Raw genomic sequence first — 131,298 nt, forward strand, 5'->3', positions numbered from 1 at the left:
TGGGGTATAAAAACAAACCCACCCTTACATGAGAAAACAACAATAAAAGATTCATAATTCTATCTTCAACAAGATGGAACATGAAGCTATGAGTCTCAAGATAGGATGTTCAATTAGTTATTATCCTTAAAACATTAACTATATAATGTTTGTGGGTTTTCACCAAACTTTAATTATCATTAGCGAACCTCGAGGGTGTGTCGTCTCTAACATGGACTACACGATGGTTTGGGCAAAAAGACAAAACTATCCCAAAAGTAGATTTCTATTTTGATGTATACATGGTGTTGTGGTCAGTAAGAACCAGTTTGAAAATATGGATGACACGATATAATGTTAAACAACAATTACGTGGTTGTTCGATGTTGTTATAGATTGACCCGATGAAATTAGAGAAATTGGAAAGCTACATGTTAGTAGGGTAACAAGACAAACCTATCCCGGTATGACAGCACAATAACAAGGCAACAAGTATTGGGTGACGTCATGTTCAACAAGATAAAGCGTAAAAGTGTGAATGATAGGAGATGATGTTCGAAAACATGTATTTTGGTGATGGTTGTTGTTAGTGATTAACCGGGCGAAGCGAGAGAAATAAGGTAGCTGCACGAAGGTAGGCTAGAAAGACGAACGTACCCCTGTGTGGGAAAACAATAATAGGGTATTCATGATTTCATCTTCAACAAGACCGAATGTGAAATTGTGTGTGACAAGACCAGAGTTACCAGTCAAGGAAGCGGGAGCGGGAAGCGAGGCACTTTCAAAAATTTAGGAAGCGGGGAAGCGTGGGACTACTTAGAAGAAAATTCCGAACCGTCTCGGAAGCGACTTAGGAAGCGAACCGGAAGCGAGGAGGAAGCGAAAAAATGGAAAAAATGGGGGTAGTGAGGGGGAAGCGCGGGGGGAAGCGTGCTTTCCATAAATGGGAAGCGCGCTTCCCAAAAAAGGGAAAGCTTCCCCTCACGCTTCGGAAGTGTGATGTTTCGTGCTTTCGAAGCGTGCTTCGGGGAAGCGCGCTTCCCCGTTTACCTAGGTGCTTCCGGTAACTCTGGACAAGACACAATGTTTTATGGATGAAATATGAAATTGTGTGACAAGACACAATGTTCTGTTAGTTATAATCAATGAAACTCTAACAACATAAAACCATACTTTAATTTGATAATGCGAATTGTGTGTGACTTTCGATTCTAACAAGTACTTTTATAATAAGTTGCATGAGAAAAGGTTCTGCGAACATATATAAATACCACGACTACAGAGTGGAGGTATAGGAAGACAAAACTACCCCTGAAATAAATATATATGTTGATGCATACATGGTGTCGTGTGAATCACAAGATAAGGTATTCATTGGAAGTGTGAATCTCAAGAAAAGATGTTCAACGTCTAGTACTCTGGTGATGGCTACAACAAGAGCTTGACCATATGAAAAAAAAATAGGAGAGCTATACGATGGCAGGGTAGAATGACAAACCTACCCTTATGTGAGAAAACAACAAAACATTCATAATGCCATCTTCAACAAGATGAAATATGAAACTGTGAGTGACAATGTTTAGTAAGAGAAATTGGAATCTTACATGATAGGGGATGATGTTCGAGAACAAATCTTTTGGTGATCGCTGTAGTTAGTGATTGACCAGGCGAAATAAGAGAAATAAGTGTTAAAATGTACCTATTATATATATATATATATATATATATATATATATATATATATATATATATATATATATATATTCTGTTTATTACATCAATACTCGATAGGGGTATTTTTGTAATTTCACAGTTGTTTTAGAAAACAACTATTTTTTCCTTTTTTGATCAAATGTAATTTTTATTATTTATTTTTTTTATCTTTCTTTTTATTATTTTTGAGGACCAAAAGGGGCTCCAACATAGAAGTCGTTGGAGCCCCCAACGGTCACAAATGTGACCGTTGGGGGCTCCCAACGACTCTATGGGAGCCCCCTTTTGGCTCTCCTTTTGAGGCCCTTTGGCCCTCCTTTTTCCTCCTCCTTCTCTTGTATAAATAGGGGTGATCCCCTTGTGTATCTTCATCTTGGAGAGCTCCTCTCTCTTTTCAATAAGAGGCCTTGTATATTGTTGCCTTCTTAAAGGCTTGTGCTTGTATTGTCCCTTCGTGGACTTGTGATATTTTCTTTTTTATTCATTGTTGTATGTGCTTGTATGCACTCTTTATATTTCCGCAATATCTCATTACATGGTATCAAAGCCACTCGATTCTTGAAGGAAAGGTGTGGTTCGTGTATCTCTTATTTTGGTGGACATCTTCTCACTTCTTGGCAACATCATGGAGACAAAGATTGATCTTTCTTTCAAACTCAATGGAAAGAACTATATGATGTGGGCATCGGCAATGGAGAATAATCTCAAAGGGAAGAAGCTTTGGGGTTATGTCATGGGGACCGTTCCGGAACCGAAGCTTATGCTCACAAAAATGGAAGAAGATCAAGAAAAAGCTCTTGAGGGAGATGCTCGTCTCAAGGCCATTGAAAATCATCAAAAGGAAGTAGAAGATTGGGAAAGCAATCACGCAAAAATCCTTGCGTGGTTTATGAACAATGTGGAGCTTAAGGTATGTGCTAATATAGCTAAATTTCGTTGAGCCAATGAGGCTTGGTCCTTTATGAGGGGTATGTATACCCAAAAGGATCTTGCAAGAGCTTACTTCTTGCAAGAAAAAGTTAGAACCACCAAGCAAGGTGATTCTAGCATTCAAGACTACTATAGTGCCCTTAACCCACTATGGGATGAATTGGCTCTTTTAGAGCCAAAGTGGGTTTCTATGGAAGATGTTGATTTAAGACAAAAACAAATGGAACAAGAGCGATTGTTTCAATTTCTTTTTGGGCTACGCCCCGAATTTGAGCAAGTGAGATCCTCACTTCTCCATAGATCTATTTTTCCTCCTATTGAGGATGCTATTGCCGAAATCACTCAAGAGGAGACAAGGCTTGGCATGAGTAAGCATGTTGATGAAGTCCTTGCCGTATCCAAACCGGGTAACAATGTTAGAACCTATAAGCCTCCTCATTTTGGGAAACAAGGGAACTACAATGGAGGAAGAAAAATGATTGTTTGTCATTATTGCAATGAGCCGGGTCACATTAGACCCGTTTGTCCAAAGCTTATGGGAGCCTTCAAGCCTAAAGTAGCCTCTCTTGAAGAAACCACCTCCAAAGAAGATGAAGGCAAAAACAATGACATTAAAGAAACTCTTGGACAAATATCTATGGCTCTCCAACAAATGCTTAAAGTTTCTTCCTCCACATCGGGTGCGGCCATTGCTTCGACATCATCACCCGGTACGTATTCTTGGATCCTTGATTCCGGAGCTTCTTTTCATATGACCCCTCATGAGAATGCACTTAGTGATGTTTGCATCAATTCAAAGGACTCTTGTGTCTCAACGGCCGATGGAACTTTTTTGAAAATTTCAAGTATTGGCTCTTTTAAAGATTCTCAAAATTTTTGTGTTCCAAAAGTAAGAGTTGTTCCCAAATTAAATTTAAACCTTTTTTCGGTTTCTCAAATTGCCGACCATGGATGTGAAATATCTTTCTCATCTAATGGTTGCTTTGTGCAGGATCTCCGGTCCGGGAAGCGGATTGGGCAAGGCCATAGAAAGGGAGACCTCTATTATATGGACCATCTTGATCTCCCTACAAACTTTTTTTGTTCTTATGTCCAAGAAAAAAATATGGAAACTTGGCATAAAAGACTTGGTCATCCAAGTTATTCCAAAATGTATCTCTTTCCTTTTGGAAACAAATTTTGTAAGGAAAAAGAAATTAATTGCAAAGATTGCATTTTTGGAAAAATGAAGTCTATTCCTTTTCCAACTAGATCTTTTTTCTCATCAAGGCCTTTTGAATTGGTGTATTCGGATGTTTGGGGTCCTTCTCCGGTTATGTCTAAAGGGGGTTATTCATATTATGTTACGTTTGTTGATGACTTTACTCGGTATGTTTGGATTTATTTCCTTAGTCATAAGTCGGAAGTATTTACTTTCTTTAAAGATTTTCATAAAAAGGTTCAAAATCAATTTCAAAGTAACATATCTATTTTAAGATCCGATTCCGGTGGTGAATACTTATCTCACGAATTCCAAAACTATTTAAGCCAAAATGGCATTTGTCATCAAAAGTCATGTCCTAGGACTCCTCAACAAAATGGCCTAGCGGAAAGGAAACATAGGCACATTATAGAAACCGCTAGAACATTGCTTGTGTCTAGAAATATTCCAAAAAAATTTTGGGCGGAAGCCGTTCTTACCTCAACCTATCTAATCAATAGAATGCCCTCTTCTAAGTTAAAAAATGCTTCTCCCTATGAGAAACTCTTTAAGTTTTCACCCGATTTTAATCGACTTCGTATTTTTGGTTGCAAATGTTTTGTCCTACTACATAAAAGGGATAAGTTATCTCCCAAAGCAATTGAATGTGTATTTTTTGGATATGGTGAAAATCAAAAAGGGTATAGATGTTATGATTTTAAGAATGATAAACTATATGTTTCAAAAGATGTAACATTTCTCGAAGACGAAAACGGTTTTGATAAAATAGAAGAGACAAATGAAATTGATTATGTATTCTTATATGATCTTATTGATGACATACAAGAAGATTCTCTTGAAAACATAGATGACACTCACGAGGTATCCCCTCTTGACATAACACTCTCAAATGATAATAATGCCAATACAAATGTTCATGATAGCAATGCCAATATAAATGTTTACTCAAGAAGAAATCAAGAAAAACCTATTAGTGCCCTCGAAAAATACTCTCAAATTTCCGAATCCATTGAGGAACCACAAGTTAGGCATTCTTCTAGAATATCAATACCCCCAAATAGGTTTGTCTCCTATGACTCTTTAACTCCCAACTATCGGGCATGTTTGATAACTCTACACTCTTATTTTGAACCAACCCACTATAATCAAGCTAAATCTATACCTCATTGGGTTGAAGCAATGCAAGTTGAACTAAATGCTTTAAAAAAGGCCAATACTTGGGAAGTAGTTGATCTACCCTCACACAAAAAACCTATTGGTTGTCGCTGGGTCTTCAAAGTTAAAACTAAAAGCGATGGCTCGTTGGAACGATATAAAGCAAGATTGGTTGCTAAGGGATACTCCCAAGAATATGGTATTGATTACGAAGAAACATTCGCCCCCGTAGCTCGTATGACAAGTGTCAGAACCTTAATAGCTGTCACATCAACAAAAAAATGGCCTATTTATCAACTTGACGTAAAAAATGCTTTTTTAAATGGAAGTTTAAGTGAAGAAGTTTATATGGATCCACCACCCGGAATAAATATTAAGCAAGGTCAAACACTTCGGCTTTTAAAGGCATTATATGGTCTTAAACAAGCTCCTAAGGCTTGGTATGATCGTTTTAGTGATATCATGATAAAATTAGGATTTCATTCTTGTTATACTGACACTGCTCTTTTTGTTAAAAATGCAGGTTCTAGTATCGTAATTTTGTTGCTTTATGTTGATGATATGATTATCACTGGAAATGATCAAAGTAGTATTATTAATGTTAAAAATATGTTAAAAGATAATTTTGATATGTCGATTTAGGTTTTCTCAGATATTTTCTTGGAATTGAGGTTGCATATTCTCCTAGAGGATATATTTTGTCACAGATGAAGCTTGCTGCAGATATATGTTCTAAGTCTGGGATTTCTGATGATAAGAAGGTAGAGACTCCCGAGGTTATTAATGCCAAGTTACGGTTAGAAGATGGGGTTCTTCTGGAAGATCCTACACCGTACCGACAACTCATTGGGTCTCTTACATATTTAACCATCACCAGACCAGATATCACTCATGCGGTTCACTCAGTCAGTCAATTTCAGCATGCTCCTACAACCGTGCATATGAGTGCGGTTCTCCGAATCATTCGCTACATTCGGAATACCATCAATAAAGGGCTATTTCTATCCTCCTCTTCACCTTTGAATCTTCTTGCTTATACTGATGCAGATTGGGGAGGTAATCCCAATGATCGAGTCTCAACTACTGGTTTTTGTGTCTTTTTAGGGGACTCATTGATTGCCTGGCGATGCAAGAAGCAGCAGAAAGTTTCACTCTCATCCACTGAAGCTGAGTACCGGGCAATGGCAACCACAACAATGGAACTTGTATGGCTTCGCAGTTTGCTTAAAGATATGGGAGTTGATATTACTGAAGCCTCCAAGCTGTGTTGCGACAATAAGAGTGCCATCTATATCGCAAGCAATCATACTTTTCATGAACGTACGAAGCATATCGAAATGGATTGCCACTATGTTCGTGATGAATTTTTACGAGGAACTATTGCTCTGCCATATGTCACTTCAGAATATCAGTTGGCAGACTTCTTCACCAAAGCTCTTCCAGCTCCTCGGTTCATGTTTCTTCTCGGCAAACTTTCCGTCCTTCCCCCGTAAAGTTTGAGGGGGGGTGTTAAAATGTACCTATTATATATATATATATATATACATATATATATATATATTCTGTTTATTACATCAATACCCGATAGGGGTATTTTTGTAATTTCACAGTTGTTTTAGAAAACAACTATTTTTTCCTTTTTTGATCAAATGTAATTTTTATTATTTATTTTTTTTATCTTTCTTTTTATTATTTTTGAGGACCAAAAGGGGCTCCAACATAGAAGTCGTTGGAGCCCCCAACGGTCACAAATGTGACCGTTGGGGGCTCCCAACGACTCTATGGGAGCCCCCTTTTGGCTCTCCTTTTGAGGCCCTTTGGCCCTCCTTTTTCCTCCTCCTTCTCTTGTATAAATAGGGGTGATCCCCTTGTGTATCTTCATCTTGGAGAGCTCCTCTCTCTTTTCAATAAGAGGCCTTGTATATTGTTGCCTTCTTAAAGGCTTGTGCTTGTATTGTCCCTTCGTGGACTTGTGATATTTTCTCTTTTATTCATTGTTGTATGTGCTTGTATGCACTCTTTATATTTCCGCAATATCTCATTACAATAAGTTGGCTACACGAAGGCAGGGTAGAAATACAAACGTACCCCTTTGTGAGAAAACAGTGCTAGGGTATTCATGATGTCATCTTCACCACGACCAAAATTGTTGGCAACAAGAACAATTGTGAAAATGTTGATGACACAATATGATTTTAAGCAACAAGACATTGACAAACCTAACCTTATGGTGGTAGTGTAAAAAGACGAACCTATCCTTATATGAGAAATCAATATCAAGCCATTCATAGTGTCATCTTCAACCAAATGGAATATGAAAGTGTGAGTGACAAGATACGATGTTCAATTACTTATTATCGTTGTAACTCTAACTATACGATGTTTGTGGGTTTTCACCAACTTTAATTATCATTAGCGAACTAAGCAGGTCTATTGTCTCCAACAAGCACTTCACGATGGTGGGGGTAAAAAGCGAAAATTACCCTTGAAGTAGATATCAATGTCGGGGTATACAAGGCGTTGTGGTCAACGAGAACAACAACAACAACAACAACAACAACAACAACTACGCCTTCATCCCAAAACAATTGGGGTCAGCGATATGAACCAAAAAAGAAATTCATTTTGGGTCTTCCACATGAATCCTTTTCCTCCAATCATTTCTATCCAACGCCATGTCCTCGGTGAGGTTCAAAGCATTCATATCCTTTCCTATCATCTCCATCCAAGTCTTCCTAGGCCTACCCCGACCTCTTTTAACTAATATATTTTCCCATTTCTCCAACCTTCTAACTGGAGCATCATTAGGCCTTCGCCGAATATGTCCAAACCACCGTAAACGATTCTCTCGCATCTTATTTTCAATGGGTGCAACACCTACCTTCTTACGTATCTCTTCGTTCCGAATCTTATCTTTTATTGTATTTCCACACATCCATCTAAGCATCCGCATCTCAGCTACACTCATTTTTTGAATATGATGTCTCTTGGCAGCCCAACATTCCGTACCATATAGTAAAGCGGGTCTAATAGTCGTCCTATAAAACTTTCCCTTCAACCGCAATGGCATTCTACGATCGCACAGCACTCCAGTAGCACTTTTCCATTTCATCCACCCAACCTTTATCCTATGATTTACATCTCCATCAATTTCTCCATACTTTTGAATGATGGATCCCAAATATTTGAAATAATCATTCACCGGTATATCTTGCTCACCAAGCTTCACTACACTCCCATCACTACTTCGTTGCTTACTAAACCGACATTCCATATATTCAGTCTTACTCTTACTCAACTTAAAACCTCTAGCTTCCAATGTCTGTCTCCATAATTCTAACTTAGCATTAACCCCAGCTCTAGACTCATCAATCAAAACAATATCATCAGCAAACAACATACACCACGGTACATTTTCTTGAATTGATCTCGTAAGCTCATCCATCACTATCGCAAATAGGAAAGGGCTTAAAGCAGATCCTTGATGTAACCCAACCGTTATCGGAAAATTGGTTGTCACCCCTCCACAAGTGCGGACATTGGTTACTACTCCATACATATCTTTAATTATACTAATGTACTTGAGAGAAACACCTTTCTTCATCATTGTCCACCAGAGAACGTCCCTAGGTACTCTATCGTATGCCTTCTCTAAATCAATAAAAACCATATGCAAATCTTTGTTCCTCTCTCTATATCTTTCAATAAGTTGTCTAAGAAGATGTATAGCTTCCATAGTTGATCTTCCAGGCATAAAACCAAATTGATTCTCCGATATCATGACAACCTTCCTCAACCTAGACTCAATCACCCTCTCCCAAAGTTTCATAGTATGACTCATGAGTTTTATACCACGATAGTTTGTGCAATCTTGTATATCACCCTTATTCTTATATAAAGGCACCAAAGTACTCTTCCTCCACTCATTAGGCATCTTATTTGTTCGCCAAATCAAGTTAAAAAGATTTGTCAACCATTCTAAACCTTTCTCTCCCAAGCATTTCCAAGCCTCGATAGGTATACCATCTGGGCCAACTGCCCTTCTTGATTTCATTTTCTTCAAAGCCTCTGCAATTTCTTTCTTTTGAATCTTGCGCATGAAGTCACGATTTATCTCATGAAAAGGAATGGAGAAGTCTCCAAGATCTTGAGCATGACTATCATTAAATAGCTTATCAAAATAATCTTTCCATCTCTCCTTAATCTCCTCATCTTTGACTAAAACCCTTTGCGTTTCATCTTTGATACATCTAACCATACCCAAATCCTTCGATTTCCTATCTCTCATCTTTGCAAGCCTATAAATATCCTTCTCGCCTTCTTTGGTATCCAACTTGTCATAAACCTCCTTATATACCTTAGCCCTCGCGTTTCGAACAACTTTTTTAGCTTCCTTCTTTGCTATCATATACTTCTCCAAATTCTCATTATCACGACTCTTACTTAGATTTCTATAACACTCTCTTTTAACCTTAATAGCTAATTTGACATCCTCGTTCCACCATGATGTATCCTTACCTAGTGGTGCACCGCCTTTAGACTCACCCAATACCTCCTTAGCTACTTTTCTCATACCACCCGCTATCTTATTCCACATTGATTCTGAATCCTCCTCGAGACACCAATCAACTTCCTTAACTACCTGCTCTACAAACATTCCTTGTTTAGCTCCTTTCAGTGCCCACCACTTAATTCTAGGATCTATCCTATGTCTATCCCTTTTGCGGCATTGTCTAATTCTAAGATCTAAAATTAAGACTATGTTGTGTAGCTACACTTTCTCCTGGTATAACCTTACAATCGATGCAACAACCCCTATCTCTCTTTCTAAGTAGGAAAAAATCTATCTGACTCGTATTAACCCCACTTTTAAATGTTACTAGGTGAGACTCCCTCTTCCTAAACCAAGTGTTTGCTAAGATCATATCATAGGACAAACAAAAATCTAAAATCCTTTCTCCACTTTCATTTCTTTCTCCTATACCATAGCCTCCATGGATATTCTCAAATCCATCCCTACTAATGCCTACATGTCCATTAAGGTCACCGCCGATGAAAAGCTTTTCTTCATAAGATGTCTCTTGTACTACTCCATCTAAATCTTCCCAAAATTGATGCTTAATGGAATCATCTAAACCTACTTGAGGACAAGTTTGAAAATATGGATGGCACGATATGATGTTGACCAACACGTACGTTGGTAATGGATATTGTTAGAGTTTGACCGAATCAATTGAGCGAAATTAGAAAAATTAGAATAGTACACGGTGCCAGGGTAAAAACACAAACCTATCCCTGTATGACAAAACAATAAGAAAGGCATTCATAATGCCATGTACGATTAGATAAAATATGGAAGTGTCATTGACAAGGTATCTTGTTAAGTTACTTATAACTTGAAACTTTAACAATGTAACACGTGGGTATTCATCATACTTTAGGTTTGATGCGATCGTTTCCAACGAGTACTCTTATTGTTGACTGGAATTGGAAAAAACATGCAAAAAGTGATAAACAACAAGTCTATACACCGGTGGGGTAAAAGTACAAAACTTCCCTCCAAACTGAAAAACGATACTGATGTTTACATGACGCCATGTTCAACAAGATAAAGCATAAAAGTGTGAATCAGAGGAGATGATGTTCGAGAACAATTATTTTGTTGATGGTTGGTGTTAGTGATTGACCGTGCGAAATAAGAGAAATAAAGTAGCTATACGAATGCGGGGTAGAAAGACAAACCTAAACCAACGTAAAAAAATAATGATACGGTATTTATGATATCATCTTCATCAAGACAGAATGTGAAATTGTGTGTTACAAGACATGATGTTCTATTGACGGAATATGAAATTGTGTGTGACAAGACACAATGTTTTGTTAGTTATAATCAGTGAAACTCAAACTACATAATGCATATGGGTTTTTAACATACTTTAATTTGGAAGTGCCAATTGCGTGGGGCTTTCGGCTCGAACAAGTACTTTATAATAAGTTGCTTGAGAGAAGGGTTTGTAGAAGGATATAAATACCACGATTACTGAGTGGTGGGATAGGAAGACAAAACTACCCCTGAAATTGTGTGTTAGAAGACATGATGTTCTGTTGACAAAATCTGAAATTGTGACAAGGCACAATGTTCTGTTAGTTATAATCGATGAAACTCTAATAACATAAACCATATGGATTTTGAGCATATTTTAATTTGGTAATGCGAATTGAGTATGACTTTCGACTCCAACAAGTACTTTTATAATAAGTTGCATGAGAAAAGGGTTTACGAAAATGTATAAATACCACGACTACAAAGTTGAGGTATAGGAAGACAAAACTACCCCTAAAATAAATATATATGTTGATGCATACATGGTGTCGTGTTCAACAAGATCGTGTGGAAGTGTGAATCACAAGATATGATGTTCAACGGCCAGTACTCTGGTGATGGCTACAATAAGAGGTTGATCATATGAAATAAAAAAATAGGAAAGTTACACGATGGCGGGGTAGAAAGACAAACCTACCCTTATGTGATAAAACATCAAGACATTCATAATGCCATCTTCAATAAGATGGAATATGAAACTCTGAGTGGCAGTGCTCACTAAGAGAAATTGGAAAACTATATGATATAAGATGTTCGGAAATAAATCTTTTGGTGATGTTTGCTGTTAGTGATTGACCAGGCGAAATAAGAGAAATAAGTTGGCTACACTAAGGCGGGATAAAAAGAAAAATGTAACCGTGTGTGAGAAAACAATGATAGGGTATTCATGATTTTATCTTTAACAAGTCTGAAGTTGTGGTCAACAAGAACAAGTGTGAAAATGTTGTTGACACAATATGGTATTAAGTAGCAAGAACATTGACAAGCCTACCCTGATGGTGTTAATGTTAAAAGACAAACCTATCCTTACATAAGAAAACACCAACAAGCCATTCATAGTACCATCTTCAACCAGAAGGAATATGAAAGTGTGAGTCACAAGATACGATGTTCAATTAAGTATTATCCTTGTAACTCTAACTATACGATGTTTGTGGCTTCTTACCGAACTTTAATTATCTTTAGCACACTAAGCATTTCTATCATCTCCAATAAGGACTTCATGATGGTGTGGGTAAAAACACAAAACTACCCCTTACGATGATATCTAGGTCGATGTATACAAGGCGTTGTGGTCAACAAGAATGAGTTTGAAAATGTGGATGACACGATATGATGTTAAGCTACATGTATGTTTGGTGGTGGATATTGTTAGAGATTGAGCGGATGAATTGAATGAAATTATAAAGGTACACCGTGGTAGGGTAAAAAGACAAATCTATCCTTCAAACGTTGAAGTGTCATTGACAAGGTACGATGTTTAGTTACTTATAACTTGAAACTCTAACAATATAACACATGTGGGTATTTACCATACTTTAATTTTGATGCGATCGTTTCCAACGAGTACTTTTACAACTGGCTAGCATGCGAAAAAACATTCCGAAATATATAAATATCACGACTACAAAGTGGTGGGGTAGGAAAACAAAACTATCCTTGAAATTAGATATGTATGTTGATGTATGCATGATGTCGCGTTCAACAAGATCATGCGGAAGTGTGAATCATAAGGTATGATGTTTAACGACTAGTACTCCGGTGATAACTACAATAAGAGGTTTACCATATGAAATAAGAAAAATAAGAGAGCTACACGATGGTGGGGTCAAATAACAAACCAACTGTTACGTGCGAAAACAACAGGACATTGATAATACCATCTTCAACAAGATGAAATATGAAAGTGAGTGAAAAGATATGATAGTTATTTATTATCTTTGAAACTCTAACTATATATGATGTCTGTGGGTTTTCACCAACCTTAATTTTGATTAGCGAATTTTGTCTGTCTCTCGTCTCCAACAAAGACTATATGATGGTACGAGTAAAAAGACAAAACTACCCCTGAAAGAGATATCTATGTTGATGTATACATGTGTTGGTCAACAAGAACGAGTGTGAAAATGTGGATGATACCATATATTGTTGAGCAAGTACATTGGTTGTGGATTTTGTTAGAGATTAAACAAATGAAGTGAGAAAAATGGGAGAGCTACACGGCGGCAGGGTAAAATGACAAACATGCCCCTGTATGAAAAAATAATAGTGTGCTTTCATAATGCAGTTTACGACAAGATGAAATGCAAATGTCATTGACAATTATGTGACCATATAAAATAAGAAAAATAGGAGAGCTATACGGTGGTGGTGTAAAATGACAAACCTACCCTTACGTAAGAAAACAACAAGCCACTCGTAATGTCATCTTCAACAATATGAAATATAAAAGTGTGAATGACAAGTTTTGATGTTAAGTTACTTGTTATCCTTGAAACTCTATCTATATGATGTTTGTGAGTTTTCACATCATTACCAAACTTAGTGGGTCTCTCGTCTTCAATAAAGTTTACAATACCGCGACTATCGAGTTTTGGGGTAGGAAGACAAAACTACCCTTGAAATAAATATGTATGTTGATGTATAGATGGTGTCGTGTTCAACAAGATGGTGTGGAAGTGTGAATAAGAAGATAAGATGTTCAATAGCTAGTAATCTCGTGATGGCTACAATAAGAGTTTGTCCATATGAAATAAGTAAAATAGGAGAGCTACTCGATGGCGGGGTAGAAAGACGAACCTACCCTTACGTGAGAAAACAACAAGATGGAATATTAAACTGTGAGTGACAAGATACGATGTTCTTTTAGTTATTGTCCTTAAAACCTTAACTATATAATAATTGTGGGTTTTCACTAAACTTTAATTATCATTATCGAACCTAGCGGGTCTCGCGTCTCCAACAAGGACTATACAATGGTCGGGATAAAAAAATAAAACTACCCCTGAATTTGATTTCTATGTCAATGTATACATGGTGTTGTGGTGAACCAGAACAAGTTGGAAAATGTGGATGACACAATATGATATTAACCAACAAGAACATTGGTGGGGTAAAATAACAAAACCACTCCCCAACTGAAAAAGGATGTTGATGTTAACATGACGCCATGTTCTACAAGATAAAGCGTAAAAGTGTAAATGATAGGAGATGATGTTCGTGAACAAGTATTTTGGTGATTGACTAGGTGAAATGAGAGGAATAAGGTGGCTACAAGAAGGCGGGGTAGAAAGACAAACATAACCCTATGTGAGAAAACAATGATATGGTATTCATGATGTCATCTTCAACAAGATAGAATGTTAAATTGTGTGACAAGACACAGTGTTCTGTTGACTGAATGTGAAATTGTGTGTGATAGTACGCAATGTTCAGTTACTTATAATCAATGAATTTTTAACAACAATACCTATGGGGCTATTCACCATGCTTTAATTTTGATGGGATCATTTCAAATGAGTACTTTTATTGATGGCTAGTATGCAAAAAAACATGTGAATAGTAATAAATAGCAAGTCTACGTAGCGGTGGGGTTAAAACACAAAACTACCCTCAAACTGAAAAAGGTTGCTTATGTTTATTTGACGTCATGTTCAACAAGGTAAAACGTACAAGTGTGAATAGTAGGAGATGATGTTTGATGGCTGATGTTGGTGATTGATCGATCGAAATGAGAGAAATAAGGTGGCTACATGAAGGCGGAGTAGAAAAACAAACATACCCCTTTGTGAGAAAACAATGTTAGGGTATTCATGATGTCATCTTCAACAAGACAGAATGTAAAATTGTGTATGACAAGACACAATGTTCTGTTTGTTATAATCAATGGAACTCTAACAACGTAACCCATGTGTGGTTTTGTGTATATTTTAATCTAGTAGTGCGAATTGAGTGGGGCTTTCGACTCCAAAAGTACTTTTATAATAAGTTGCACGATAAAAGGGTCTGCTAAAAGATATAAATACCACGACGACACAGTGGAGGGGTGGGAAGACAAAACTACCCCTGAAATACATATGTTTTTGTTGATGTATACTTGGTGTCATGTTTAAGAAGATTGTGAGGAAGTGTGAATCACTCGATAGGATGTTCAACGACTATTTCTCTGGTCATGTCTACAATAAGAGCTTGACCATATGAAATAAAAAAAATAAGAGAGCTACACGATGGCGGGGTAGAAAGACAAACCTACGCTTACGTGAGAAAACAACAAGACATATCTAATTCTATCTTCAACCATATAGAATATGAAACTGTGAGTGTCAAGATAGGATGTTCAATTAGTTATTATCCTTAACACTTTAACTATATAATGTTTGTGGGTTTTACTAAACTTTAATTATAATTCGCAAATCTAGTGGGTCTCTCGTCTCCAACTAGGACTTTACGATGGTCGGGGTAAAAAGACAAAACTTCTAAATTTGATTTATATGTCGATGTATACATGGTGTAGTGGTCAATTAGAACAAGTTTGAAAATGTGGATGACATGATATAATGTTAAGCAACAATTCCGTGGTTGATGGATATTGTTAAAGATCGACTTGATGAAATGAGAGAAATTGAAAAGCTATACGTTGGTAGGGTGAGCAGACAAACCTATCCCGGTATGACAAGACAATAGCAAGGCAACAATTATTCGGTGACGCCATGTTCAACAAGATAAAGCGTAAAAGTGTGAATGATACTTGATGTTCAAGAACAAGTATTTTGGTGATGGCTGTTGTTAGTGATTGACCGGGGGAAACGAGAGAAATAAGGTATCTACACGAAGGTGGGGTAGAAAGACAAACGTAGTCCTGTGCGAGAAAACAATGATAGGGTATTCATGATGCCATCTTCAACAAGATGGAATATGAAATTTGTGTGTGACAAGACACAGTGTTCTGTTGATGGAATGTGAAATTATGTATGACAGTACATTGTTCTGTATTTATTATTACTTGAACTCTAACAACATAACACATGGGTTTTGAGCATATTTTAATTTGGTAACGCAAATTGAATGTGGTTTTCGACTCGATGAAGTACTTTTATTATAAGTTGCATGAGGAAAAGGTCTGCGAAAAGATATGAATACCACGACTACAGAATTTTGTGTAGGAAGACAAAACTACCCTTGAAATAAATATATATGTTGATGCATAGATGATGTCGTGTTCAATAAGATGGTGTGGAAGTGTGAATCAGAAGATAAGACGTTCAACAGCTAGTACTCTCGTGATGGCTACAATAAGAGCTTGTCTATATGAAATAAGTAAAATAGGAGAGCTACACGATGGCGGGGTAGAAAGACAAACCTACCCTTACGTGGTAAAACAACAAGACATTCATAATGCCTTCTTCAACAAGATGGAATATTAAACTGAGTGACAAGATACAATGTTCATTTAGTTATTGTCCTTAAAACTTTAACTATATAATATTTGTGGGTTTTCACTAAACTTTAATTATCATTAGCGAACCTAGCGGGTCTCTCGTCTCCAACAAGAACTTCACGATAGTGAGGGTAAAAAGACAAAACTACCTCTAAAGTAGATATCTATTTTGATGTATACAAGGCATTGTGGTCAACAAGAACAAGTTTGAAAATGTGGATGACACGATGTGATGTTAAGCAAGACGTACGTTGGTGATGAATATTGTTAGAGATTGATCAGATGAAATAAAAGAAATTGGAAAAGTATACGGTGGTAGGGTAAAAAGACAAACCTATCCCTATATGACATAACAATAAGAAAGTTATTCATAATTCCATGTACAACAAGATGAAATGTGGAATTGTCATTGACAAGGTACGATTTTCTGTTCCCTGTAACTTGAAACTCTAACAATATAATGCATGTGGGTATTCACCATACTTTAATTTTGATGCAATCGTTTCCAACGAGTGCTTTTATTGATGGCTAGTATGTGAAAAAACATGCGAAAAGTAATAAATAACAAGTCTACACATCGGAGGGGTAAAAACACAAAGCCACTCACGAACTGAAAAAGGATGTTGATGTTTACATGATGCCATGTTCCACAAGATAAAGCGTAAAAGTGTGAATGATAGGGGATGATGTTCGTGAACAAGTATTTTGGTGATGGTCCCTTTTGGTGTTTTACCAGGTGAAATTAGAAGAATAAGGTGGCTACACGAAGGCGGGGTTGAAAGACAAACGTAACCTTATGTGAGAAAACAATGATAGGGTATTCATGATGTCATCTTTAGCAAGACGGAATGTGAAATTGTGTGTTACAAGACACGATGTCTGTTGACTGAATGTGAAATTGTGTGTGACAATACACAATGTTTTGTTACTTATAATCAATGAAATTCTAGCAACAATACCCATGGGGGTATTCACCATACTTTAATTTTGATGGGATCGTTTCCAACGTCTACTTTTGTTGATGGCTAGTATGCGAAAAAACATGTGAAAAGTGATAAATAGCAAGTCTACACATCGGTGGGGTAGAAACACAAAACTACACCCAAACTGAAAAAGGATGTTGATGTTTATTTGATGCCATATTCAACAAGATAAAACGTATCAGTGTGAATGGTAGGAGATTATGTTAGATGGTTGACCGGCCGAAATGAGAGAAATAAGGTGGTTACACGAAGGCGGAGTAGAAAGACAAACATACCCCTTTGTGAGAAAACAATGATAGGGTATTCATGATGTAATCTTCAACAACACGGTATGTAAAATTGTGTGACAAGTCAAGATGTTCACATGACGGAATGTGAAATTGTGTATGACAAGACACTATGTTCAGTTAGTTATAATCAATGAAACTCTAACAACATAACCCATGTGGGTTTTGAGTATACTTTAATTTGGTAGTGAGAATTGAGTGGGGCTTTCGACTCCAAAAGTACTTTTATAATAAGTTTTACGAGAAAAGGGTCTGCGAAAAGATATAAATACCATGACTACACGGTGGAGGGGTGGGAAGACAAAACTACCCGTGAAATACATATGTATGTTGATGTATACTTGGTGTCGTATTGAACAAGATTGTGAGGAAGTGTGAATCACTGGATAGGATGTTCAACGACTATTTCTCTGGTCTATTTTACAATAAGATCTTGACCATATGAAATAAAAAAATAAGAGAGCTACACGATGGCGGGGTAGAAAGACTAGTCTACCCTTACGTGAGAAAACAAGACATTCCTAATTCTAATCTTCAAAAAGATGGAATATGAAACTCTGAGTGTCAAGATAGGATGTTCAATTAGTTATTATCCTTAACACTTTAACTATATAATGTTTGTGGGTTTTGACCAAACTTTAATTATTATTAGTGAAACCTCGAGGGTCTCTCGTCTCAAACAAGGACTAAACGATTGTCGGTGTAAAATGACAAAACTACCCCTGAAGTATATTTTTATTTCGATGTATACATGGTGTTGTGGTCAATAAGAACAAGTTTAAGAATGTGGATGACACGATATAATGATAAGCAACAATTTCGTGGTTGATGGATACTGTTAGAGATCGACTTGATAAAATGGGAGAAATTGAAAAGCTACATGTTGGCAGGGTAAGAAGACAAACCTATCCGGGTATGACAAGACAATAATAGTACAACAATTATTGGGTGACGCCATGTTCAACAAGATAAAGCGTAAAAGTGTAAATGATAGGAGTTGATGTTCGAGAACAAGTATTTTGGTGATGGGTGTTAGTGATTGACCAGGCGAAACGAGAGAAATACGGTATCTACATGAAAGGTGGGGTAGAAAGACAAACATAGCCCTGTGTCAGAAAACAATGATCGAGCATTCATGATGTCATTTTCAAGAAGTCGGAATGTAAAATTGTGTGTGACAAGACACAATGTTTTGTTGACGGATATGAAATTGGTCATGACAAGACAATGTTCTGATAATTATAATCATTGAAACTCTAACAACAAAAAGTTTGAAAATGTCCATGACACGATATGTTGTTAAGAAACACGTACATTGATGATGAATATTTTTTGAGATTGATCAGATGAAATGAGAGAAATTAGAAAAGTACACGGTGGGACGGTAAAAAGACAAACATATCCCTGTATTCAAAACAATAAGAAAGGCATTCTTAATCCCATGTACAACAAGCTTAAATGTGAAAGTGTCATTGGCAAGGTACGATGTTCATTAACTATAACTTGAAACTCTAACAATATAACACATGTGGGGATTCTCCATACTTTAATTTTGCTGCGATCGTTTTCAACGAGTACTGTTATTGATGGCTAATATGCAAAAAAACATGCGAAAAGTAATAAATAACAAGCCTACACATCGGTGTGGTAGAAACACAATAACCAGCCTCGAACTGAAAAAGGATGTTGATGTTTACATGATGTTATTTTCAACAATATAAAGCGTAAAAGTGTGAATTGTAGGTGATGATGTTCGTGAACAAGTATTTTGGTGATGGTTCCTTTTGGTGATTGACCAGCTGAAATGCGAAGAATAAGGTGGTTCACGAAGGCAGGGTAGACAAACAAACGTACCCCTTTGTGAGAAAACAATGATAGGGTATTCATGATTTGCTCTTGAACAAGACGTAATGTGAAATTGTGTGTGACAGGATACGATGTTCTGTTGGCAAAATGTGAAATTGTGTGTGACACGACACATTGTTCTGTTAGTTATAATTAATGAAACTCTAACTAGTTTACACTTGTGGGTTTTGACCATATTTTAATTTATTAATGCGAATTGAGTTGGACTTTCGACTCCAACAAGTACTTTTATTATAAATTGCACGAGAAAAGGGTCTGCGAAAAGATATAAATACCACGGCTACAGTGTTTTGGGGTAGGAAAACAAAACTACCCGTGAAATAAATATTTTTGTTGATGCATAGATGGTGTCGTGTTGAACAAGATGGTGTGGAAGCGTGAATGAAAAGATAAGATGTTCAACAATTAGTACTCTCGTGATGGCTAAATTAGGAGCTTGTGCATATGAAATAAGAAAAATAGGAGAGCTACACGATGATGGTGTAGAAAGACAAACCTACTCTTACATGAGAAAACAACAAGACATTCATAATGCCATCTTCAAGAAGATGGAATATGAAACTGTGAGTGACAAGATACGATGTTCATTTAGTTATTGTCCTTAATTATTTAACTATATAATGTTTGTGGGTTTTCACTAAACTTTAATCATTATTAGCGAACCTAGCGGGTCTCTCATCTCCAACAAGGGTTATATGATGGTCGGGGTTAAAAGACAAAACTTCCCCTGAATTTGATTTCTATGTCTATGTATACGCGGTGTTGTGATCAACAAGAACAAGTTTGAAAATATGGATGACACAACATGATATTAACCAACAAGACAATTGGTGGTGTAGGAAGACAAACCTACCCTTATGGTGGTGGTGTAAAAAGACAAACCTATCATTACATGAAAAAATAAGAAGTCATTCATAGTGCTATCTCCAACCAGATGGAATATAAAAATGTGTGATAGGATACGATGATCAATTACTTATTATCCTTGTGACTGGGTTTTCACCAAATTTTAATTATCATTAGCGAACTAGGCGGGTCTATCGTCTCCAACAAGGACTTCACGATAGTGAGTGTAAAAAGACAAAACTATCCCTCAAGTAGATATCTATTTCGATGTATACAAGGCATTGTTGTCAACAAGAACAAGTTTGAAAATGTGGATTACACGATATGATGTTAAGCAACACGTACGTTGGTGATGAATATTGTTAGAGATTGATCACATGAAACCAGAGAAATTGGAAAAGTACACGATGGCAGGGTAAAAAGACAAACCTATCCGTGTATGACAAAACATTAAGGAAGGGATTCATAATCCCATGTACAACAAGATAAAATGTTCAGTTCCCTATTACTTGAAACTTTAACAATATAACGCATGTGGGTATTCTCGATACTTTAATTTTGATGCGATTAATTGCAACGAGTACTTTTATCGATGGCTAGTATTTAAAAAGTGATAAATAACAAGTCTACACAATGGTAGGGTATAAACACAAAACTACACCCAAAGTAAAAAAGGATGCTGATGTTTATATGATGCCATGTTCAACAAGATAAAGCGTAAAAGTGTGAATGATTGGAGATAAAGTTCGAGGACAAGTATTTTGGTGATGGTTGCTGTTAGCGATTGACCAGGCGAAATGAGAGAAATAAGGTGGCTACACGAATGCAGTGTAGAAAGACAAACATACCCTTATATGAGAAAACAATGATATGGTATTGCTGATATGATCTTCAACAAGACATTGTGAAATTGTGTGTGACAAGACATGATGTTCTATTGACGGAATGTGAAATTGTGTATGACAAGAAACAATGTTCTGTTAGTTATAATCAATAAAACTCTAACAACATAACCCATGTGGGTTTTGAACATACTTTAATCGGGTAGTGCGAATTGAGTGAGACTTTCAACTTCAACAAGTATTTTTATAATAAGTTTAATTACTAAACGGTCTGTAGAAAGATATAAATACCACGACTACAAAGTGGAGTAGTTGGAAGACAAAACTATCCTTGAAATTGATATATATGTTGGTGTATACATGGTGTCGTGTTCAACAAGATCATGTGGAAATCTGAATCACAAGGTATGATGTTCAACAACTAGTGCTCTCATGATGCGTACAATAAGATGATGACCATATGAAATATGAAAAATAAGAGATCTGCACGATGGTGGGGCATAAAAACAAACCTACTCTTACTTGAGAAAACAACAATAAAACATTTATAATTGTATCTTCAACAAGATGGAATATGAAGCGGTGAGTCTCAAGATAGGATGTTCAATTAATTGTTATCCTTAACACTTTAACTATATAATGTTTGTGGGTTTTCATCAAACTTTAATTATCATTAGCGAACCTCTAGGGTCTGTCGTCTCTAACAAGGACTAGACGTTGGTTTGGGCAAAAAGACAAAACTACCCCAAAAGTATATTTCTATTTTGATGTATACATTGTGTTGTGGTTAGTAAGAACCAGTTTGAAAATGTGGATGACATGATATAATGTTAAACAACAATTAGGTGGTTGTTGGATATTGTTATAGATTGACCCGATGAAATTAGAGAAAATTGAAATCTACATGTTAGCAGGGTAAGAAGACAAACCTATCTCGGTATGACAACGCAATAACAGGGCAACAAGTATTGGGTGATGTCATGTTTGACAAGATAAAGCGTAAAAGTGTGAATGATTGGAGATGATGTTCGAAAACAAGTATTTTGGTGATGGTTGTTGTTAGTGATTAACCAGACGAAATGAGAGAAATAAGGTGGCTACACGAAGGTAGGCTAGAAAGACAAACGTACTCTTATGTGACAAAACAATAATAGGGTATTTATGATGTCATCTTCAACAAGACGGAATGTGAAATTGTGTGTTACAAGACACGATGTTCTTTGGATGAAATCTGAAATTGTGCGACTAGACACAATGTTTTGTTAGTTATACTCAATGAAACTCTAAGAACATAAACCATGTGGGTTGTGAGCATACTTTAATTTGATAATGTGAATTGTGTGTGACTTTCTATTCTAACAAGTACTTTTATTATAAGTTGCATGAGAAAAGGGTCTGCGAAAATATATAAATACCACGACTACAGAGTGGAGGTATAGGAAGACAAAACTACCCCTGAAATTAATATGTATGTTGATGCATACATGGTGTCGTGTTCAACAAGATCGTGTGGAAGTGTGTATCACAAGATAAGATGTTCAACGACTAGTATTTTGGTGATGGCTACAATAAAAGCTTGACCATATGAAATAAAAAAAATAGGAGAGCTACACGATGGCAGGGTAGAATGACAAACCTACCCTTATGTGAGAAAACAACATGACATTCATAATGCCATCTTCAACAAGATGAAATATGAAACTATGAGTGACAATGTTCTGTAAGAAAAATTGGAAACCTACATGATAGGGGATGATGTTCGAGAACAAATCTTTTGGTGATCAGTGTTGTTAGTGATTGACCTGGCGAAATAACAGAAATAAGTTGGCTACACAAATGCGGGTTAGAATTATAAATGTACCCCTGTGTGAGAAAACAATGATAGGGTATTCATGATGTCGTCTTCACCACGACCAAAATTGTCGGCAACAAGAACAATTGTGAAAATGTTGGTGACACAATATGATTTTAAGCAACAAGACATTGACAAACCTAACCTTATGGTGGTAGTGTAAAAAGATGAACCTATCCTTATATGAGAAATCAACATAAAGTCATTCATAATGCCATCTTCAACCGGATGGAATGTGAAAGTGTGAGTGACAAGATACAATGTTCAATTACTTATTATCGTTGTAACTCTAACTATACGATGTTTGTGGGTTTTCACCAACTTTAATTATCATTAGCGTACTAAGCAGGTCTATTGTCTCCAACAAGGACTTCACGATGGTGGGGGTAAAAAGAGAAAATTACCCTTGAAGTAGAAATCTATGTCGAGGTATACAAGGCGTTGTGGTCAACAAGAACAAGTTTGAAAATATGGATGGCACGATATGATGTTAACCAACACGTACATTGGTGATGGATATTGTTAGAGATTGACCGAATGAATTGAGCGAAATTAGGATGGTACACGGTGCCAGGGTAAAAACACAAACCTATCCCTGTTTGAGAAAACAATAAGAAAGGCATTCATAATGCCATGTACGACTAGATGAAATATGTAAGGTTTATTGACAAGGTACCATGTTAAGGTCACTTTGTGTTGGGATGTTGCCGGTTCAAAACCCAATGGTATAGTTGTATAACTGGTAGGAGTCTGCCTAACCCCAACTTGTCTTTAAAAAAAAGTCAGTATCCATCAATTTTCTATTGATATATGATACTTATAATGACAATATTGTGTTTAGGCAGACTCTTTCCAGTTATACAACTATACCCGTGGCTTTTAAACCTTCAACGTCCCAATACAAGGTGACGTGCACTAGCTGCTCCTACCAATAAGCTGAGCCCCCTTGGTCTCTAAGCACACAAATTCTCAGGACCAATGTTGTCAGTATTGGCCCTTGTTAAAGATGCACCGAGCCCTAAATCAAGAGAACAGAGAGAGAGAGAGAGAGAGAGACGGCTGCACTAGAAAAGAGTTAACACCTTAATTCAATTAGGGCTAATCTCTATATTAAATAGAGATAGTCCAAAGAACAAAATTACACCCAGGTCTCTCATTAAAGAATAAGATTCAAATAACCTCTAGTTTAGAAAAACTTATTTACTAAAAACATCTAAGTCTCAACACTCCCCCTCAAGCTGGAGCATAGATATCAATCATGCTTAGCTTGTCACAACACTTTGAGAAATTTGGTCTCGCCAGGGCTTTGGTAAAAACATCAGCTACTTGATCTTCGGAAGATACATGATCGGTGCAGATATACCTAGCCTGAACCAAGTCGCGAACATAGTGACAGTTAACTTCAATATGTTTAGTCCTTTCATGAAACACTGGGTTGTTGGCAATATATGTAGCAGCCCTATTGTCACACATCATTAACATAGGTAGGGATATTTTCTCCTGAAGCTCGGTCAAGATTGATTTTACCCTCATAATCTCAGCTGCAGTCTGGGCCATTGCTCGGTATTCAGATTCAGCACTTGACTTGGCTACAACAGTTTGTTTCTTACTCCTCCAGGTAACAAGATTTCCTCCCACAAACACACAATCCAGATGTTGACTTCCTATCTTCAACAGATCCTGCATAATCTGCGTCAGTGTAAGCAACAACGTCCAAAGATGGATTTCGTTTAAACAACAGACCTTTACCAGGAGATGCCTTTAAGTACCGGAGAACCATCATAGCTGCATCCCAGTGAACTTTTGTAGGTTTGTCCATGAACTGACTGATTTTACTCACAGCTAATGAAATGTCAGGTCTAGTAACAGTCACATATAGCAACTTACCCACCAAGGATCTAAAACTGGCACTGTCCACATACTCAGACTTCTCATCGAACATGTGAGTTTTGGGATCCATTGGAATATTAGCTGGCTTGACTCCTAGCATTCCAGTCTCTTTTAATAAGTCCAACACATACTTTCTTTGAGACAATACTAAGCCCTCTTTGTTTCTTGCAACTTCGATACCCAGAAAATATCGAAGGTGACCAAGATCTTTAGTAACAAAGTGTTTCTGAAGATGATCTTTTGTGGCAGAAATATCTTGGGCACAACTCCTTGTTAATATGATGTCATCGACATATACCACCATAACAACAATTCCAGCACTGGTTTTCTTGATAAACAAGGAGTGATCTGAAGCTGACCTGACAAAGCCAAAACTCGACATTACCTCAGATAATTTGTGAAACCATGCCCTTGGACTCTGCTTCAGGTCATAAATAGCCTTCTTCAACTTGCACACCTTCTTACACTCCCCCTGAACCTCGAAGCCTGGGGGTTGTTGCATGTAGACAGTTTCATGCAAATCCCCATACAAAAAGGCATTTTTGACATCCAACTGAAACACGGGTCATCCATGGTGCACAACATAAAGAACAAGACGAATAGTGCCAAGACGAGCATCTGGGGAGAAAGTTTCAAAAAAGTCAACACCATAAGTCTGAGTATACCCTTTTGCAACCAACCGAGCTTTGTACCGTTCAATTGACCCATCTGAGTTATATTTAATGGTATATACCCATTTGCAGCCAACAATATCTGCATCAGTTGGAGGATCAACCAAATCCCAAGTGCCCCTAGAACATAGGGCATCCATCTCATCCTGCATAGCTTGCATCCATTTGGAGTCGAATAGAGCCTGACTGTGATGAAGCGGAACAGAGGAGGCAGACAAAGCCGAGATAAAATTCTTCATAGAAGCCCCAAGATTAACTTCAGAAACAAACTGAGAAATGGGATGAAGGGTGCACTGTCTTTTCCCTTTTCGCAGAGCAATAGGAAGATCCTCATCAATAGCAGAAACTTCAGGATGCTCAGAGATACTTGCCTCAGGAGAAGGAGATAATGGGGGCATGGAGGTAGGTGGTAACCTGTGAGTATACACTATAGGAGGGTTTCTGTATCGAGTCTCCCCAGAGGATGGAGCCACAAGCTTTGGAGTGAATGACTCTAAAGGAAAAGGTGGAATTGGTAGAGGAAAAACATCACCCTGACTCTCTTGTAACCTTGGAGTAGTACTCGAAAAATAAGGAATAGACTCAAAGAAGGTAACGTCCGCACTGACATACTCTTTATGAGATATAGGATCATAGCAACGATATCCTTTTTGGTTCTTAGGATACCCAAGGAAAACACATTTAATAGACTGCGCAGCAAGTTTATCTCGATCAGGACCCAGTTTATGCACAAAACACACACATCCAAAAACTTTAGGGGGGATAGGAAAGAGAGGAGCCTCTGGATGGAGAATTTGAATTGGGATATGGTCTTCTACGGAACTTGATGACATGCGATTTATAAGAAACCCGGCTGTCAAAACCGCATCGCCCCAGTATGTAGCAGGCATATTGGATTGAATCATAAGGCACCGAGCGACATTAAGGATTTGTCTATGTTTCCTCTCAGCCACCCCATTTTGTTGGGAGGTATGGGGACATGTAAATTGAGGTTGAATCCCATTAACAGAGTAGAATTGAAGTAAGTCTTTGGATTTGAACTCAAGAGCATTATCAGTGCGAACAATTTTAACACATATGTCAAATTGAGTTTTTATCTCTGCAATTAAAGATTTAAGAATGACAGGACCTTGAGACCGATCTTTTAATAGGAACACTCACGATAGTCTCGAGAAGTCATCAACAATAACTAGATAATAACGACACTGAGACCTATTCGGAATCCTACTTGGACCCCACACATCTACATGAAGAAGATCAAACAATCCTTGACTTGATGGACTCTGACTGGAGGGAAAAGAGCTTCGACAATGTTTTCCCAATTGACATGTTTCACACTGAAAAGAAACTGAAGGAGGTATATGAGGAATGACACGACGAAGTTTTGTCACTGGAAGGTGACCCAAACGATGATGCCACAATAGAGGACTTGAGGACGATGTAACAGCAGAATAGGCAGAAACCTCTGGTTGGTGTAGGTAATACAGACCACCTTCCTCATAGCCACCACCAATCCTTCTTCCCGTCAGCAAGTCCTAAAAGGTGCATCCCATAGGATCAAAAATCACTCTACAATTCAACTCTTTTGTCATTCGACTGACGGATAATAAATTCTGTGGAAACGAAGGAGCATGAAGAACATGCGACAATTGAGGAGTAGGGGTAATAGACATGTTTCCCTGCCCTATAATTGGGGAAGAACTACCATCAGCAAGACGTACCCCTTTTTGACCTGTCACAGGTTTTAAACTCAAAAAGTTACTCGAGTTTTCGCACAAGTGACTCGAGGCTCCAGAATCAATGACCCACCTACCACCTTGAGCCGATTGGCCATTACCTGCCGAGCACACGACCTCCGCAACAGAAGACTTCGAATTGGATGATCGTAAAGACAGGAGCTCGTCATATTCAGCCCTGCTAAGAGTTACACAATCATTGGAGGAATCTACATCTGATTTAACCATTTGAGCCATAATATAAACTAATGAGCTTGATTCACAAAATGCAGGAGCAACCACACGCGCATACCCACAATCAACTACAAATCCGACTATATCAAATTTTGACTTCACCAATGAAATCTGATAAACACAACCTTCGACTGTTCAGATCCAAACTTTAAATATAATTTTAAGAAACTTGACCAAAACTTTCACCTCAACCAAGGATGACTATAGGTTGTAAATCACGATCACACATCCAACACAACTTGGAATGTGTTACCATCACACATCCGCCACTACGACAAACAGTAGCAGCACCCAACACAGAATCTCACTTCAAAAGACAAGGTTCCCACGAACAGAATGTTTTTCCACATGCTGTTTTCAACCATCAGCTGAGTCAAAATGATCATGACACAGCACCCAGCTGCTTGCTAAATAAAATCTGAGCACAACCAGCGATAACATGAAAACAAAATAATTTTCCCTGTGCAATTTCACGACTGTTTTTTTTTTCGATCAGCAACAGCCTCAACGTAATACAGGCACAGCACCAGCACACACGACCTGTGCAGAAGGTTCCCTCCTGCTTCACCCTTCACGACTGCATCATCCACGACCTCGACAGGCTGAATACCACGACTACAATAGGCTGTCTACTACGACTATACATCCACCACTATAGAGATGCATATCACAACTAAGATAGAGATGCATACCTCGACTGCACATCCACCACGAATATGTCTCTGATTGCTAGAAAATGAAGTAACTCGAACTTGGCGCAGGGCACGAGATCACGCTTCCAAGAGCAATGGATCAGATCTCTGCTGTATCTGATTATTCACAGCCGTTAACAGAACCGACCCCCACTTGATTTGATTTCGCTACTTCTCTGCATCAGATCTTCACTCGATCTGAACTTATCCACCATCCACACTTCAAAGATCATTTGTTTTGAAGCCCGCAGCATCCAATCAATTTGCAACGATCAGATTTTTTTTTTATGTAAAAATCTGTGTCGACAACACAGAGAATCAAATCAGACCAGCGGCATCACACGACCCACGGTCTGAGTGCTTCCACGATCAGCCACGATCTGAGTGCTTCCACGAAAAACAGCACCAAGGGGCTACGAAACCCACAGCTAGCATCCACGACCAGATCTATCATCAGATCTTAAAAGAAATTTAATCGCTGACCTGATTGGAACGATAGTCATTGAATCGAAGTTTTTCTCACGATCACGAAAGCCTCCACCATCGACTATGCTTTGATCACACTCGATCACGCTCCCACGATCGGCTATGGCTCTGATACCATGTTAAAGATGCACCGAGCCCTAAATCAAGAGAACAGAGAGAGAGAGAGAGAGAGAGAGAGAGAGAGAGAGAGAGAGAGAGAGAGAGAGAGAGAGAGAGAGAGAGAGAGAGAGACGGCTGCACTAGAAAAGAGTTAACACCTTAATTCAATTAGGGCTAATCTCTATATTAAATAGAGATAGTTCAAAGAACAAAATTACACCCAGGTCCCTCATTAAAGACTAAGATTCAAATAACCTCTAGTTTAGAAAAACTTATTTACTAAAAACATCTAAGTCTCAACAGCCCTAAATCGTTTGGCCATCGATTCAGGTGAATCGGCCGGTACCGTTTCTCAAGTTAATTGTTTTGAATTGTTAAAAATGGCCGATCTTATGAAATAAAAAAGCCTGGTTGCATAAGATAACTTCACATCTATAGGAGAGTATTTTAACCAACGGATCTCAAGTTAGACATCTGGCTAGTAGCTATTAAAAAAAAGAAAAAATAAAGAAAACGGAAAATTGGTTGCCCGAAGCCTTTGGTAGAAGCTATGTGACTAGATTACCAACGGAGTCTCCAGTTGTCTGTTAGGAGCAGTGAGTGCACGTTACCTTTTGTTGGAGCGTTGCAAGTTCAAATCCCAATGGTATGGTTGTATAACTGATGGGGCCTGCCTAACCCCAGCTTGCTAAGAAGACGCCATGAACAAGTTCATGTCTAAACGTCACTTGACAAGCTATGACAAGTAGGAGCATTATTTAGTAAGTTTTAATATACAAAGGCTGAAAGTGCACCAGGTCCAGACGTATTGTCGAGATCATTTTATTGTGCATTTTGGGATATTATTGGCGAGGAGGTGTCTAAGGTAGTGACGAACTTCTTTCATTCGAGATGAATTCTACTCACATGGTTTCAATTTCAAAAAAGTTGGGTGCTTTTAATTTTAAGAACTTTAGGCCCAGTAGTCTGTAATTTTGTTTACAAGTTTATTACCTAAATTATAGTAAATCCTATGCAAGCAATTCTTAACAGAATTATTTTTCACAATCGACCTATTCTTTTATAATGATGAAACATTCAATTGATTCTTTAAATTACAAAAAAAATCTTCATGTTTCTTTCTTAAGACCAACGTAGCCAATGCCTATGATCCAGTGGATTAGAATTTTTTACAAGGGTCGCTGTCATTTTTTTTTGGCTTTCATGACATACAGGTTCTAATTATGACGTGTTACAACAATCAGTTTCTTAAGACTTGTCAATGTGTAGATAGGAGATATTTTTTATAGTAGTAGGGGCATTCAATGGACCCGTTGTCACCATACTATGTCACATGGGTGCGGGTGCAGGTGCGGGGATGCGGCACTTCCAAAAAACCCGGTTGCGGGGGTGCGGCAGGGGCAAAAATGTAAAAAAAAAAATTATATATATATATATATATAATTTTGAAGTTTTAACAGTTTAACATTTAACAGTAAACATTGTCATAAACTCATAATATGATTCATCATGCATGCAGTATATCAACCTAAATATCAAATTATCAATCAAATAAGTAAAGCAATTACATAAATCGACAAGAACTAAATTACATACCTGCGAAAGGAGAGGACATGTAAACCTTTTTGGTCAATAACCTAACACATAAACTTTTGGATACAGAATTTCCAACAGATAAAGATTTTAGCAGAACAACTTGAAAGTAAAGGTTACATAGGAATCCAATCGCAACTAACTCCACAAGGTTCAAAACCATCGCCCCTTCTCTCTCTCCTCTGCTCCGATCTCCCCCCCTCTCGCTGCCGTCGGCGATCGGAGGCGCCGACGAGCGATTCCGTCCGGCCGCCTCCCCTCTGAGTTTCGGCAGCCTTTTCGACGATGCAAGCATCCCTCGCTGCCTCCCCGTCGCCGGCGATCGCAGTCATCGGCATTTCCCCCTTTTTTGTTGTCGACCTCCCGGTCGCCGGTGTCCTCAGCCGACGGCGGCCTTTGAGCACAGGCGGCCACCTTTCCTCGGTCCGGCAGGTTTCCCGACGGCGCTAGCACCTGCGTTCCTCCTTGCAGTCGCCGAGCGCCAACGATTCGCCACTCGTCTCCCCTCAGCATCTCCCCTCTTGGTGGTCTTCGTCAGCCGGCAGCCTCGACCACCCCTTCGCTGTCTCCTGTGTCGTCGACGTCGGCAACTCGCTGTCGGCCATCCTTTCTTCCTCTCTGCCCCCTTCTTTTGAGGCTGCGCCAGGGACCCCGAGCACGCCGTCAGCCTCTGCTTCCGTTGGGGTGCTGCAGCCGCCGTCATTTGTCGCCATCGACAGCCTTTCTTTCCCCTCGTTGCGGTCTTCCGAGGTATAAACCTCTTCTCCCCTTTCCTTCTTTTCGAGGTTGGTTTGGTCGACAGGGGGGGGGCTGAGCCCTTGTCGACACCTTTTGTCGGCAGGGGGTTAAAACCCCCTGCCTTCCTTTTGGGGTTGATCGACAGGGGGCTGAGCCCCCTGTCATCACCTCTTGTTGGCAGGGGGTAACCCCCCCTGCCTTCCTTTTTGAGGGTTTGTCGACAGGGGGCTTTGTCCCTCTGTCCTTGTGCTTTCTCGGCAGGGGGCTCTGTCCCTCTGTCTTTGCTCTTGTTTTTCGGTAGGGGGCTTCGCCCCCTTGCTCGCCTGTTGCTTCTCGGCACATGGCTTCGCCCCTCTGCCTTCTTTTGTTTGCCGACAGGGGGCTAGGCCCCCGTGGCTTCTGTTGTTTCCTCTGCAGGGGGGTGGAGCCCCCTGCACCCTCTGTTGTCCCAGCAGGGGGCGGAGCCCCCCTGCTCTCTTGCTCCTCCTCGGCAGGGGGTTCTGTCCCCGTGCCTCTTGCATTGTGCCGGCAGGGGGCGAGGCCCCCCTGCCTCCTGCGTTGTGCCGGCAGGGGGCGAGGCCCCCCTGCCTCCTGCGTTGTGCCAGCAGGGGGCGAAGCCCCCCCTGCTTTTCTATTTTCGAGCAGGGGCTTGCCCCCTGCATCTCTGTGTTTGTTCTCTGGCAAGGGGCTTTGCCCCCTTGCCTTGTTCTTGCTGCCGGCGGGGGGCTGCGCCCCTGTCTCGTGCTCTGACAGGGGGTGTTTCCCCCCTGCCTTGTTGTGGCAGGTATGGTACGGAGCTTCTGCTCCCTCCCTTGCCTTTCCTTGTGCTAGCAGACAGGGAGCTCCTGCTCCCTGCCTCTGCTGCTGTTGCCAAGCAGGGCTGAGGCCCCTGCCTCTGGCACCCTTGTCTGCACGATGCAGAGCTCCTGCCTCTTCCTCCTGCAGGCAGGAGGCCTTGCTGCCTTGTTGCTTGTTTATATTCGACATATGCTAACGTTCTAAGCTCTCCAGGTTGAACGGTGGATCCAGCTCGCCCTCTGTGGCTCGAGCTCTTGCTTGCCTACGCTGCATGCGTACGAGGACCCGCAACCCCTTAAGGTAGGGGATTCTTGCGTGAAAGGACAATGAACTGATAAATGCTAAAATAAGAAAGATAATTAAAAGAGGACGATATATGTATACGTATAATATATATACGTATGTCTTTACCTTCAAGGACGCGGTTTCGCGATCCTTGTCCTCTTTACTTTCCTACACTTTTCTTTCTGTCGCCATCGACCGCCTTTCTTTCCCCTCGTTGCGGTCTTCCGAGGTATAAACCTCTTCTCCCCTTTCCTTCTTTTCGGGGTTGGTTTGGTCGACAGGGGGGGCTGAGCCCTTGTCGACACCTTTTGTCGGCAGGGGGTTAAAACCCCCTGCCTTCCGTTTGGGGTTGATCGACAGGGGGCTGAGCCCCCTGTCATCACCTCTTGTTGGCAGGGGGTTAACCCCCCTGCCTTCCTATTTGAGGGTCTGTCGACAGGGGGCTTTGTCCCTCTGTCCTTGTGCTTTCTCGGCAGGGGGCTCTGTCCCCCTGTCTTTGCTCTTGTTTTTTGGCAGGGGGCTTCGCCCCCTTGCTCGCCTGTTGCTTCTCGGCACGTGGCTTCGCCCCCTGCCTTCTTTTGTTTGCCGGCAGGGGGCTAGGCCCCCGTGCCTTCTGTTGTTTCCTCTGCAGGGGGTGGAGCCCCCTGCACCCTCTTTTGTCCCAGCAGGGGGCGGAGCCCCCCTGCTCTCTTGCTCCTGCTCGGCAGGGGGTTCTGTCCCCCTGCCTCTTGCATTGTGCCGGCAGGGGGCGAGGACCCCATGCCTCCTGCGTTGTGCCAGCAGGGGGCGAAGCCCCCCCTGCTTTTCTATTTTCGAGCAGGGGCTTGCCCCCTGCATCTCTGTGTTTGTTCTCTGGCAAGGGGCTTTGCCCCCTTGCCTTGTTCTTGCTGCCGGCGGGGGGCTGCGCCCCTGTCTCGTGCTCTGACAGGGGGTGTTTCCCCCCTGCCTTGTTGTGGCAGGTATGGTACGAAGCTTCTGCTCCCTCCCTTGCCTTTCCTTGTGCTAGCAGACAGGGAGCTCCTGCTCCCTCCCTCTGCTGCTGTTGCCAAGCAGGGCTGAGGCCCCTGCCTCTGGCACCCTTGTCTGCAGGATGCAGAGCTCCTGCCTCTTCCTCCTGCAGGCAGGAGGCCTTGCTGCCTTGCTGCCTTGTTGCTTGTTTATATTCGACATATGCTAACGTTCTAAGCTCTCCAGGTTGAACGGTGGATCCAGCTCGCCCTCTGTGGCTCGAGCTCTTGCTTGCCTACGCTGCATGCGTACGAGGACCCGCAACCCCTTAAGGTAGGGGATTCTTGCGTGAAAGGACAATGAACTGATAAATGCTAAAATAAGAAAGATAACTAAAAGAGGACGATATATGTATACGTATAATATATATACGTATGTCTTTACCTTCAAGGACGCGGTTTCACGATCCTTGTCCTCTTTACTTTCCTGCACTTTTCTTTATGTCGCCATCGACCGCCTTTCTTTCCCCTCGTTGCGGTCTTCCGAGGTATAAACCTCTTCTCCCCTTTCCTTCTTTTCGGGGTTGGTTTGGTCGACAGGGGGGGGGGGCTGAGCCCATGTCGACACCTTTTGTCGGCAGGGGGTTAAAACCCCTGCCTTCCTTTTGGGGTTGATCGACAGGGGGCTGAGCCCCCTGTCATCACCTCTTGTTGGCAGGGGGGTAACCCCCCCTGCCTTCCTTTTTGAGGGTCTGTCGACAGGGGGCTTTGTCCCTCTTTCCTTGTGCTTTCTCGGCAGGGGGCTCTGTCCCCCTGTCTTTGCTCTTGTTTTTCGGCAGGGGGCTTCGCCCCCTTGCTCGCTTGTTGCTTCTCGGCACATGGCTTCGCCCCTCTGCCTTCTTTTGTTTGCCGGCAGGGGGCTAGGCCCCCGTGGCTTCTGTTGTTTCCTCTGCAGGGGGGTGGAGCCCCCTGCACCCTCTGTTGTCCCAGCAGGGGGCGGAGCCCCCCTGCTCTCTTGCTCCTCCTCGGCAGGGGGTTCTGTCCCCATACCTCTTGCATTGTGCCGGCAGGGGGCGAGGCCCCCTGCCTCCTGCGTTGTGCCAGCAGGGGGCGAAGCCCCCCCTGCTTTTCTGTTTTCGAGCAGGGGCTTGCACACTGCATCTCTGTGTTTGTTCTTTGGCAAGGGGCTTTGCCCCCTTGCCTTGTTCTTGCTGCCGGCGGGGGGGTGCGCCCCTGTCTCGTGCTTTAACAGGGGGTGTTTCCCCCCTGCCTTGTTGTGGCAGGTATGGTACGGAGCTTCTGCTCCCTCCCCCTGCCTTGTTGTGGCAGGTATGGTAGGGAGCTCCTGCCTCTGCTGTTGTTGCCAAGCAGGGTTGAGGCCCCTGCCTCTGGCACCCTTGTCTGCAGGATGCAGAGCTCCTGACTCTGCCTCCTGCAGGCAGGAGGCCTTGCTGCCTTGTTTCTTGTTTATATTCGGCATATGCTAACGTTCTAAGCTCTTCAGGTTGAACAGTGGATCCAGCTCGCCCTCTGTGGCTCGAGCTCTTGCTTGCCTACGCTGCATGCGTACGAGGACCTGCAACCTCTTAAGGTAGGGGATTCTTGCGTGAAAGGACAATGAACTGATAAATGCTAAAATAAGAAAGATAACTAAAAGAGGACGATATATGTATACGTATAATATATATACGTATGTCTTTACCTTCAAGGACGCGGTTTCGCGATCCTTGTCCTCTTTACTTTCCTGCACTTTTCTTTCTGTCGCCGCCGTGCTATATGTGCCTAGGCTTTAAATTCTTGTTTTTACATTTCCTGTCTTTTAACTCAAGGACGCGGTTTCGCGATCCTTGTCCTCTTTACTTTCCCGCTCTTTACTTTCCTGCTGCCTCGCGCTTTGTGCCCTGGCATTTACTTGCTTATGTATGTTCTTTACTCCAGGACATCCTGGTCCTCCTTTACTTCCTGTATTTACTTGTTGCCCCGCGCTTTATGCGCCATGGCCTTGCTTCTGTTTTACTTCTCGTGCTTTACCTTCTTGTGCTGTCGTGCTTGCTCTTGCCCTTATCTTTTGTATGCGTTCGTCTTTATCTTGTTGGCGCACTTCGTGCATATGCCTTGCTCATCCATGCATTCTATTGTTGTCGTATGCTTCTTTACTGGTTTACGCTTATTGATCTATCGAGGTGCAACCCCATGCCTCGTGAGTCGTCCTTTTCACTGGCGTAGTCCGTATAGGATCTCATACCTCACGAGTTGTTTGCGTAGTTGTATACTTGTGCGTTGCGATGATCGAGGTATGATCTCATACCTCGTGTGGAGCTTTAGTGTTCTACCCTCGCGGTGCGGCTTCGCCCACCGAGTTTTGCCCCTCGTTTTGCCTTTGTATTAGTATGTGCATGAGTTTGCCTCTTGTCAGCTTGCACTCCCTGAGTGCAGCTTCGAATGTATAGTGTATATCGTTTCACTTGTCTTACAAGCCACGACACACACTTGTGTACTTCGGTTCTCTAAAGACATCGCCTTAGGTGCAAACCTATTTTCAAGATATATAGCTTGTATAGCAGAGGTAGCGGCCGGACCTCCCAAATCGATGTATTTGGGATAGATGTGTACAACCTTAGTTTGCCTATTCGATACGACTTAGATAACCTTGTTTAGGATCCTGTGCACGAATAGGGCGGGGATCCTAGCGAGGTACTTGCGCCATCGCTATATCGGCGATACCGCACCTCTGATGCGAGACCTAGTTTCTAGGCTTTCTGGTTCAACCATGATTGTAGCGCCTTCCTTCCTTTGCGAAGGTATTGTTGGATCTCTTATAAGGGATCCATGTTCCTCCTCTTGTAGTTGTACCCTTAGTCACGTACGATATGTTTGGACTACGAAGTGCAGGACGAGAGGTCTATAGAAACCTCTAAACGTATATTGACACATTAAGCTAATCCTGTTATATTGATTTCGCCTAATAGGCAGATTGCTCGCGATTGTCTAAAGGACCCGAGCACGATCAGTTGGAACTGGAATGAGTTCACTGCGGGCTTCTATAATGCAGAAGCATTGGGATTTCCTGTGAGAGATCCATACCCCTCTCATCGTGGTTGTACTTTTGAACAGGTACGTTGCGTACTACGATGAGTAGGATGAGAGGCCTATGTCTGCCTCGAACATGCAATGGCATGTGTTTGAGATCACAAGAGTGATGTTGCTACCCTCACTATAGATTGACCCCTTTCATTGTGGTTGTGCATTTGAATAGATACGTTGCGTACTGCGGTGAGTAGGATGTGAATTGTGTGCTTGCTTCGAACGCGCAATGACGCGTATAACTCACCTAAATAATAATCATGCGCCTTTACAGGCAAGATGCTCGATTGGGTTGAAAGACCAGAGCATGAGAATGGGACGGCGGTTAAGAAACCCTCCGTCGTGCTCATTCGGGACGGTTCATCAAGAGAGAGGATGGATGGTACAAAACTCCGATGGACAGTCATGAATGGCAATCTCGGGCAAAGATCCGACCTTCCCCAGTCATCGGAGGTTAGGGGAAATCCTTTGGGCCACTTCTGCAGAAGTACGGATGCGCATCCATTGGGCCTTTGTTTTCCTTTGGGGATTTACTCTCTTGGTCACAGACCGTCCCCTTAGGAAGCGGACTCAGTCAGTCATTCGGGGTATAATAAAATACATAGCATAATGGACCCCCGAATCGATCTCGGTTGTTTCTACGTTTTGCCTTGTGCGTACCCACAACGGCCTGCTCAATAATGAGACAAGATATTACTTGTACACATGATCATGAGATACGCATGTTGTGACGTGCATTGCTTGCTTGTTAGCTCGGTAGTTATGAATGCTACTCGTTGAGCTAGGTACGTCTCTCGAGGTGTTACCCTTGTTGGTTAAACTGCTTACGCAGTTTCTTGCTTAGTAATAACTAGCTTCTCATACTAGTTGATTGCTTATCCTGTGTAGCTTATGTATTGCTTGTGATGCAATAGCATGGGCTTTACGATTGATGTCGTTACTTGCCGATGGACTGAGTCATCTAATGGTACTTGTATGTATTACGAGTGTTGTTATGAATACCTATCTTATGCAAATGCTTTGCTTGACTGGTGAATAGAGTTAGTTACTCTTCACCTATTATATCTGTGGGATTGCTATAGTTGTTTGTTTAGCACCATAATCCTTCTTGCTCTCGTACGTAGCTGTTTGCCTTTCTAGAGCCTTACTTACTCTTTAGCATGTTTGATTAGATTTGCTAGTCTTGCTTGTTTCTGCTTGAGCTAGCGTTTATCTTGATTATTGTAGCCTTTATTCTTTCTTGTCCTTTGCACCCCTACTAGTCTGTTGTGAGACTGACCCATTTTCATGGGCAGGTGGTGAACAGGTTGAGACAGCTTGCGATGGCATGATGATGCGATGCATTCAAGGCAATGCCCTTTCCTGACGTTGCGCTCCTGTGGACTCTTTTGATAGATGTGGTACAAGGTTTCTTTGAAAGCATCTTTTTGATTATAACTCTGCACTTCTAAAATTATATTACCAAAATGTGGTTCTTCTTTTCATTTCAATAAAATATATATTTGAATTGCAAATCAGTTTGTAAAGGGTAATCTGCTTTTGGTTGTAATGTGCCCAAGGTCTAGGGACTTGTTGTTTTGAACCTGATCTTCCATTGAACTTCTGTTTTAAACTCTGATAAATGATTGATTTTAAAGCTTTCAACCTTTTTCATAAAAGGTTTCAAGTCCACGATTTTGGGGCGTTACACAAAAACAAGCGCAAGTTGGTTTGACATAGGGTCGGGACCTTATACAGAATCACAATTTTTTTTTGTATAAGCCAAAATACAAAACTAACCACTGTATATATAAGTGCACCCTCACCGTTTGTTGATATGGTAAACAGGGAACCAAACGAAGGCTTCATGTGTGTGCAACCCAAACTCACAATCGTGATTATGTGTTTTTGCACAGCTTAAACCCACTCATAGGGGCCATGCTCAACGACTTCACCTATTTAAACGGATACGCTACGAATTCCCAACAGATCCTACATCAGAATCGAAAATCCCAAAAGGAATTTCGAACAACAACACAAGGCATAATTGAAATCGATACTTAAGCAAAAACACAAAAACCCTACTGACAAAAGTTCACGATTTGGGGCTTCCCAAGCACTTCAAACCCCAAATCCTCCCCTCACTATGGATTTCCAGCACCCCCCATCCCATGCTCGACCCGTAGAATACCCAAAAGAAAAAAAAACAGTAAACCTACTTTATTCGCAGCTTTTCCCCCTTTGTGCTGAGTTTCCCGTCATCGTGTTCTCGATCAGTCGTGACTCCGAGGAATCCCTTCCTTGAACCTTGAACGAGGGAGAGACCCAAGGCTTGCCAACGCCAGGGCCCCTCCCCTGCCGACCCAAGAAGAGAGTGAGAGAGGGTACATACCTGCGAAAGGAGAGGAGGAGTCTGGGAGGCGGAGTTGGGGCGGCGATGGGAGAGAGATCGAGCTCAGGGGGAGAGAGAGGAGAGATTAGGGCAAAAAAATTTTTTTGCCCTAATCCTCCTTTTCATCGGGGAAATATTTTTTTACGCCCAAATAGTGGACAAAAATGACCCTGGGTGCGTTGACCGCACCCAGGGTCATGTTGACCGCACCCGGTGCCGCACCCGCATGCGCACCCGCGTCGCGTCGCGTCGACGTGGGTGCGACATATGTTTTGCCGAGTCCCTGTGACATAGTCACCATATGATTTTTCTTATAGTTATGGATAGACTTTCCTGTTACTTTTAGGTGGCACAAAATCATAAAAGATTTAGTTTGGGATCCATCAAAAACTTTAAGTAGAGCCATAGTTTTGGGTGATTATGCAAATTTTTTCGCAAACATAACTGGAATTCAATCGATTTCCTCGCTTCATAAAAGAGTTTGAGCTCAAATTTGTCCTCCTCGTAAGTGAATTGAAGTCCATTTTTCCATTTAACGTGATGTCATAAAATTCTTTTTATGGTCATGTCATACCAGGATGGGTTTGTCTTTTTACCCTGCTAAAGTGTAGCTTTCTAATTTCTCTCATTTCATCTGGTCAATCTCTAACAATATTCATCAACCACGTAATTGTTGTTTAACATTAAATTGTGTCATCCACATTTTCAAACTTTTTCTTATTGACCACAAGACCATGTATACATCGAAATAGAAACCAACTTCATGGGTAATTTTGTCTTTTTACCCAGACCATCGTGTAGTTCTTGTTGGAAATGAGAGACCCTCGAAGTTCGATAATGATAATTAAAGTTTGGTGAAAACCCACAAACATTATATAGTAAAAAGTATTAAGGATAATAACTAATTGAACATCCTATCTTGACACTCACAGTTTCATACTTATCTTGTTGAAGATACAATTATGAATGTCTTATTGTTGTTTTCTCACGTAAGGGTTGGTTTGTCTTTCTACCCCATCATCGTGTAGCTCTCTTATTGTTCTTATTTCATATGGTCAACCTGTTATTGTAGTCATCACCGGGGTATTAGTCGTTGAACATCATACCTTGTGATTCATACTTCCACATAATCTTGTTGAACACGACACCATGTATACTATACATAATTATTTTAGGGGCAGTTTTGTCTTCCTACCCCTCCACTTTGTAGTCGTGGGATTTTTATCTTTCTGCAGACCCTTTTCTCATGCAATTTATTATAAAAGAACTTGTTGAAGTCGAAAGTCCTACTCAATTCGCACTATCATATTAAAGTATGCTCAAACCCCACATGAGTTATGTTGTTAGAGTTTCATTGATTATATTTAACAGAACATTATGTCTTTGTCACACACAATTTCATATTCTGTCAACATAACATCTTGTTTTGTAACACACAATTTCACATTTCGTCTTGTTGAAGATGATATCATGAATGCCCTATTATTGTTTTCTCACACAAGGGTACGTTTGTCTTTCTACCCCTTTTTCGTGTAGCCAACTTATTTCGCTTGGTCAATCACTTACTGTAGCCATCACCAAAAAATTTGTTTTTCGAACATCATCTACTATCATTCACACTTTTATGCTTTATCTTGTTGAACATGGCGTCACCCAATACTTGTTGTCGTGTTATTGTCTTGTCATTCCGGGATAGGTTTGTCTTCTTATCCACCCAACGTGTAGCTTTTCAATTTCTTTCATTGCATCAGGTCGATCTCTAATAATATCCATCAACCATGGAATTATTGCTCAACATTATATTGTGTCATCCACATTTTCAAACGTGTTCGTGTTGGCCCCAACACCATGTATACATCGAAATAGAAATCAGGGTAGTTTTATCTTTTTACCCCGACCATCATGCAGTCCTTGTTGGAGATGAGTGACCCTCGAGGTTACGCTAACGATAATTAAAGTTTGGTGAAAACTCACAAACATTATATAGTGAAAGTGTTAAGGATAATAACTAATTGAACATCCTTCCATCTTGTTGAAGATAGAATTATTAATGTCTTATTGTTGTTTACTCACATAACGGTTGGTTTGTCATTTTACGCTGCGATCGTGTAGCTCTCCTATTTTTCTTATTTCATATGATCAACCTCTTATTATAATTATCACCAGAGTACAAGTCGTTGAACATCATACTTTGTGATTTACACTTCCACATAATCTTGTTGAACACGACACCATGTATACATCAACATACATATCTAATTTCAGGGGTAGTTTTGTCTTCCTATCCCACCACTCTGTAGTTGTGGTATTTAAATTTTTCTACAGACCCTTCTCCCATGCAACTTATTATAAAAGTACTTGTTGGAGTCGAAAGTCCTACTCAATTGGCACTATCAAATTAAAGTATCCTAAAAACTCACTTGGGTTATATTGTTAGAGTTTCATTGATTATAACTAACAGAATATTGTGTCTTGTCATACACAATTTTACATTCCGTCAGCAGTACATCTTGTCTTGTCAAACACAATTTCATATTCTATCTTAGTCAAGATGATATCATAAATACCCTGTCATTGTTTTCTCACATAGGGATACGTTTGTCTTTCTACCCCACATTCGTGTAGCCAGCCTATTTTTCTCATTTCGCCCAGTCAATCACTAACAACTGCCATCACCAAAATACTTGTTCTCGAATATCATATCCTATCATTCACGCTTTTACACTTTATCTTATTGAAAATGGGGTCAAGTAAACATCAACATCATTTTTCAGTTTTGGGGTAGTTTTGTGTTTGTACCCCACGTGTGTGTAGACTTACTATTTATCACTTTTCACTTGTTTTTTCGCATACTAGACAACAATAAAAGTACTCGTTGGAAACGATCACATCAAAATTAAAGTATGGTGAGCACCCTCATGCGTTATATTGTTGTAGTTTCAAGTTATAAGCAACTGAACACTTCCACATTTCATCTTATCGTACATGACATTATGAATGTCTGTCTTATTGTTTTGTCATACAGGGATAGGTTTGTTTTTTTACCCAGCCACCGTGTAGTTTTCCAATTTCTCTCAATTCATTCGGTCAATCTCTAAAAATATCCATCACCAACGTATGTTAAAGATGACATCATGAATACTCTATCATTGTTTTCTCACACAGGGGTAGGTTTGTATTTCTACCCCGGCTTGGTGTAGCCAACTTATTTCTCTTATTTCGTTTGGTCAATCACTGACTGCAGTCATCAACAAACGGATTTTTTTTATCATCGCCTATCATTCACACTTTTATGCTTTATCTTGTTGAATATGTCTTCATCAAATACTTGTTGCCTTGTTATTGTCCAGTCATACCGGGATATGTGTGTCTTCTTACCCTCCTAAGGTGTAGCTTTTCAGTTTCTCTCATTTCATCTGCTCAATCTCTAACAATATTCATCAACCACGTAATTGTTGCTTACCATTATATCGTGTCATCCATATTTTTGAATTTGTTCTTATTGTCCACAAGGCTTTCTACAGAAAACTTGTATTTTCTATGACAAACAAACGTTCCTAAGGGCCTGTTTGGAACCTGTAGCTGGGTTGAAAGTTTATGAAATTTATGCATTTGAAGGAGTGGCAGCTGCGAGATCTTGGATTTTGCATTCTCTGCCAAATCCATGATTTAGTGTAAACACATGGGTGAAAGGGTCTCACTTCCCATCCCAATGCATAAACGTTCATCCCAGCGCTGATATTCCAAACATGACCACCAAGGTAGTTTGATCAAGATTTTACCACAGGACCACCAAATACATAAACGCCCATCCCAGCATCGAGATTCCAAACAGGCTCTTAAGCCTGATTAGGCTGCATTTAGTTATACCAATTTCCCAACTGAGGCCAAACAATGGACTTCCAGGACTGAACCGTGCGTTCGGGCAATATTTTTTTATGACGTGGTTCCCCCCCAAAATGACATTAGGTCAATAATTGAAAGAACATTATTGGATCAAGTGGTATATACCTCATGGATGATGTGAAAAAATACCTCAATAAAAGAGCAAGATCAGCATATATATGCCTCCTAAATGCCATAACCAGATCATTAGGAATTGCATTGTTCAATCAAATATTCTTGGTTCATGTGATACGTCTGTACCTTCGTGTGTGTGCATGCGTTTACATGCGTGTGCGTGCATGTGTGTTGTATCGATGTGTCAACAAAAATTGGCTTGCATATATAACTGAACAGAATCTGTTTAATGAGATTTATAAATACTTAATCTTGTCAGACTCAGTTCATGTTTCCCAACTGAATCTGGGAGAAACTGGAATATGTTTACCAAACAAATGTGTTTTCTGGTATGAATCTTGATTTTCATAGGTTTTTTGGAAAATCTAACCTGCAGATGCATTTGGCGTGGTCCATTTGGTAGGAATCGATGGTTGGATCATCGTAATCGGATCAAGAAATGTGATCTTTTATGCTTGAATATTTATAAAAATTCTAAGTCATTGATTTTTAATCCTTAAAAGATCCTTCTTATACATCGTAATTGGCTGATCTAAGAGTCTGTTTTTTATAAAACCAAACGTCTAGATCACATCCGTATTGTGAAATGTTCAAAAAAAAAAAAACTTGTGAAAATCTTGAGTCATACCCGTAAACATATTTGGTTGGTAAACATATTTCAGTTACCCCCTAATCTTGATCCCACTAGATTTGACTCATATTACATATTATTATATATCGCTGGAGGATATCTTGTATGAGGGTGTCTTCCATTAGAAGCCTCTTGTGGACTACACCTGCTCTCCTCCATCTCTTACAATGTCCTTGAAGTTATGATCATCAATGATTTTGCTATCTGAAATAAAAAACAGTTTGTCCATTGTTTTTATTATACATTGTGGATAAGCTGCGGCAAACAGTCACTCTATTACCCCCTTTTCAGTTTTCCTTGGAATTTCTTGTGTCAGTGGATATAACATGTAAAAGCATAATTATGTTCCTTGAATATTGTAGTCATTTTATCTTGATTTTCTTTTCTGTTGCCAAGTAGGCTTAGCCAATGCACAGCATAGGCCCTGGGACAAGGGTCCTAGCCACGGAGTTTTGCCCCGCTGGGGTTTGACCTATGACTACTTGCACCAGGCTCTGGGTCTCTGTGTGTAACTAAAAGAAAAGGCTTAGCTGCATAATTCTATGTACTGTTTGTGTATTGATTTGTGATTGATTGTGTCGTACTTTTCCAGATTGGAAGGAAGCGTGTAGAGGCAGCATCACAAAATTTCAGTACTCATTTCGTAACGGCATTCACATTTGATGGGAATTTATATAGTTCCATGTACATCCACTTTGGTTATCAACAACTCAACTAATGCCAGCTCCAGAAACGGTTCCATGAGCTAGTCACAACTGAGCAAGAAACTCTCTTCGGTTGGAACATAGAACATCACTTGGTTCATAGTTTTTTCTCATGACGGAACATTATTCGAAGATTATCCTCATGAAGATCATGCTAAGTGTTTTTTCTTGCTTAGGAAAGAACTCAAATCCTTTTTTTGCTGGTGTAGCTCATGTTATGGAGTCTTGTCATGAACTTTGTATACATTATGATGTATGAATTTGTTACAAAAGAATCATAAATGTCAAGGTGGAAATGTTACTGTTAAAACTTGTAAGTTGTTAATGTTATGTTTTTGCATTTTTTTCATTCATTATATTTTCTACAGAACATTATTTAAAAAAAAATGTATAGGTTGGTAATAGTGGTAGTTTCCCTTGCCACGGTTTGTCGGGTGAGGCTTACCCAAATAGGTTATTAGTGGCAATTTGCAGCTGCTGTTGTTGAGGGCAACAATGGCAGTTTATAAGTGCTGCTGTTCGTAACTACAATGGGAGTTGAAAGTGTCACTGTTGACATTAATAGCAATTGGAATTCCCTCTGTAGTTTTCATTGAACCCATAAAGGTGGATCTGTAGTGGCAGTTTTGAGTGCCACAGTAGATTAACAAGAATTACTTAATGCAGCTATAGGTCGTTACAACAACAATTATATTTGCCACTATAGGTTGGATAACTGCCACCAATACCAACAACAACAGGACCTACAGTGGCTAGCGCTGAAGTGCCGTTATTTATTTCGGTGGCATTTAAGTCTATATCGGCAATTTTGACTGCCACTATAGATCCTTTATGTTGTAGTGATTGTTTAAAGTTTCTCCTGATTACAAAGGTTTATATTTCATGCACGTTCATCTTTCATACTTGCTTTTTGATTATTTGCTATGAGTTTTCACTAAACTTTAATTATCATTAGCAAACCTAGTGGGTCTCTCGTCTCCAACAAGGGCTATGTGATGGTTGGGGTAAAAAGACAAAACTACCCCTAAATTTGATTTCTATGTTGATGTATACACGGTGTTGTGATCAACATGAATAAGTTTGAAAATGTGGATGACACAATATGATATTAACCAACAAGAACATTGCTGGTGTAGGAAGACAAACCTACCTTTATGGTGGTGGTGTAAAAAGACAAACCTATCATTACATGAAAAATAACAAGTCATTCATAGTGCTATCTTCAACCAGATAGAATATGAAAATGTGTGACAAGATACGATGATCAATTACATATTATCCTTGTGACTTTAACTAAACGATGTTTGTGGGTTTTCACCAAATTTTAATTATCATTAGCGAACTAGGCGGGTCTATCGTCTCCAACATGGACTTCACGATAGTGAGTGTAAAAAGATAAAAGTATCCCTCAAGTAGATATCTATTTTGATGTATACAAGGCATTGTTGTCAACAAGAACAAGTTTAAAAATGTGGATTACACGATATGATGTTAAGCAACACGTACGTTGGTGATGAATATTGTTAGAAATTAATCACATGAAATCAGAGAAATTGGAAAAGTACACGATGGGAGGGTAAAAAGACAAACCTATCTGCGTATGACAGAACATTAACAAAGTTATTCATAATCCCATGTACAACAAGATGAGATGTGAAAGTGTCATTGACAAGGTACGACATTCAATTACCTATAACTTGAAACTTTAACAATATAACGCATGTGGGTATTTATAATACTTTAATTTTGATGTGATTGTTTTCAACGAGTACTTTTATTGATGGCAAGTATGCAAAAAGTGATAAATAACTAGTCTACACATTGGTGAGGTAAAAACACAAAACTACCCCCGAACTAAAAAAGGATGTTGATATTTATATGATGCCATGTTCAACAAGATAAAGCGTAAAAGTGTGAATGATTGGAGATGAAGTTCAAGAACAAGTATTTTGTTGATGGTTGGTGTTAGTGATTGACCAGGCGAAATGAGAGAAATAAGGTGACAACACGAATGCGGGGTAGAAAGACAAACCTAACCCTATGTGAGAAAACAATGATAGGGTATTCATGATATCATCCTCAACAACACATTATGTGAAATTGTGTTTTACAAGACACGATGTTCTTTTGACGAAATATAAAATTTGTATGACAAGACACAATGTTTTGTTAGTTATAATCAGTGAAACTCAAACTACATAACACATGCGGGTTTTTAACATACTTTAATTTGGTAGTGCCAATTGCGTGGGACTTTCAACTCGAAAAAGTACTTTTAATATAAGTTTCATGAGAGAAGGATTTGCAGAAAGATATAAATACCACGACAACATAGTGGTGGGATAGGAAGACAAAACTACCCCTGAAATGAGATATGTATGTTGTTGTATTCATTGGAGTCGTGTTTAACAAGATCATGTGGAAGTGTGAATCACAATGTATGATGTTCAACGACTAGCACTCTCATGATAACTATAATAAGAGGTTGGTCATATGAAATACGAAAATTAGGAGAGCTACACGATGGCAGGGTAAGATGACCAACCAATCTTTACGTTTGAAAACAACAACACATTCATAATGCCATGTTTGAACCAACAAGATGAAATATGAAAGTGTGAGTGACAAGATACGATGTTCATTTGGTTATTGTCCTTAAAACTTTAACAATATAATGTTTGTGGGTTTTCACTAAACTTTAGTTATCATCAGCGAACTAAGCGGGTCTCTCGTCTCGAACAAGGGCTATGTGATGGTCGGCATAGAAAGACAAAACTACCCTTGAATTTGATTTCTATGTCAATGTATACGTGGTGTTGTGATCAACAAGAACAAGTTTGAAAATGTGGATGACACATTATGATATTAACCAAAAAAAACATTTGTGGTGTAGGAAGACAAACCTACCCTTATGGTGGTGGTGTAAAAAGACAAACCTGTCATTACATGAAAAAATAACAAGTCATTCATAGTGCTATCTTCAACCAGATGGAATATGAAAATGTGTGACAAGATACGATGATCAATTACTTATTATCCTTGTAACTTTAAGTAAACAATGTTTATGGGTTTTCACCAAATTTTAATTATCATTAGCAAACTGGGCGGGTCTATCGTTGTAACGACCCCAACTCATACCCATTGAAAATACGGATTTTTTTTTAAATCATTGAGGAAACATTCCTAGAGACTCGGGGCCTTTACAGTTCGACTTACTATTGGATAACCCAACCAACCACAAGAGATCTTATATTTATCATCCATACCAAACCAAACCAAACTTTTATTGAATAATTAATGATAGTCTCGAGACAATCGCATAAGAAAATCTAGAGTGCATAAATAATTAAATGTAAAGGAAAAGTAAAGAAAAGTAGAGTCACGCTGTCCTTCTGTGAAGGGGTCTAGCAAACGTGTATCACTTATAGCTCTCTCAGAAGAGAGTTACTTGACTGATTCTCTGCGATTGCGAAAAATCACAGAAATAGGGTGTCAAAAATCTGAGGAATTCTGCGTACGAATCCCTCTAATAAATTAAATGAGCATAAAGAATACAAATAAGAATTCATGCAATATTTTAGAGGTACGAAATTATGACAAATTCATAATTTGATAAATCATTCTTGCATTAGAGACAATTATTAAGCATGAGAGAAAATTTAGTAACATGGATCAAAATTTAAGCAATACAATCATTTAACATGAATTAGGAAACAACATTATGCATTCACCAACATTTAATAATTAAGGAAACAGGTAAACATGCATGATCTAATGCATAGCAGAAATATGTATGGCTTCAGTGCAATGCATGAGTGAATTATGACCTCTTATTAAAATTTTCTTTTAATATACATGTCCCTATTAAACGCACACAATTTAAGTTTCTCTTTTTACTTACCGTTGCCTGCGGATACACTAAACGGGTGAAATCTCTAAGGTCAAATTAGGTTTCGAGGGTAGCTTAGCACACAATTTGTATTTTATTACTGGGTTTCAAACTTAGCCCTCGACACCAAGGACCACACATCCACAAGTGTCACTTTTTCTTGGTATACCAAAACAACAGTTGTGTCTATACACCACCTCCAGGCAAAATGACAGACTCTCCCTAAAACTATGGTCAGGAGAAAGAACCTCAATATTGGGTTCAGGGGCAACAACAATGCACACAGAGTTTTTTTGTATTCTCGTGGTTTTCCCAAAATCGCAACTCCTAGAGTCTCGTTCTTTGGATGCGACATCTTAGAAAATACATTACACTGTTCTTTTATTTTTATTAGATTAATATTATCCCATCTCTTTAATTTACAATTCAACATGCAAACAAAGGCAATAACTCATATCTACCCCTGCGAGAGCCATCACGGGAATCTCGCTCGTGGAAACACATAGAACAGTGTAATGCAGTGCAAAATATTAATGTGATTTTTGTAATGCATTTAAAATAAATAAAGAATGAGCAAACCAAAGCTTGAGGCTCATCAGGCCCATGATGATTCATTTCAATCATCGATGCACCATATGCAAAAACCATAACACTATGCCACATATAACATAATGTCAACATGCTTTCAATGCACATTCATGTATGCCAATATAACAATGTGCATGCAACAATAATAGTCATATGCATTTTGATGCACATCCATATGTATCAATTTAACCATGTGTATGAGCCAACAATATTCATATGCATGTGCATGATTTTACACATTCATGGTAACTGTATGCTTCCATCCCATATATTCATATCACATGCTTTCTCTCATTCATGATTCAATTTCATTAAACATGTGAACATGCATACAATTATGTATATGCAAAACATATCCTTCCAAGTATGCATATGTTCATGAATACAGTCGTACATCACATTCGAACTAAGTATGACCGACTAGATGCATAAGTATGACTCACTAGATGCAATCACACGGGTATCAATAATCTACGAATTCACAAATCAAACTTAATTTTGTTCAAGCTATACAGTTAGAGGTACTATGCATGATTAACTTGCAATTACATGCATTCAGAACCTATATCACACCCACGACAGGGCATATTATACATTAAACCCTTAAGCCATTAGCAAATGACGCACATATGCATCTGCACCTTCAAAATGTAAGCATGGTAAACATGAAAAAGAAACTGAATGATGACGCATACTTAACAAAAAATAATTTGGTATTCATATATAATTTTTTTTTCGAATACCTTGCCCGGTCGACAAAGGGCTGGGCCTATGCAAGGACACAAGGACCTGGCAGGCCAACCAAAACTGGGTTCGGTTGGGCAGCCAGCCAACCCAAATATGCATACCCAGCCGACTAACAGTCAGCTGGGTTTGCAAACCTGTTAACAAATTATTGTTTTTTTCTTGTAACACCCACTTGCCCGATCGAGTGGCTTATATGGCTTGATAGGCCCGGCAGTTGGGCCTGTCAACCCAGTACGAAGGTTGTCCAGGTCTGGCCCAGTATGGCCAGACCACATAAAGGTACACATTTTTTTTGAAAGAGGTACCAGTCGATTCGGTCGGCTGGGTTTGGCTCCAGCCCAGCCGAGCTCAGTCGGCTGGGCCTGGCAGCCAATACACAGGCCTAGACCGGGCCTGTGCACGGTGACAAGTCTAGCCGAGAGTTGTCAGGCCTAGGCTGGCCATGTCATAAATGCATGTTATTGATATTTTGTATATTTTTTTAATAAATGCATGTCTATAGGCCTAATCATAAAAAAATGCAGGTAAAGTTGTGTTCCTATAAAGGCGCGTTGGAGGAGGCTGATATAGTTATAGCGATGAAGGATATCGTGAGTAAGGATATTTAGTTGCATAACATAAATGAAGTTGAGTGTCAAATGACCAACCGAGTTGTTCAGCAGTTTGGGTTTGTTCAACAACCAACCAGTCACCCTCACGTAGTTAGCAAATTTGTATCACATGCCACAAAGTATTGGACAAAAGATTACCCCACGATATTCTTCTCCGAACTTCAAGACTGGCACGAGGGCAATGAAGACATCGACTTGTCTTTCATAAAATGTGCTACCAATGATAATTTTATAGCCATCCAACAAGTTTCATGTTCTTCAACGACAAAGAGGGTCTTTTAGGAAGAGGAAAAAATTGGAGAGAAAAACAAAAAAATCGTAAGTGGATCAGAGGAGGGTTGACTCTTGCACTTGAAGAAATTTGCATGCTAAAGAATATGATATATACTCAATTAGATATGATATGTACTCAAGCTAGCCTTTTAGAGAACATAAATAAGGTCATCGAGGAGATACGATCGCGGCAATCACAACATCCTCAACTGTAGCAATTCACTTGATTATTTTTTATTTTTTTTATGTATTCGAAGATTAACATTATAATTTATTGATTTATATATCATATCATTTGAATGTTTCTATGAATGAATTTTTATATAAAGTCATGTGAATGTCATTGATTCGCATATAATGTCATTTGAATGTGTCTACGAATGAATTTTTATATGAAGTTATTTGAATGTCATTGATTTGTATATAATGTCATTGATTAAATATTTTTATGAATGAATTTTTATATAAGGTCATTTGAAAGCATTGTTGGATGATTTGTATATAATGTCATTGTTTAGATGTTTTAAAATTGATTTGAATGTTTATTTGTCATTGTTTATATGTTTTCAATCATACTGTTTAAATGATTTGAATGATTAAACTAAAAGCACTATTGAATATTTAAATGATTTGAATGTTTAAACTGGAAGCACTGTTAAATTATTTGTATATAATGTCATTGTTTATATATTTATATGTTTTTAAATCGTTTAAATAATTTGATTGTCTATTTACTTATATTCATTATTATTTGGGTCGTTATATGCAAAACTTCACTTGAAAAACTGAAACCACTCAAATCGCAAATACTTTATAAATTCTCTTAAACATATGTCTACTTAAATCAAAACCACTAAAATTGCATATATCATACGTTTTCACATATAATTTACAAATTTGCTTAAATATTTTTGCGAAAATCCTACTGGTTCACAAAAATTTGATGGTTTCGCAAAAATCTTATTGTTTTACATAACCACTGAAACAACTAAAATCACAAATACCCAACTCATTTGCAAAACAAAAGGATTTTGGCGAATTAGTGGGATTGTCGCAAATATATTTATGCAAAATTGTAAATTCTATATGGAAGCATATAATATATGCAATTTTAGTGGTTTCAGTTTAAGTGGAGTTTCATAAATATATTTATGTAAAATCTGAAAGCGTAAGATATTTGCAATTTTTGTGGTTTCAGTTTCCCCAAAAAATTATAAATCAATTTATGTGAGTTCACGAGGTCCGCATTAAAAAACCTGCAATTTTGGATTTAAGTGAGAGTTGGACTTGACCAACGGGCGATACAATTTTATTGCAATAAGGCCTCAATTCGCAGTTGCGAATGGTAATGAATATCGGGAGAATAGAAAAATTGCAAGGTTTTTAGGGAATTGGGCAATTATTTTTTTTATTTTGAATTGGATATGAAGAGACCCATGATCATACTTATTTAAGATCTAACCCATATTTAGATATATCATATGCAGATCGATTCCAATATAATATGAGTTGGAACTTCAACATATTAAATGCGCACTTCAAGCAACAGAAGCACAAAAATTAACTATAACAAAAAGCTATACACAAATGGGGCAGAACTAGAACGTTTGTTAGCCTCAATCTTCACGCTCCCCTACATGGTGGTAAAGCCAAATGTGTAAGGGATTAGTACCAAAAACTTGCAGTTAAATGCCTATTGTAATTCGAAAAAGTTAGGTGTATTTTGATTTCCAGATGCATCAAAATACTGGTTTTTTCCTTCACCACTACTCCAAATGATTTCCCAACTGATGAGAATTCTCCTTTTGGGAGCCATTCCAAACAATCTGCAATTCCAGGGGACCATTTTTTACTTTGCACGATCCACTTAATTGTATTGGGAATCCGGAGATAGTGACAATTCCTGGTTTGGCTACTGTCATGGTGATGTACTACTTTGGTGAATCTTAGGTTATGATACATAACTTTCTTGGTATTATCGAAAAGAAATTTGATGAGAGAAAACCATGGGTCAAACCCTAACCCTACCCTTTCTCCCCCTTAAAATTTCCATCTCACCTAATCAATGATGGCTGCTGCCGTTATGAAGAGAGACCCAATTTGATACAGAGTTTAGATATTTTGGGTTGGATAAGTTGGACTCATGTTACGGATTCCCAAGCCTCCTTCGTGTGGCTTGCGGACTTTTTCCCAACACTCATAAAAATTGAATCTTGACTGTCTGTCTAGCGGGTAAGGCCTCACCCCATTAATACAACTCCCCTGGGGGTCTCTCTCTGTTTTATCTTTTGGGAGTATCTTCAAAATATCATCAAAATTTGCCACCATGATATGAATATGACCCAACTTTTAAACTTGTACTTGATCATATATACCAACTTAGGTTGTGTTAAATTGAGTCAACCAATTGAGTTCATGGGTCAGGTTGATTTTCTAACAGCCCTCCTCGTGAACATCAATAGAAGTAGCTGGATTGAATATGAAAGCAAAATATCAAGCAACAATTTCTCTCTACCATCTGCACCAAATTCGGGTTTGTTTTGGAATACCAAAAATGAAAGCTTTTATCAGAAAGGTTCCCACAACAAGGAAACCCACTGACAGCTCCTACAAACCACGTGGAGCGCCCGTTGGTCTGTATTGACAACTTAACACATGTTAGCAATCAATAACCTATATTTTTTAACATATATATTTGCCTTTTGTTTGTCTGTTTGTGTTTTCTTTTTTTGCATGGTGGTTGCAATTGGGCATCATGCACGAGGGATTCTTGCACTCATTGGTAGTTAACTAACGAGACCAAGAGTGTTTAATATTTAAAACCCTAATCAACATAAGGGTATTTTTTACTTTAGCTAAGCCGCCTCATCAAGTAACTTGAGATAATTTGTTTTTAAAAGTTGGGCAAAGCAGTGAGAAATTATCCTTTTATTCAGAAAAAAAAGTTGCAATCTCCAAGACCCCGACCTTTTATCCATTTTTTCCCCAAGCATTTAACAGGTGTTAATATTTAAAACGTAAGGGTATTTTTGGTTTTAGTTAAGCCGCATCATCAAGTAACTTGAGATAATTTCTTTTTAAAAGTTGGGCAAATCCGAGAGAAATTATCCTCTTATTAAGAAAAAAAGGTTGGAATCTCCAAGACCCGACCTTTTATCCATTTTCTCCCCACGCATTAAACAGGTCTTCTCGAGATTCTTCCGATGAAAGAGCATTTTTTCAAAATCTCCAAAATATTTTCTCTCGTCAACATTTTCCCGAGAACCAGGTTTGTGACTGCGATTTACAAAAAAATAGCAAGTAAAGCTGGAATTTCTCGTGGTTTTATTGGACTACTGGTTAGGTTTTCTCACACGATTGAGGATTCTTTAAGCTAAAGATAAAAAACCAGTGGAATACGAACCTGTTAGCTTTGCGACGTGCTCTTTTCTATTCTAGCTAAATTACGAGCTATTTGATTTCAACTGTTTTTGTACATCAAATTTTTCCCAACTATACAAAAAAAAATTCACATACCTAGAGGAATGTCAAGACCTTGGCTTCTTCTCTTCTCATAGTGACAAAAGTTAAAAATGGCAAAACATCCGCAGTAAAAAACTTAGGAGATTTTGAAAATTTTCATAAATCTTGCATTTAAAGATAAACATCTCGAGGCTTTTCATGATAAATATATGTTAAAAACTTAAATATCATGATATTTGTCACATTTTGAAAATATCACGAGATTTTTATAAATCTCACGATATTTGTCACAGCTCTTCTTCCTTTTAGAAATTTAAAAGTTTTAATCCTTAGGCCTGCTAGCTGTCCGTCTTTAGTATGACTTTAGCACCTGAATCTATTAACCATCCGCTCCATTGTTTAACCATAATAAACCTAGTAGAGTTGGAGGGGGTATGCGTTCAAGAATTAGTTTCTTATGTAAGGGTGTATTTGTAAATGCTCAAAACTTAGTTTTGTTTTGATCAATACGTCAAAACTTACGTATATTTTTTATTTTTTTATTTTTTTATTAGTAGGATTCTCCCTACAATATTGACAAACATTTTTATGGGCAAAATCTCATTTTTCAAAAACTCGCAAGAAATAAAAAAATCATAAATCTGACATTTTTTGGCAAAATCTTGGCAATAAAAAAATAAATTAAAAAACATAAAATTTATTTTTTATAAGAAAATATTAGTAAAAATTATTTAAAAATAAAAATACATGGTTTTTTCATGATAAATTGCCATTTAAAACGTAAGTATCGTGTTTAAATCGTGTTATTTATGTTTTTCCATAAATCTCACGATATTTTGAAAATCTCGCTAGAATTTGTTGTTTTAAACTTTTTGGTAATTTCTCACGATATTATCGCAAGATTTTCATAAATCTCACGATATTTGTCGCTATGCTCCCTACTAAGTACTTATACCTATACCTAGGGATGTAAACAAAACGGGTTTAGTTTCGATACCCGACCGAACCAAACCTGTTTATTCGGGTTGGCTAGAAAATTTCAGATCATGTTAATAATCAGATTTGGGTTCAGTATTGAGTTTTACACCTGAACCTGAATCTTACATAAACCGACCTGGGCTAGTCGTTTCTGAATTAGGTTTTATCTAATTCCATCCTAACTCGATTATGAAATCAAACACTATTAGCTCATACCTGTTCACACCAGACATTTTTTTTTGGATTTTATGACCCGAAGAAACTACACCCGACACAAAGACCTAGTCAGGCTCATGCAGTCTGCCATACTTACAGTCGTCGTGCCAGCAGCTTAAAACTCCGAGGCTATGCCCCTGCCCCTGGAGCCTATGCTACTTATTGGCTTGTGCAGGGGGGCGATGCCTATGGGAATTGAACCTTGACTGCAGTCTAGCAACCAAGTTCCCACTCCATTACGCCAACCCTCCTTAGGGCACTCCCACCGGACTTGGTAATGCCTAAACCCGACCCGAATCTGACCCGTTTACGTCTCTACGGCTATACCCGTTTTGGCAACTATGGTTAAAGGCAACCATGTAAAATTAACGTGTGAGAGCCGGCCAAGCACAAGGGGAGCCGAATCCCCATATTGATCCGGTAACCAACCAACCACACGCTCGACGTGGTCGACTCTCTCCCCTTCGTTCATTGCCTCAATAAACCCTACTAAAGCCCTACCCAATCTCTCTCTCTCTCTCTCTCTCTCTGTGTTTCGGCGTCGTCCGCCGTTTTTTTTTCGTCGCGCGTCACCGTCTCTCGGCCGGAAACATGCCGGGGCAGCTCCTGAACCTCCGCCTTCTCAACTACGCCGCTCCGACCGGGATTCTCTCCGGTGCGTGTTGCGCCGCGCCGGCGACCGGCGTCCGTTCCTACCGCTCCGTCGCTCGCGTCTCCATCTTCGCCAAGCTCTTCCCCTTCCGGTTGAAATTTTCAGCGTTTATCGTTAGGAGAGATGCCGCCTCGGCACTTCCGGCTGCCGTATCCGGCTTCCGGCAGTTTTCTGGCGTGTCCCGGGCCAGAGGCGGCCGGAGAGCATCCTTTTCTCGGGAGCAGAGGGGGAGTTCCAGCAGAGGGAGAGAGCTCCGTATAGGCAGTGTTGGCGGGAGCGCTCGGAGCAAGAGCTTGATGGAGGACGAAGCCGAGCTCAGCAACTGGATCTCCGACCTGAGAACGGAGGGTTTTCCGAGGCTGAGCGACACCGACTCTGATGATCGAGGTGATACTTCTTCGGGAAGGAAGAGGAGAAAGGAGGATCCTACGGAGGAAAAACGGAGGAAAGAAAGCGAATTAGGGAGGAGGAAGGGCAGGGATTCCAGTCTCGGCATGAGGAATGTGGATTGGGAGGGCGAAGCGGCAGGGTTTCGAGGGGCGAGAACCGGGGAAAGAAAACAGATGGTGAGCAATTCGGACGACAAAATGGGGGATTTCCGGCGTAGGAAGGGCGGTGGGGGCCTTGGTTTAGATCGCAGAGGCGGTGGAGGCCTTGGTTTAGATCGCAGAGGCGGTGGGGTTTCGGGGAAGAGAAAGATGGAGTATGGGAAGCGAGCGGCTCAAGTTGTTGATGATGAGGATGAGAATGACGAAGAGGAAGACGAAGATTCTGGGTTTGAGAGCGATTTTTTAAGTGGAGAAGATAGCGAGGAAGGTGCTGTTGATGCTCCGAGGGATGCCAAAGCTGCTAGAAAATCAAGGGAAGAAGTTGTTTCATTGCCGAAGACATCATCAGAAGAAACGGATTCATACTTGAGTCAATCTAGGTATACTCGATTTCCTTCTTTTTGATGGTTTCTTTTAGCTGCCGATACTCCGCACCGTTATAATATTAGTTGAGCTTGTATCTAGCTTAGTGAGTTTTTTCTCGAGTGAGTGTATTTATATAATTTATTTGTTTGTTTTTTCTATTGTCTCTTTTGGCATTCATTCAAACTGGAAATTGCATGGTGATTTATATTTCACTTTGTCAGCGACTATCTGCAACAATGTTAACCGGCTAGCCAGAGTAGCTGAGATGACAAAAATTCTCTATCCCGGAATCCAAATTCTTGTAGCACATATAAATTATTATTGATGTACTGATGTTGATGCCAGAATTTCACCAGAAAATATCCTTGAAAATTCATGGATGTGGAATTCATGGAATGCATCTCAAGATATTTTAGTAAACGATCTCACTGTCAACATCTTGTTAGACTTCCTGTTTCTCATGAGATATTCCTTTATTTCCAAATTTCTTGCTAGGTTTAGTTTCTCAAATCCTCATATTTCAGAAAATATTTCAATATACACCTATTTATCTAGAAAAGCAGCTTTAGACGGGGAATCACACTTTGCTGGCCGGTGAAAATTTCTGATTTCACTTTGGTGGGTGAACATATGCATGCGAACATCCCTTGTAGATTCATGTTATCCTTGTTTTTTCTATTTTTCCTACTCTATTTCAGCCAATAAGATAATTTATTTTAAGATTGACTGGTGAACAAATTCTCAAAACTCTCTGTATTTACTGGCCAGTAGTCCTCTGTGGCATTCATTGTGCCATCAAGCTCATTTTTTGTTCTTTTTGCATGCACCAAGCATATATGATTCTATAATGATTATACTCTTGAATTGGTTAAAGGTAAATTGATCCAAAGATGTACATCAAGATTTAATAACCGATGTATTTGATAAATTCTTAATGTGGTAGTTCTTTCCTTCTGTGCAGTAAAGTCCAATTCCTGTTAACAGCTTGAGGTGAGGTATTTTGTAGTGATTGCATCTAAGGGTTAGTTTACTCATTTTATGGCATTTCCTTGTTACTATATTTGTTCTGATAAGGGTGTCTTTTTACAGCCTGTAGGGAATAACTCTTGCATCCCTATTAAGTATTAACTAAATCTGTCAGGGATAAGAATTGTATTCAGTGTGTGCCACAACTTCCATGGCAAATGCTATCTATAATAGTAGCCTCATTTCCTTTCTGTGACATTTTCATCTCAAACTGTAGTAGTAGGTTTTCATAGGCTGTGAGGACTAAAATATTTTTGTATTCTTTTTCCCTGTTTTCTTAATATTCTATATATTCTTCCTTATCCAACACATAACAATTTTAGTTGTGTATTTACTCTGCTGAAACCTTCCTCATGGGAAATGTCGCTGCAGCTTTGAAGACACTGCTATTTCTCCTCTGTCAGTTAAAGGAATAAAAGCTGCTGGTTATGACAGAATGACTGTTGTACAAGAAGCAACTCTGCCAGTCATTCTTAAAGGTAGGATTCTCTGAGACTCAGTTAATACTGGTTAGTTCACCTGTGAATATTAAGAAAATAGTTCATGTTTTTGCTCTACCTTGTAAATCTATCTTCCACCCTCTATTGTTACTGGTGCTGTCTACATATTAAGGAATCGTCTTTGGCATAGCATACAGAAGCATGTTGTTCCAAGTTTTAAGGATTGTGAAATAATTGTCTGCTGATGCATTTTGAGCAAGCATGGTTTGATCTTGTGGAAACTGCTGACATTTTGAAAGACTACTAGTTTATTTTTCCATGCTTTTAATGGTAAGAAATTGCAAAAATCATCTGTAAGTTCTTGAGTGCTATCTTATACTGCAGATGTGTGAGCTGCTTCCACACCTTTTATATAAACAAACATTCACTTTGAGGCTTCAGCAGTAAGAATAGTTTTTCATGTATTTGAGTCTGCAAGTCCAATTTGGTAAACAAGTGGACCAACTGTGTATCTGCTTAATACTTTAATTTATGCATCAATAACTGTGAGGATATGTATAATGTGTTTAGGTTGCCAGTATTCAGACATGATGCTTCAGCCAGATGAATAAAGGGGAAAATGTTTGATAAAATTTCAGTTTGTGTTGTCGCAGCCTATGTAATTTAGTATTGCGGTAGTGATCGTGAGCTGCTTCATAGTAACCAGCTGGGTACATTAACCTTAAACGATCATCGTAATCAATGGTAATTTGTCAAATGATTTTCATAAGCTTTTGGACTTGTCAGTCTTATTTTTCACCCGGATTCTTCTTATAAGGGGTCATGATTGCAAGTGTCTATATTTCCTTCTAAAACATGTATTGGAGTATGTAAGGTCATTTTTTTGTCTTTTCAACCATATACATAGAGTCTTCATATACAGTTGTACATACATGATATATGATATATTCACTTTGTTTCAGGGGTACCTTTTTTCATTATTAAGACCCTCGCCAAGTGTCTTTCATTACATAATCACTAGAAGTGTAGATCCCTACAGGTTTAGTATCATGTCCAGTTGCATCCTTTATTCTATTTTAACTCTTTCTGCCAGTTGTGTAAATCTTTCAGTGTCCCTCAAAATACTAATCCTGTGATCTTTTAGAGCAAACTGATTTTCTAATCAGATTTAGTTTTCATATGAAGCTACATTGTTATTCTCTTAGTTTTATGTGCCTGGAAATGGGCATGTCTTTTTGTTTGTAGGCAAGGATGTCCTGGCCAAAGCAAAGACGGGTACTGGAAAGACAGTGGCATTTTTGGTATGATATTATTTGCCTTCTCTTTTTAATATTCAATGATTGTGAACAAAAAATTAGTGAACATGACATGTTCTTTTTATGTCTTGTATTTCCTCTGTAATTTCAGCTTCCGGCAATAGAAGTCATTGTAAAACTACCCCCTGTTGGTCGTGATCAGAAAAGACCACCAATTAATGTGCTCATCATATGCCCTACCCGTGAGCTTGCAAATCAGGCTGGTGCTGAGGCTAATAAACTGTTGAAGTATCATCCTACCATAGGCATACAAGTTGTCATAGGAGGAACAAGATTGCCTCTAGAACAGAAACGTATGCAAGCAAATCCTTGCCAGGTTTGCTGCAAATGCTCTTAATTGGCTGGTTTGCATTCATGTTAGTTTTGAGATGCGTTATCATTATGTCAATGTTTTACATAATGCAGATTCTTGTTGCCACGCCTGGAAGGCTTAGAGATCATATTGAGAACACACCAGGATTTGCAACACGACTTCTTGGTGTAAAAATGCTTGTCCTTGATGAAGCTGACCATTTACTAGATATGGGGTTTAGAAAAGCTATTGAAAAAATTATTGATGCTGTTCCAAAACAGAGACAGACACTCTTATTTTCTGCTACTGTTCCCGATGAGGTCATCTTTTATTTCACATCTTGTGCACTAAAGTATTTCTCCTGCATTGTATAATATGCAATCACTTTTGCAGGTTCGCCAAATTTGTCACATTGCTCTAAGAAGAGATCATGAATTCATTAATATAGTCAAAGAAGGAACAGAGGAAACACACTCACAGGTGCGTCTATGAGGATATATAATAATGAGGCCTCTAGGGTACTGCAATTTTTATCAAGAATGATGTTACACTGTGCTGAAGTATCGTTTTGATCTCATTGTTTCTTGAATATTCAGGTCAAACAGATGCACTTGGTTGCTCCGCTTGACAGGCAGTTTACAATACTGTACAGCATTCTTAATGAGCATATTGCAGATGACCCTGATTATAAGGTCTGTGCAGCCATCTTACCGCTTTGATGCTAGTCAGTCCTGTTTCTTTAAATCTCACTTTGCTTCATGGTTGCTGCTGTATACTGTAGGTTCTGGTTTTTTGTACAACTGCAATGGTGACAAGACTTGTGTCTGAGCTTCTTTCTGAGTTGAACCTTAACGTAAGAGAGATCCACTCCAGAAAGCCACAGAGTTACAGGACCAGAGTTTCCGATGAGTTTAGAAAGTCAAAAGGTCTCATTCTTGTAACTTCTGATGTTTCAGCTCGTGGCGTGGACTACCCTGATGTCACCCTTGTTATGCAGGTAAAATAGCATTCGGCATTAATTGTTTAATGTCAAAACAGTCTTGTTATTCCATCATTTTGATTCTTCAAACTTGGACTTTTTTGAACTTTATTCATCCTAGCCTGGATGAAAGAGCCATCTTGAACATCCATTGCATTTGTTATTTCAGATACCGATACAAATTTAATTGTTCATGTACCTTTTGCATTTAAGGTGCCACTTCTTGGAATTGTCATAAGGGTTGGATGTGATGATGAATTTATCCTTTATGTCATGTTTCTTCCCTTTTAACCTTTTCACAGGAAACAAAATAACTTATAAATGCTGGCTTTTAGCACCTTGTGATCTCTTGGATATTTAAGCAATGCTGGATTAGCTTTTTTATTAATGGATATTTGAGAATGCTATGTCTTGACTTTGTAGCTAATCCTTTGATACATGCTGTCATGGGGATACTTTACCAGCCAAATTGTTTCTTCTTTTGTCTATGATAACAGTTTGACCAGTATTTGTTCAATCATATTCATAATTTTGTGACTTTTGAACCTTGCTACTGTAGGTGGGGCTGCCATCTGATAGAGAACAATACATACACCGACTTGGAAGAACTGGTAGGAAAGGCAAAGAGGGTAAAGGCATATTGTTGCTTACACCATGGGAGGATTTCTTTTTGTCAAGCATTAATGATTTGCCAATAAGCAAGGCTGCACTACCTCCAATTGATCCAGACATGAAAAAGAAGGTGAGTGCTTTGTAATAATTGTTTAATGTGCAGTCCTTTTCCTAAAGTTTGTTCAGGGTGTTTGCGTATTTCTGAGGATAATATGTTGAAATCTGATTTCATTTTGTTTGTGATGTGGCTGTATTTTTCATTTCTCATTATAAACCTTTGTGTAGCTTTGGGCAATTCTTGTGTTTCCTAAACTGTGTGTGCCAGAGGCTTTTCAGATTTTCTATTGGATTTATATTTGCTACAGTCGATTGTACCTACAATCTAGTTGGAATCTTGATCTAACCTCATACATGTCTTCATCTTGGTCGATTTAGTAGGAATTAACCCTTGGATTATGTTTTTTTTTATGAAAAAACATTTTTTTGACACGAAACATGTTTTTTAGTCAAGAAAAATTGATGCATTCATAGCTGTCGATTTTTGGATCATTGGAAAAAACTGTGTACAGGTTGGTTTTTGGCAATCCAAAATTGGGTTCCCACTAAATAAAACGTGTAGATCACATCTATGGTGTTGGATGTAAAGAGAAAAACAAAAAATAAAATAAATGGTGTTTGCTACATCGATTGTAGCAAACATTAATCCTTTTCTATTACAGCTGGAAATATGATGGTTATATTACTTACATTCCATTGATTTACCATTAAAAAAGGCGTCTTTTGGTTTGTGATCTTGTTTTTTCTTTTTCTTTTTTTTTCAGTGAACATGGATAGGATGAACCATAAATTACTCTTCATCAGTTTTATGTATCTTTGCAGATTAACTGCCAAGCCTCCCTCATAATTTCACGCACTGTTTTCCCCTGTTGTGTGTCTTCACAGGTTGAGCGTGCTCTTGCTCATGTAGAGATGAAGAACAAGGAAGCTGCTTATCAAGCATGGCTTGGATATTATAACTCTGTCAAAACCATTGGCCGAGATAAGGTCAGGCTTGTGGAGCTCGCTAATGAGTTCAGCAGTAGTATGGGTCTTGACAAGCCACCAGCGATTCCAAAGCTTATCCTTGGGAAAATGGGTCTGAGAAATGTCCCCGGCTTGCGTGCTAAGTAGAATATGAAGCTGTGGAGTGCAGTCTGATTTGTTGGGGTGCCATTGTGAGGTGCATTTTGTAGGTATATAAGCTCACCTGGTTAGAAGATCTTGACTTTTTTCACTGGGTCTGTTTAAGAGCATTCATTGGATCTCAAATCCAACATTTGGAGGGCTTTAGGAATCTCCACTCTGCAGTTGCATGAAGGTCGGATTTGGCACCAGATCAAACCAAGGACGGTGAGTCCGTGTTCAAATGCCCCCGCTAAAGGTATGATATTCTTCCGGTTAGGAATTTTACCCTGAAGTTCGTTTTCATCAATATTTGTAACAGACAATGAAAAAAAAAAGTGAATCAAATTGCAATCATATTCTAAATTATAAATATTTTAACGCTCCTTTGTCTGGCTGCTTGCTGCTGATTTCATTATTTCAACAAAACATAAGAGTAGGCATATAAACAGTGGATTGAATCCTTCATAAGATTCAGATTTGGACTGTGGATGTAAAAGGGTACAACCAATTCAACTGCCTTTACAAATTTGGATATTAGTCGGATTCAGATTCAGATTTGGAATAGAACTCTCAACTGAACCTGAACCTGATTATTAATTTGATTGCTTTACAAAATATGACAGTCGGTTTGGATGCTGTTGGATATCCGACTTGAATAAGAATGTCAGCATCTCCACAAAGCATGAGACCTAGGTATCAAAGATGCGAAATATAGTAAAGTTCGAGAAACTTGCTTGTATGACTCATCCTGGTGCACCTCTAGTTCGAGTGATGGGCCCAGTATGGACTTTAAATCATATTTACCAGAAAGCTTGCTTCTCCAATCATAAGTGCCAAATTCTTGGCTTGACCAAAATGAGGGGTAGCTTTTGGAAACCTGCTTCCTTTTTATATGAAGCACACTTCCTCTTGCTTCTGATTCTTCGCTTCCTTAACGTTTTTTTCCTTGTCACTTCCCACACTCCCCTTTCTTAAGCTTCTCAGATTAAAAAGTAATAACTTATTTATAACAAGCTTCGTTGTTAATTCTGTCCTTGTTTTTATGTTGCTTCTTATTTGCTTTCACCCTCGTTTCAGTTTTTGCTTTCACTCTCGTTTAACTTTGAAGCAGGTTAGTAAAAGATGGTTGCTGCCACCTGTAGGGTTGTATTGTATCTTTTCAAAGCCTTGCCCTCCCCTTCAATGTCTATGCTCTTGACTCCATAAACAGTAATTTCTTGAGCAGTTCCAATTGGCAAAAATGTTGTCTATAGATGTGATTTCAGATATTGGAAACTAAACTTGAAAAATGACCGTACGGCTAATGTGATCTGATTTTCTAAAATCCTATAATTTTTTATATTCTCTTGATGTCCAAAGTCTCCAATATTTGACATTGTTAGGACCTTTTTACCTTTCACAACTATGAATTTAAGCCTTTTTACAATAAAATTGTACCGCTCATCGGCTATCTCCAACACTCACTTAAATATAAAATTGCAGGTTTTTTGTGTGCAAATTTAGACCTTACGAACATTGCATAAATTTATTTGTAAAATTTTGGTGAAACTAAAACCATCAAAATCGCAAATATCCTATTGTTTTGCATAAATTTACTTGTGAAATACATCTCGCAAATATTTTAACTTTTTCTCTTATATTTTTTGAAATCACATATTTTTATGTATGAAATACTTACCCCTAATTTTGCAAATAGCTTATTTTTTTGCATATATTGCACACTCTTTAATGAAGTTATTGTTAATTTTCATATATCATAAATATTGTGCTTAAATATTTGTGAAACTATGACAAATATGTGATTTTTTATTTTTTGCAAATTTCAAAAATCATACTTGTTTGCATATATGTTCTAAAATCTCGTGAAGTATATTTGTGAAAATCCTACTAATCGGCAAAAATCGAACAATTTTGTAAAATTGTTTCTTCATGTATAAACAAGTCAATATGATTAATATAGAATTAAATACAATTGGTTTGCACAAAATCATATAATTTGAAATTTAATAATTATAAAGTTTTATTCAATATACGGGCTTCTTTACAAAGTTATAGTCAAAGTTTAACTTGATGATCTATCCAATTATAAAATGTAAGTTTAACTTGATTTATTACAAAGGTGCATAATTGCCCACAACTCTGTTAGTTGGACAGACTCTTCCAGCACATTTCTAACTGATGTCTCAACTTTTTCAGTCTTTCGCACTTTTGTAAGTTTTTTCTTTCATGTGCTTGATTCTTTATATTTGTGACATCTTGCTAAAAATAATCTTTTAATAACAAACAATTAACTACAGTAAACATCTCAAACTAGTGAACAACTAACATATAAATACATATATGTCTGAAGTTCAATCTCTAGTTTTTGCTAAAGTACTAGATATATTGTATGACAAATATACCATAGTTATACCTTTAAAATGAGAAAATATCAAGTGAAAAATATGTATACTTACGAAATAAATACAAAGTTAGAAGAATATCCTTTATCTTCTATGTTCAATTTTTATAACAATCGAACCCAAATTGCATTAAAAAGAATGAACCTTCAACACATATGCACAAAAAGAAGATAACATACATAAAAAAGCGAGTATTTTTTTTAGTAAATTATATTATCGTACTATTTGTTTGAGATTTTTATCTGCTAAGTATGTATTCGACGTAGAATTGTACAGCCTGAAGTCATTTTTCTTCGTGTCCATTTTTCAAAGAACTTAGTGCTCATTGCCCTATTTGAAAGGAATTATGAGCTGCAACATAAATCTAGTGTAATGTCGTTATGTATATGAAAATTTATTTATAAGTATGCAAAGTTGTGTAAAAATATACAAGAAAATAATACGGCAAGTCGTTGCTCTCCAATTTGTCAGTTACCCTACCTCACTGTCATTTAATTGTAACCATTTGTTAGAAATAAACAAAGTTTACCAACTAGTTTTTATTAATAGGTAGTAAAACAATATAAACATCGCTTTTATAACTAAAAAAAATACGGGGTAAGGTAAAGGGTCTTCGGCAAGTTTTTTTTTTCAATCCTCATTGTGAGCCGCTTGAAGTCTTTCTATGAATCTTGTTAGATGCTACATGGTAAATTTAGTGTGGTAACAAAAGAACAAATAAAATTACGTGCAAACGTAACAAAAAACTAAACAAATTAACATGCAAAACTAATACTTACGTCACTTGCCAAGTGAGTTTCATTGCCAAACTCTTACTCTTCTGGCTTTGCGGTGTTCTATTCTATAGTTTTTTCTTTATCATTAGCATGTTCTTAACAACAAAATAAATTATATATGATTAATGTTAAATATACACACATAATTCAGGATATTGCTTATACCTCATTTACGACAGGTTGTTTTTTGCTCTTCGAAACTTAGGGTCCTTAGAATCTCTTTCTTTTGTAAGAACGTGTATTATCATATATCTCAAACTATATAAATATACGCATAAAGAAGTAATTAATTAAATAATAATGATACGGTGCTCCCGGAACACCTACTCTCTTTTATTAACTATTGGATCTTTTGAGATCTAATGATTGTGATGCATGCAAAAATATGACTGCTCCTACTTTAAATATGCATGTAACTACTTAAATTGTACATGCATGCTTAAAAAATTCTCAGGCAACCCCAAATTGTTTCATCAAACCAGTCTCCTTTCACGGCATAATTTCACTTTCCAATTCTTCCATGATTTTCTCATCTTTGGAGAAGCATCTATTTTGCAAATGACTAAAGTGGCCCTCATCCTTAGAAGTTTTGTATTGCTATTTAATTTGGATGGACTCACGAATATGACGACCACCTAGATTTTTAGCTTCTCTTTGGCTTCGCTACCATCTTCCCACTTGGGCCAAGCTCTATCCATGGAAGTCACACCACCTGTCCATCGAACGACCCTAATCAGGTACCCTCTCTATGTAATACCCAGCTACTTCTTATCGGTATCCATAATTCCTATGAAGGTTTGAAAAAGATCAAACATTTTTTGTGTTCGGGGGCGTTGTCTAGTAAGAAGTCTTTGGTTGGTTGGGGAACTATCTTCCTTCCCAAATCAGGGGGTGGACTCGGTATTCCAAATCAACAATTTAAAAATCAGGCCTTGGTCTGTAAGTAGTGGTGGGAGTTGGCAAGGGATGAACAATTCTTTGCATGGACTCTTTCAATAGGGTGCAAACTTAATAGAATTTGCAGAAGTGGGGCATTCATGTGGCTTCTCGATGGCCCTTATGCTTGTCTTTTGGAAAAGGTAAAGTCATGGAAATCAATCTAGCAGAGACGAATTTGGTGGATATATTAAGATCGGACTCGAAAGTTATGTTGGTCTTTGTGTGCATGCATGTGTACTTGCTTGTGTCCTGTTCTTGGCCATTCATTTTATGGTCACTTGATTGATTATAATTTGATTAGATAAGTGCACATTCTATCAGTTCATTCAATTGGAACTTGAGTTTTTCATGAACCAAGTCCAAGGGAAATTTGGATGACAAATAAACATTACCTTCTCAGAAATTGTTCCTTAAGGAGGGAAAACATCTTTTAGGAAAATGACTGAGAGCCGCTTTCTCCCAAGTTTTTCTTTTTTGTGTTTTTTTAAATCACTTTGATGAAGCACTGCTCTCATCCTCTTTCTCCTCCTCTCCACTTTCTTCCCACGCACAAGGTGGTTGCATGGAAAATTGCTTTTTGGGTGCCCATCAGATCACAGCTTATAGGGAAAGCAGTGGATGAGGTGCTGGCCGTGTGACATAAGATACTAGATCCACAGGGTGTCGGGAACTTTAGATGGTGTAATCAATCGAAAACTTGGAAAGTAATTTACTTGTTTCTTAGTTTATGGGTTCAAGGTTATACATCAAATTTAGCAAAGGGAATGGGTTTATGTTGGCAGTGTTTTAGACTTCAACCATGCATAAGTAAAATTTCAATAAAGTGATCTTATTTTTTATAGTTTTGACTTTCTGATTTTTTATTTGGTTCATCAAAGATAAAAATACTACAAAAATAATAATTTTTCTCTGGAGATTCTCTTCCATGTTACTATGATCCATTACTTGTTATTAATTCTTTTTCTATGGCCGCTCTCCAAGCTTTTGCATCTGATTATGCACCTGTTTGCTGGAATATGAACAAGGGATTAATGTCTTGCAGTTTCAAACAATCAGTACCTTCATTGTTTCTTGAAGCTACAGTTGCCTCTAATGATCCACAACCGATTAGCATCGGTTTTACGTTTTCTCTTGGATTTCAAGCCTGATCTCAAGACCACAATCTTGAATGAAATGAGTTGTTCTGTCATAAGCTGAGAAGTATTGATTTGCTCTTTCATAACATGCACAACTTTCTTCCTGTTGTATAGCTGGAAGTTGGATCTGCATAAGGGCTACCTGACTATATCATGAGGTCTTAAAGAAGATAAGATCCAGTTAATGTACCTTCTCAGTGTGCGTGTCACTCTCATAAAGCATGACAGAAATGACAGCGTTTTCTTTTTTTTGTGAAAACCCTTCCTTTTGATATGCTACTGATTAATTGTCACAATTTTCATGGGAAATTGTTGAGTCCCTTTCCCTCTCCTTTCCACCGTGAGTGAAACAAACCAATGTTGTCATTATCATTGAGAATCAGGTATCGTATGTCAATGGGTCGGGTTTGTTTTGGACCCAGGTGAAACCAGATTTTCGGGTATGATATCGAGTCTGGACCCGAGTCTAATCGGATTCACTATAATAAGAACCATACCTGGACCCAATAATAACTACATGAACCAAACCTGGACCTTACCCAGTAAAACCATATTTTTTATCATTTTTACATTGAAAATCTGTGGGTCTTAATCGGAACTTGGGTCGGATCTGGGTCTGGTAAAAATTTCACAAAATATACCTGGTCCATGTATTAATTGGACCTTCAGATCTGGACCCGGGTCTTCTTATTTATCACCAGAGACCCTATAGGGTTTGGTTTGGGTAGGATCCAGGTAAACCAGGCCCGATGACACCCCTAATCATATATGCAAAAAATCGATATACGAAACGAGCTGAATCGACTTATTTTTTAAATAATTAAAAAGGTTTAAATATTTTTTAGTATTTTCCTAACACTCATCATCTTCTAGTTAAAAATTGACCAAAGCCATTTTTGCTGAAAGAGTTTTTCTAAAAGGTACACTTTTTATAGGAAACATTCCTCCACCCTCGTGGAGGAATGTTTCCTGTCAAGAGAAAATTTATTTTTACACACCCAATCACCCATCTCACAACTTCTTACCACCACCATCTCACCAACACTCACCACCACCCACCACCATCACCACCACCCTCCTCCTCCTCTCTCATTTTTTTCATATTTTCCACCTTTTTTTTCTCATGCTACACAAAAAAGCAAAAAACTTTCTTTTCTAAAACTTCTAGTATTAAAAACTCTCAAAGGCAAAACTTTCTTTTCTTATCTCTTCAGGCACGTTTGGAAGCTGGAAACATTTAGAAAAAGTCAACCGAGATAAAAAGAAAACCGTACAGTCTTTTTGACCTTTTCAAATTAAAGAAATTGTTTTCTTAAGAAACATTTTGAAAAAGGTACAGTTTTTTTTATAGGAAAGACTCTTCTAAGGGGTGGGGTCTTTCCTATCGGGACCCCTCTCTCGTCCCTCCTCTGAAGCAGAGAAAGAGAGTTTGTGTGTGGGGAAGAAGTATGTTGTTGCGGAGGTTCGCGCGGCCATTGATGGCGAAGGTGAAGGAGACGACGGGGATCGTGGGGCTGGACGTGGTGCCAAATGCGAGGGAGGTGCTCATCTCCCTCTACACCAAGACCCTCAAGGAGATCAAGCTGTGCCCGAGAATGAGGGCTACAGGAAGATCGTCGAGAGCTTCACCTCCCACCGCCTCAAGGTATGCCAGGAGGAGGAGGACTGGGAGACCATCGAGTGCTGCATGGGCTTTGCCCAAGTCGAGGAGCTTATGGAGGAGACCAAGGACGAGCTCACCCTCATCGCCAAGATGATCGGTTCCACCCCTCTTCCTCTTTTTCTCGTTCCTCTTTAGTTTTGGCAACTACCCATCTTCTCTTTTGTTGGTTTTGTTGTAATGGGCTCGATTTGGGGGGCCTAATTGGCATAATTTGAATGTTTGTGATTTTTTTTTAATAATGAATTTGGTTTTGGCTCTTTGTAATTGATTTTTTAGCTTAGTAGTGCATTTGTTTCTGCAATGGGATTCAATTATTTTTTTGGGATTAGAGGAGAACGGAGTTGACTATTAGATCATGGAGGAGGTTTCTGCAATGAGATTCAATTATTTTGTATTTTGTTTCTACAATGAATTGTTTGTTTCTGCAATGGGATTCAACCTTTCTCTCTTAGCAGCATTTATGCGCAAAGCAAGGCTTGTGGGTGTTTTGTTTGCAATAGGTAACGGTGTTTGCTCACCTATCTGCAGTTTAACAGAAGCAATTGAGTTAGTTTGGATTAAGGGTGCTTGATAAAAATGGAAAACAGGGAAACGATAATGCTGTTTCTCAGATTGCATTGATAAGCTACAACGTATTACAATATATACGATAACAGGAAAGAGAAGAGTGCGATATTAGGCCGGTGGTTAAGAGTTGGAGTTGGACGATAACTTTATCCGATAATAACCATCAGACGATAACTCATGATAGAGTTATGTGTTAACTAATACGCCGTAAGTGCGCACTGCCCAAGGATTTAGTAAAAATATCGACACACTAGGAGTGAGTCTGAATGAACTGAGTAGCAACGAGTCTGCTTTGAATTTTCTCTAGAATAAGGTGACAATCGACTTCAATGTGTTTGGTGCATTCATGATAGACAAGATTAGCTACAATACGTAGAGCTGCTTGATTATCGCAAAATAGAGTCATGGCCTGAGGATGAGAAATGTCGAAGTCAGAGAATAGGGATTTGATTCATATAAGCTCACAAGCAGCAAGAGCAATGGAACAATACTTGGCTTTCGTAGAAGAGCGAGAGACAGTGGACTGTTTTTTAGACTTTCAGGAAATCGAGCTCAAGCCGAACATGATGCAATACCTAGAGGTGAACCTGTGAATGATGGGGCAAGAGGCCCAATCAGAGTCGGAATATCCGATAATATCTAGTGGGCCAGATGCATTCATTAAGATGCTGTGACCCAGGGTGCCTTTGAGATAGCGCAGAACCAAAGGGCGGCATTCATGTGAGGAGTGTGTGGTTGACTAGAGAACTGACTTAAGAGATGCATGGCATATGTGATGTTAGGGCGAGTAATAATGAGATAGATTAATCTACCAATCAATCAATCAACGAAACATGATCGGGTCTTCTAAGACCGAAACATCAATACTGTTGAACTTTGAATGTTGCTCCATGGGAAAAGAGTATGGCTTAGAACCAAGATAGCCCATGTCATTTGGGATATCTAGAGCATACTTGTGTTGAGATATAAAAATTCCAGATTGAGAGCGAGCTACTTCAATGCTCAAGAAGTATTTGAGAGTACCGAGATCTTTAAGGCAAAACTGCTGATGGATATTCTCCTTGAGGGCACATATCTGATTGAGATTGTCACCAGCAATAACGATGTCATCTACATAGATCAAAAGAAATAAGTGAGAACCATCCCTTATTTTGAAAAATAAGGAATAGTCGGCCTTCAATTGAATAAAACAAATTCCTTGCAAATAGGAAGAAAGCTTAGCAAACCAGTTCCGCGAGGATTGTTTGAGACTGTAAAGAGACTTGTGAAGTCGGCAAACTGAAGGCGCCCCCTGACAAAAAAAGTTGGGAAGAAGCCGCGTATAAACTTCTTCAACAAGATTGCTATGTAAGAAAGCATCATTGACATCCACTTGAAAAATGTGCTAACAACAAATAGAAGCAATGGCAAGGAGGCAACGAACAATGACCACCTTGGCAACAGGAGCAAAGGTCTCATGATAATCGAGGCCTTTGATTTGAGTGTACCCTTTGACGATCAGGCAGGCTTTGTAGCGTTCAATAGATACATTGAATCGAAATTTAATTTTATATACCCATTTTCAATCAACAGGGTGCTTACCTTCAGGTAGAGTGGTCACCGTCCAGGTGTGGTTCTTCTCAAGTGTTCGAATTTCAGCAGCCATGGCGTCACACCAATGTTGATATTGCATGGCTTGAGAGAAGGTCTTGGGTTCAAAGGTTTGAGTAATGGCAGCTAAGAAGGTGCGATAGGAGGGAGAGAAGCGTGATAGTGTAAAGGATGATGAGTGTTGGGAGACACGTTACCCGAAGCATCCAACAAGAGCACTAGGGCTACAAAGTAGCACTTGTAATCCTTGAGGTAAGGTGATGGTTGATGAGGATGATCAGAGCATCGAGAAGGAGGGGGGATGGGAGCAGTATGGGTGTTGGGCAGAAGAGGTGGGTTGAACGACGGCATGGGAGGACGGGGGGAAATGGGGATGGCAAACGACGGCTCAACGATAGGAGGGTGCAGATCATATTCTTGGGATTCAAAGATGGGTATGGGTATGACATTGGTAACATCAAAGGAGGGAGCCGTATGATCGTGAAAAAGAAAACGGTTTCATAAAATTTGACATCTCGGCTGACAACAATTTTGTTGGATTCAATGTCATAGACTTTATAACCAACTTGATCGTACGGGTAGCCGACAAAGATGCATTGCTTGGCCCATATGTCAAATTTGTGGTTGTGGTAGATATTGAAAGCATAACATAAACAATCGAATGTACGGAGATGAACATAATTAGGCAGTTTGTTGTATAACACCTCATAAGAAATTTTACCCATCAATGGTTTGGAAGGGAGGCAATTAATGAGGTATGTGGCAGTGAGGACACATTTTCCCCAAAACTTGAGTGGTAAATTAGATTGAAAAATGAGAGCCCGAGCGACATTCAGCAGGTCACGATGCTTGCATTCGACAACGTTGTTTTGTTGTGGTGTTGCGACGTAGCTGTGTTGATGATGAATTCCATTGTCTTTAAGAAAAGTTTGCAGATCATTGGAAAGGAATTTGGTTCCATTATCAGATCGAATGCTTAAAAGGTTGGTTTGAAACTGATTGTAAATTAACGCAAGAAATTTTTTAATAATATTAAATGTCTTAGACTTGTATCTCATGAGATACACCCACGTACATCGGCTATAGTCATCAACGATGGTAAAAAAAAATGAGCCCCAAACATAAAGGGAGTTTGGTATGCACCCCATATGTCGCAATGAATTAACTCGAAAGGTTTAGAAGCGAATATAGTTCCATGAAAAAAATGTAACCTAGTTTGTTTAGCTTTATGACAAACAAAACAAGAATCATGTAAAATTTTGTCATTAACTTTATTATTATTGATAAGAACTTGAAGACATAAATGCCCGAGGCAAAGGTGCCAAAGAGAAGGAGATACAGTATTAAAGATATGGCTACTACCATCCTCAAGGATATAAAGATTCTCTTGCAACCTACTTGTTCCAATCATCATCTTTGAGTGAGGGTCCTGAAAAACATAATGATCAGGGTCAAATACAATGGTACATTTAAAATCATGAATTAATTTGCTAATGAAAATAAGATTAAATTTGAAATAAGAAACATAAAGGATATTATATAAGGTGATAGTGGGTGTTAGTGAAACATTGTCGGTGTGGGTGGCGTGGGTGGACGTCCCATCAGGGAGATCGATGGCTGGAAAATAAATAGGTTCAGGGGAAGAAATGGTGGATATAGAGTTGGTAATGTGATCTGTGGCCTTGGAGTCTATGATCCAACTTTGAGATGCAAATAAACACATAGAGGATGTGGGTATATTACTTGCAAGGTTGGCTATGGATGGATTTGGTTAGTTACCTAGATTGACAATGGCCATAATTTTATCGTATTGTTCTTGAGTGAGTTTAGGAAGGGATGAACTTTCTTAATGTTGAATCAAGCATTGGGAGGACCCTTGGTCGGCTAGGAAAACCAAGAAGATAATAACACTTTGGCTTGATGTGTCCAAGGCAGCGGCAATGATCGCATTTTGGTCGTGGGTGCATATGTTCTGTCCTTGGTGTATCGACTTTGACAAGGATATTGTTTTCATCAACTGTTGTGGCAGCTAGTTCATATGATGGCATAAGGCGAAGGTCATGTTGCCGCTACTCTTGGATGATCAGCGAGTATGCCTTGGATATACTCGGTAAAGGTGTCATAAAGAGTAATTGACTTCGGATGACACTGAAACTATCATTGAGGCCCATCAAAAATTGGATGAGTCGTTCACGTTGTTGGGGGTCTTGAATAGCCCACATGGCGCCACATGAGCATGGTGGGATCTCGATGTAAGTAGACATCTTGTCCCATAAACCTTTTAGCTTGGTGAAGTACACGGTTATGGGTGATTGATTTTGCTTGAGATTGATTATCTCCTGTTGGATTTGATATATCCTAGGAACGTTAGATTGAAAAAACCTTTCGCGGAGCTCTGCCCAAACCTCAACTACAATTTGAGCATAAATGACACTGGCTGCAAAATCCTTATAGATAGAATTAAGCAGGCAGTATAACACCATATTGTTGCATCACTCCCATGTGGCAACATTTGGTGATGAAGAATCGGGTTTCACGATGGATCTATCAATGAAACCTATTTTATTTTTGGCACTTAGTGCCATAACCATAACCATAGCCCTACTCCACATTGAGTAGTTGTCTCCAACAAGTTATTGCAAAACTAGGAATATCCCTGGATTATCTGAATAATGAACAAAAAATGGATTGAGTGTCGATTCTTGGGTGTTCTCGGATGAGGCAGTCCCGTTGTTGATGCTATTCGACACCATTGAGGACAACTCACAAAGGAGAAAAGAGATACGTGAGGATCTGGCCAAATCAACAAGTTGGGTGCGAGAAAGAACACAAGATCAACGTCCCTGCTCTGATACCATGATAAAAAGGAAAAACATGAACACAATAATTAATAAATAAGAAAAACAATAATTTTGGAAAAACGATAATGTTGTTTCTCATGCTGCATTGATAAGCTACAACGTATTACAATATATAAAATAACAAGAAATAGAAGAGTGTGATATTCTACGGAGATCTTCATTAGCAACAATCATGATCTAGATGCACAAAGGTAGGCCGGTGGTTAAGAGTTGGAGTTGGATGATAACTTGGTATGAGTTATCCGATAACATGCTGTAACCACCAGACGATAACATGATAACTCATGATAGAGTTATGTGTTAACTAATAGTGCTCACAACCAGAGAGTACAAGTTTTAATTATCATTTATTTTAATTACTATGTAATCAAGAACTGGGCATAACCAGTATTCCTCATGAAACCACACATTACAATCAAAAGAGCCAAGTTTTATCTGTCCATCCCCTGCTTTACGTCAAATAACCAGCTTTCGGTGTAGTAGGAGAAAAAAATTTCATGCACAAACAAACAAGCGAAAAAAAATTACTTATAAAAACTTATCATGTCAAACTTCTCAAAAAAAAATTTCTTATGAGATTTTTTCTTGCTTCCATTGTTGACCTAAATGTATGTAATGCAAGGAATTTTTTTGAAAAGTCTGCCGAACATGGAAACAACTATCACATCCCAAGCATATAGAAGTTAGTGGACAGGGTTAAACAAATACGTGGACCTCATATGCTAAGTTTAATTAGGCTCATCTATGGAGGTGTCATTCCTTTTATATCTTAAGGCATTGATGGTTGAAGTGTTTGGTTTGCAATCAATAAGTTTAAAGTTCAAATCATATTAGTTACAGCTTTAAAACAATATGTTTATGTTGTAAGTGAACCCCAAGGGATTTGTAGTGGGAGGGGGCCTTGGCCATTAGACAGGTGGTAAGGGTTTCATTCCCACAAGTGTCATCCCCTAGCATATAAGAATGGGCAAGTGCATTATATCCCTTGCTCATGCCGAAGCAAGGCAACTCCCTGAGGGCAAGGGGCGTGCCATGGGTTTACACCACCCTGAAAGCGATCGTATGTACGGTAGGCTTAGCCAGCATGACTAATTCTCTGATCTCCGGAGTGGTTTATCCGTTCCTCATGGGAAAAAAATTTTTTTTTAACTGAGCTAGTTTGACCTTTTGCTCAATAGGTTTGGAGTTTAATTCTTAGTATCATTAATTTTAAAAAAAAATGTATTCTATGTTAATGAGATAGCTCAAACTTAGCTCATTTAACTGTAGTTGCCCATGACCTCGAGCTTGGCTGGGCTAACCACAAGAATGAGCCGAGCTTGAACACCTACCATTTGGCTTGTTTAGCTCGTTTGCCAATCATATTATCATGATTTCTTAACAAAGAAAAATCTTGTGATAATTTTTTTAGAAAAATAACTGCGCATTCATAAAATATAAACAACATTAAAAATAAAAATACTTAAAAAATATAAATGACATGTTTATTGAATCTCAGACCAAAATATTATGTTTTTTCCATTTTCAATTGAACATGCTTTTAAAATCACCTGGAGCTCTTCTGGGGAAAGGCCTGGCCTGACTCATCATTGGCCTGTGTTGTTCTCTGGCTTTTTTCGTCCAGGTTCCAAAGATATAATTAGATGAATGTGAGATGCAAATTGACTTTTACAAATTTCACTAAAAAAAAGAGCCCTAAAAATGTTTCTATAAAATGTTTGGAGACTTACCAACGGGGGCTCCACTTGTTTGGTAGGAGCTGTTAGTGCACGTCACCATGTGTTGGGACTTTGCAAGTTCAAAACCCAATGGTATGTGTAATTGGTGGGGGTCTGCCTAACCCCAGTTTGCCTTTAAACAAAAAAAATCTTTGGGGAATTGGCTGTGCTAGTCTTAGCCTGCCATAGCTATGGTCGTCATCCTAGTAGCGTAAAACTCCATGGGCGCCCCCCCCCCCCCCCTCGAGCTCTGAGAGCTTCCTGTTTCACTATGCCAAAGGGGGTGCCCACAGGGGACTCGAGTTGGGATAAGGGAGAGCTTCCTATCCTCGAGATCATGTGGGCAACCCCTTGGGGTCACAACATAAGATGAAGCTACAATTACCATTTGCGTGATATGGAAAAACACATCATACTAGCTAAGAATGTAATTAAACATCATTAGCCAAGGCAAGGACACAGCTCATAATTCCCTCAAAATCAATATAATTTTTTCGACCCTTCCAAAAGAGCTGAGAGAGTTTTTCTAAAAAGTACACTTTTTGAGGAAGGAATGTTTCTTACCAAGAGAAATTTGTGCTTTATACTTCCCGCCACCCATCTCACCACCACCACCACCCACCTTCCAAAAAACTGCCCTCCCCACAATAATTTGGTCAATCAATTTAACATGCTGCCACAAAATAATTTCGTCAATCAATTTAACATGCACGCTCAAGTTTGGTTTTAAAGTTGAGCGTGCATTTGAATCACTCAAGGGACTAAGTTGGCATGGGCCCCATGCCAAGATCCAAGGTGCTTCAAAGGAATCTCAAATCCTTGAAACAAAGGGAGAAAGGGAGTGATCCTCAAATCTCAAGATGAGGGCTTCAAAGACAGCAAGACTGTGTCCATCAATCTTCAACTAAATGATTGCAGGTCATTTTAGATTTAGGATGCCCGATTTTAATACTTATTAGCTCCAAATATTGTATGTAAAAACCATATTCATATCTTTATGAAAAAACAGTCATTTAACAAGTTGGTTCTCTTAGGGCACGTTGAAAGAGAGAAACTGATCCTTTTTCACATGAAAATCAATAATTTCTTTGGCAAAATGAATTTAACCAAATATGGAATATAGTTTTCAAGACAATGAGAAAATGAATTCCAGTCAACGTGATTTCATGGCCCTCCTCATGTGACTTCTGATTGTTGTGGAAGTTCCCCCCCCCTCTCTCTCTCTCTCTCTCTCTCTCTCTCTCTCTCTCTCTCTCTCTCTCTCTCTCTCTCTCTCTCCAGAAAAGACCAACAAAACAGAAAGAAAACCGGAATTTTTTCGAACTCGGCCTACCTGATCCCACTCCAAAACTAGAAGACTAAAGATCGATATCTCAACCACGATTCCTCCCCAAAAGATCAAGTTCAATATCAACCCAGAAGACAAAGATCTAAGAGATGCATACGAAAAACCACCACCTTAAACAAAGCCCAAGAAAATTTATGAACTTTCCCATAAATCAAACGCCAAAAAACTCCCCAAAAAAGAGATTTACATTATATATTGAGTCAGTGAAAAAGGAACGAATCTGCAAAACACAAGATGAGAAACCTTCAAAATTCGACCCGAAAATGAACGAATCGAATAAATCAAGGAGGCCGAGCCATGGCTGAAATCAACCAGAGTCCCAAAATAAACGAGAAAGGACCAGGAAACCGAAACAAGAAAAAAAGCAAAAGAAAAAGAAATTGCTTGCAAGAACAGATCAAGAAGGAAACCCTAACCTTAATTTGTGAGAGAGAGAGGGCAAGGAGGAGAAAGCCTAATTTGTGAAGACAGGCGATATAAGGAGAGGGCTTATGGAGAAGGCGAGGAGCCAAGTGGTGGTGGGTTGTGACAAAGACGAGTCTCAACAGCAACACAGTGGCGGCAAAGAGACAGGGGCACCCTTTGCAGAGGCAACACAACTGTGGGGGAGGATTGTGTGATGCCCTCCTCTGGTGGTGGTGGTTCTCGCTCAGGTGGCAAGAGGTGAGACGGAAAGTCAAGGAAGGTAGGGGTGGACGAAGCCCCGATGGCAAAGTTGAGGCGCACCCGTCGAGAATTTCGTTCCTCTCATCCCTATTACTTTTGTAACAGGGGGAAGGGTGGAACGAAAAGTTCATATGTTTAAGGACGCGGCAGACACACAGAACGCCGTCCGCCGCGTCCAACGTTTGTTGGAAATCCCCATTCCCAGAGAGATTTTGGTCCGAATCATGCTGGGAAAGGTGCATCAAACATACCCTTGTGATGTGATATCTTTATGTGTTACTTTGTAAGTTTTAACAAATAAGATTAGAAGGATTTAAATATCTTGGAAACCAACCAAAACGTTTGTTTGTTGAAAACGTGATTGATTAGCAATGATTAATGCTTTAAGCAGAATCTCCTGCAACAACAGTGTCAAAAATATAAATCAAGCAAAAGATTTATGTGTGCTAATTAGTGTTCGCCTAGATGAGGTACAGTTACTGGCTTACTCCGTGCTCTACATTAGGAGGTCCATCAAGCAGGTTGTTGCGTTGCAGATAGATTTGTTTCACTTGAACTGACTCAGTATATGGGCATTCAAAAATCTTAAACAAATATTTGGATTTGTCCTTGGGCTTCCAGAAGGTGCAACACACGAGAATCTTAGGGCCTTTTTGTTCTAACGGCCCCCACAGGAAACAACCAGGCACTGTGGGCCCTCACTTTCCCGCGAGAAAAGGCTTCCTGTATGGAGTGGGGAAGGGGTGGTTGTGTTACAAAAGTGTTTCCAAGTAAAAACCAAGGGAAAACATGGGGCCCATGTGGCTGGCTGCTTTCTGCGTCCCGCATTTGTTTCAGCCACTATGGGAAAAGAGTCATTTTTCATAAGAAATGACATTCCAATGAAACAAACAAGCCCTTAAAGAAAAGATGATACCATACAAGCTTTTTCTTTCCACGGGATTATAATTAATTAACAAGCAAACCATATGGGACTATTTATTAATTTTTTCCTATGAAATCAGTTTCTATTTCTTGTTTATAAATTGAGAAAAGTTTTCTACTGTAAAACATCAACAAAGGCAATCTTTTAGCATTATGACATGGAAACTGGAATGATTAATCTTTTAAGCTCTATTTTGTTGAAAATGCACTTCAGGCTCTCCAAATTGCATGAACATCACACACTGATGCATGCTCACTTGCAGACAAGACTAAAACTGCAGCCAGCCTAGGCCAAGTCAGGAGTACCAGGCAGTTCAGTTCAGCTCGGATCAACAAAATACATTTCTGCTATTTTACAGTTTGCAAGATATACAGGAAAGATATAGAAACTATATTACAATAAACAAAAAATCACACAAAATATTATAATCTCCATAACTCTTAATGGTCAACTGCCCAAGTATCTTTTCTTGGTTTTGGAGTTATGCCCTTATTGACTTCTTAATTAGCAATCAAAAGATATATGGCTTCAGATACAGTTGCTTACATGCTATTTTGCAAGGAGTACATGGTGTATAACTAGGATTACAAATCTATAAAAACAAACATAGCACATGAAAAGCAATCCCAGAAAGAAAAGCATATCCCATCATAACAATTAAAAAAATGTATTCACAAAAATTAAAAATAAATGCAGGTATTTACAATTTGATGACCTTCTGAACAGCAATTGCACAAATACACAAAAAATAAAGTTAATGAAACAATGGAATAATCAAAATAAGCATAATCAGAAACCATCGCCGACGAGGGAAGGGAGTTGGGACTCAGGGCCGTACCTGTGTTTTATGGGGCCTGAGGCGGAGGGAAAAAATGGGCCCCTTATTAATAGTAAGAGTTCGGGGGCAGGGCCTCGAAATTTTTTGAGCCCCCTATTAAAAATGGGCTCCCTAAAAATAGGCCTCCTATTAATAGTAAGACTTCGGAGGCAACGCCTAAGAATTTTTTGAGCCCCCTATTAATAGTAGGAGTTCGAGGGCAGCGCCTCCAATTTTTTTGGGATCCCTATTGAAAATGGAATTCTTAAATGGGCCCCTAAATTTTTTTTTTGGCCCAGGGGCCCTGAGGCCCAAGTCTCATTGGCCTCTTGACAGGTCTGACTCTGTTGGGACTCATCCCTCCTACTCCAACCTCAATGATCACCACCATTCTCACCGCTGCCGTTGAGATCGCCGGAGTAGTTGCTGGTTCCTACTGCAAACTCCATCCCCATCTCCATCTCTTCCCCGCCGACCCCCCCGACCCAAACAACAGATGCAGCAGCACTCAATTCTTCTCCTTATGGGCCTCGAGTTGTCGGAGAACCTCGCAGTAGGAACTTCCCCTTTTCTCCTCCTCCTCTGCTTTTGCTTGGGCGATCGGTGATTGTGGGTGGGTGGTGGTGGTGAATCCATGGTGGTAGTTATAGTATTGTTGGATGATGGAATCAGAGCCGGACCTGTCAAGAGGCCAATGAGACTTGGGTCTCAGGGCTCTTGGGCCAAAAAAAAAATTTAGGGGCTCATTTTTAATAGGGATTCCATTTTTAATAGGGACCCCAAAAAAATCAGAGGCGCTGCCCTCGAACTCCTACTATTAATAAGGAGCTCAAAAAAATCTGAAGCACTGCCCCCGAACTTCTACTATTAATAGGGGAGCCTATTTTTAAGGAGCCCATTTTTAATAGGGGCTCAAAAAATTTCAAGACCCTGTCCTTAAACTCCAACTATTAATAAGGGGCCTATTTCTTTCCTCGGCCTCAGGCCCCATAAAACACAGATGGAATGGAGTTGTTGGTGGTCGTGGTCCTAGTCTCCATGGCTATCGTGGTAGCAAAAGGTGTGGGAATTCCCTGAAGGAGTGAAGCAGATGATGGCGATGCTGCCTCCAGTGAGGGTGCAGAGCTTCCGCGCTTTCTTGAAGAGTCCTTTCTTCCTTTTTGCGAAGCAAACGTGCCTCTTCTGGTTGTCCACGATCCTTTCCATCACAATCCTTCGTTTCCCCCCATCGTATTCTTCTAATGGCTTTTTTATCCTTTTCAGAAAATTCACACGCAAAGAGAGAGAAAGATGCGGGAAATTGGAACTAGAAGAAGCTCGCTGGATTTTAACACCCTGTCAACCCATAGTGATGAAAGTTCAGAACGGCAAGAAAATCAACAATGTTTTCGTTCCTATCATATCATTCTAGGCAAAACTGAAAATGGTCATGAACTGAAGATCCATAAAGGGCGAAGACCCCCATCACTCTCGTACTAACCAACAACTTAAATGAGATAATGCCTTGTTTCTGGTTCATCACCGAATCAATGAGAGAGAGAGAGAGAGAGAGAAAGTTAGGACTTACCGGTCAGTTACCGCACCGCTGCCACCCTCCGACGCCTCACGCAGCCACGCTACACCGGAAAACCTCACCGCCAGTCGCTAGGGTTCCGTCGTTGAGAGGCACAGAACAGAGGAGAAAGGAAAAGGTAAAGCCGGGCAGGAGGTGGGAGGGCGGGGTGTCTTGCTAAAAACCCAAAAGAAAAAGAAACACAAACCAAAAAACAAAAGTAAATTTCGCAATAAATTAAAAATACCGCAATATTATTGCGATAAATAATCACAAAATCAAAGCCGTATCAGCATCCAATTATAAATCGGATATTGTTTTGGCTTGCCCAAGGTCCATGTCCAAGGTCCGTTACCACAAACGCGCACGATTAATTTGGTTCTATTTTTTAATACAGAAGTCTGCTGCATGTTGGCGTCATAAAGATGTCTCTCTAATACAGCTGTTATCTCCGTTCATCTCTGAGATGGACCTTTCTTTACAACAAGTGCTTAAAATAATAAAATAAAAAAACCACATTAATTTTATTAAAACCTCCATCTTGAAGGCATTACATATCTCACTTAGTAGTAGGGATGGCATGGCAGTGGAACGGGGAAAATGGGTCCCGCCTTGCTCCGTTTGAACCGAAGATAGAGGACATGAAACGTGAATAGAGGCAGGGATAGAGGTTAAAATAAAAACCTGTGAAAGGATGGACTTATGCTTTCCCTCGCCCCGCCCCGATCCCACCTCATCCCCAATCCTTCTTTAGGGATGGCAATAGACAGAGGAGAAACAGGGCACCGCCCCACCTCGCCGGGTTTGAACCAAGGATGGAGGACATTAAACAGGGATGAAGGTTAAAACCAAAACCCGTGCGGGGATGGACTTACATTTTTTCCTGCCCCGCCCCATGCCCATCATGATCCCCGCCTCGCCCCATCCCCAATTTTTCTTTAGGGATGGCAATAGACCCAGGGGAAATGGGGCCCCACCCCGCCTGACCCCATTTGGACGGAGATAAAAGACATGAAACCGGGATGGAGGTAGGAATGAAAAACATGCACAGATGGAGGCAGTGATGGAAGGCAGGATTTTGAGACGGGGTAAGGGTGAAGACGTATAATTTATTGTGTCAAGAAACCGAAATCTCAAAGCTAAATTCATATAATTTAAAGAGCTTGTATTCACTAAAAATGCATATAAAATACATGTGTCAGACCAAGTCAAGTAGGATTTCTAACAATAATCGTAACCCAACCCCGCCCCACATTATTTAGGTCGGATCCAAGTCAACCCGATTAATATTTGGGTCAGTATTTTTCCACGTCCATAGTCGAGTATTCAGGTCCAGTCTAGTTGGGTACACAACACAAACCCAGCCTATTGATAGCCTTACTTTTACCTGCTACTCCCATTTTTTTTTTCAAGAGTAAGAGGCGCCTTTGATGTAGTTGATCTTAAATATTAACAATACCCATCAAACAGTGAAGAAGGCTCATTGTAAGCCTTTCATTTTTAAATCAATTCAGATGCCATTCTTCCTAAAGACAAACAACATCAGAAAAAAAAAATATGGCCCATCAAAATGATGGGCTTCTCACTCATATAGGGATGGCAGCAGACCAGGGTGGGGGTGGAGGACAAGGTCTTCATCCCCACCCTGTCTCAAAATACTACCCTCCATCCATGCACGGGTTTTAATTTTAACCTCCATCCCCGGTCCAAACAGGGCGGGGCCCTGTTTCCCCTCGGTCCACAGCCATCCCTAAAGAAGGATCAGAGCCCGGAAGGGGCGAGGCAAGGTGAGGAAAAGCATAAGTCCATCCCTACACGGATTTTGATTTTAACCTCCATCTCGATTTCATGTCCTCCATCCGCGGTCCAAACAGGACGAGGCGGGGTGGGGCCCCATTTCCGCCCGGCACACCCCTCTCCCCCCCTCTGCCATCCCTACACTCATATAGGCCGTTTCCAAAGGAGCTCTACTGTCAGATCTCACACTGACCTGATTCGATCTCATTTTTTCACCCACATCGTAACTATAAGGTTTGTTCACGATACTCACATTCGGACCCACCCCGGGTCGGTAGCCATCCGCCGATCCACACTGAGCCGCTGAAAGCTCAAGCCGAATCGGCGGCGAATCCCGCGTTGGTCGCTAGCAGAGCGAGGCGCGCCGATCGAAAGCCGACAAAAGTGCGCCAACCGAGCGCCCAATCGCCTGAACTGCACCGCTCCAAAAAGCCGACACGCAGTAACCCGAGAAACAAAGGCACCGTTAACGACGGGATCCAAGTCGTCCATCGCTCCACGTGTGGAGCAACCGACGGAGGAGATTACCCACAGATGTTTTGGACTCTTTCGTCCTGTCCAACAAATCTTTTCCAATCAACGGCTGGGGGACCACCACCGTTGATGGATGACCCTGTTGCTTTTGCCGCCGTCGATTCTTTTTTACTCCCGCCCTCTTTTTTGAACTCTAGGCTGTTACCTAAACATCCTTAGACTTTTCTACAAAGACCTCTAACCCCGCGGCTTCACGCCACAGGTAGCATTCTTGATGCTAGAATGACGTCATAATACGAATAGATAAAAAAAACTACAAAATATCACTTTCGAACCGCCTTGTGAGTCTTTTTCATGACTAGACACGTCCCCATTCTTTTATCTTTTCCTTTGAAACTTCTGAATAATCGGATCTATTTGTGGTCCAATGCGCTTGTGTGGTCAATGTCATGGTCTCAAATCTTGGTTTGGGAGATTTTTTCAACCAGGGATAATCTCATGATATTTTTAAGAAAAATTTTGTTTTCTCAAGATAATGCAATGGTGCATTTATATTTGAAAAATATGTAAGAACATATCTAAAAATAGAATAAAAATTTAAATAAAGTTTTTTCCCAATACTTTGAAAAAAATGAGTTTTTCTTTTCTTTTTTTTTTTGTCTTTCAAAGTTTTTTAGAAAAAGATATGTTAAACTAAGTTTTATGAATTGTTTGGGATCGATAGGTTGGATGAGCATTTATGGAGTTTATGCATTTGAGTAAGTGGCAATTTAAGGAAGTAGGAGTAGTACCACCAAATTCATCCTTTAGTGTAAATACAAAGAAGAAATGGACTCACTTCCCATCCCAAATGCATAAATGTCCATCCTAGCGCCGAGATTTCAAACCAAAACTACCATGGCCGGCGTTTGACCAAGATTTTGCTTCGGAAGCACCAAATACATAAATGCCCATCCCAGCGCCGAGATTCCAAACAGGCCTTTCAACTATGTTTTCACATTTGAAAAAGCTAATGAAAGCACTTACTAATTTATTTATTTATTTATTTTTTGATAGGCAACGCTCATTTATTTGTTTCGTTATCAACAATGGAGGAGTCCCCTGTTCTCAAAGAGATCTCATTGGCTTGCTAGATTCTCTTCCGAAGGCTCAATCTACTTTTTTATTCCAAATAACATCGTGTTTGCTCGCAGAATCTCTTAAACAATGGGCACCAACTTGTGGTTCCAGGACTTTTTTTTATAGGTAAAGCTGGGGAATAACCAAGGTGGGTTTCGAACACAAGACACCTCGATTGTGACAGTTTCACTTAACCATCAAGCTATCTCAATCCAACTTAGAATAATATGGGCTTCAAACTTGATGGCCAGAGTTAATTGTGGAGGTATTAGGGAAGAGAATGAAAGAGAGGCAACGGCATTATGCCCAGGGGCGTAGCTAGGATTCATGTGGGGGCAGCGCCCCCAAAATTTTTTTTTTTTAGATAAAATAAAAAATGGCTACAATTATTAATAAAAATCTATTTCATATGCACAAATCAAACTATTTGCTGCAGTCAGGGCTGGGCTAGGACTGGGCTACAAAAATGGATAAAAATCTATTTCATATGGAGTCAGGGCTAGGCTAGGACTGGACTGGGCTACAAAAATGGATAAAAATCTATTTTATATGGAATCAGGGCTGGGCTAGGACTGGGCTTTAAAAAAAAAAACAAAAAAAAATTAACTGTTTCGGGAGGCAGGACTAAGCTACAGCCCAGTCCTGCCCCCCCCTAGCTACGCCCTTGATTATGCCCCTTGCTTATGCACAAGGCGACTCCATAGGGGAAAGGGGTTAACCGTTAATAAAACACTCAATTTAATGTGGTTCGATCAATAGACCTACGTAAACAATGATAGTCACTCCACACCTAAAGTCATGTGTGAGTGTTTCCCTTGAGGTTCGTTTATAGAGTACATGTGATTAGAGACATTCAAAGTTTGTTACACTTGGTTAACCTTTTAAGATAGGGAATCCGCACTTTTAGTGACGTTTTTTTTTTTTTTGAAAGACAAGCTGGGGTTAGACAGACCCCTACCAGTTATACAACTATATCATCGGGTTTTGAACCTGCAATGTCCCAACACAAGGTGACGTGCACTAGCTGCTCCTACCGGACAAACTGAGCCCCTCCCTGCTGGTAACTTGTTACAAGACCCCAACTTCTTTTCTGCATCCACAATTTCATTGGACTCTTCCAAAGTGTGAGTTTTCCTTTGTGCCCTTTCCATTTGATGCCTCATCAAATCTGGACACTTCCAACGTGTGGACTTTTATCTCCTTTTCATTTAACATCTGGTCTGGATTTGGTGGATTTAAATCTGATCCTCTAACATCCCTCACAAACTCAATAAGCTCTATTGCACGTGAGCTTGGATCTGAGGTAAGCAAACCAAACAAAGTGGGTAGTTTTGTGAGTAGATCAACAATTTTGTTCTTCAATATGTATGAAGATAATGAACACCAAGCTTGCCTTTCGCAACTTTGACACGCAAAATATGAACATTCAGTTCGATGTATTTGCTTCGAGAATACAAGATAGGGTTGACAGGTACTAACATTATTGCACCAAATAGTTGAAGGCATGGGTGACTGATAGCTCAATTCACTCAGGCATGAGATAGTCAATCCATGTAACTTCAGCATCTCAGTGTTGGTAGGAGCACGATATTCAGTTTTCATGCTGGAACGAGCAATAACTGGTTGCTTTCGGGTCTTATAGAAAATTAAATTACACCCAATGAAAACAACATAAGCACCAGCCCAATCAGCATCAAGGAAAAGGAGCCAAGATGATACCTATTCTTCAAATACTGTAGAATCCTCTTAACAGCCTTCTAGTGATCATGAGTTGGAAGATGCATACTTTATCAACAGTAAAAGCCAAATCAGAATAGATAAGAGTTCAATATTGGAGAGCACCGACTGCACTGCAATACAAAGTAGGGTCATCAAAAGCGTCACCCATCAGTGCGGAGAAGTTGGAGTTGATTGCTATGGGTGTGGGCATTGGTTAAGTCCTTGGGGTTGAAGGAAGCTTAATGCTTAAGAAAAAATGTAAGATGCCCAAATCTTTTAGAGCAAAAAGTCTTGTTTAAGCAATCAATTAAAGGGCAAATACACTTAGAGAAATTTTCAGTAATAAGAATATCATCAACATTGAGCCATTATTAAATATGAAAAGAGACAAATCTGCCTTAGACCGTCGAAAACCCATAATAGCATGGCAAGAGCTAAGCCTTTGGAATTAGGCACGTGGAGCTTCCTTAAGACTGTACCAAGCCTTGTGCAATTGACAAACATGATGTGGTTGCTGAGAATCCTGAAATCCAGAAGGTTGTATCATATATATAAACTTCTTCTTCAAGTAGATCATTTAAAAAGGCATTATTTACATCAAGTTTAAGTTGGTGAACTTCTTATCCAAAACTGACAACTATAAAAAGTATCAATCAAATAGTAGTGGGTTTAAGGATTGAGATAAAGTTATCAAAATAATCAATACCCTCTTGCTGATCAAAACCTTTTGTAATGAGGTAAGCTCTATAGAGTTCAAGAGCGCCATCTGCCTTCTTTTTAATTTTATAAATTCATTTGCATTCAGTCACATTGTGTGAGGAATGCTGAGGAACAAGAGACAATGTTTGGTTCTTTAAGAGAACAACATATTCATCAACCATTGCAATAAGTCACCTGTGGTCTTTTTGAGCTTTAGCAAAAGAGGTGGGTTCAAGATAGAGTTCAATCAAAGGGCTTGCAGGAGAGGATATTTGGTAGAGAAATAACATTTAGGTTTAAGTGTATCATCTTGAAAGCTGATGAACATGTGATGAGTCTGAATGGGGGCTGGAAGTATAATAAGGGTGGGGCTACTGTCTAGAGCAGGGCTACTAGGGTCAAGAGTAGGTGACATCGAATGTGTAGGAGAGGGCATAGGTAGATCATTAGTGTGAGACTCGTGAGTGAGGTTGGACGTAGGTTGGCTGGGAGTGGGGATAGTGGGTGGGGAGTAGAAACTGGCCCACTTAAGGGAATAGGGTTGGTCTAGGAGAGGTAACGGGATGAAGAAGCTCTTTGCATGGGAAGTATGACTCATCAAAAGCCTGTTGAAAAATTACAATTTTCTTATTTTTTAGATCAAGAAATATATCTTATACCAATTGCTATATCCCAAAAAAACACATAGTAGATTTGAAATTCAACTTATGATTTCTAAAAGGATGCAAACACGAATAACAACAACATCAAAAGATTTCGAGACAATTATAATAATGTGGATTCTTCAGCAAAACCTCAAGAGGACTCTTTTTATCTGTAATCGGTAACAAAAGTCGATTAATCAAATAAACCCTAATCTGCATAGTATATGGCCAATAATTTTGACTAGCACCTGATTGAGCCATAAGAGTAAGGGCAGTGCCTACAATATGATGATGTTTTTTCTCTAAACTCTCATTTTGCTCATGTGTGTGGGGACACAATAGGGTGTCTTATGCCACATGAATCAAGAAATTTAGTTATAGCTATATACCATTCACCTTAATTTAATTAGAGTAAAGGAACTTGATTTGCTTGTCTGATGCATTCTCAACATACACTTAATTTTTTGAAAAGTACATAAGGCATCATATTTATTTTTCAACATGAAGTACATTTCGAATATGCACCAACAAAGTAAATATAATATCGAAAACCAAGACCTAGGGTTGTCAATGGGTCAGGTTTGACCTGAACCCGACCATACCACACCCTATAGGGTTAGGGTTTGGTGATAAATAAGAAGGCTCAATTAAAATCCGGGTCAAACTTGAAGGGTCTGATTAATGTTTGGAGTCGGGTATGGTTTATGAAATTTTATACCAAACTCAGGGCCAACCTGAGTTTCGATTAAGATCCAAAAATTTTCACTGTAAAAATGATAAATAATAATAATATTTTTGAGGGTGTTGTCCGAGTCTGGTTCATGTAATCCTTAGAGGATTCAGGTATGGTTTCTCTTATGATGGATCCGATTAGACCCGATAACATCATCTAAAGTCAGGTTTGGGTCTGCTTTCACATGAGTTCGAACCAAATCCGACATGTTGACACATATAGACCTACTTCCACGATGATAGTCACACCACACTGAAAGTCATGTGTGGGTGTTTCCCTTGAGGTTCATTTATAGAGTACTCGAGATTAGAAACCTATTCAATGTGTTTCTCATTAAGTCTCTTGTTACACTTGGTAACCTTTTACAATAGGGAATTCTCACTAATTGTGACTTTTTACAAGAACTTCCCTTCTACATCCACAATTTCATTAGACTCTTACAACTTGTGCGCTTCCTTGATCTCCTTTCCATTTGATGCATCACCAAACTGGACACTTCCAACGTGTCGGCTTCTTTTATCTCATTTCTATTTAACATCTCAATTGAATTGGATCTAATCAAAGGATATGAATTTGGTGGATTCAAATCTGATTCTGTAACAAGGTACATCACGGGCTTATACTATTGAAAAAGCAACTGTAAGTGGCAAGCAAAGCCAACACAACTAGTTTTAACGTTCTTTATTAAAAAAAAACTTTATGAAAAAAAGAAGACAAGGAGAGAGAGATTGTCAGAAGACATTCAGCAATTTCACAAAAACAAAAACATGTGGGAAAACCCTTATTTTTTCTTAGTCCTATTGTAGCAACAAAAATGCTGGATTGCTTTTCAATAATACAAGAGGTGGGAAAAGTAAAAAATATACCATTTATCAAATTTTGAAGGTGCATTTTCATGCCAAAAAAAACAAAGGATTATAACAAGAACACATGAAGGGTATATTTGCAATCCCCGTGGTTATTAAATTTTCTTAAGATCTTAAGATTGTAAATCATAATCACAACACTTTCTCAAGATTAGTGAAACATGGGAAAAGTACAAATTGTGATTGTCAACTATAATTAATTTTTCTTTGAATCTTGTTAAAGTTAATCTTAAGATTGACCTTGTAACCATCAATCATAGTTTCTATTTTCTTAATTGTGATCTTTTCTGCAACAAAGCTTGTGATTCTCTAGGATCGAGGGATAAGCCCTAGAAGTTTTACACTGACAGGACAGTGTGATCCAAAGTATGGAAGGCTGAAACAATGCAACTAGGTTTTTGCGCCTGGGGCAATTTCTCCTAGTAAAAAAAACGATTTTTGTCTCCACCTGTGACAAAAGCAAACATGCCAAAAACCCTTGTGTTTTCTTAGGTCCCATCATTACAAGGCAAATGTAAGGCTTGCTTTCTTCACAAAAAATGATAGTCAAATTCAATGTTGCCTTCCATTTTTTCTCACTAACATTTTAGTGGCAGAGGGAGCAAAGATAATCATGATTGATGGCATGATGGTTTTCAATACCAACCCCGGTCCCGGTGGATCAAAAAGCAGATGTCAAATCTCTCATTCAAAAGAATTAAGAAGGATTTGACATCCAATACAACATAATTTAAAATCATAGTTAATGGCAATTTTCAATAGTTGTGGAAGACAGGGGTACCATTTTAATTGTCCATAAAAAGCATCTTCCACTTAGCGCCTTCTTGTTACATGACACACAAACACAACGGTGATCTTAAAGTGCATTTGATACCAGGAATAAGTTCAGATAAAAAAAAATTTGAGGATCTCATATCCAATTCCCCAGATGAGGTTTCATATCCTCCCCTCTCTCCCTTCTATTGCACAAAATAAGGATCCAGATCCAAGATACAACCTCCAGTATATTTGATACAGCTTGGATACCGGCATGGGGCCTGTGTCACATTAGTACCTCAACCCCACATCAAATCTGATGTTCTAAGTGTTGGAACAATTGGTGACCAAAAATAGGATTTAAAAAAATTGAGATTCCAAGCTTAAAGGCATATTTTTAAGATCGCTATCTTTAGAACTCAAATCGTCTTATTTCGAGAATTCTAAAGACGCAAAAAGGGTTTATTATGACAAAGTTCTCAAGATATAACTAGGCTTGGACCTAAAAAGAGTTACTGCTTCACAAGATCACTTGAACTTGATAAGCCAAATCAAGAACAAAAGAATAGAAAGCGAAAGCTTGAGCATCAGAAAATCTAATGATCCAAAAGACAAAATATGAAAAAATTTATAAACTTTAGAAAGACGAAGACATTTTTGTGATAAATGAAATTAAAGATCATAAATCCAATAGTTTGAAAATTGAACAAAAATAAACATGAATAATCACCCTCTTTTGACTAGTGATCAAAGACCTCCAAAACCATCTAAGAGTCACACTGCCCCATAAATGCTACATATAAATGTATTTTTAAAGTCTTTTAAATGATCAAATCATTCAAAAGATGAAAAGTCAAAAAATGGCTTGATCAAATGAAAAGTCAAAAAAGTGCAAAGTATCTTGAGAATCATAAAATTTGAAGATCCAAAAGACAAAAAATAAAAAAATTTATAAAGTTTAGGAAGGGCAATATATTTTTGTGATAAATGAAATTAAAGGTCATAAATCCAATGGTTTAAAAATTGAACGAAAATGATCCTAAACAGTCAACTGCCTTTAAATAATGATCAAGGACCTCCAAAACCGTCCAACAGTCATAATGCTTTATAAACGCTACATATAAATGCATTTTTAAAGTCTTTCAAACAGTCAAACCATTCAAAAAATGAAAAGTCAAAAAATTGCTTGGTAAAAAAAAAGTCAAAAAAGTCTAAACTAGCTTGAGAATAAAAAAATTGGATGATCCAAAAGACGAAAAATAGAGAAATTTATAGACTTTAGGAAGGCCAAGATGTTTTTATAATAAATAAAATTAAAGGCCATAAATCCAACTATTTGAAAAATTAAACAAAAATTACCTTGAACCGTCTCCCACCTTTGACTAATGATCAAGAACCTCTAAAACCTTCCAACAATCGCAATGCCTCATAAATGCTATATATAAATACAATTTTAATTTTTTTTGAAAAATAGAAAGTCAAAAAAAAGCTTGGTCAAACAGAAAGTCAAAAAAGTGCAAAGTAACTTGATAATAAAAAAATTGATAATCCAAAAAGAAAAAAATGAATAAATTTATAGACTTTAGGAAGGCCAAGACTTTTTTTTGATAAATGAAATTAAAGGTAATAAATCCAACGGTTTTAAAATTGAATGAGAATGACCCTGAATAGTCACCCGTCTTTGACTAACGATCAAGAACCTTCAAAACCGTTGAACAGTCACAATGCCCCATTAACATTATATATAAATGTATTTTAAAAGTCTTTCAAATAATGGAAAGTCAAAAAATGACTTGGTCAAACGAAAAGTCAAAAAAGTGCAAAGTAGCTTGAGAATAAAAAATCCGATGATCTAAAATTGAAAAATAAAGAAATTTATAGACTTTAGGAAGGCCAAGACGCTTTTGTGATAAATAAAATTAAAGGTTATAAATCCAATGGTTTGAAAATTGAACAAAAATAACCCTAAACGGTCACCTGCCTTTGACTAACTATCAAAGTCCTCTAAAACCATCCAACAATCACAATGCCACTTAGATGCTACATATAAATGTGTTTTTAAAGTTTTTCAAAAAATAGAAAGTCAAAAAACAATTTGATCAAACAAAAAGTCAAAAAAGTACAAAGTAGATTGAGAATAAAAAAATTGATAATCCAAAAGACAAAAAATAAAGAAATTTATATACTTTAGAAGGCCAAGACACTTTTGTGATAAATGAAATTAAAGGTCATAAATCCAACGGTTTGAAAATTGAACGAAAATGACTTTAAACAATTACCTGCCTTTGACTAACGATCAAGGACCTCCAAAACCATCCAACATTCATAATGCTCTTTAAACGCTATATATAAACAAAAAAGTGCAAATTAGATTGAAAATCAAAAAATATAATGATATAAAAGATGAAAAATAAAAATTTGTATAGATTTTACGAAGGCCAAGACATTTTTGTGATAAATAAAATTAAAGGTCATAAATCCAATGGTTTGAAAATTGAATGAAAATTGCCTTGAAAGCTCAACCGCCTTTGACTAACGATTAAGGACCTTCAAAACCGTTCAACAGTCACAATGCCCCATAAACACTATATTTAAATCCATTTTTAAAGTGTTTCAAAAAATGAAAAGTCAAAAAATGGGTTGGTCAAAGGAAAAGACAAAAATGTGTAAAGTAGCTTGAGGATCAGAAAATATGATGATGTAAAAGATAAAAAATGAAAAACATTATAGGCTTTAGAAGGCCAAGACGATTTTGTGATAAATAAAATTAAATGTCATAAATTCAACGGTTTGAAAATTAAACGAAAATGACTCTGAACAGTCACTTGCCTTTGACTAACGATCAAGGACCTCCAAAATTGTTCAACTATCACAATGCTTCCAATAAATGTTACAAATAAATGCATTTTTAAAGTCTCCTAAAAAATGAAAAGTCAAAAAATGGCTTGATCAAAAAACGTCTTGGTAAAAAAGAAAATCCAAAAAGTGCAAAGTAGCTTTAGAATTAGAAAATATTATGATCCAAAACACAAAAAATGAAGAATTTTATAGACTTTAGAAGGCCATGACGTTTTCGTGATAAATGAAATTAAAGGTCATAAATCCAGTAGTTTGAAAATTGAACAAAAATAAGCCTAAACGAACACTTGTCTTTGACTAACGATTAAGGACCTTCAAAATCGTCTAACAACAACGCCCCATAAACGCTACATATAAATGCATTTCTAAAGTCTTTCAAATGATCAAACATTCAAAAAACAGAAAGTAATAAACACATAGCTTGGTCAAACAGAAAGTCAAAAAAATGCAAAGTGTGCAAAAAATGCAAAGTGTGCCATCAAAACGCCACATTACGTGTGCATGAATGGTGCACCGGTTCCTACATGAAACGCAGCAATGTCCACAAGTCACTCTAGCACACAAGGTTTACCAAAATAAAGTATAGAGAACAAACACTGTATTTAAAGCACCAGAAAAATTTCTCTCTCTTAGATATGGGACTAAACATTTTCAAAGCACTTTTGGTGGGAAATAATAAATCACAAAAGACTTTACAAATATGCTATTTTTTGAAACTTTTTTCAACACTGAAGCCTAAAGTCCAGGGTCCTTCAAGCATTCTCTCTCTATTGGAGAATGAATTATGATGCACAATATGAAGGGAGGTGAGCCCATTAGGTGACTCAGTTCTCGGTGAGGGATTTCCTTCCTCATAAAAAAAATGATGGCTGCTGGTTGGCTAGTTTACATCGACTCAGTTATAGTTATCTTCCAAAGAATTCAAACTGAACTCTCAGGACTAGTTCCACAGCCTTAATCAGACCTGGCTTAGTTGGGTTTGGATGTGGATCCAGGACTAGCTAGATTGGGCTTGTTCCTCAATCGATTGGAAGTTCAATTTTAAAATATTTGATCGTGAAAATTCCTGATCTTGATCTGATATACAAATGCCCAAACTATTTAAATGAGGGGTGTCAATGAGTAGGGTTTGACCCGAAACTGACCTGTACCAAACCCTATAGAGTCAGGGTTTGGTGAGAAACAAGGAGCTCCAATTAAAATCCACGGCTAACTCAAGGAGTCTGATTAATATGTGGAATCAGGGTATGGTTGTGAAATTTCATACCAGACCCAGACCCGAACCGAGTTTTGATTAAGATCTGCTATTTTTCAATTCAAAAAGGTATTATTTTACATGGTATGGTTCAGGTCTGGTCCATTCAATCCTTATAGGACCCGAGTATGGTTTCTCTTGTGGTGGGTCCAACTAGACCCAGGTTTAGACCCAGCGCCAGCACCACAAATCAGATCCATGTTCAGTAGCAGACCCAGATCCTACCCATTGATACCCCTAATTTTAAGTCCTGGCCCAACTACATGTGGGACCCAAACCTAGTATTGATGAGATCTACATGGTAGGGCCCAATTCCAGCTAATGCCGTATCGCCTCAATTAGGCCCACGGACAACCAGCCCATGTGATGCCGATAGTTCTGTACAAAACTAGAATATGGCTTGGCTTAACCATGGGTTACACCCTGACCCGAAACCGTCTTTGCTGATGGTTGAGTAGGCCTGGATAACCACTGTTGTCCGAACCCAATATGTTTGTATGCGGATTCGGATCTCGTGATAGTCGAGCCCTTTCCGACATAAAGGCATGGACCAGGCTTGAGACAACTTGGGGACGGAGACCCGAGACCCGACACATTTTTTACAGCCCAGACAGTCCTAAAATTTTGGCATGGGCTTGGCAGTCGGGGTGGGTAACGGGCCGGTTCGGACCAGCCCATTGGAAAAAACCCAGCTCATGGTCCGCCCGTTAAGCCCCTGGGCTTCATCAGGTCGGGCTTATTATATTATATTATATATACACACGTGCTGAGCCGCATGGTTTGGGGCAAACCTATGTCAACCCAGTTCGGGCTGAGCTTGGGCCTAATTTATATGCCCCAAGCCTTGAACCATGGCGGGCTGGCTGGGCCGGGTGGGGTGGGGTCCTACACGTCTACTTATACCACACGTCTACCTAAACCAGAAGTGGATGAGCACAAACAGGTCCAATGGGACAACTAAAGGTGTGACAAAGTGGGGAGCGCGGGGCCCAGCTCATTTACTAAATGGGCCAGCGGGTTCAGTTTTGGTCGTGATTCTAGGCCCACCAGAACAGACCCAATAAAGTATCTTGGAGGGGATCTCATCATATGCCTTTGAAGTTTGAAGTCTGAAGTCACTCGTATGGCATCAAAACTGCTGTTTGCTCTCTTAATTTTTCCTTCAAAAAAGTATCAAAGCCACTTCAGGTCCTGTCCTGTCCTGTCCTGTCCTGTCAACAAGCTGCCAACATTCTGTTTGGGTCAACCAAGTTAGTGTTGGTTTGTGTGTTGATTGTGCACATCTTCACCACCGCAGAATCCCCTCGTGGCCAGCAGGGTGGTTGTGAAGGTGTTGAGTTGAAGACCCGGATTAAACCCCACTGGCACACACACACACACAGGTGTGTGTGCTCTTAACTTTTAGAAGTGAGCCAAGTAAGTCTGGGTAATCGTGTGGCCCCACCCAGGGTTTTCCCTGGCTTCGGCAATTTTCTTATCCAAACAGGGAAGTCACATACTAAAACAGCAGTTGCTTATTTTATGTGATGAGTGGGTAAAAACTAGAGCCAAGCATTGAGGAAGAAATGGTTGCAGAAAACAATAGTGGTAGAAGAATTCTTCATAATGGAACCTCACAGTCAAACCCCTATAATTGTACAAATCAATGATAGGGTACGTGACAAAAGGTGATCTGGTTGCAAACTTGCAATGCCATGTGATTTTTGGATCATGTGATTATTAATAACAATCACATTAATTTCACAAGGTTAATAGAACATGTCAGCTTACGATCGTGTTTGCTTATTTTTACCTTAGAATCTTGTGAAAGTTAGTTACAAGTGACACAACTTTTACTTTCTCACCTTTTACTTTTTCAAGCTCTCAAGGCACTTTTGGAAGCAAAAACAAAAATATTACAGTTTTGATAGGATAACTTTTTTAAGTGAAAATTTTTGGATTGTTTGTGTAGCATAAAAAAAACATAATGAAAAAATGTGAGAAAAAACAAAAAGAGGGAGAGAAATGGTGGTGGTGGTGATGGAATGAAGATGAAATAAGCTCTTGTGGCAATTTATAGAATGAGATGTGTTGTGGGTGAATGATTGCATTAAAAAAAAACATTTGATAAAAATTTTCCTTCACCCTCAAGTGGAGGATTTTTTTTTTCAAAGATCACACTTTTTAAAAAACCTTTTTTTTTCAAATTTTTTTTTCTTGTTTGAAATGGTTGGAAAAGTTATCATTTTTTCTTTTCAAATTGCATTTTTTCCTATCATTTTCTCCCTTTCAAACATGCCCTTCCTCACGTGTGACAAAGGCTAACATATAGAGAAAACTTTTTTATAGGTTGCAGACAACTTTGATGAATTTTTTGTTGACCCTTTTTAACTCACACAAGCTACAGTCCAAATGGCCCACATGGGATCAACAAACACGGTTAGGTAGGTCGGCTCACGGTTGTCATTGAAAGAGGTTGAGAGTTCGACACCCAAGATGCACGCCCTTTGCCACAAGGTCAAGGTCAAATGGGAAATTACCTCTCGTGGGCAGGGGGGAGTACTGTGGGAGTTTTGCACTGTGGACACTGATAGTTCCATGTCCATACCATAGCAGTGATTTGTCCACATAAAATAAATACCATTTAAATGAATACTTGATGTTTACAGGTTTTTAAATTTAAAGAAATGTAGAACAATAAGATATTGTTCACAATTGATATGTGAGAGCTTAATTGAGAGTTTTGGGATGAAGGTGTAGTTGTAGTTGTAGTTGTAGTTGTTGTTGTTGTTGTTAAATGCGTGTATCATGGGTAGGGGTGTCAACGGGTAGGGTTTACCCAGACCAAACCCTATAGGGTTTGGGTACAGTGACAAATAAGAAGATTCGGGTCCAGACCTCAAGGTAGGATTAATACATGGACCTGGATATAGTTTGTGAAATTTTATACAAGACTTGGGACCGACCAGAGTTTCCAAATTTTTAATGTAAAAATAATAATAAAATATTATTTTATCGGCTATGATCCAGGTCTGGTTCATGTAGTTCTTATCAGGTCCAGTATGGTTTCTCTTATAGTAGACCCGATTAAACCTGAGTTTAAACCGGATGCCATACCAAAAAATCTGGTCCGATTTTACCTGGATCCGAACCAAACCCGACCCTTTGAAACCTCTTCGATTAGGGCGGATCACGAGTTCCTTTGCCAACGATTTGGCGACCACGATTTTCGTTGAAAATCGTTCAATCGTCGAGTCGCCGATCAAACCGGCAATTAAACACCGATACATCGCCTTGGGCAGAGATAGAGAGCATTAATTGAAGGATCATTAATGAGGAAAGAGAGAGAGCATTGAGGGGTCATTAATGAGGAGAGAGAGAAAAAAGAAGGGGTATATTAACAAAATTTATTAAATTATTATTTTATAATATGATAATAAAAACTTTTTTTTGGCTTATTTTTCTGTCATTTTTTTTAACGGCAAACTGGGTTTAAACAGATCCCAATCAGTTACCCAACATACCATTGGGTTTTGAACTTGCAACGTGCCAACACATATGGAGACTTGCACTAACAGCTCCCACCATAAAAGCGGAGATGTGGTTTAGCGATACACGGCCTATTACTAGGGAATGAAACGAACAAAGGTTGTTCAAGCTTGGCTCCTTTCTTGTGAGCACGATCCAACTCATTCACACACAAAAACTATAATTTTTGGCATTGAAAATAATATAATTTATACCCTAAACCTATTGAACTAACTCATTTTATAAAATAAATAATTATTTCAAACTTGTAAGCAATAAGATTCTATATTACCGGGTCTGATAAAAAATTTTGAGACCCGTTTTGATTTTAAGTGGATTTTTTTTTTGCAAAACTCTACTCAATTTGGGAATGGGTTTGGTTTTTATTTTCAAGCATCGGGTTACGAGGTCTAAAGTGTCGGCCAACACACCAAGGCATCTTTCTTCGACAATGTCATAAAAAAAGGTGTATTTCCACACTTTCTAAACCTATATTTTCAAAGCGACCGACTCGACCCGGTAATAAATTAACTCGGGTTTGAGGTTTCAAACAAAGTTATTTAGTGGGATATGTTTTTTTTTTAATGCTTGACCCGACAATTAATCAAACCCAAACCCGCTTATTAGTTATATGGGTGGGTCTGGGTCAACCCTGACCCGACCCGTTGACAACCTTAAACATAGGTAAATAAGTTCAATAGAGTTCCTTTTGGTTTCTCTTGAAAGCGCATTTCTCTGTCAATGATGCATATTGGATGATCATTCCCTGCCTGCATGCAAATGTATGCTTGTATATTATGGAAATAATATTCGGTTTTGGTTCACCATTTTGAATCTAAATGGTAGAATTGGGCGATGCAAGGGTTTGGTTCTATGAATTTAATTCATCAAACTTAAGTCCATCTAATTCGCTAAAATAAAAGGGTGGAAGTTCAGGTAAAATAAGATTTTACTAATCCAACCATGTTCCTTCTAGAACACAAAAAAATTGACTCGAACTGAATTCCATCAAAATTCTAATTTGATCCATTGCATTATAGGGTTACTTGTCAATGGCCGACATCCAACCCAAACCCAAATCCGAGTAAAACCTGATCTGATTAAGTGTAAGTATCAGGTTTTATGCTAGTCGGATGTGGATTCAGTTTTATCTAATTCCATAATTTGATTACTAATCTGAAACCAAACCCGAATAGGCCACACTCGATTAAGTCAGATTTGGTAATGCCTAGATCCAACCTGAGTCTGACCCACATCACTACCAGTAACATACTTAAATTCAATCTTAGGGTATCCAACCCCACAAGCCTAGATTTCACCGGTAAGTAGGTAAATCTTATGATTATGATACATATGCATGATCAGATGTGAAGAAAAAAAAATTGTCTAAAATGCCTAATTGACACAGTAGTTCTCTTGTTCTAGTGGCCCGTACAAATTGTATAGAACTGTTTGAATCAGACACAAAAACCAAAAACCAAAAACCAAAAACCAGTTAGATATAAATAAGTTAGAGTTGGTATTTTTCTTACCCAAGAACTAACCTGTTTCTGGCACGAACCTAGATTTTTGAATCAACTGAACCAACTGGTTTGGGTGGATCAGCCTCAAAGGGCTTGGCGTGTAGTGGAATGGAGCATAGACATCTTGTACATAGAAAAGAAGGGTCAAGGACATTATATCTCGGGATGGCAGTGGATCGGGGAAAACTGGCCCCGCCCCACCCCACCTCATCTCATCCTGTTTGGATTGAAGATGGAGGACATGAAATGGGGAATGAACCGGGAAGCAGATCAGGTCATGCTGAACATGAGCGTTTTTTCTCATGCTGACATCGTGACCGTCTGTTTGCATTTTAGATGAATGCCATGTGGTTTTGTTGACTTTTGAGCTTTTGAAAATGCAAATCGGATGGCCACGATGTCTGCATGAGCAAAAACGCTCATGTTCAGCATGACCTGATCTGCTTCCAATGAACCGCGAATAAGGGTTAAAATCAAAACCCGCGAGAATAAAGTTATTATTATACTTTTATGTATATTATAAAATCTTATATATATATATATAATCCTAACATAAATCTCTCTTTTCTTCTTTCTCTAATGAGTAGCTTGAGCTTTTATTTTTCTCTTCTTTCTTCAGCCGAAGGACCAAGAAAACAAAGCCTGGTTTCCGCCCCGTTTGGAATAAAAATGGAGGACATCAAACTGAGAATGAATCAAGAATGAAGTTTAAAATCAAAATCCATGTAGGAATGTAAGGCAAAATTTTGAGACGGGGCCAAAAGTGAAAGCCTTATCTCCACCCGGGGATTCGATCCACTGACTGTGCCGACACAAGATGATTATTACATGGGGGAAAGGGTACCGCAAGGTTTTAAAAGGGACCGTAAGTACGGCAGACATAGCTAGTGCGGTTTCCCTTTCCTTGTTTAGAAGTAACAAGATCGATGCACGGCCAACCTGCTGGGTGTGCGCGAGCACAACGGCTCGGCTCATAAGCCGAAGTGGGTCTGAGCCGAGAATCTAGTGCACGGGATATCGGTGTCTCAGCCTGTTTACCCCACAGTCACTGTATATAAAAGCAGCAGCTGGGACGACTCAAGGCAGCTTCTTCTTCATCGGATAACGGTGACCAATGACTCCCCAACGCTTCCCCGCTTCCCCTTCTTCTTTGGTCTCCTCTCTCTGCAAATATTAGGGCGACCACGGAGAGGCAAACAACTTGGATCCAAAGAAATCGATTGAAAACTTTTAGGTATTTTATGTCGTTAAAAACTTTCAAAACACCTGGTTTTCTTCTTTTAAGTGGAAGAGAAAAAGAAGAAGAAAAGCACTCGTGTGCTTTCGCCTTCGCGAGGTTCAGAAACTCGCGGGTAAATGGGAAATGTCGGTGGTGTTTTTTTCGCCGGAAACCGCCGCGGATTATAGTTTCAATTTCTTTTTTCTTCTTTGTTGCTGTGTTTTGGGCCCCTGATGTGCTCGTCTGTTGATGGATTTTATGGTGCAGAAGTTGTTCAATCCGACCGCGGTTCGTCGGAAGCGAAATTTCGAGCTGCTTCGTGTGTGGTTCGAGTCTTTGCTAAGTTCGAGCATCTGGTGATTTCTGCTCTGTTCGTTCTCCTGTTTCGCTTCCGGATTTGGGTAATTTCTTCTTCCTTTGGTTCGTGCTTTCTTTCTTTCTTTCCCTCAAGATTCTGGATGATTTCCATCTTTAGATTGAATGAGTGGGTAGATGAAGTTCGGATGCTTTTGCTTTTGCTCCTGCTCTTGAAAGGTTTAGAGTTGAGGGTATAGGAATTTGTTCTGTTAGAAAAGTTGGTAATTGCCGGGAAGGGTTTCTGTCCCTTGCCAAAAAAAAAAAAATTAGATGCGTTAGAAACTTAGAATCCCGTTGAAGGGGAGCTGGAAAACAGTAATCCATCTAAAGGACTGAAATGCCCCTCGAGATTGTTGCGGGATACTGTTGCCCTCTTTCTTGCCTGAAATGGCGGAAGCCAACATTTGGGGAGTTTTTCAATGCTTGATGTTCGACAGGAAATGTGGGCCGAATCCAATACACCCAAATTTTCAACAAATGCCATGTCTAATAGTGCATTTGTTGATGATATTTTACATATTATCTTATTGGGGAGGGGACATTCGTTCAGTGTGTATGGGGCATAAATTCCTATTGTTTTTGTTAAAGAAAAAAAATTTTTTTTTTTTATATTTACACGGAGAAACCGCCCCCAGGATCAGACCTAGCCACGTTGCTCTGCCTGACGTACTTACGGTCGCCGTCCTGGCAGCATAAAACTCCGTGGGCTTACCTCTTGCTTAGGTATTTGGTGCCCCCATTTCATCCACCTAAAGTCATTAGAAAGTTTGAGTTTGGTAGTGTAATATAGCAGGTTTCAAAGCACAGTAATGTTTCTTCCATGTCTTCGGAGTTTTGCTCCTCATGAGAGTGAGACTTGAGCTTCAGAAGCACCCAGCTTCCAGTTTCGAAGCAGCTTCTTGGATGAGCTTCTAAGTTCTAACAACTATGAACCTGCCGAACCGAGTGGCACATAAAACAAGCATGATTGATGTCATTTTCAAAAATACCTTTCATGTATCTTGGGCTCGGGCACTATTCTGAAACCCGAGTTCTTAGGTAGCACTTGGAGAGTATAACATAACCATAGTTTAGAAATTTCGTTCTTGATATTTTCTCGGCCAAGGAAAATCTCAGGATAAATGAAAAATTTTGTTTTTCTCTGAAAGATCTTGGGAAAGTATCAGTATATTTTAATTTTTACAAAAAAATGTAACAAAACATTGAAACATTTAAATATATATAATATAAATGTTTGCATTAATAAAGTGATAATATTGTGATAAAAACATGATTATTTCAAAATAAATAATATTTTGAAAATCTTGTGTTTTTCTTGGGATTATATCAGTTTTTTAAAATCTCATGATAAAATCAGGAGTCTTTCAAAAAATGGTCGTTTAGGCATGTCAGGTCTGCTTATTTGGACATGGTAGAACATGAAATCTAGGAAAAGGCATATAATTCAAAAATAGTGAGGAAAGCTTTTGTTAAAATAGGACCTTCATTCTAGGATTACAACTTTTGTTTGATGGTTTTTGAGTTCAAGGTATAAAAAGAATTCAAACAAAATATCCTTAGAAAAACTAAAATAAGTTCTTTGCTTCTCTTCTCCACAGTTTCTTGTGAAAGAAGTTTTTTATTCTTAAGGCTCTCACTTCCTACTCCTCATCCTTATTCCCAAATTAGGGATATAGCATTTGCTACCCTTGTGGGTAAGGAAACTCCCAATTATAGCTCATAAGGGGAGGTTGTTTTGACCAAATCCGACCTTATGATCAAAATAGTAGGAATCAACCCTTGGACCATAGTTTTGAACGTAAAAAAAGGTTTTATTGAGGTTTAAAAATTTTGGTGCATTGTATGATGTTGATTTTTCAACCCTCATTAGTCTAACATATACATCAGAAAAAACATGATCCAAAGGTTACTGATGCAATTTTTCAATAAAGCATTTTAAAAATAATATTTTTCAATAAAAATGTTTGTGCAAACCGTGCATCAAATAATAAAAAACCGGTTCATACTAGTGGTGAAGTCTGGGTCGAACTTAGGGAATGGGGAAAAATACTTTGTATTCCACACAAAACTAAGCTACTCTTTATTGCCTTAAAAACAAAAAATAATTAATTAATCTAAACAAGAAAGTGCGGCCCTCTGCAGAGGGCTTAAACAAATAAAAATAAGTGCCTTATTACAAACCTCAAATTGAATTGAATTGAATTAAATAAAATAAAAACCTAAGCTAAAAAGAAAAGAAAAAAGTCTTCAGTGCTCTGAGTTTCTTGTCCCTTGGTGTTTCTTCAGTTGCTTATTGTCCTTTCTCTATTCTGAGGGCTTCCTGAGGGGCCTGAAGGGCCTTTTGAGGGGACCTCAGATGGCTTTTCGGGATACTTTCGAGGACTCACCGCACATCTAAACGCTTATCAGCAAAAATAAAAAGACGAAACATGAAAACAAGAAAAAATAACACAAAAATCGAAGGTTATTATGAACAAAAATCACAAAAGCATGAAGTAAACTAACATGAAATAACAAGCTACTACAAGAAAGAATAGTAAAACTAACTATCTAACTAACAAGAACTAAGTTATGAAAACTAACTACTAAAAGACAAGTTAACAAAACAAACAAACTAACACTCAAGAAACAATTTATGAAACAAACTAAGATCAAATGAAAGAAACACACTAAGCTAATTAATTACCAAAAGAAAACGTGAATAATATCTAAGCATGAAATAAACTAACTAATTGGATCAACACCATCTAACTCTTCAAAAAAAATTGACAAGTATCAAATTAACTAAATTGTAAAGTAACTAATCAAGAAAACAAGAACATGAAACAATCTAAGTAAAAGAATTTACTAATGTAATGTAGTTAATTCAAGAAGTAGCCTAATGCTGTAAATAAAAAAATACAGCTACTTTACAAAAACGTGAATTAAACTATTCATTTACTTAACTATACTAAACATCAAATATCCTAAATAAATAAAAAAACGTTACACCTAAAATAAAACTCAATATTAACCACCTAATGATGCTGCTATAATCTAAAATAAACAAACTTAATTCTAATCTCAAGAACTACTACAAAAATTTAAATTTAGCTAACTATAAGAAAGAAAACGTGAACTATGTAAAAATGCTACACTATACCACTAAGAAAACCCAACACTATTGCCGCAATATATTAGACTAACACACCCAACATAGTATTAAATAAACTGAAATTAAAATTTTGAACCAAAGAAAAATTAGATCACGGTTTTGACGTCATTCACTCTAGTGTGTGATTGACATCAAAACGAGTGAACCCCTGGTTTTTGCTATTCTAAAACTAATTATTTTTTTTATAATCTACTAATTAATCTAACTAATTTAAAACTAATCTAATATTTAATAAAAGCTTAATGGCAGGGATTGAGCAATGAACAAAACAACGAACTACGATCTATTTGATGCCATAAAAAAAATCAGAAAACTATGTAAGACACTAAATCGGTTAGAAAAGAAAAACTTTATTTAAGTAATCTATGAAACATCAAGTATCAAAATTATGATGCAGACTAACTCTAACCTAGATCTAACCTAAACTTAATTAAAAATCAAGAAAAGATAAGAAGACGCTATGTTAAAACTATCGATTTGACTAAACTACAGTTATTCTATGCACAATTAAGAAAAATAGCTAATCTAGACTAAGCGAAATATATTTTTTTTCTTTTTATTTTTCATATGCTGAATCTAAACTAATATAAACTAAATATGCAATTATATGAATTATGATATGCAAAAACTAAAACTACGGTGAAACGGTGAAAAAGATAAAGTTGGTTTTTACCTGTGCAACCGAACGAACTTTGCTCTCTCTCCGACAGAAGGGATGTGAGGAACCGGCGACGATGGAGTTTAAAAAAAAGAGTGAAAAGCATAAGAAGCAAGAAGAAAGCGGTAGGCAACCGGCCGATCGAACAAGGGGGAGAAAGGAAGAAGGTGAGGCAGAGAGGGCTGAGGAGAAAAAATGTGTGAAAAAAATATTACTATTTATACTCAAATTTTAGGTTTACACATTTTTTTTCAGAAAACTTCAATATATTTTCAAAAAATTCACAACAGTGTTTCTGAAAAACAAGTTTCACAAAAGTACCTTTCCTAAACCAAATAAAATATGATTTAAACACTTCTATGCTAATTAAAACACTAATCAAAACGTCCTAAACAAAATTAAACATTGAAAAACGCAAAGAAGTATTTAAAAACACAGTTTTTCCTTTATTTTCAATTTAAATGAGTTTCTCGAAAATACCGATAAGACTGGGTTTTTAACACGATTTTTCAACGGATCATGCATAAAATTGAATGAATAAAATGCAAAATATATGCATGATCAGTTACTTTCTACTAAACTTAATATGTAGATTACATATGAAGGGTCAGATGTGCAAAAAATAGAAAAATAAAAATATTATATTTTTTCGCTAACGGGGTACCAAACATTACCCTCCAAAATTAAATGTTATCTTCTGTTGCAGGTTTTGTTGATATAAATTATGATGCCTTTGTATTTGAGAATGGACCTACTTTTTGGAACAGAAAGTGAAGATCAGGCAATGCAAATAACATGAACACGAAGATCTATTTTTTTCCACATGCTGACTCTTAATAGGCACATAACTGTTTTTTTTCCTGATTTAGAAATCACAGGTCCTTACTTTGAGATTCACCACACATTGGGTTGTATCAGATTAAACCATCTTTAACAAGATAATGTTATTATAGCCTTAAATTAGTAGATACCAGGATCAAACATAAATACAATGTTGTTAATCTTCATCTAGAGATTTGGCATTACAAAATTTATGAACATAAAGGTTTTGTTCTTTGCAGATAGCTTTAAAGCTTGCTATGAGTCACTTTGTGAAACATGATAAAGTAACTATGTACCTGCTGCATAGGTACTGTACGCAAGTTCATGCGACATAAGTAAATGGTTACATGTTCATGAATTATTGATACGGATAGCTTCATCATTCAATTTTTTAATGACTTGGGGGTATATTCTATATTCAAAGTGTGTATATCATATTCCATGTTCAAAGTGTGTATAGAGCATAAATTTATATATTGTCCAGTAATTTTTGTTAAAAAGACACTGAAGCTAATATTTTCATATTTTGTGCCCTCGTTGATTGAAACCGGCTAGAGGCATTACGAGAATGTGTTTATTGATGAAAATAACTGCTTGCGAAGTATACTGATGTTATTAGTGAAAATAACATAAAGAGGAGCTTTAGACACTTTAATAACTGAAGGGATTTATGGAATATAGTTGGAGAGAGAATTTTCTACTTAGTTTCTGTAACTACAGAATTTGACTGCTAATTCATCAATGAAACATGTGTATTTCTTGACTTCTCCTCCAAAAGAAAGCAGTATATTGCTTGACTCAAATAATTTGTTAAATTCTTAATAGCTTACAGTGTGCTGTTTGAAAGAATAAGACCCCTGTTTATGTTGTCTTGCATATACCATGTCAGATATTGCCTTGTGTTTAATATGATTAGCAATTACATAAACTGTTGAATTTTTAATGGTTTATGGTGTGATGTTTGAAAGATTAAGATCCTATTCTTTTATCTTGCATGCACCCTGTGAGATATTGCCTTCTTGGTGATTAATCTGGTCAATAATTATATTCTTATTTTCACAATGTCTGTGTTTCCAGGTGTAACTCCATCACTTAACTGTCAGTATCCTTGAATGAGCAGTTTCACTAAATACTTTTATTTTGTATGGAAGCATTAAGGGCTCCACAATGCTAGCACTCATGCAGAAATTCTATCAGAACAGAAGAGATCTCATAAAGATGTATTTGATCTGAAATGAAGACCTTGCAGGTGCTGGCATATCCTGTTATTGGCATTCGGCATACCCACAAAAAACAAAACTTTATGCCGAGAGTGGCAAGACTATCTTTTACCTTCATATCCAGCGATGATGGTTTGATTGCTAAGACCATTTATTATTGATATGATTGAATATTGCTAACTAACAACAGTGTAAGCTCAGCCACCACCATGGGGGTCGCCCGTGTGTTGAGCAGTGTGGTTATAATGGTGATGAGATGAAGGCACCAGATCAAACCCTGCTGGGGCACGGGTGTGTCCATAGCTTTTAGAGGTGGGACACATCAGTCAGGGTGGTCGTGGGGCCCCACCCAGGGTTTTCCTAGCTTCGGCGAGGGTTCCTCATCATAAAAAAACAGTGTAAACTCAGCCTGTGATGTTGAGTGTGTGTGTAAAATCAGTGCTGATAGAGTTACTGCCATTCTCAATGCCTTTTTTAGCTTTTATTCATATTATAGGATTTTTCTTAATCCTCCCTTGGTATGATCCACAGGTTAGTCTTGTATCAATCATAAAGTGGCACAAATTCTGATAAGGACCCAGGATCCAGATTCAATATAGTCCTGAATAAAAAAAAATCAGAAAATCAATTAGGAACTTGAGAAAGAAGGCTTGGGTTGTGCCATAATGTGGTGTTTGATTATTATAAGACAATCCATATATGCATTTGTTATTTATTGTGGTCAAGTAGTCAAATTATTAAGCAATGTTATAAATCCTTTTTCTTGACTTCTCTCTTCCTCCTCACAGACATGCAATCAACATACACAATAAACTAGTGTTGTATAATAGCTATCCCCCTTTTATCATCCAATTTGAGCTTTCGCCAATTGTAGCTTTAAATTGATTGCATTTGACCATCTTGCCATGATCACTAAGATCACATATCATTGGATGATGGGTGGTGGTTAATTGGTCCCTAGGTGTTCAGTGATGCTAGCCATAGATGTGTATGTAGATATATACAGCTGCATTCATGAAGTGACATACTTGATTCACTGCATATGAAATATCTAATTGAGTAATGGTTAAATATTGTAAGATGTGAGTTGTACTGTGATGCTTCTATGAGTCTTTTAAAGGGATTCTATCCATAGTTGCCAGAGCAAGAATCAGAATTTGAAAGCGGTCATCTCAAATTTTTACAAGATTTGGGAAGTGAAACAAGTAGAAAGCGGTATGGAGAACTGCTTAGGAAGTGTTATATAAAATTGTGTAAGCGTGCGAATTGAGATTCTCAAAAAGATCAAGATTCCTGAGGGAATCATGATTTCTGAACATAGGAATCATGATTCTTGAGGGAATCTGGATTCCCATAAGAATTGGGATTCTCAGTCATGAGAATGGGAATTTCCATGACTAGGAATCAAAATTTCCATGCCATAGGAATAAGGATTCCCATCACTGGGAACCATTATTCCTCTCTGATTCTGATTCCACTTCCTGAGAATTGTGATTCCCTTGTACCATAAGTGATTTCAGTATTATGGTTTATTCTCTCTAAGAGCGTTGATGTATTAGTCCAAGTATTAGATCAATGTACATGAGCTGAAAGGTAAAAGGGATTGTTCATATATGTTAAGATGCACTAAGTGATTTCTACTGTCCATTTAGTCACCATCTATATCACATCATTTTCATGTGAAGCAAGGGGATATGATTTAAATTCAACTTTATGCCAATACTTTCATATAATAAATATTATTATAGTTCTATAAGCCCTGAATGATGTGAAGAATGTTTTGTTATTTAATGTCCTCTAATATCACATCCTTAACACAACATGATGATTTGAGTATTGAGTTTGTTCTGCAGGACCCTCAACAATGTCAGGCAGAAAAACAGCCCTCTTCACAAGGGTCACATGATTCTCAAGGGGACCAACATGACAACCCGGCTACTGAGGTTCCTGTTGTTGACTCTGGCTCAGTATCTATTTCAAGCAGTGATGGCAGGAAAGTTTCTCGTGAAGACATTGAACTTGTGAGTTACTATAGCCATGTTCATTGAGGACCTGATCTTGAATTTAAATGAGGATTTGCAGTTGCAGTTACATATCTGATATCTTGCAAACCTTAATGATTTCTCTAGGTCCAGAATTTGATAGAACGTTGTCTGCAGTTGTACATGAATAGAGCAGAAGTTGTAAAGACCCTTCTAAATCGAGCAAGAATAGAACCTGGATTTACAAGTTTGGGTAGGTTGAAAATTTTCTTCACAAACTTGATTGTATAAAAGAAATTCTTAATGTCATGGCTTGTGTAAGGCCCTCTGATTGCACCTTGTCATTTGCTTATGAAGGAAAAAGTTTCTCTGTTCACTCTTGATAATATTGTTTATCATGCTAAACTGCATATTTCTGCGGATAAATCTTATTCTTGTATCCGATTCTCTGTTTTCTAGAATGCTATATATTTTTGCATGGGCATGATTTTATGAGTGAAATTACCTTTGCGTTTTCTCCTCCCTGAAAGATAGATTTCTGTGTGTTGGATGAATGTCAAAACATGGAAAGTGTGGTGAAGAGATCTATATCAAGTGACAATTGAATATTCTTCTGAATGATATTTGAGGGCTATATCGCATAGATTCTAACATGGGTAGGGGACACAACATATACATGCTCCATATGAGGTGGGAGTTTTTAGGTCTAGGACAAGTGGATGCAGCCATACATCATATGTTTATTATATTAGTATGTACATATGAATGTATTGTTATGTACATTTATTTTTCTTTTAATCTAAATTAGAGTATCCACTGGGTCACTTGGTGGGACTGCCCTCCTGTGAGGTAAACGCTGGGTGGGGTCACCGTCACCCGAGCCCTTACAGAGCCCACCAATTGAGTTCTCGAAGAACAAATCAAGGTCCTTAAGTAATAAACAATAAGTAACAATAATAAACATTAAATAATGCAAAATGTTGGCTATCTCTGGCACTGTGACTGCTGTTTGCACCCATAAAATGTTATAGTGTGCCAGATGTTGTATCATGTCAATATGGAAAATGAGTGTTAAATGTAACGACCCCAAACTCACCTTTGAAATTTCACGAAATTTTTATTTTTTTTATAAGGGAACATATGTTTTTAAATCTTTGCAGAAAAACAAACCCACAGACCTGGGGCACATCACAGATTTCATATCCATTGCTCAACACCTATTTCAAACCATGATTTAAATCAAACCATAATTTAATTCAAATTAAAATCAACTTAATAGACCCAACTTTATGTTCATAAGTTTAAAAACAATCCATTCCCATATCACTTAGAAGAATCTTGGACACCAAATCATAAATCGTTGTCCTCTCCAGCAAGCCGGTCCCGCCACCACGATGCTCAACTAAGACTGAGCCTCAACACTTGAAAAAGGTTTTTAAAATGGGATAAAACCAAAGTTCTTGTATGAGACCCTCTCAAAATCCAACAGTAAGGAAAAAGACACATCAATTCAAACATAAGTTTAAGAAAGCCTTAAAGCACAATTCACAATTAAGACATGCTTGCAATATAAACCAATTTAATGCAGACAACCAAAGATCACATGCTACATAAACCAATGCATAGTTGATGCATGAACCAATGCACATTTAATGAATGACTTTTTATTTAATTACTAACAATTATTTTTTAATTCATGTGTATGCTTAATGCACCTCATTTAAGTTTTCATCTTGCACAAATCCTGCAGATACTACAAATGGATCAAATCTTGAGGTCCAAGGCAATCCCCCAACTGTATTTTAAACACACAATTTGTATATTATATGGGTCCCACACATGTCCCTCGACCAACATTGGGAATCATCACCTAATGTTGGGATGACAAAGACATCATCACCCTCTGACACCACTTTTCTTGGTATACCAATAACTACATCTAATTCAAAAACACTACCTCCAAGCACAGTGGTGGAAATTTTCTACGACCGTAGCTGGAAACACAAACCTCCCTATTGAGTTCTTGAGGTAAACAATGCACACTTCAGTATTATCATGGTCCCCCATGACTGCCATCCAAGGATTCCACCATTTCAGAGGGCAACCAAGGAAGAAAATTAATTACGTTGTTTAGGTGTGTTATGCCTTTCTCAAATTATTAAGGGTTCTTCACACAAGAACAACATGCAAATCAACATGCATTATTCGATTGGGCTATCAGCCTAGTCGGTTACAACAATGTAATATTGTGCCACATGTGAAATTAAATCATTAGCACTATAAATCAACTTATCAATGCATTTCACAATTAGTATCTCAATAATAAGGTACAAATACATAGCCTTAGAGGCTCACAAGTGGCTCAACCACAACCATTACGCAACCTGTGTCACTTAAATCAAACACAGTCTAATATAAACATTTGGCTCACAAAAATAAAACATTAAGGAAGCAACGTTAGGAACTTGCCCTCATCTCCTGTGATATGATTAGCAACCCCTGAATCAAGATACTATACACCTTACTTATTTGCTTTGAATTGAGTCCTGCAAGAGAAACAAGTAATAATTGCTTATCTATTGAAAGTTGTCCTTCACTACTATTTTGTCCATTGGTTTGACCTCTAACTTAACCCTTACCTTGATTCTTGTTTTGTGTTCTCCCTTGGTTATATCTAGGATCATCTTTAAATTAGCAATTTGCTTTGACATGCCCTTGTTTCTTGCATATAAGGCAAGTAGGAATAGGACGTCGTCTTTACGCAACAATATTAGGAGGAATGTTCGGTGTGAGAAGTATACCTTGGTCTCCCTGATTGCCTCAACAACCACGTCCCCTGCCTCTAAATTATCCATATCTTTCACAACTTTGTGAGACATTAGTGACCAAAACTTCATAAACATCAGTAGGGACATCAACATCAACAATAATAGTCATCTCATAATGTAATAATTTAGCCATTAAATTCTCAAAAGTAAGAAGCAACTTTGAATACTACAAGGTAGTAGTTGTGAGGAGGTGATAATTACGACCAAGAACGCTTGAGAGCCTACTGGACCATATCTTTATCCGACACTTCATAACCAACCATAGCAAGCTTATAAGTAATGTTTTTAATCTTATTAAGATATTCCATGATTGACATGAAACATTTCTTCAAATTTTGAAACTCCTTCAAAAACATGATCTTGGATTATGAGATCTGAGAATATGTCTAGACTAATCTAGTCTAGAGTTGGACAAGAGTGCAATCGTCAGGCACTCCAATGAGAACCTCTTATGACAAGGTGAAGATGATGTATGCTTGATCCCTTTTCATCTACAATATAAAGTTTGGATTTCCGACATGAACAAAAGAAACTACAACCTCCTTGTCATTCTTTTCCTCCTTTATAAAACTCTGATGGAGGGATGATGAACCCATCAAGATGCCCAAAAAGATCTGGATTCTTCATAAAAAAAGTTATTTGCCTCTTCCAAATTAGAAAATTCGAGTTGTTCATTTTTTTAGAAACTAATTGGGGCAAAAAGGTAGAAGATAGTGTTGGTTGGGGATTTGGATCCATAAATAAGAAAGACAATAGGAATAATAAATAGAATAAATGGATCATGTCAATATCAAAATTGGAAGATTGAATTTTTTTTCTTTTTTTTACTATCTTTTTTTTTTGCTCTGGTCGGTTTTACACAGCAAACAAGCAAGTAATAGAGTCTGATTAGAAACTTAAAGTTTCTGATATATCACAGATATCACGCTACATAGGAAAAATAAGTGATGTGATAGTGAATGAATCCAAACAAAATTTCTGTAAACTGAAAGGGAAAACAACAACAAAATTCAAGCAGATGTGTGAGACAGGAAGAAAACAAAATTTAAATTGACGTCAAATAAGATTTCTTCATAAATTAGGTACATAGGTATTCACGTTGGAACTTGGGAGAAAGATTTCTCTTTTGAAAATAACCAATATAGAACTAGAAAAGATTGGGAACAACACCGAAAGTCGATTCAATCTAATTAAAGGCTCAAAGAAGAGTGAACAAGAGTGAAGAGGAGGAGAAAAGAAAGAGAAGAAAAAGAAAGAAGAGGGAAGAAGAAAAGGAGGAGGCTTGAAAAGAGGCAAATAAGAGGAAAAAACTCTCAAGATCTTTTAGGGCATACCTTATAGATGCGATCAGTCAACCTCCCGATCTGATACCATGTTAGATTTGATATCCATCAACGTCCCAAAGTAGTCACACGGAGAAGGAAGAGAAAACGGTGCTTTAGGGTGTTGTTTTTCTGTAATGATCCTAATAGCTATAAGGGCAATATGGTAAAGAAATAAGGAAATAGAGAATAACGTCAGATTATGGACAACAGACATATTGGATCTGGACCCAATACCCAGAGCCAATTAGTGTTCTCTCTCAATATCTAATTGGGGCCGATCAAATTACTTTAGTTTTTTGCAATATGGCTGAATTGGAAGAAGAAATTTCTGGTCTTTTTAGAGCCTACTGCATTAGACTAATACTGAAAAACACATCGTGTTATTTAACAATTGTTTCTCTTTTTTGCAGTATGGCAGAAATTGGAGGAAGAAAATTCTGACTTTTTTAGAGCCTACTACATTAGACTAAAACTGAAAAAACAGATTATGTTGTTTAATCATTTGCTTGAGCAACAATACCGCCTCATGAAGTATCCTGTTCCCCCAAAAGTTCCCTTGGCTCCTATGCAAAATGGAATCCATCCCATGCCTGGTACTCTCTCTCTCTCTCTCTCTCTCTCTCTCTCTCTGGACATGCTGGTGAATGTGTGTTGGTTGTGTTGTCTGGATGATGATTATGTAATATTTAACAAAGATAGTTTGTTTTAGAAGTGATGCAAATTTGATGTTATTTTGTTAATGGAAAAGATTTTTCACATTAGAATCTCTAATTCTACATTCCCTGCAGTAGAGTAAAACTTCTTGGTTTCTGAATTCACGCAATTGTGCCCACACTGCGCACATTGCTGCACATGCCAAGCTCTGACCAAGCTCACCGCAACTACGTGCCCACCGCATGCTGTGCTTCGCACGCCACATGCATCACGCACGACAATGGTCTGTGCAACACACGACACCACTGTTATGCATGTGCACCAAACTCTGCACTTCCATTCCTTTACCTATTTCTGTGCTTTTAGCAGCTTCTGTGCTTATTTACATAAGGAGATCAAATTTAGCATCTTTTGGGCAGGTGTTTATTTGCATGCTATTGTTGGCATTCATTGGCTGCAGCCGCAACCCAACATGGTGTACCACATTTATGGGCATAGCATTGTGCTTCACAGATTATTCAATTATTTTTTCATGTATTTTAATGTTTAACATAATATCTTGGCAACATTTTAAAACAAGTACTGAAGTTTTTTGTTCTACTTTTTCACGTAAAATAAATCAACTCATGATGGTTGTTTTTCAAAGATAAAAGCATCAGGGATACTCCTGAATTTCTTGTATATTGTGTTGGTCATTACCATAAAACACTTACAATAGCCTTTTACTCATAAACATAGATACACATTGATTTTTTCGCATAAGATAATGCTTAACTTTTCTTGCTGAACAGAAGAGAACAAATTCTGCTTTCTATATTGTTCTTCTTTTTATGTATTTAAAGACTTTATTCACTTGGGAACAAGTGCTTTTTAGTGTTGTATGCTTCTATCTATTATTTGACAAGGTGAGAGGCAAAATCTTAGCAGTAATATTGTAATGTGTTTTTTTCCTCAGACAGTCTCTCACTGATCTGCTATTACTGTTATCATCCTTGTTCATTGTCGGCTTCTTTCAGTGCAGTTAACAATCTACCTATGGGGTATCCAGTTCTTCAGCAGCCTCCAATGCCTGCTACTGGGCAACCACATCTTGATCCCATGGCATGTGGCTTGTCAAATTGTCATGTGGTAAATGGTGTGCCTGCTCCAAGCAATTTTCATCCAATCCGGATCAATTCTGGGAATGAGTAAGAGAAGCCTCACCTTGTTTGTTATATCATTTTACCATAATATATCACTAATAGAGCAGCTTTAATGGTTGACAGAAGAAAGCCATTCTTTTAAATGATGGTCTTGTTTGGCTGTCTTTGATTTGTCATTGTGTTGCTGTTGATAAGATATCTAACAACAGAAAAGGGAGAAAGGTTGCTTTGTCTGGTTCATTCCAATCTTTTTTTTAGGGTTAGCAATATTTGGGTGTATTTGCTGCATGTAGGTATGTTACCTAGGTAGGAGATCACTCTCCTCTTTTAGGTGGTGGTGGTGGTGGTGGTTGTTTTTTACCTCTCCTTTTTGGTACTTTTTTCTTTTTTCTTTTTCTTTTCAAGTGTGTTTAATACCCTCAGATCTCAAGATCCAAGGGGACTACTCAATTGAAAATCTCAGGATCTGAGGTCCAACCCAGGTCCGATCTCAGATCCTCTCCTCTCTCCCTTGTATCTCACAAAACCAGTATCTCAAAACCAAGGTAGCCTTAGATCTGAGATCCCGTGTTTGACACAACTCAGATCTTGGCATGGGCCCGGCACCACATTAATACCCTCCACGACACCTCAGATCCTTGGATCGAGGTCCAAGGGTGTCAGATGATCCTTTATTCCTCTTCATAGTCTAGATTCTCAGGTTAGATCTCCCTCTCTCTGTCATGTTTCACATGCTTGGAGCTGTTACGGATGACTGCTTGTTGAACTCGATAACTCAAATACTTAGGTTATAAAAGGAGAGAGAGAAAGAGAGAGAGTTGTTCTTTACATCTCCATGAGATTAGGGAACCTTAAAGCAAAACAGAATTGTGATTTATGTAGTGGTCATACACTTAGTTGTCAAAAGTCCTAGGTGTAGGGCGACTGTCTGTGCTTATGGGTCTAGGCCGTAGGGGCCCTATTTTTCTACCTAGGCTGCCTAGGTGGTGCGTAGTTTGCCCCCGCCTATGCTGCAGACATAGTTGTCATGTTTTTTTTGTCTCCTTTCTTTTCTTCTTTTCTTCTTTTCTTTTTCTTCTTCCTTCTGCCCCAAAAGCTTTTTTTTTTGTTCTCTCCTATTCTTCTTCTTTTGATTTTCTTTTTCACCTTCTTATTTTTTTGTTTTTTCTTCTTCCTCCTCCTTTCACCCCTCCGGCTTCTCTTCTTCTTCCTTTTCCTCTTCTTTTTCTTTTTTTCCTCTTTCTTTTCCTTCTTATTTTTTCTTTTTTCTGCTACCTCCTCTCGCCCCTCCACTCTCTTCTTTTTTTTCTTCCCTTTTCTCTCTTTTTATCTTTTTATCTTTTTTTCTTCTTTTTTATTTTTGTTGTTTCCATGTACACAAGTGTTGTTGACACACACACATATAAAACCTGTTTTTTTTCAGTTATCTCTCTCTCTCTCTCTCTCTCTTTTATATATATATATATATATATATATATATATATATATATATATATATATATATATAACAACAGCAAAGCTAAGAAAATAATAAGTTTTGCATTATTTTTCTTCAAAAAATATAAAAAACTTGTTTTAAAGGTTTTAAAATATAAAAGAAAGAAAAAAATAGGAAATGCAAACTTAAAATAAATAAAAAAATCCCCAAAATATCACGATATTTTGTTTTTGGCGATATTTTGAAAATATCACCGATATTATCGGCTACCTTGAAATAGCCGATAATGTCACAATATTTTCAATATATCGGTGACAGTGGTTTTAAGATACACAACCCGTTTTGAAAGGCATACATCAGAATGCCATGGTGCAACTTAATCTACTGAGGCTTTTATTGGAAACCTTGCCTATTTTCTGTGTTTCTAGGTTCAAAACTGTAGGTGAGCTTGATGTTGCCTCGTACTAGTGGTGGTGATAATGATAATGATAATGATGATATCTGCTTATAGGTTTCATATCTCTTTACATTCAATTTGCCTTCACTTTTATCCTAGTAGAATCATTCATTGGAAATCTTTCTGATACTTGAGCTTTATAGCCAAGCTTGCTCATGGACGATCTTCATTTCCATCAATGACAAACCAACTGTCATGGTCTAACTGTGTTACCTACATGATTTCTGAGGATGCACCTAGGGGCGCACAAACGAGCTGAGCTAGCTCGAGCTCGTCTCGGGCTCGACTTGATTAAACTCGGCTTGGACTCGTCTAGGTAAGTAAACGAGCTGAGATTGAACAAGAGCTCAGGCTTGTTAAACATAAACGAGCTGAGTTTGATCAACCATTAAAACCCTCGATTAAGCTCGGGTTGTACTTTATAATGACAAATAATAGGATATTTATATTTTTTGTTTCTTTAAATTCACAAAAGGTGGTTTTGTTCAAGTGGTTAGCCCTCTGTACACCTGTGCGTGAGGTCAGGGGTTCAAATCCTACCCTTTATGCATGTTTGAAAACATTTTTTTTTAACAAATCAACTCCGCTCAGGCCGAGCCGAGCCGATTTTGTACGTTGGGTGTTCAAGCTTGGCTCGAGCCCTGCTCGTGTGCACCCCTAGATGCACCTATGGCATGCGAGTTATTATGAGCATCCCGTGTTTTGCTTCTCTATGTCTGCTACTGGTGCTTCTAGTTGGCGCAACTCTCTGTGACCACATTCATTGTAGGTGATCCTGTGGCCATCAATTCTTTTGTGTTTTGATTGACACCCTGAGATCGTCCAAGGAATGATTCCCCTCAAAGAGACCAAATAGATCGACATGCATGAACTGATAGATCAAAAAATGCTGCTACATGGTTTATGAATACCTTAGTTCACCTGACCGATTAGCTAAGCTAGAATAAATCAACAGTAATATGATGTAATCTGAAAAAAATGAATCAGAATCTGTGTTTTTATCTGCAGACTTCAGGGTGAGGTGGTCTTCCCACCCCGTTTAGATCTGTTGCGTAGGAGTAATTCCTTCATGGAAGCTTCTCAGCCCCACCCCATTGGGGTTAAAATTTGTTGACTCAACCTTTCATACAATGTGGATTGTAGTTTTTGTTGTTCATGCTTGCTTGTGTTTGTTAATATGGGTCACCTTTTCCACCTCTCTCTCATATTGGAACTCATTTTGGATTTGTGAGTAATGTGATTGACAGTGCTTCTGCTGAGGTGCCACCTGTGATTCCTTCATGTAGTGCTATGTCATCCATGTCAGAGATGGCCATGAGTCCTGCTTCTGTTGCTTCCAGTGGTCATTTTCCATTCACTTCAACAGATTTATCGGGAATGGGTGTAGATACTGCAGCACTTGACTCAGCATTTTCATCAGATGTGGCCACTAGTGTTGGTTTGCAGCTTGGTTCTGACAGTGGGGTGGGTTCCACAAGGGATTCCATCAGATCTCTGGAACTGATGCCGTGGAACTTCAGCTTCTCAGATCTAACCGCAGACTTGACAAACTTGGGAGGTAATGTTTAAGCTCCCTTTCATTAAGTGAAGGTCCTTTCTGAAGGAAACCAAGTAAAACTTAAATGCCTTCAATTTTCATTTGGAGAATTTATTTATTGACCACGGAGGTTTCATTTTCTCTTGAACATGTCATGTGGCTTAGATGTTTAAAAGATAACTGATACATTGAAATTTTTTCCTCTAGTATTGGCATTTTCGCAAATTTTGTATTAGCATTTTCTTTGTTCTTTTTTTTACAGGGAGTTTGGAATTTGTTCTTTTTAAATTAAAAACAAATTAGAGATAATTGGATTACGATTTGCTGATGTGAATCTTCTAATGGGTAGACTGTCTAAATATTTTTGCAGATCTAGGTGCATTAGGAAATTACAATGGGTCACCATTTCTGCCATCTGGATCAGACATTCTAATTGATTCTCCTGAACATGATGGTAAGTTGAAATCTGCTGAATTTTTTTCGCTTGTGTCCATTCATTTTGGGTAACATGAGCTTTAAATTTTTTAATCAAATTCTATCAAAGTTTTGAAAAGAATTTTCCAGTCTAATATGAAGGCATCTGACCGAGTTTTAGTGGTGCATGAAGTAGCAGTATCATATCTGGTGTTTATTATTATAAAAATGCTTGAATTTATGATTTGAGTGTCATTTAAGTACTGAAGGAGTGCTAAATATAGAACCACATCAATTTTAGAAATGTGGCTTTCCCACACAGCCCCCTCCCCTACCCCAATCTCAGAAAAAAATTATTGATTCACATATTGGGTAATGTTTATAATCGCACCTTAGGGTGGTTCATTTTTTCTTTTGTAACTTGAATTTGGAGTCTGACCATGAAGGCATTTATTTCCAATACTACAAATTATCAAGGTTGTAAAAAAAGCATATTGGTGCCTGTATCAGTCATGCCTGAAATAAGATATTTATCTATCATATCATAAAAAACTCAAATTTTTAAAAAATAGGAAAAAATCTAAAAAAATCATAATGCAAGGTGGAAGTGACCACCCACAATCTGTCACATGGGTGCGGGTGCGGGGGCGGGGGTGCGGCACTTTCAAAAACCTTGGGTGCGGGGGTGCGGCAGGGGTAAAAATGTAAAATATATATATATAAGGGGGGTCCGGGGGTTCCCCCGGCGCAGCTGCCGCACCCGCGTCGAGTCGCGTCGACGCGGGTGCGGCACCCTGCTAGCCGAATCCCTGTTACATAGCCCACAATGAAGATCCAAGAACACCAAACTCAAGATTCCAAGGAGCACAAAAGTCCACCAAAACAGCCACTAAGGGCTCATACAGGAAGCCACTAAGGGTTCGATAGAATCTCACAAGAGTGCACACACAACACATAAAAAAAACACTTTATTATGGCTCAAATGCACAAATAATGCATGAGAGAAAAGGGGGTGAGAGACCCCAATATATACAAGAGTGGCTCCTACTAGCCGTTAGATTAGTCCTAATGGCTAGTTAGGACTAGCTACAAATAATAAAATAATAATGATAATAATAAGTACAAAAGAAATAGATAAAAAAAATATTTATACATATATAGTATACATACATATGTATACACACACAAACACAAACACAAACACAAACACATACAAATATACATCTTTACACAAGAAACAAAATTTGGAGTATGACCATGAAGGCGTTTATTTCCAACAGTACAAATCATCATGATTGTAAAATGCATATTGGTGCCCGTATCAGCCAGACCCAAAATAAGGTATGTTTAGTATCATATCATATCAAAAGAAACATATTTTCTAACAAAAAATCCAAAATTTCATAAAATAGGAACATTTCTAAAAATCATAATGCAAGAAACAAAATGATATTAGTGTAAAAAATGAAACCATAATATCTTATATTAAGCAATTATGAACTACATAAAACATCGAACATCCAATGATCAAGATAATATGTTTTGAATGACGTGTATCTCACAAGATACTGGGGTCTATTTTATGCACTCTATCGTGGTGTATCATATGATACACCTGATTCGAATACGATACACCCGAATTGGATTTCAGGTGTGTATTGTATCAGAAACCCTTTTAGATACGATATGTATTATAGTGTAGTGTACACTTACAACATAGAAAATCATTATTCTTTCAAAATTTTGGCCATAACAGCAATCAACTTTTGATAATGTAGCTATCTTTGAGTGTCTGCATATAGACAAAAGAAATTGGAAGATGCAATCCATCAGTCAAGAACTAAAACTAATAGAAATCTTTGAATTCTATCTTAGTAGCATTAGGATTTTCCTACTTGGATTGGAAGTACATAGATGGTTGACATGGTGATAGTCCTATAGTTGCAGCCCACATTTCATGAAATTCGCAAGCAAAGTAACTTTTCTGTGACTTGACTTGTAATCTTTTTGTAATTAAGCTGCACCAACTTTATATTTTCTGTAATTTCTGCTCTTTCTTGGGTCTAGAAAATCTTTTTTGAAGACCAGTCTTGATATCTGAAACTAGGCTTCTGAATGAATCTTCAGAAGTTATTTATTGGTTTCAGTTTCAAGTGGTCCCAATACCAGCCTGATTCGATTAATCATGGAAACAAGGTTGGCCACCTACTCATGCTCTCGCTTGTTAAGACTAAGTCTCAATACAATCCTGATTCCATTGATGATGGAAACAAGGTTGACCACTGACTCACTTGTTAAGACCAAGTCTGTAAAAGCATTAGGCTTCACTGGCACTTCGGTGGGCTTTTACCTGATTCCTGATTGATGTTAATGTTCTACCTTTATATTTATTTTGGGTTCTTTTTCTTTTAACAGTGCTCTCAAGTGTGTGCATGTGTGTGCGTCATTTTATTGATGAATCTAAGATTGTTTCTTTCAGTTGAGGAATTCTTTGTCGATTCAGTCACTGGAGCATGCTCTCAATCTGATGAAGAGAAATCTTGAATTAGTGAGGATTTCGCCCCTTCAATATTTTCTTTTCAATTAATCAACTAGTGGAAAAAAGGCACGTATCTTCTGAAACTGACATTTCATGTGCCTTATTAAATAGCAACTGAGCAAAGTAACATAGGTGGCAACATTTAATGTTTACCAGCTAGGGGGAACACACAGAAAAACATATTATTATGCTACTGTAAATTTATGTGCTTTTGTTACTAAATGTTGTTTCAGCTAGTTCAAAACCTCAATATGACCTTGTCTAGTTTGCGTGGGACCCTGCCCAGGGTTTTCCCTTGCTTCGCCGAGGGTTCCTCGTCATAAAAAAAAACCTTGTCTAGTTTGGGCATGCGCAAGATTTGGATGGATGGATCACTTGAGCCCAGTTTAGCATTTCAGCTGGATGGAATAACCATCTCGCTTGGATGGACCATATACCTCGACCCTTGATTCACTGAAACTGTGCATGAGGCTCTATTTGGGAGCCTTGCATAGAGATGGAAACACCATTTCTGTGGGTTGATATGGTTTTGCCAAAATGTGGTTTCGAGGATGGAGTTGCCAGAAACATCCTCTTGTGGATGGTGTTGAAATGTGGTGTTGGGTAGGGATGTAAGCGGATTGGATGCGGCCCATACAAAACCTGACTGACTATGGCCCAATGGGATTAAGATGATAAAAAAACTAATACCGAATCTGAATCCAACAGCTATAAGCATATCTGAATCTTCAACTGAAATCCACATAAAAATGCAAATTCGGTCATATCCGAATTCGGACCTAAACAGCCATCATCTGAATTGGAATTCAACAATATAACCATCATCCAAATTCAAATCCAACACCTATTTATGTGCATTTAGAAGAAAAAGACAGCCTAATCACAACCACGCACATTGCACATCTTCACTGATAAGGCCAATGAGTAACGATTAAGTAATTAACCAAGCAATGCTCACTGCCCCATTTCTAAGAGTTCAAAAGGCCCGTTTAGGCGCACCATGAGTGGATGCCATTCATTCACAGAAATTGAAGGGCATGAAAAGCTCGCAACATATCTCTTTTCTTTTTGTCGTCAAGGTACCTATCACTTTATCCTCACCCTCTCTTTCCTGCAATATCCTTTTATCTTTAAAATCCGTCACCCAAAATTCTGGTGGGGGCACATTTGAAGCATAAGCTATCCATCCATAATCATCTAATGCCGTCTACCATGGATAAACTACATCATGGGGAAGAGAGAGAGGGAGAGAGATTGTCACTGGCCGGAAGTCCTGTCGCCTCATGATGCAGGCAGCAAATCCTCAGAGGATAGTGGTTTCGTTGAAAATCCCTAATCCTACCTTAACCTAATCGGGCCATGCCGATTAGTTTCAAACTAGATATTCTTTTTTTTGGATAATCAATTTCAAACTGGATCTTGTCAGATCTGAATCTAACCAAAATAAAAACAGGGGATTTGAATCCGAATCTGGATTTGAATCAGATCCGATGAAGGATGAGTCCAAATCCGAAATACATGTGGTTTTGGATTAGAAAAGGGAAAGCCATTTGCATTTAAAAATGCAATCAAAATTGATTTTGGCCTGAATCCAAATCAGATTTAACTTAAATACCAAACCAAATATGATCTGAATATTAAAGTAACTTGACAGATCCAAATGCACATTTTGATTCTACATTTTACTTGAAGGGCTGCAATCTGGAAATAACATATACTTGGATCGGATATCCAACCATATCTGATCCATTTTCATCCCTATTTCTCGTTGAATAACTTTTATTTTAGTTTTTTAGTTTTTATTATAACTAGTAGATCAGTCCATCCAAGGGATGGGTACTAATGAGAAAACTTAAATACATAACCAAACATAAATATAAATTTAATAATGAAATATAATGGCAAGAGGCAAAAAAATGAAAAAAAAAAAGATAAAGCACAAAACTTGATTTGAAAAACATTACCTCATTGAGTATGTCATACAAGTGGCACTCATCTTGAAATTTCATTACTTTTTTTTTTATAAATCGCAAATGAGTAAATATTTGTTCATTTAAAAAAAACAAGAGAGATCTAGGTCAATAGCCTTAAGTAATAAATTGGCCAATGTCAAATTAGATACTTAAATTCAGAGTTTGATTCTCAAGAATTTAAATGCTAATCGCAACAAACAAAAAATGAAATCAAGGAAAGAGAGTACCAATCAATAAACCACCTTCTCTTCTGTATTGATAATGAAATCGTGAGGATTCGTTCAACATAACACCTCAACAAGAATATTTATTGCTTTTACTAAAATCCCTAAGGTAACAACATTTGAATTTCGATGCAAATAGAGACTCATATTTAAATCATATCAAACCTAGATTAGACTAAACAATTAAACCCGACATAGAAAACGACAAAGAAATAAACCATCTACCCAACATTGCAAACTTACGAGAAAACCATACCTAAACTTGAATTTAATACAACAAATAGGTACAAACCCAAAAGTTCAAGTCTCATAGGATCCAAACAGAAAATTGGATTCTGATCTAAATAAAAAAAATTTGTTCGCATATAAATATAAAAAAATCGTCAAATATGGATTCAGATGAACTTATCTGGTATCATAAACATTGGGTTAAACAACCATCAACTCTATAGACCATCCTATCAATTAAAAGAACAAGAATCAGTCCGATTCATTGACATCCCTAACTGTATCTTAGGAAATTCGGATCTAACCCCGGAGTCAAACTTGCTACTTAAGATTTAGTATATTCTCATATCCACGTGGTTGGCACTAGGGATGGCAGTGGATCGGAGAGAAATGGGGTCCCACCCCGCTTCGCCTCGTTTGGACCGGGGGATAGAGGACATGTAACGGAGAATGGACCAAGGATGAAGGTTAAAATCAAAACTTGTGCGGAGATGGACTTACTCTTGCCCCTGCCCCGCTTCTCCCCGCCCTGCCCCGTGTTAAATAATTTATTACTATACCCTTATACATATTATAAAATTATATATATATATATATATATATATATATATATATTTCTAACCCTAACATAAAACACTTTCTCGAATCTCTCTCTCTCCTTCATCTAATGAGTTGCACGAGCTTCCATTTCTCTCTTCTCCTTCCTCTCCTTCCTCCAACGAAGCCAAAGGCAACACCGGCATAGGCAAAAGGCGACAACGACAGAAGGATTGGAGAAACGGGGCATCGCTCTGCCTCACTTCGTTTGGACTTAGGATGGAGGACATGAAACGGGGAATGGACCGAGGATGGAGGTTAAAATCAAAACCCGTGCGGGAATGAAGGTGGGGATGGAGGGAAAATTTTTGAAATGGGGCGGGGGTGGAGACCTTGTCCCCCGCCCTCACTCTGGTCCACTGCTATCCCTAGTTGGCACCCTTACCTGACAAAGTATCTTATCTTCTAATATGGTACAAAGGATTCCATTGTTATACCTTTCTCAAGATCCGGTTTTGAAGGTTTGGAACTTGGATCTAAAGGGAGCCCCAGGCTAACAAAAGACTGATACTTTAGTCTGAGCCGAGAGGATCAAACATGAGGTTCTTAATCTTCTGAGGCTGGGATGAACGTATCGGGGGTACCGACCCCCGCTGGACACAACGGAGTAGAGGCCTAAGGGTGACCGTAGTATAGGGTTTAGGTGGTTATGGGAAAAGACCTAAAGAAACAGAGAAATAGAGTAGACAAAAAACAACTTTAAAGGTCAATCGAAAAAGGGTTTCAATTTAGATCTGATATAATCTGAACCAAGGGTTTGCTAGACACCTAGGGATGTGTGTCATGGTTATGATAGGCTTCTAGATGTCAGGGATCACTAAAATAAGTTGTTGGGTGGCAGGGATGCTCCAACGGTAAAAATTACACGTTCTGTTGAATCAGCAGGGTGCAATTTTGGTATTTCGAGTCCTGAATGTGGGCATGGTCTTAGCTAAGGCTGAGATCAATTCCAGATATTGTGTATCAGATCTAGGGAGATCCGAAAGGGGTATACATGTTCAAGTATGGTTAGATCTAGGGAGATCCTAAAGGGGTCTACATGTTTAAGTATGGTCAGAGAATGTGCAGGAGATCGTAAGAGGCAAAATAGCCCGCAGAACGAGACTGCAATACTCCTTCAAATGCGGTCTTGGTCTAGATAGCTTAGGCAACCTTAGAGAAGGTTAGAAACTAGTCTTAAGGTATGATAGAGGTTCATAAAGTGGTATAAATACTTGAGACACATTTGTAAAAAAGGTTGACCAACACAATGATGATCAACAAGACTCCTACATTGATTTCTAAGGTAGAAATAATTCTACGATGAAGATACATATATAAGAAGGGCTTGAGATCTTCGAATGGACGAAAGACCAGCCTAGGGAGGCACGGTCTCGCATGTATCACAGACAGGTGAGAAAGAAACGTAACAGAGGAGAGTAAGAGAAGAAGAAGGGGAGAGATAGACTCATCGAGAGAGAGGAGGACAGTTAGAGGGCGAGAGAGAGAAAGAGAGAGCTTGAGAAACTTCATGAGGTGGCATCTAGAATTTGGAGTGTGAATCTCAGGGCATCTCCTAAAACATTGGGTCATAACACCTATGTTGATCCTAGATGTCAAACTAATGCACCTGAGCTAATCCTAGCCATTGGTTGGAGGGTTAGGATTGAGATGGTTAGGATTGAGTGTATGAAGGATCGCATCATATTTTTAATAATGGGGTCCAACCTTTTTTGTATTTTGTATTGCCTAAGCAGCAGGGTTGCGAGGTTATCTTACGCTAATTTCATTGGGCTTTTTGGTGTGTCAGACAAGTGGGCTTAAACATCAGAAAATGGTTGTATTGTCCTTGCAAAATAACACGCTTCCTGAAATGCCTACTAATTTATAAAAATCTCTCGTATATCCAAAAAAGATGATTCTCAACTTTTTTAGATCATTTTTTGCCCTTCGCACATGCAAACTTGCTGAGGTTCGCACTATATATAGGTATGTTGTTGAAAATTTGCAACCTTTCAATAAATAGAAGATTCTGCGAACATCTACAAATACAGTACGACCTTTGTGAATATAACCTGCAAACCTCACTTAAGTAAATACTCCTCATGGAGCTCCGTAATTGTGTGTTGATATTCACAGTTACCTATTGTGAATGCCCCTTATGTTCACACTTTGATTAGACCTTTGAAAATACAGTATGAACTTTGCAAATATAGTATAACCTTTATAAAGAAAACCTACAAACCTCTTTTAACTAAATACTCCTTAAAGAAGTCCACAAATGTCCGTTGACATTCACAAATATGTGTTATGAATGTCCCCACCTTTCACACTCTGATTCGACCTCCACAAATACAATATAACTTTTGCAAATACAATACACCTTTATAAAGAAAACCTACGAACCTCCTTTAACTAAATACTCCTTACATAATATGCAAATATATGCTAACATTCACAAATACTTGTTGTGAATGTTTGTACCTTCGCATACTTGTTGATTTATATATAAAGTCATTGTAGTCATTTTTCATTTTTTTTGTTTCTCGTTAGAACCCTGACCCTTTTTCCTCCTCTTTGTGGTGATTCTTGTGAAATCATCTTGCAATATTTTGATGCGGTTGCATAATCTTTTTGGTTAGCTTTCTAGCCTTTCGGTTAGGTCTTAAAGTGAGTTTTATATTTATTGTTTTCTTGTGTTTTTAATTTTTTTGATATATATATATATATATATATATATATATATATATATATATGCTTGTATGCATTTTATTAAATATTTGGCATTAGATTTTACTATTTTTAGGCTTTTTTTATCGAGATATATATATTTTATTGGTATTGTAGATTATTTATGTTTATTTTATTATCCTTTACTTAATATTTGATGGTTTTGTCTTGGGGTAATGGGGTTAAGGTTGATTTTGCATAAGCATTCAATTAGTGTGATGGGGTTGGGTTGATTGTACATAAGCATTCAATAGGGCTTAAGTTTTCTGTAGGTAGTTAGTTTGCAGAGTGATTTTTGTAGGTAGTCTTGTTAATTGAAAGTATGAAGGATATATGGATGGTCTTTTTGTCACATGTTATTTTCATTAGATGAATGATATGTTATGGGATTGGTCTAAGCAGTTAGTGATGGCTATTAAAAGGGTAGCACTGATCACCCTACTTGGAGATCTATATTGGTCTTCAAAAATAGTAGCTTTAAGGAATTTAATATTTTATGACTCGTAAAACTAGATATGCGGAATAGTTATTGAGCCTCCAATATAGTTGTTCTCTAAACATAAATAGCCAACAAATATAGATAGATATTTTAGATAATGATGATGTAGAATTTATGTTATTTAGTAATGATGTTTACTTGGATGCTCGCAAAGTTAAACAAAAAGAAATTGCTTTTGAAGCTAAATAAGAAGCAATTAGAAGTGATGTACAAGAAGCAATTGGTGATAAAAATGATGAGAATCGTGTAAAAATATGCATCTATCTTAGACATCATCTATTGATCTCAATCCTTTTGCGAATATCTAATTGTCTCAATTAGTGGGCAATATTGATGTTCTTAACATACACAGAGATGGCATGTAGTTGCCTAAACCAATTAGGGATATAGATATTTGACGTGTAAGCAATGAAGAACTTTCAAGAACAATTGATGTTGTACATGATCAAAGGATCATTATAAAGAATATGAAACTATGTCAACAAAATTGTTATGTGGATAATCTTCACCGTAGTAATTTGGATAGCATCTGACCTTCTAAGGCAGATGGCATAACTAGGTACAAGTTGTTTGACTTTGTAATTTGTGCTTAAAATGTAGGTATCATGATGGTACTATTTTTATGGTTAATTATGAAATTTGAAAATGCAAGATTGTTGTATGCATAGAAACAAATGAAGTGATAAATATGATAATTTGTGATTTGGTTTATGTATTCGAATAGTCAATTATTCATAGCAGTGATCACGTTGATAGTAGAGAATTAGATGATGTTGATGACTATATCATGTCATATGAGGATAACTCACAAACAATAAGATTTAACCAAGACGCTGATGACAATGGACAATTAATGGTTGACGCTAATGATACACAAATAAAAATTGAAAAGTCGAACCCTTGATAAGTTATACAAGCTATATGAGCACTTATTGGGCAATATATTTGTTTTTTATTTTTATACTAATAAGACAGTTGAATAGGTTATCATTTAATGGATTTTCATACAATGAAGAGCAATTGAAAATCATTGAAGAGAGACATCTTAATTGATTAACGAGTTGTGTTACAATAAACTTAATGATAAAAAATATTTTTAGTGGCAACAATAAACTCAAATGCTGAAGACATTGTTGTTGGCCAAAGGTTTAATGACCTAAAGCCATTATCGTGAGTTTTTGAAAGATTATGTCATCAGGAACAACTATAAAACAAAATTCATGGGGAGATGTAGTAATAGAGTAATTGTTATATACATGAGAAAGAACTCATAGACTATGGTTGATTGCCCCTGAAAGATCTATTACATAAAGGTATGCAAAGCATCGTTCTTTTAAGTAAAAAAGTATAAAAGAGAACATATATGTTGTGGATCATTGGGCAATCTTTGAGTGAAAAAAGTACTTGGTGCATGGATTGCAAGTGTTATTTGCAAATATCTGCAAGATAACCTAAAGATCACTCCAAGAAAAATCATCAATGACATTAGTCACGAGGAAAGTGTGGATGTTAGTTATAAACAAGCATGGCATAGATGAAAACACACAAAAGAAGAGGTATATGGTACATATAAAGAGTCCTTAAAAATGCTTTCTACTTATTTGAATCATTTGGTGACGTTAAATACATAAATGTTAGGGTGCATTTTGATCAATAAAAAAGATCAATTTAAGTATTTGTTCTTATCTTTCTATCCATGTATTGATGGTTTTTTGAAAGAATGTCCTTTAGTTCTTATAGTAGATGACACATTTTTGTCGGCCCATAGTATTGATCATTGTGGTAAGATGTTTTTAGTAGCATTTGAAAATATAGATAAGGAATCTAAAGATTTATAGGTGTGGTTTTTGAAGCATCTAAAGTCAGAACATAGACACTTTAATGACTTTAGAGAAAGGACTTTTGATAGTTATTTAAGATAGGCATATAGGTCTAAAATATGTTTTCTCTCACACATGACATATATGTCATGTTGGATATTACATAAAGCATTTGGTAGAGAACTTTGTGAAAAAATCTGGTTCACCACTCAGTACACTTTGGTGGAGTGCAGCTCGAGCAACTACGAAATCATAGTGCACATATTTTCTTGAAAAAATCTGGGAGCAAGATATAACTGCATACAATTATATTGCTACCGACATGGAACCACAACTTTAGGCCATATCTCACTTTTTAAGAAAAGTATATCAGTGTTTGACATCTATTATAGCAGAGTGATTCAATTCATTTATTTTTTTCATACATGATGAACCCCTAGTGGCTCTTTTGGTAAGGCCTTGTCTCATGATGATGACACAGTTTGAGAAAAGAAAGAATATTGGGTAGAAAATGTTGGGTGTTGTTGTGCCTGACTTAAAAGAAAATGTAAAGGTATTAAAAAAAACACAACTATGTGTGGTTGTCATACATTACTACCAATAACATTATGAGGCCCACGACTGATTTCGCGATTATAGTGTTGATCTTAAGAAGATGAAATATTTTTGTAAAAAATGGCAAGTAAATGAGATTTCATGTGAATGTACAATTGCATGCATTTTGTATGAGAGCAAGCTATCAGTGGATTACTATGATAAGTTCTTTGAAGTTGAATCATATTTAGCTACATATCATATATTTTCATTCTTTTGAATGGTGAATAATGTCCCATAAAATGCCCCATTGACTCTTATTTCAGTCTATCCACAAAATATGATGCTTTCGACTTGATGACTTAAAGTAAAAAAACTCATAAAATAGCACCAAAGGATATTATGACATACAAGTACAATGTATGTGGTGAGGTTGGCTACAACAGGAAGAAGCACACATAACAATATGTTTTGAGTACCTCTTGTTGCAAAATAAGTGTGTATTTGTGTATATTTTTTTTATGTGTGTATTTGTTAAGAACTTTTAGGCCATATTGCTTTTATGTATTTATCAAAAAAAAATTAATAAACTGCTCTATTGTTTTATATCTTTTATGTATATCTTAAGACATTTGTAATCTGTCACATAGAAGAAAACATGATAGCAAAAAGAAAACCCAAGTCACAACCCAAGGTATGGATTCAATTGGGGTAAGATGCATAATGAAAAATGTTATGTGTGTATACAATTAGTGGTATTACATGTACATGTTTATATTCAATTGTAATTGGCCATGAAAGCAGGTCGATGACAACCAGTCACAAACGTGAAGATAAAGAGTTGCCTGAACAAGATTTTTTATAAACACATTATTGAGCAATTATATAAGTGTTAGGTTTGAATGTTTGTTTGTTTATTTGTTGTATTTGTATGTAGACGCATTTGAATCTAACATGAATGTATTACATATGTTGATTATATAGCATATGTATGATTGATAGAAAGAATTATTGAGAATTATAATCAGGACATGGCAGTAGGAACAAAACAAATAAAATTTATTTACCTTACCTTATATTTTTAGTGAGTGTCCAAAGCAATAGTCCTCATATTTTTCTATCGACTAAGAGAAACTAATTGTTTAACATTGTTCACAACAAATAGTCGAATGTCCCGCTTTGAAGTAGGGGCTCATTCTTTCTTGAAGAACCAAAACTTATTGTATCCTCTTAAAGAATGTGACAAGGTATCCATTAAATAACATTAAATACTTACATTTATGTTTACACCAACATATGCCTTCAACTCAATTTATGTCACAAATTTTAATTTTTCTTAATTAGAGCAATTATCACTAGGTTCTATGAGAGTTGGCCATGAAAGAAAAGAAATTCAGGCTCTACAATTTCATAGAGAACACAACTAATGTAGATCAGGACATCAAAAATCTAGTATAAATTCATTATTTATTCAATAATGTCTTAGGTTTTCTCTCATATTAGGAAGAATTAATGTTGGGTTCAAGGTTTATTTTTTTTGCAGAATGCTTTGGCTATGACACTTATTCTAATTGGATGACATGTTCCATTGTTGGTATTCCTTATTAAAATAATGGGTAATTATATTGCATATGTTTCTAAACTCAATACATACTTGTAGATATTGACTTTTTATATGATTGTTACATGATTGATTATGGTATATTGATAATAATGTACATGAAGTATCTAGACAAAAACCTGAAACTCAATTTTAAGCAGGTACGTATTTATATGCCATGTTTTATTTTTGAGATGTAAGATAATTAGTTATTTGCTAATATCATTTTTTAGGCTAATATAACAAACTACAAGAAGCGTATGGCCAAATACTACTCAAAACTAAAGGAAATAAAAAAAAAATAGTCAGGCCAAACAAAAGGCAGAGGATGACAAACAAATGAA

At 38.1% G+C, this 131,298-nt stretch overlaps 2 protein-coding genes and 1 pseudogene across 4 annotated transcripts; all 3 read left to right on the forward strand.

Moving 5' to 3' along the window:
• Positions 1–55,111: 55,111 nt before the first annotated feature.
• On the forward strand, positions 55,112–62,481 carry LOC149820081 (DEAD-box ATP-dependent RNA helicase 31-like). The gene is made up of 10 exons (XM_089983608.1): positions 55,112–56,298; positions 57,683–57,789; positions 58,996–59,051; positions 59,158–59,382; positions 59,472–59,678; positions 59,752–59,838; positions 59,955–60,050; positions 60,140–60,355; positions 60,897–61,079; positions 61,892–62,481. Exons 1-10 carry the CDS (start codon positions 55,310–55,312, stop codon positions 62,117–62,119), a joined length of 2,394 nt encoding a protein of 797 aa, XP_089839734.1. The 5' UTR covers positions 55,112–55,309; the 3' UTR covers positions 62,120–62,481.
• A 6,333-nt stretch (positions 62,482–68,814) lies between these two features.
• LOC149820082 (putative NADH dehydrogenase [ubiquinone] 1 alpha subcomplex subunit 5, mitochondrial pseudogene) lies at positions 68,815–69,434 on the forward strand (annotated as a pseudogene).
• A 30,670-nt stretch (positions 69,435–100,104) lies between these two features.
• Positions 100,105–121,020, forward strand: LOC149820083 (uncharacterized). Of its 3 annotated transcripts, none has more exons than XM_089982114.1 (10): positions 100,105–100,258; positions 100,511–100,644; positions 106,312–106,483; positions 108,308–108,475; positions 108,584–108,689; positions 113,000–113,182; positions 114,265–114,430; positions 117,567–117,838; positions 118,188–118,271; positions 120,711–121,020. In XM_089982114.1, exons 3-10 carry the CDS (start codon positions 106,469–106,471, stop codon positions 120,773–120,775), a joined length of 1,059 nt encoding a protein of 352 aa, XP_089838240.1. In that variant the 5' UTR covers positions 100,105–100,258; positions 100,511–100,644; positions 106,312–106,468; the 3' UTR covers positions 120,776–121,020. The 3 variants fall into 3 exon arrangements, with proteins under 3 accessions (XP_089838240.1, XP_089838239.1, XP_089838241.1); XM_089982113.1 differs by having other exon boundaries at positions 100,109–100,258; positions 117,528–117,838; XM_089982115.1 differs by lacking the exons at positions 100,105–100,258; positions 106,312–106,483 and having other exon boundaries at positions 117,528–117,838.
• The last annotated feature ends 10,278 nt before the right edge of the window (positions 121,021–131,298 follow it).

The sequence above is a fragment of the Nuphar pumila genome, chromosome 12 (assembly GCF_984573655.1).
Source record: "Nuphar pumila chromosome 12, dmNupPumi1.hap1.1, whole genome shotgun sequence".
In the NCBI taxonomy this organism is placed as follows: Eukaryota; Viridiplantae; Streptophyta; class Magnoliopsida; order Nymphaeales; family Nymphaeaceae; genus Nuphar; species Nuphar pumila.

Bases quoted from the DNA above. Each gene is read 5' to 3' on its own strand.
- LOC149820081 (XM_089983608.1), top strand. From the start codon at position 55,310: ATGCCGGGGCAGCTCCTGAACCTCCGCCTTCTCAACTACGCCGCTCCG. The intron at 56,299-57,682 runs GTATACTCGATT...ATGTCGCTGCAG, and splicing joins TCATACTTGAGTCAATCTAG to CTTTGAAGACACTGCTATTT. The intron at 61,080-61,891 runs GTGAGTGCTTTG...GTGTCTTCACAG, and splicing joins ATCCAGACATGAAAAAGAAG to GTTGAGCGTGCTCTTGCTCA.
- LOC149820083 (XM_089982113.1), top strand. The intron at 108,476-108,583 runs GTGAGTTACTAT...TGATTTCTCTAG, and splicing joins CTCGTGAAGACATTGAACTT to GTCCAGAATTTGATAGAACG. The intron at 114,431-117,527 runs GTAAGAGAAGCC...TGTGATTGACAG, and splicing joins CGGATCAATTCTGGGAATGA to TGCTTCTGCTGAGGTGCCAC.